The 141,445-nt window shown below is 48.1% G+C and overlaps 3 protein-coding genes and 1 long non-coding RNA gene across 11 annotated transcripts; 2 read left to right on the forward strand and 2 right to left on the reverse strand.

Moving 5' to 3' along the window:
- Positions 1 to 9,914: 9,914 nt before the first annotated feature.
- Positions 9,915 to 11,723, reverse strand: LOC130683260 (uncharacterized). Its single transcript, XM_057499518.1, has 3 exons — positions 11,704 to 11,723; positions 10,696 to 11,274; positions 9,915 to 10,320 (listed from the first exon to the last, which is right to left on the reverse strand). The coding sequence occupies exons 1-3, from the start codon at positions 11,721 to 11,723 to the stop codon at positions 10,209 to 10,211; spliced, it is 711 nt and encodes a 236-aa protein (XP_057355501.1). The 3' UTR covers positions 9,915 to 10,208.
- On the forward strand, positions 10,466 to 87,081 carry CUEDC1 (CUE domain containing 1). 4 transcript variants are annotated; one of them, XM_057501319.1, is made up of 12 exons: positions 10,466 to 10,622; positions 66,006 to 66,624; positions 70,793 to 70,920; positions 75,855 to 75,981; positions 76,682 to 76,874; positions 77,691 to 77,774; positions 79,602 to 79,673; positions 80,467 to 80,560; positions 81,288 to 81,346; positions 83,046 to 83,120; positions 83,709 to 83,806; positions 85,261 to 87,081. In XM_057501319.1, the coding sequence occupies exons 2-10, from the start codon at positions 66,292 to 66,294 to the stop codon at positions 83,117 to 83,119; spliced, it is 1,164 nt and encodes a 387-aa protein (XP_057357302.1). In that variant the 5' UTR covers positions 10,466 to 10,622; positions 66,006 to 66,291; the 3' UTR covers position 83,120; positions 83,709 to 83,806; positions 85,261 to 87,081. The 4 variants fall into 4 exon arrangements, with proteins under 4 accessions (XP_057357302.1, XP_036735822.2, XP_036735823.2 ...); XM_036879928.2 differs by lacking the exon at positions 83,709 to 83,806 and adding an exon at positions 57,244 to 57,330 and having other exon boundaries at positions 10,468 to 10,622; XM_036879927.2 differs by lacking the exon at positions 83,709 to 83,806 and having other exon boundaries at positions 10,467 to 10,622.
- A 3,913-nt stretch (positions 87,082 to 90,994) lies between these two features.
- On the reverse strand, positions 90,995 to 95,420 carry LOC130683555 (uncharacterized). 2 transcript variants are annotated; one of them, XR_008997334.1, is made up of 3 exons: positions 93,921 to 95,420; positions 93,282 to 93,379; positions 90,995 to 91,500 (listed from the first exon to the last, which is right to left on the reverse strand). It is a non-coding gene; the product is annotated as an uncharacterized LOC130683555 (long non-coding RNA). The 2 variants fall into 2 exon arrangements; XR_008997335.1 differs by having other exon boundaries at positions 90,995 to 93,379.
- A 123-nt stretch (positions 95,421 to 95,543) lies between these two features.
- On the forward strand, positions 95,544 to 101,417 carry MRPS23 (mitochondrial ribosomal protein S23). 4 transcript variants are annotated; one of them, XM_036879930.2, is made up of 5 exons: positions 95,544 to 95,700; positions 96,220 to 96,390; positions 98,474 to 98,551; positions 98,732 to 98,858; positions 99,163 to 101,417. In XM_036879930.2, the coding sequence occupies exons 1-5, from the start codon at positions 95,657 to 95,659 to the stop codon at positions 99,313 to 99,315; spliced, it is 573 nt and encodes a 190-aa protein (XP_036735825.2). In that variant the 5' UTR covers positions 95,544 to 95,656; the 3' UTR covers positions 99,316 to 101,417. The 4 variants fall into 4 exon arrangements, with proteins under 4 accessions (XP_036735825.2, XP_036735827.2, XP_036735829.1 ...); XM_036879932.2 differs by having other exon boundaries at positions 99,166 to 101,417; XM_036879934.2 differs by having other exon boundaries at positions 99,076 to 99,200.
- The last annotated feature ends 40,028 nt before the right edge of the window (positions 101,418 to 141,445 follow it).

The following is a 141,445-nucleotide window of genomic DNA, read 5'->3' on the forward strand; positions in this document are numbered from 1 at the left end:
TCATTCTTCCTTTGTAAAACAGGAGTAGTTGGGAGATTTCCAAATACAGTGGAGGTAGTCCAGCGCCCCTCAGAAGGAGGCTAGTTCATAAGTTCCATTGCAGGTTCCAAATATTTTGCCACATCCCCTAAATCTCTGGCTCCAAATTAGTGGGGCCATGGCAGCCTGTGGTTTTGTTGACTTTGCCTTGTATTCAGTGTCCAGGAAGCTTGAAACAGCAAAGAACCAAGCCCCAAGGCCAGAAACAGCCACAAGTGAGTGAGGTCCCCAGAGGATATAGAGTAGGGCAAGACTTGGCAAGGGGGAAAGGTGGAAGGTACTGTAATATAGGGTTGTGATCAAGAGCAGAGGCTTGGAATCTGACAGGCCTGGGTGTAAATCCAGGATATGCCACATGGAGACCAAGGGGAATGGAAGGGACATGCCCTTCCAGTGACTAGCCCAGCAACTCTGTCTAGTAGTCAGTGCCCAGATCCAATGTTGGGAACACATGGACCAATTCTAGAGGCTGCTCATGGAGAGGAGAGCCAGCCTCAGAGACTGAAGCTTTAGGCAAGGTATGTAACTTCTCTGGCCTCAGTTTCCTCAATTGTAAAATAAGGATGATAATAGTTTCAACCTAGTAAAGTTTTTGAAGATCTAAATCACGCAAAGTGCTTAGCACAGAGCCTGATCACAAAGGAGCCGCAAATTAAATGTACTCCCCCTCCACCTGGTTCTCCTATTTCCGATCTCAGTAATGGCAAACTGCTCAGGGACATCAACTGCCTTCTCAGTAAGACCTGGGGAGGAGCTGAATGCCTTTCTGAATGGCTTCCCAATCTAGGACCCTGAGATTTTGAGGATTGGCATCCAGACTGGGAACCAGAGTCTCATCACAGAAATGAGAAAGTTAGATGTAAGACCCATCTCCTGAAATGTAGCTAACTTGAAGGCTGGCCCGATATGTGGCAGGTAGGGTTCAGGTTAGACCCAGGGAAGAATCACTAGGCTGGAAGACCTGGAAAAAGTGCCATGATGTGTGCCCATCTAGGGGTGGTGCATCCTGTTTCAGACAGGTTGTTCCATCTCACTTCATTCCCCCACATACACTATATGGAGGAGAAGGCACCTGTACAGCTTCCCTCTGCAATCTCACTATTCGGACAGAGAGTTGGTTCTTATAGACTGCTACAAGCCTGGCACAGGCCTGACCTCCTTCCTTCCTCAGAGGAAAGAAGCGCCACCACCTACCCAGGCAGGATGACGGAGAGAAGCCCGACATCCTTCTCAGACGTGCTCGCTTCTGAGTCTGGCCTCTTGAGCTCCACCTACTCTTCTAACGGTGTCCTGGACTCACACTCCGAGAGAAGCCCCGCAGAGAGCGCTGCAAATGTGGGTTTTGCCAGGGCTGGATCAATGAACCTACCGTAGTGCCCAAACTGCCAGGCCTAGCACCAGATGCCCGTCACCACTTGGCCTAATTAACTGTGCCGGCCTCCTGTCCTTGATTTCCCCCAGGGTAGACCAGGGTGAGAGCCCGGCTGGTGCGGAGCCCAGGCAAACCAACAGCTCTGGGCGTGTCGGCCCCGCCCCGATAGGGCATTGCGCAGCCGGGATTGGCTGATCCCTCTTGTGTTCTGATTGGTCGAGTGAGGGTGCCCCTTCACAGCAGCTCTAACCTACCGCTGAAGTTTGCATCTCCAATGCTGCTTAGCTTTCTGCACTTTGCCCAACAGTTGTACGCATTCTACGTGAACAGATAAAATCCAATTCTATCAAGTAACGACTCGATAGCATCTTACTACGCTGATGGGCAGTGATTTCAGTGAGGTCGGGGGGACTTGATAATATGGGTGAATGATGAAACCACAATGTTGCTCATGTGAAACCCTCATAAGTGTGTATCAATGATACCTTAATTTGAAAAATAATAATAAGTAAACAATTAGGAGATAAATAAAATCCAGTTCTATGCTTTCTACAGATGATGTTCCCCCGAGTACAGCGCTGGCTCCTTAAAGGATGACCGAATCTGTCAGTTTATTGTCGCCTATATCCAAATCACACATGTGCGGTTGAACCCGGAGAAGGTTGTGGGAAGCTGTGGGGAGATTCACCTACTGTTAACATTTTTTCCCTTGCTTAATCATATATGTGCTCTCTCTATATATACCTTTGATTTTTTTTTCTCTGAACAATTCCAGGGTTTTATACATCATGGCCCTTCCCCCTAAATCCTTCTGCGTGCATTTTCTAAAAATAGAGATATGGTCTTACACCACCACCCAGTTAGCTTTATACATTTACATTTATGTAATACCTTTATTTAATCTACCTTCCACATTCCAATTTTGTTAGTTGATCTAATTATGTTATTGATAGCATTTTCTCCCCTCCAGTACAAGGTCTAGTCTAGGATCATTTGGTTGTTGTGTCTCTTTAGTCTCTATAATGGAATGTTTACATAGCTGGCTTTTTTTTTTAGTTACAGACCTCTTCTTTTTTTTTTTTAAAGAGCATTCCTCATTTTGTGTTTGATGTTTCCCTGTGATTAAATTGAGATTATGCATTCTCAGCTGGAATACTGCTGAGGCAATGCGTCCTCAGGATATCATATCTGGAGGCACATTATATCCCTCTGTCTTTCATAGATGACATTAATTTAGATCACCTAGTCACATGTTGCCCAGTTCCTCCATTGTATAATTACATTTACCTCCCCTTGCAACTACAAGCAGTCTGTGCAGAAACACTTTAAGACTATTCAAATATCCTGCTCCTCATCAAAATGTCTCCCCTAGATTTAGCATCCATTGATGGTCTGATTCAATGTTTACCATGATGGTGTAAATATCTCTTTGCACAAGAAGATAAGGATGGGAATATGTCAAATAACACAGAAATATATTGAAAGAACACAGGAGCCAGCAAATGGCCAAATCTGGAACATCAAAGTATCAAAATAATTAAAATAATAATGAATTATAAGATACCAAAGGAAAGTAATAATCCACAGGCCCATAATAAATGAATGCCTGTATCCTCTTGCTGCTTTAAAACTCCAGTCTTCCAGTGGACCAGCGCTGCAGTGTTGGCTGTGCCCTCTATGCTATTATATCAGCTGTGCCTCTCCTCTGACCAGCCATCGTCATGTGACACTTCCCTGACTAGGGAACAGAGCTGAACTGAGCCGGGGGCTCTACCTCTCCCTGCCCCAAAGACAGCAGGCCCTGCAGGCTTGAGTGTGAGACCTGGGGCTGAAAGTCTGGACCCTGGGAATGCAGTCCTGCCATAACCTGAGGGCTCAGTCTTGCTAGAGGTTTTCATTTTCCCTTTTAAAGAAGGACCTGGTCAGTAATATCTCCCTAAAAACATCACTCAGCCTTCTGAGTTCTTTCACCCACTTGGAACTGGCTGTGGTGCAGCACTGTTCAGGGGCTGATGAGGTAGTGCCAGCTTCCTCTCCTTCCTCCCTTGGCCATTTGCTGGGCCAGCAGAAGGTCCTTCTCTCCAAGCAGGCAAGAGCCCTTCCTAGCACACCTGTGCACAGGCTCCTCCACCTGTGGCCCTGTTCCCCAGGTCCCCCTTGGGAATAGTCATCCTGCCTCACTGCCAACCTCCAGGGATCTTCATCACTGGGAAGAACCAGATCTGTACATCTGGACCAAACTGCTTTCAGGCAGACCTCCTTGGAACTTTAAGAATAACAATAAATAAAACAGTCATCATTCCCTGAGTGTATTAGAGTGGCGAGGAGCAAAGCCTGCAGCCAGGCCACCTGAGTTCCTATCTTGGCTCTACAAAGAAACTTGGGCAAGTTACCTAATCTCTGTGCCTCAGTTTCCTCATCTGTAAACAGGACTTAATGGTAGTACCACTGCAGAGCCTCCTTTGAGGAGTAAATGAGTTAATAATGCACAGTTAGCTGGCACATAGTAAGCATTATGTGTTTGCTTTTATATTATTGCAATTGTTATCACCAGGGGTGTACTCACAGGCTAGGTTTGTATCATAGTTCTACCATTTATTGTCAGACTTTGGGCAACTTTTTTGGTCTCCCTGCGTCTCAGTTTCCACATCTATAAAAATGAAGTGACAATAATGCCTGTTTCTTAGGGTTTTTCTGAAGATCAAGTGAGATAAAATGTGCAAAGGTACTTACAACAGGGCCAGACACATTGTAAATGTTCAAAAACTTTATCATGTATTATCATTATTTTTAATCTAGTGAGGAGGAAAGTGATATTATTATTATCATTTCAGAGGTGAGGAAACTGAGACTCAGTGTAAGTTAATTCACCCAAGGTCACCCAGCTGGTAAGCAGTACAGCAGGGATTTATATTTGGCACAAAGATCTGGGCACTTAACCACCATACTATATTTAGGGGATTTAGAGGGAATTTAGGAGGAAGAAGGAACCTGCTTCTCCAAGTCAGGATTGAACCTCTAGCCTCTATGAATTGTTTACAGCAAACGCTTAGCGCCAGCCTGGCTTTCCCCAGGAGCTGGTCTGGCACAGGACTGGGGGACCTCATTGCCTCAAGTCGTGTTGTCAGGAAAGTCAAAGTAAAAGCTATTCCTTTTTGAAATTCAGGTCTAAGCCTGCAACACATTCCTTCTCTCAGATTCCTTAGTTTGATGTTCCAGGCCAGTCACTGTCACACCCTCACCTTTCCAGCTGAATCTTTCTGTGTTACCCACCACCTACCCTGCTGTTGCAAGCCACTTGCACTCTGGCCACAGCGAATATTCACCTGTGTCTCAGTGTGCCTCACACTCCCACCTATGTGCCTTTGCTTATACTGTGTCCCCAGATGGGAATGCCCTTATCCCTGGTTAAAATAATTTTCATCTCTCAAGACACAGCTCTTCAAAGGTGGCCTCTTTGACTTCTCCCTCATGAGAATTAACTACTTCCTCCTTACATAGCCCCAGAGCCCTCTGCTCACACCTTGATTTTAGTAAATGTCACACTCTGCCTTGCATTATTTACTAGCTTCTCCACACCTACCTGCCCCTTAGAATTGGGGAGTGAGGAGGAGCTACATATTGCTCTTGGGTCTCAGTGTGGATACACAGGAGGTGAACAAAAATGGTTATAGAACTGGATTGAAATAGTTAAACATGATTATGGAGGAAAATTATTTATGTTTAACTTTCCTCTTTCCAATCATAATGATCATGAAGGTGAAAAGCATTTATTATATATATATATATATATGTGTGTGTGTGTGTATGTGTGTGTGTGTGTGTGTATGTATATATATATATATATATGACTATAAAGTAATACATATTCAGTGTAGGAAATTTAGAAAATTCAGAAAAATGTAAATGATTATTATAAAAGTTACCCATAAAAATCCTCACTCAACAATTGTTAACATATTAGCATATTTTCTTCTATATTTATAACTAAATAAAAATAAACCAGTGGGCTCAAATTGCATAAACTGTTTTGTAGCCTCCCTTTCCCATATCATGAGTATTTTTATAGACATTAAATACTCTTTAAAAACAACTTTAACAGTTAAACGGAATTCCATTTTTCTACACCTAAAGCCTCTGTACAGGAGGGCATGACCCTGGGTGCCTCACAAACTGTTACCAGTGAAGGGAAGACCCATGGTTTTTCTAAGGGCAAACCAGGCCTGTCTCACCCACCTGTCAGAAGACAGTCTTTCGGCAAGTATTTACAGTCCCCAACGTACGATGATTTGACTTAGGGCTTTTCAACTTCATGATGGTGCAAAAGCAATAGGCATTCAGTAAAAACAGTACTTTGAATTCTGAATTTGGATCTTTTCCACGGTTAGTAGTAAGTGATCTGATCCTCACTTGTGAGGCTGGGCAGCAGCAGCTCCCAGTCAGCCACACGGTCACCAGGGTGAACGACTGATCCACTCACAACCGTTCAGTACCAGACAGCCATTCTGTTTTTCACTTTCAGTATAGTATTCAGTACATTCCAAGAGAGACTCAACATTTTATTATTAAATAGGCTTTGTGTTAGATGCTTTTGCCCAGTTGTAGGCTACTGTAAGTGTTCTGAGCACAGTTAAGGTGGGCCCAGCTGAGCTGTGATATCAGTAGGTTAGGTGTATTCAATGCACTTTCAACTTATGATATTTTCAATTTATGGTGGTTTTATAAAAATGTACCCCACTGTAAGTTGAGGGATATATGTACTCATGCATGGGGCCTGCCAGGCCTTGGGCAATGAGGTGAAAGACTTCCCTATCTCCTGGAGCTCATGCGGTGACCAACTACAGTACACATGCAATAGACAGGCTGGTGGGCAAAGGGACTGCAAGGGGCCAGTTTGTTATGCAAGGGAAGGAGAGTTCAAAGAAAGTGCTACAAGAATGACACTGGTGCTGATACTCTGGGAAAGGGGTGGGCGTCCATGGGAATCCTTCTCTAAGATGGGAGTCAAATTGGCAATCCCACAGGCATCCATCTGGTTATTAGCTCAGAAGGGGTTTTTTTGGTGGCGGGAGGGGTGGCCACTGTTGCCACATTTTACCCATGTGTTTTTTTCAAAAATCCCAAGTGATATTACCAATTCTTAAAAAGTTCCCTCCACGTTTCTTGGTCAAATCTGTCAAAATGGAGAAAGGGATAGGATTACCCAAGTATCTGGATGTTTGGACCACTTTCTTTTCTACCTTGGGCCTTGTTAGGCTGCTTTTGGTGATTCCAGGAAGAAGAGAAGTTCTGGTGACTGGGATGATGTAGCCACAGCTACATGCTCTTGTCCACCACTTGCACTCCAGCATTTGTTTGGGGCTGGGGAAATGTCCTGCTTTCCCTGTGGTCCAGCTAAAACCTGCTTTCCAAGCCCAAGCCCTATAGCCTCATCGTGGAAGTGGGCTACAGGAGGTGTACTCCTGTTCATCTGTGCTTAATATAGCCAGGAACTCGGCGAGAGGCTTTCCTCACCTTCCCACTTGCTCCATGGGAACACAAGTGGTCTTGACTGTTTTCGTATGGGAGTGGGGGTGAGGACAGGAAAGGGGATGGGCTGGAATGTAGGTTAAAAGCAGGCTGAACAGGGCCTCTCTAAATTTAAATTTCATTCACCAAACAATGGGGAGTTGTCTATGTCCTTTCAACAGGGCAGAGACATCACCAGTCTATGCTTTAGAGAATAACTGCTACCATTGAGGAGGAGGATGGATTGAAAGGCAGGGGACCTGGTGGTCTGACCTAGGGCAGAGCAGTGGAATGGAGAGACAGCAGATCCAGAGAAATTTGGGAAGTAGAAGCTGCAGAATTTGCTTAGAAATTTGAGTATGGAAGAGGAGTAAGGCAGCATATAACTTGGTAGCTCCAATGAATAGAAATGCCCATCTTCAGGATAGAGAATTCTGGCAAAGGGGGATGAAGAGATGATGGGTTTCAGGCTTGTCATGCTGAAGGTGAGGTGGCTTGTGGGACAGCCTGCCAAGTGGCAGCTACACATTTCAGTCCGGAGCTCAAGACAGGGAGTATGGGCAGGAATTGGTCATCAACACCCACTCCACCTGATAGCAGATGCAATGATAATAATATCAATAACAGTACTAGCAGTTATTGAACTGCTAGGTGATGTGCCAGGCATTGTTCTGGCACTTCACATGTGTGGATTTGTTTCATTCTCCCCAGTGTTTTGAGGTAGGCACTGTTGTGAGTGTCAAATACAGATGAGGAAGCAGGGTCAGAGAGAGTTAGAACTGACCTAAAGTCATGCAGCATGAAACTGGGACAGTCAGGGGTTGGCATGGCATCCCCTCCCATTATTCCTTTGTGAGAACATCTCGAGAACTGTGGGCTTTAAGGAAAAGTTAAGAGGATTGTGCCCTAGAGAAGCCCCTGGGACAGGCAGCGTTAAAATTATGAAGGAGTTGCAGGAAAACCAAGAGGGTAGGAAGCCATAGAGGAGGGAGTTATTTCAAGGAAGTGTTAATAGCATCTGCAAGAGGCCAGAGTGGGATAGGGAGGAGGCCTGCGGGCTAAAATGTCTGTGAGTTAGCTGGTGCCTCCCATTGAGAGCTGACCCTGGAATGATAGGTAAGAAAACAGGACTGCAGGAGACTGAGGATTGAACTGGTATTGAGAAGGCAGAGAGTATACATGCTTTCTAGTTAGAGGAACTCTACTGATGAATGGGCAAGTGAGAGCTAGAGCAATGGCCTGAGGGCAAGCGGGGTGTAGGTTAGGGTTTATTAGAAGGTGGCATTGTGTTGTGTTTGTAGGTATGAAGCAGAGAGGAGGAAAAAGAACTGATAGAGTGTCCTGAAGCAGACGGGAGGGGTGGGCTTGAAAGCAAAAGGGATAGCTCATTCTGTGAGGAGCAGAGACAACTGGGGCTGGAAGCAAGGCAAGAGCTAGGGGAATGGTGGGGGTTGCGGGTGGAGGTGGGAAGGTGGCAGGGAGGAGGAATGAACAGGACTTGGTAACCAATAGAGTGCAAGGGAACAGACACCTCGGACTGAGATATCCAGCTGCCCAGCCAGAGGATGAGGAGGTGGCTTGGAGAAGGAAGGGCTCTGAGTTCACTTTTAGCCTCTTTGCATGTGAGGTGCCGCAGGGGCCTGCAGATGGAAAGCCTCTGCAGGCAGCTGGATGGGAGGGGCTCTGCTTGGGAGGGAGGTCTGGCCTGGGAGCCTGGGGACCTTTCAGCTCAGAGGCAGTGGTGGATGTGGGGGAGGTTACCCAGTGTGGGTGTGAGAGGCAGAGTAGGGGTCTGAGCAAAAGCTTCCAGGAAGACAGCTCTGAAAGGAAGAGTATGCTAGCAATGCCCAAGAAGTGTCCTTCAGGGAAGAGTGTCCATTACAGTGACTGGTTTCCTTGGATGACTATATTAATAATATATTAAAAGATTTTATGAGCACTCAGAGGTGAGTGCAAACAGTGAGATCTCCAACTCTGCAGATACATTTTCGTGGCTCAGAAATGCCAAGGTAGCAGAGAGGAACTGCAGAGGGATCTTGCAAGTAAGCAGAAAAGTGGCTGATGAACTGCATTGTGGGCAAGCATAAAGTAACACACATGATACCATAATCTAGATGGCCGGCAAGGACAGTAACTCCTGAGATCTGTTACAACTCCAGGACAGGAGCCAGGAGTCAGCATGGCAACATGAATCAGTCCCTTACATTAAGGATGTTTATCCAGGGGTCAAGGACAGCTCTTCCCACAACTTGAATCTACCACCAAGCAAAGGGGTGTGGGAGAGGGGGACAGGAGAGAGGAGATCCTCGGAGAGGTCTGGGAACCCCGTCCTGGGGGCTCCAATCAACACTCTGACCTAATTTGGGCCTCCTTGGGGTGGGAAGGGTGTAGTTCTGAGGTTTCTCCTTCTCCCAGGTTCTGAACTTGCCGAAGAAACTTACCCTTGACATGCAAATGATGGAAACACACTGGGACACTTTGGTTTGTGGTTTTTACCATGAAGTGTCTGTGGCTAAGCACACTGATTTGTCTCAGCAGAGTTAGGGGACTGTAAACCCTCAGAGGAGGAAAGCAGGGAGGCTATTCCCTGGGGTCAGATCCCAGATGGGCCAGTGGGTCTCTAAGGCGGGCTTGTCAGGAAGAGGGTACAGACCCTGCTCACACGGTCTGGGAGCAGAGCTGGACTTGAGCTGGACCTGCCTTCTGGCCTTCACCCACCTCAGATCCCTACGGTAGCTCCTCTGAAAGCAGGGTGCTGGGAGTGGGGTGCCACCTGACCCACCCTACCCACCCCGAACTGGAGCTAGAAACCAAACTACGTGGAAAAGAATAGCCAGCGTTTATTTCCCATTTACCGAACAAGTTCTGTGGAAAATCTCAGGGCCCAGAAGCTCCTGAAGTGACCCGGAATGCTGGAAGGAGATGGGGAGATGCCGAGTGGTAACATGGTATGAATGGGTAACATCTTTGATTTCCTGACTCCCTGCCCCTCATCTCCTCTGAACTCAACGTTCGTTTCCTTTTCAGAGCCCTAACTCCCAGGGGGCTGCCCCTAGCCCACAACTCAGCTGCCCCACGCCCAGACGTGCGTCCACGTGTGGGACCCGCTCCGGGTAGCTCTGCTCCTCGGTTCCCCAACCCGGGTCTCGGGCCTCCCCGCTCCACCCTCTCCCGGGTGCCCCTTCCCCGCGTCGCTCCCGAGCAGGGAGGGGCAGGACACCCCGCACCCCGCTCTGCTCGGGAGACCGAGGCTCCTCGTCCGTGTCCTCCTGCCCCACCAGCCCGGGAGTCACTGCGGCTGGTGCGGGGGAGACCCGCGGGAATTTTCCCAATCTTCAACCGGCGTCCCCAGCCCCGGCAACTGCGTTGCTTTTGGACCGCATTTAGGGCTTCCCTCTCCTCTCGAAAGAGGTCGGGCATCAGAGAGAGTCTGGGGGCGCCGCAGCCTGGCCCCCGCCCCGCCCGCAGCCCCGCTCCTCCCCGCGCGGCCCCACTTGTGGCCCCGCCGGCAGCCGCGCAGGGACAGCTGCATTTCTCGCCGCCCGCCGCTAGGAAGCTGCCCTCGCCTCGCATTCTCCGCCTCCCGCGCCCCAGCCGCGCCGCCGCGCCGGGCCTGCCGCCGCCGCCGCGGGATCGCGGCCCCTCCCCCCAGCCCGCCGGACCCACCGGCCCGCGGGGAGCGGACGCGCGTGGCGGCTGCTCGGTAAGACCCTCCCTGCGCTCCCGCCGGCCGCCCCGCGCGCAACCCCGGCTCCGGCGCGGCCCGGCGGCCCCACCTTCTCGGGCACCGAGCGCTGAGGCGCCGCCGGGAGAGCCGGGCCAGCGCGAGTTTGATTCCCGGTGCTGCCGCCAAGGCTTCCCGGGAGCCCGCGCCGCCCCAACCGCGTGCGGCGTCCCGGCCCTCGCTTCCTTCCCGAGCCTCCACCCCACCCCAGGCCGCGGGCGCGCGGGACGTGCGGGCATCTAGGGGTTGGGAGCCGGGCGCGGGACAGCGGGGTGGTCGCAGGCGGGCTGGGCGGGGAAGGGAAGCGAGGCCTCCCTGAGCCGGCGCCGCCCTGAGACCCTTCTGCGACCGCTCCCCCTTTTGTGTGGGCGCCTCTCGCCACTGTGCCCCGGCCCGGGGGCGCTGGCGGGTTGGCGATGGCTGGCGGGGGACGCCTGCTAGGGGCAGAGATCCTTTTAGGCGGAGTGGAGGTTCGCTTCGTGCCCCCGCCGATGTCACAAGTCGGCCCAGCCTTTGCTGGTCCCACCCGGTCCCCTGGGAGCCGCATCTCCGGGCGCTCGGCTTGGGAAAGTTCAGAATGCACTGTCCCCGCCCCTGCTCCCCCGCCCCTTCTGCTCTATGGGCCCGGGCTCTGAGCCCCAGGGGGTTGATGATGTTTGCGTTAATTCATTCTTTCTTCTTCCATTTTCTCGGTGCATTGTTGCCTTACACCCAGCACTGGCTTGCCCATTTATTTCCCTTTAAAAGAAGTTTTAGCTCCTAGACTTTATACTGAAATTAAATTCCTGGAGAATAATTTGTTTTGGGGAGAGGGAGAATTTAGATTTTTCTTCTTCTTTCTTTCTTTCTTTCTTCTTCTTATTTTTTTGGTGAGAGTGGAAGGTGAGGGGGAATGACTGGGAGTTGAGAAATAAGATGTGATACAGGATAAAAGAAGACCATCTCACCTCTACACCTGACCCAGCATGGGGAATAAAAGCCTTCCTGTTGGTTATTCAGCAGCACCCTGAGCCACCTGGCCCTGTAGGAAGGACTCGGAGAGATGTTCTGGGCCTCTCACTCCTTGTCTTTACCAAGCATGCTATCTTCATAGCCTGGGTGGCAGTTAGCCAGGTGTGCCTCAGGGAGGTGAGGGGCACAGGAAATCCTCTCATGAAGGAAGTATCTCCCCATGAGATTTGGCCCCTGTGGAAGCAAGTGTGAAATTTGGCCAACTCTGTTGCTGGGCATGATGCCATTGGGACCTCAATTTGAATGGAGGGGTGCATCTCTGAGATGGAGAGAGAAACCTGGCTCAGGTCACCAGGAAGCTGGAGGGTGTGTGCAAGAGTGTTGGGTTAGAAACCCCTCTGTCCACTGTGTGCAGCTGGAAGGAGCAGGAGATAAGGGAAAAGGAGTGGTGCCTCAGGCCTGGACCCATCTGTGAATAGGAGAGAGACTTTGGACCACCAGGATGGCCTTGGGATGATAGTAGACAAGGGAGGAACTTCAGACCAAAGGTTGGTCCCTTTGAGAATCTGGTGAAAGCTCTAAGTCCTCCCTCCCCTGAAAACACGCACATGTGTACAGGGACACATTTACAGTATCAGAGGGTTATTACACCCCTTGGACCTGGGACCCCGAATAAGTCCCATGATCTAGAATCTGTGGTCTGGCCTTGGCCATTCAGAACAGTTCTTTCCTGTGTGGCTGATTAATGACATCCCAGGGTGTGAAGAGCAGACCTCTCAAGAGGTCTTTTCTGATGACCCTCTGGTGCGACTTTGGCTTGTGGCCATGGAGACCTGGGAACTCTGGACCAGATCCCAGCTCTCTACAGAGAGCCAGAGGATGGGGGCAGAGAGAGTGGCCCTTCTCCAGGGGCTGATTTTGCTGTCTATGTGGTGGTAAGGCTCTGGGCACTGGGATGGGGCCACAGAGCTATAAAATTAGAGGTAAATACAGGGATTAAGGTAAGGGATGGATATTCTGTTTCAACTGAGTTTAGGAGCTGGGTGCTTTAAGAGCCCGAGCTCATTCTTGGGGAAATGGGACTGAAGCGGGAGAAGGTGCTTCAGCGTGGAGTGTAAGTGTGAGACACTCCTCTTGAGGAGATCTTGGGGCAGCGTTGACCAAGGCCAAGAGCTCGGTGTTGTAGTTTCTGTAGATCACTCTGGACTTTAAAAGGCAAGTGGGGGCCAGAGGAAATGGCTGTCACTATACCCAGTGCATCCGTGGGGAGGCCTGGCCTGCCATTTCTTTCTTAGCCAAAGCCCACTGGTCCCTGGGCTGCTGTTCAGGTGTTTGTGGCATGTACACTTGCTGGGGATCTGGAAGGGTCTTCAGGGGCTTCTGCCACCTGTGACTTCTCTGTCTAGGTATTGCTAAGCCCTTCTCAAGCTCAAGAGCCCCCAGACAATGGTATCTCATGGGGATTTTTCTTTGTTTAACTAGCAAGCAGCGTCTGGCCTATAGTAGCACTCATACCTTTTCGTCCTTAAGAATTCCCTATACTTACTCTACCTTGATGGATGTCCCCCATCCTGGCAATAAGCAGCATAGGCAGAAGTATTCTATCCCCGTCACCACTGACTGTACAAAGTGGCTTGGAGGTGGGGGGTGCTTCTGTTTTGTTGGCTCTTACACTTAGGGGCGTAAGAGCCATAAAAGGCCTTGAAGATGCCATGGTCCAGCAGTCCCTGACTTGGGACTTGGAAATTGCCTTGGTGGGATGTAAGGGTCCTGTGGCAGTGATTATAGATTCACAGTCCTCAGTGGCCAGGATTGTCTGTCTGCTGCTGCCCTGGATGCCACCAGTTGGTGAGTTAAGGATGCTGGTTGTATTGGCTTCTCAGTGCTTCTCTGATCCCCTCTGCCTTCAGCCTCCCAGGAAGTACCTCTGATGTGTCCAAGCACTGTAATGTAGCCCTAATAATGCAGGTATTGCTCTTATCTTTAAAGCAGGTCATAATGATACATACAATAACAATTCTATAAATATAAAATCCCTTTTCATGAAATATGACCATTTCTTTTCATTTTGGTGACACTAGGTATTTTTGAGGACTGATGGTGGAATAGAAAGTTCCAGCTCCCTTTAACCCCCACCCCCAGGAGGCAACCTGCCACTTTGTGCTTATTTCCATCATAGCTTAGTTAGTGGTTTAGAGTGCAGGATCTGAAGTTACATATCCCCAGCTCTCCATCTTCCTCTATGAGTCTGTGAATGCCTCAGTTTCTCAGCTTTAGAAAGAGTTAAAGGAGATCTAACATGTATGCCAAACAGAGTTTTTTTTAGAGCAGAGCTATTATTATGATTTCTGTACATGCATACTAGTGTTCTGAGGCTCCTTGTTGTTTAGGAAAATCTTTGGTAGAAACTGAAAAGGCTGAGGCTGGCTTTTGGAGGGGTGGGTTGAGGTGGGGTGAAGCTCTTAAGAGCAGAGAGGACTGCACAGTGGGGGGACAGGGAGCCTAAAATGCCAAGGGTGCTGACAGAGAAGCATAGTTGGGGGACAGGATGATTCAGCATTTGTAGCCCTGCCATGGAACAAACTCTTCTCTTCAGAAAATTTACCCTATAAGATGGTGGGGGTGGAATGCAGGGTGGATCATAAGTGAGAAGGGTTGAATGGCTTTCTATATTAATGCTAACATTGGTCCCAGAGGAACAGGGCAAAGGGGAAGTCTAATGGGAGGAGGCAGCCCCAATATACAGTCAATCAAGAGTGGAAGCTGCAGGGGACAGAAAATATTTGAGAAATTCTAATTCCAACATTCACTGAGCACTTGCTATGGGTCAGAACCCTGTTCCAGGTGCTTCTCATGGATCAGCTCATTTAATCTTCATAAGACCCTATGACTTACTCTATCTATTTTTCAGTGAAGAAACAGAGACATAAAAAGGTTAAAAATTGCCCAAGATCACATGGCTAGAAAGTGGCAGAGCAAGGTTTTGAATCCAAGAGGCCTGGCTGCAGAGCTTACATCTATAGGGAAATTCTGAGAGAGACTCCTGCAGAGCTGGGGAGTGGAGTGAGAAGGGGTGATGGGGTAGAGGGATTGAAGGGGTTTTGTACTCTGCTTGAAGGTCTGCCAAGGTGCTATTCAGACATCATTGGAACACGCCTGGAGGGTTCAGTCTGCTGAGAACCACTGGTCAAGAAAGTGCCAGACACTCTATGGGTCCTGACCCTGAGTACAAAGATCGCTAAGACATGGCCCCTGCCTACAAAATGCCTGTAGTCTAGTAGGGGAAACACACGTTAGGCTAGAACTCCAGTTCCCATGGCAAGTGCTACAATGAGACCAAGCACCAGAGAAGAGGATACTTTGCCCATCCAGAAGAGGGCAGGGAAGGCTTCCTGCAAGAGGGGGCCCTTGAGCTGAATGAGGGTAAAGGTGGCTGCTGTCTCTGGGGGCTTTAGATCTGGCCACAGAGGACATCACTCTCCCACGCTGTGAACTCTGAGTAGAACCAAGGGTCAGATTATCTGGCTCCAGCAATGCCCTTGCCAGGGTGACACAGGAACTGGGAAATGTGGTTGTTTTCCTTGATGCTTTTGTGGTTTTTAATAGTCACCTTCTGTAATGTCTGCAGTGAACTTGCTGAAGGAGAAATAAAATATCTTGTAACACTGCTCAGAACACAGTGATTCACTCTGGTCTCTCTGTACTGAGAAGCAGAACCAGCAGCAAATGAATATAAACTATGGAGGAAGGACTCAAGAAAGGCATGAGGGAAATAGTTCAGATAGGATGTGAGCTGTAGAACCAGTAATTCATAGGAGTGCAGGGGATGGCCTCCCCAGAAGGTCTTTAGAAATGGAAACACGTTTCATTTCTCTTTGTGGTTTAAGAGGTTTCTTCGGGAGACAGGAAGATGAAGTAGAGGCCCCTAGAGGTCTGTGACAGCTCCGTGATAGGAGGGTAAAAGGAGCTGTAATTTGTGAGCTAAAAGGTTGCTCAAATCTGGCCTAACCCCTCATTTTACTGTTGAAAGGGCTGAAGAATGCCCCCAAACATTCACGGCTTATCTGTTAATTAGTGAGCCAAGACGCAAACCACATCTGCCCCACAGCTGGGGTCTTGCCCTGCACTGACCTGAGTCAGTGGGGATGTTTACCTGGCGTGCTTGCAGCCCAACAGAAGGGAGTCCAAGCCTTGTGAAGAGAGCTGCAGGAAACCCCCAAATAGGTGACTGTTGGACTGTTAGAACTAGAGAAAGCATCCGCTCCTTCTCAGAAGATGTTTCTGACACGGGCATGCCCAGCTGGAGATAGCGGATCATCTGAGTCACCCTCCTGGCCCAACACCTGCAAGAAGTTTGGGTGCACACGTGGGCCCCTCAGTAACTTTTGCTGAATGAAGGATAAATAAGAGACAATACGAAAGTTATTACTTTTTACCATACACTTGTTGGACAAGTGCATTTACCCTTCCACTTCTATTCTGCTCAAGCCAACAGTAGAATCTTAACAGAATACCCTCAGCAACAGAGAAAGGTACCCGGAAGTGTGCTGGGGACAAGAGTAATTAACCAAACACAGGTTAAGATCTTTCCCAAAATTTATAATTCTTTGTAAGATCGAAGGGTGACATTATATTCTTTTACAATGATTCGTTTTTTTGGTTTGTTTTCGTATTTTGCTTGTAAAAAGTACCAAAGTAAAGGCTGCATTTTTCAAATTTAGGAGAAACATGTGATGTTGCAATCTGAACTGCATTCAGCAAGATGGCTTCAGAGATCTCTGAAGAGAACAAGGCTTGCTCTCAGAAGAGAATCTGATTAAGAATGAGTCAGATATGAACTAATGCCGAACAATGAGTTTAAAATGCCAAGTGGTGAACTTTACTTCCTGGGATTAATTCAGATGGACTTGTGCAAATCATGGAGAGGCAGCAGAGAACACTAGGCAAGAACTTGCTTCCTGCCCAAACCCTGTCATGCCCTGCTATTTAAGGAAGCTTTAGGTGCTACGGGGGCACCTACATCGTTCTGTTTTTCTCAGGTTTAGAGCTCTAGTGAGGAGAAGATTCTCTGTGGTCATGTAGATCAGGCATAGGAAATGATTTCACTTAGTTCAGGTCTGAGATTAGTTTCAGTTTCAGGCTATACCAGTTGCTGAGAGAGCGAGCAAGCTAGGGAGAGTGAGAGGAGGGTTGAGCTGGTAGAGAGATTCACCATTGGCTGCATTGGCTAGCTAGTGGCCCGGTGGGTGGGCAGGGAACTCCTGTGCTGAGCAGAGGGAGGAAGAAGATGATTCAGAGATGGCATGGGGGAAGGCAGCCACTGAGTCCATGTGTCTGGAGCCTGGGATGGGTGATGAGGGAGAGTGTAGGAAGATATCAGCAGGTATGCACAGGACAAAACCCTGCGCAATTACAGGACTATGGAGCCTCGGGCCAGAAGGTCACTGGGAACCTGTAAAATGCAGATTACCTGTCTGAGGGGGGTTTTCATGAGCAGGTATACACCTAAGAGGAAAGCAAGGTGTAAGTATGCCACAAGGCCTGAGTACATCTTGTACTGGCATCCTCAAAAAGCCCCTCTGTGCAGCATTTTCTTGCCTTTGACTTTCCTTAAGAAATAAAAAAAAACTCAAATTAAGTATTGAGAGCTGGTCATTGAGAACTTGCAGACCTTTGTGAGGTGGTGCATCTTCTCCTCTTAGAACGTCAAGCTGTCATTTTTCCTGAGGCGGTCTGGGGCCAGTGTGGTGTTTCACAAGGCATCATTATCCTAGAAATCAGCAGTTTTCCTCTCCTGACTGGATCTGAGTGAAGCATACACAGATGTTTTACTCCATCTTGGCAGAGCTGGAGCACCACTGCATTTTATTTCTCCAACTCATATATTCACATTATTTCTAAATGAGAGAATCACTGAATTTTAAAGCAGGAAAGGATTTCAAAGATCATCCAGACTGCTCCCAGATGAATTGTGGTCCTGGATCGCTCAGCACCTTGAAAAGACCTGTGGTATGTGGTTAAGAACATCAAGTCAGACTCCCTGTGTTTGAACCCAGCCTCTGCCAGGGTTCAGTGTTCTTGGGGCAAGTTACTCAGTCTCTGAGTCTTAGGTTCCTAGTGCATACAGTGGGAGTAATAATATTCCCTAATAGTTGCTAAGGAGGACCAAATACTTATTAAGCTCATAGCACAATGTCTGGCATATTGTTAAGTTCTCAATAAATGTTAACTGCTCTTGCTGCTGCTGTTATTATTATTACCATTTCATGAAATCACATGGCTAGGTAGTGATAGAGCCAGAGCTACGATGTTAACCTCTTTGTATTACTAGTTCTCTCCAGCACAGGCATAAGGTGATTTCATCACAGTCTTGAAATACATGAATGGCATTTATGGAAGTGCTTGTGTAGAAATCTTTTTACTTGTAACTTTTTATTTTTTTATTTTTTAAATTAAGGTATCATTGATATACAATCTTATGAAGGTTTCACATGAGCAACATTGTGGTTACAACATTCACCCACATTATCAAGTCCCCCCCACACACCCCATTGCAGTCACTGTCCATCAGCATTTACTTGTAATTTTTTAAAGTGTAGTTCACATACAATATTATATTAATTTCAGGTGTACAACATAGTGATTCAACAATTATATACATTATGAAATATACAGCACAATTAGTGTAGTTACCTTCTGTCACGATACAAAGTTATTACAATATTATTGACTGTATCCCCTATGCTGTACTTTTCATTCCCCTGACTCACTTGTTTTGTAACTTTATACTGCTTTACCTCCTTCACCTGTTTTGCCCATTTGCCACCAGTTTGTTCTCCATATTTATGAGTCTATTTGTTTTTTGCTTGTTTTTTTTTTTTGTAGAAACTTTCTAATGAATGTTCATAACAGAGCTAGAAGAAATGGGCTTAATCCATTTTTTAGATATAATGAGACTTTGGGCATGAGGGCAGATGTTTACCAAATAATTTGTTTCCAGAAATACTGTGCACTAGTGCTTAAGAGGTTTCCTAACTGACAGATTGGTTACTCTGTTGGGAAGGTTGGGATGCTGTCAATGTTTTTGTTGAGAAGTCCTTCTCAAATTGGAAACATCCATTTCAATGCGTTGTGGTGGCAAGGAGGCTTTTGGGTGTAATGGAAATATTTCTGTAGCCTGGCTGCTATTTATCAAGGGTGAAGACAGTGCATGTTTAAAAAAACTATGGCCTTGGCAGAATTCCACATGTCTTAGGCCATGCCTGCATAAATGCATTCCCAAATGATTTGCACTGACCTTTACTGCAAATCGCTGACAGCCTAGGAGCCTCCCAAGGGAGCCCTTTTAGTCTGAAACATCATTGAGGTGGGTGTGATACTCAGCTCTGAGTGGTCTTTTGACACCTTTAATGGGGTGGCACCCTCTCCTGTAGGCTGCTTTGGTATGTTTTCTTGGAATAGGAAAATCAAATGCAAATTAATTTTGTTTGGCAAATCCTGTTATGTTCCCTTGAGATACTGCCACTCTCTGAGGGTTACAGAATTGAAATCTGTTTTTGATGCTGATTCAAGGAACTTCTCAAATTTCCATGTGTGAGGGAGGGAGCGTGTTAAAGTGTGAACTTTGTGAGTGTGCTATCTGGAATCGAAGACAGGAGATCCAGGCTCCACTCTGTCATGTATGGACTGCATCATTCTGAGCAGATGACTTAACTTCTTACTTTGTACTTTTCTTGAGGTTAATCTGTTCTTATACCCACAGTGACAAAAGGATATTGAACACATCTGTTCAGGAGAGCTGGTAATAATATTCCCTACAGCACAGGATTGTTGTGATGGTCTGATAATAATAGCTGACATTTATTCATGTTTAGTGCATGTCAGGCACCTTTCTAAACATTTTAAGAGTATTATTTACTCATTCCTATATGAATATAGTGTTACAACCACTTTACGTAAGAGGAGACTGAGGCACAGAGGGTTAAGTCAACTTGCCCAAGGTCACACAGCTAGTTATCTGAGGAGATGGCTTCTGAACTGGAATTTACAAGGGGGCTTTACAACATTGTAGTGTTGTACTTCTTATTCTCTGACTGTTCCACTTCTTATTTGATGAACCTAGGGAGGGATAAGCTGAGCCTGGAGGTAGATTAAGTGTACAGATCACAGTGTTGGAAAGAATGAGGAGAGGAGCATATGAGAGCTTTTTTTGGTTATAGGGAAACAGCTGTTTCTAAGTTTGGGACAGAGCTCAGGAGAGAGCCTGCAGGGACAGAGAAGGATGTTTTCTGGGTGGATTTTTACTATCTGCTATGAGGGATTGCTCTGCCTGTGCATTTAGGAGCCACGTGTCTCTCTCTTCTCCTATCACATTTTATTTGGAAGCCTCTTTAAATCCTATCTCAGCCCTCAGCTATGACGGCCTTAGACTTAGAAAACTGCCGGGAATAGTGAATTCTTGAGACATAAAAGGAGGTGAAGGATGAGCTTTTTAATGGGATTTCTTCTCTGTTTTCGCATTTCTACCAAATTCATATGGGGATGAGCCACAGAGTGGCTTGTGTGCAACCAAAAGAGGATTGGGAATTTGGTGACTTCCTTCTTTCTCATGAGTCGACTTAGTAAGAGAATGAATCATCCTATTAGCTTTCCTCCTGGAAAAGAAAAAAGAAAGGAGAGAGCGAGTGAGGTGGTATTTGATTGAAACCAGAAGCCTCCTGGAACGATCTCCCGGGGCAGAGGCCAGGCAGACACAGAGGGCACTGGGGCTTTGATCCGAGGGTGAGGTCCCTCTGGGGGCTTTGGGAAGGGCTCTCAGCTTCCTGTCACTGCCATCCTCAGCCCTCCCCATCCCTGTCACTGGGGAATGACTAGGCCTTAAGGGGTAATGAATAAGGGGTGTGTCGTTTTAAAATGACAATCCACAAGTGAAATTTCACACAGCAGTGATCATTTTGGAGACATTAACATAAAAATTCACTATGAAACTAGACGATTAAAAAATAGCTTTTGACCTTCAGGGATGTGAATGGCTACTCGTCCCCTGGCTGGGTCCCTCCCTGTGCTAATGCCTGATTCCCCTGGGACATCTCAGGGGACCTCATGTTCTCTTCTAGCTGCCAGACAGGAGCCTTGGAGGCATAAGCACCCCCTAACCACCCAGCCCCTTCCACAAGTTGCCTTGTTCTCTGAATTTGCTGGGAGGTTAGGGAGCACATCCTTTTCTAAACTACTCTTGTGACTTTTCTGTGGACCTTAATTTGGATTCTGAGCTGAGGCTGGGGTCCCAAGGCTGTTGTGGAAGGAGGGATTGCAAGAAAAGTCCCTCAGACCAGCCCCCTGGAAGCCCTATTTACGAATGTTAATAGGGGGGTTGTGTTTTCAGATTCTCTCTGGCTTCATTGCGCACATTCCCCAGAGCATTTGCTTTTTCAGCCCTGTCCCTCTGCCCCCATTTTGCCATTTTCCTTCGTACCCCCGCCCACCAGCAGCAGCTACTGTTTATACCTCCCATTCTTGTAAGAGGACTTACTCTGTGTCAAGCATTTCACTTAAGTAATTTAATTTAGTTTTATACTGACCCGATGAGCCAGAGCTGATTGTCTTTTTAGATGTGGGGACCGAGGCTGAGGTCTAAGGGGCAAAGTAACTTGTTTAAGCCACTTACTGGGTAGAATGGTCTTTGTTTTTTTGTTTTAAACTTCTGTTATGAAAAATTTCAAATACACGCAGAAGTAGAGACTAGTACCTTCCCTTGTACCCATCACCAAACTTTTCCACTCCTTATGGAGAAGGCCTGGGTTGAACGCTGCTGTGACTCTAGGACACAGCAGACACTTTTGTTAGAATTAGAAGAAGGGACCATTTCTCCAGGGTACACAGGTTGGTAAGCAGCATAGGCTGGATTTCAGCCCCACTTGCCCCTTTAGATGGGCATCTTGTGCAGTGAACAGCCCACGCAACTCTATATGGAGACCCTGCCTGCCTACCTTCTCTTCTCATCTAGCTTTTGGTGTAGAGAAAGGAGACTGTAGCCAGCCACCAGTTCCTGACAGATGATTTCTCTGGTTGGCCCTCAACTACATGGGGTGGGGCAGAAAAGCTCAGTGGTTCAGGACTTCTGGGGCTAAAATACATTAAGCAGGTGGGTGATTCCCAGAGGAGATACTTCTGTTGCAGAGGAGGGTGTGGGTAGGTGAGCTGTGTCTTTGCTGCTCCCATTTTCTACCAGCCACCTGCTCTCCTGATGACTGCTCCTCCATGCCTCCTCTCCCCTGCTCCATGCCCAGGGCAAGGGAAGCACTTGTGTGTGGCCATGAGGCTGGCAGGAGGGGAACTGGTAGAGCCCAGGGTGTGAAAACCTGGTGTGAACCCACTCTTGGCTGCCACCCTCCTGCAATTGCTGGGATAAGCTGTCTTTCCCTCCTGGTAACTTACCTTTTCTCTAGGCTCTTAGCCATTGGCTGGGTGGCAGGTCCTGCTTTTCACACTTGTAGGACAGTTCCCTTTAGTCCTAGAGTTGGGCCTGTGGGTCACCAGATAGGGAGATTCTTAAGGGGAGCAATTGGGTCTTTTTTTACTGCTGTGCAGCTGGCTGTGCCCAGTACAGCACCTGGCATTGGTGTACTAGAATTATTTGTTGAACAAATGCAGCATCCTGCAAACCACAGAAATGTGCTGAAGGGCCCAGGCTGAATAATTAATCTGTGTGCTTCAGGCAGGAGAAGCTAGACTGTGCTGCAGTAATAATCAAATCCTGACATCCCGGTGGCTTGGCACAATCTAGGTTAATTTGTGCTCATGGGAAGTCTGCTGTGGGTTAGGCAGTCCTCCACCATCTGTAGCCACACCTTTGGGATCATTGAGCCTTCAAGATTACCACCGGAGGGGAAGAGAGAGGTGGAGGCAGCCCCTGGCGTTTAACTGCCTTGCAAGGAACTGACACCTGTTCCTTCCATTCACATTTCACTGGCCAGAACTAGTCACATGGCCCCAATCTACCTGCAAGGTGGGAAACGTAGAGGGGCAAAGTGCAGCCTTCATGGTTTCAAAGGAAAGCACTTTGTATTTCTTGTCCCTGCATTAGTCCGTTGGGATGCCTCTGGCCTAATCACTTATTCTCAGTTACACTTTTTTCACACAGAAAGGGAACACCTTCCACTTTCTTGGAGGCCTGAGATGGCACTGGAGGAAAGTCTCATAGCAGAGATTTAAACTCCTCTTTTCTTAACATGTCGGTCATGTGACATTCATTTAGTCACTTCACCTCTGTGAGCCTCTTTCCTCATCTGTAAAAGGAGAATAATGAACCAGCTGTCTCTTAGCTCAGACTCTACTGATCGCAAGTAACAGAAACCAGCTTGAGCTATTTAAAGCCACAGGGGAATGGAAGAATAAAGGGCAGAAATTATGGCTGGCCTCCCAAGTGCCTAGAACTTCAGGATGCCACTGCTTCTGTGGATATGTGCCAGATGTCACAACCCCTCTGCTCCCAATTTCAGACCTCATTTCACTATCAGAGAATACAAGCCTAAACTTGTATTCAAATTCCTGGGGAAAGGAATTGATTGACTCACTTGTGTCAGCTGTCTCCCTCTGGTCCAATCAGCTGCAGCCAGGAGGACCAGCTGGTACATAGTACCACCATGGCTTGTGGGCCACCTCCTTTGACTGGGGGTGGAGGCAGGCCTCAGAAAGGTGCCCATGCTTCAGAGGTTGTTGGGTTGATTGGGTAATGTCTGTAAGAAAGTTTTGAGGACTGTAAAGTACTGCATTAAATGTGAGCTGGTAGGTGGTGTGGGATTTCTTGTTCAGAATCTTGAAGTTGCACTGCCCTGAAGGGGGTGGGAGAGGTTATAACCCTGAGAGACAATTTGAAAGTCTTGGTGGAGGAAGGGGAGGTGTTTGTTGGATGGTCAAGGAGCAGGGACCAGAAGGAATGGACAGCGTTGCCAGGATAGCACAGGGCATTGCCAGGGGTCAAGCTAGGTTTACAGGCCATTGGACCATGACATTGTGGAAGAGAGAGCACACTGATTGTGCTCTCACCTGTGTAAATATGCATGCTTCTGTAGTAGAAACTTTGTGAAGTGGAAAGGATGTTAGCTCAGATTAGGGCACTTTGGTCCTTGTCCAGCACTGTTCCAGTTGGCTATGTGACTATGAACAAGTCACTTCACTTCTCTGGGCTTAGTTCTTCTCTTTTAAGATCATGTGCCGCATATGCATGTCTGTGTAAGGTCAGGGGTTAAGTCATGGAGTCTGGAATTAGACAGCTGAGTCTGAATTCTTGTTCTTTACTTGCTGGCTTTATGACCTGGGGAAATTTCTTAACCCCCCTGAGTCTCGGTTTCCTCACTTGTGAAGTGAGGATATTCGTAGTAGTTCATAGAGTTATTGTGAGGATCACATGAAATGAACGCCCAATAAAATATTGAATAATATTATTAATAGAGTCAAAACCGGCCAGTTTCAGGTACCTATTGCTGTGTATTAACACTGCGCCCAGGCCGTTTAAGAGTTAGTATGAATATGAGGGCTGTATAGAGGTGTGTGGGGAGTGCAGGAAGAAGCCCCAAGAGAGGACAGGAAGCTGGAGGGGGTGTCAGGCAGGTCTAGTGGGCTGACGCTGGGTCTATTGACTCAGTTCTGCCAGCACTGTGCGGTGCCAGGTGAAGCAGACACAGCCCTGAGGTGCCTGCCGGCCTCTCTCCCCTGCCCCTCTGCTTCCCTGCCACTGTAGATGGGGCCTGGGCAGTTTACTGAATTCGGGATGATTCTGCAGAAGCCTGGAAGTTAGTGGCTCCTTCCCTTCGGTCCTGGGCTGCGCTTGGGAGGCTCTGGGTATAAAACCAGGGCCCGATTTGGGATTGCTGTGCTTCCCGTTGTGAAACTACAGATCCTGGAGAGTTAAAATATAAATGAAGAACCTCTTCCGACCACAGTGCAATTTGAGGCCTGAATTATTTAGAGGCTCTGTTCCCTCCGGCTGCTCCTGGGGGGAGAGACAAGTGAGGAACTTGGGGCCGCGTTCGCCCGCCGCGCGCTCTGCCTCGGGCCAGATCCTCGGGTTTGTGCTCGGCCTCGCGGCCCGGCGGCCGCGGGCCCCAGCCGAGGCCGAGAGGACGCTCCTCCCGCCCTCCCTCCGCGGCTGAGGACTGCCTTGCCCCGTGTGCGTGGCTCCGGGACTCGGCGATAACGAATTACATAAACAAGGTCAAGTCACCCCGTTAGCGGCGGGGCGTGCGGGGCGAAGAGGCAGGGTCCGCGCCTCCCCCTGGCGAGCGGCCTCCGCCTCGCGGGCGGGACGGGTCGCCGGGCCTTGCCCCTGGGCGCCCCTAGAGAGGCGGCCGCTTGGCCTGCTCCAGGGGGGCCTTCTCTCTCGTTCCTTTCAGGATTATGTGCTCAGCTGAAGATCTGAGGAAAATGAGTGCCTCCAGGAGCTGTGCGGCTCAGAGAGGGGTGCTGGGGGCAGTAGGGTCCCCTGGAACGGCGTCGGGACGGGTGGCCCGCGCGGAGGCTGCTGTGGGCTGCCAAGGTGGACCGTGGCCATGGCAACGCCTGCCCGCGGCTGGGGTAAACACAGGCTTTCAAAGGGGGCCTTGTTTCCCCGTGGGAGCCCTTCAGTTCCAGACTGCCGGGGCTTTTCAGGCCTGGGGAGGAAAGGGAGAGCGGCGGGGGCGAGGACAGGGCGGGTCTGTTTGTGAGGAAACGTCGCCCCGGGTTCCCCTCTTCTCCCCCGCCCCAGGCATGTTTCCTGGAGGCCCCAGTTTCCAAACTCTTGCTTCTGGAGAATGAAAAGAAGTGTAAGCATCAGGAATGTGTTTGGTTTCCAGGCAACAAGGGTGTGAGTGTGTGTGTGAAGAAAGCGTGTGTGTGTGTGTGTGTGTGTGTGTGTGTGTGTGTGTGAAGAAAGCTTGAAAAAAAAACCACTATCCATCTGGCCACCTCGGAATGGGAGGCCTCAGGGCCCTCCATGATTTCAACAAGTTAGCCAGGGCCACCTGAAGCAGATCTTTAAGATTTGCTCATTCCTTTGGCAATGAATATTAAATGGATATAATCTCAGAGAAAACAATAAATCTGTCATTAAATGTAATGTAACCACATTGGCAATTTGCATTGTTTTGTATTAGCCAGTGAGTTTTCATGAGAAAGCTGATTTGGGGAGTTTGAATAGTGTTTGCTGTCCCTGAATTCCCCTCCCATCATTTTGCCTCTAAGCTAACCCAAGTATAAAAATCAGGAAGGATGTTATCTGAAGAAACCAAGATCACTAATCTGGAAAGACATAATGCAGTTCAATGTTTATCACAGCATTATTTACAGTAGCCAAAATATGGAAACAATATAAATGCCCATTGATAGATGAATGGTTAAAAAAGAGGTGGTACATATACACCATGGAATAGTACTTAGCCCCAAAAAGAAATGAATCTTGCCATTTGAGACAACATGGATGGACCTAAGTGTATTATGCTAAGTGACATAAGCCAGGTGGAGAAAGACAAATACCATATGACTTCACTTATTTGTGGAGTCTGAAAAACAAACAGAAAAGAAATAGACCCAAAAATATAGACAACAGACTGTTGGTTACCATAGGGGAGGGGGTGGGGGGATATGTGAAATAGGCAAAGGATACAAAAACAGAATGTTTGGTATCTTGATTTAGGTGATGGTTACATGAGTGTATACACATGTCCAAAAAAAATCAGGAAGGATAGCATGTCTGCTCTCTAACTAGATCATTTATAAAGTATTCTCTCTATGTTTGTTTTTGAATAGGTAAGTGATGAGCGCATTTCCACTTAAGAAAGATAGGGGTTAACCAGATCTTCTCCCTTGACACTGCATTCCTCTTTGGCCTTGTCTGAGTTGGTGGCCAGCTGGGGGCAACCTCAGGTATGGGGAGGAGGGGAAACAGGATACAGACCTGACTACATCTGCTAACTGTTAACACTGGCCAGGCCTCTCTCTGTCTGCTCAGCAGATACTCCTGGGGATCCTTGAGGGAGTGTACCGGAAAAGATCCTCATCTTTCAAACTTAGAAAGGAGGTGATTCTGGGCCTGGGTACATTTATTTTCAAATTACTGTCCACCTGAGGGAAGTAGCATCCAATCTGGGGGACTGGAGTTTCTCATACTGCTACTGACCCCCACACCTCATGCCTTCCATTCTGGTCAAGAGGGGTGGTGATCAATTAACAGTATACATAGGTGGGCATTCTGGTCACTCAGCAAAGCTTCCTCACACCCAAGGGAGATCATGAAGGGGTCTCATTCAGAGGTGAGACACTGAGAGCAAATTCTGGTGGCTGGATTCTCACAGACCCCCATCTCTTCTGTTCCCTCCTCCTTTTGGAGTTTGGGAAGTTGTAAAATCTTCTTGGCAGATGCTGTTGAATTGGGGGGAGATGATGCTATATGAAGTGTCTTCTTCATCTGAACTAACGGTGGAAGGAACTTGATAATTTTCCAAACTTTTCTGATTAGTATAAAACAGGAGCTTTGTGGAGAGAGAAAAAAGGAAGATAAAGTGCCTGCTTCAGTCTAATGAAGACTGAGTGTAATGGATGAACCAAGAATCTTATAAGAACATTAAGGGTTTGTAAAGTGACAGACATTCTTGTTAAACTTGTAGAATCTTAGGCCAGAATCAGAACATGTGTCTGATGGGTGAGTTTTATAACCCCTCCAGGTGTTTTTCATGTGGGAGCCAGCGCTGCAGGCCATCCTCTAGTGCAGTGTTCACAAATGGAGATGATTTGTCCCCCCAGGAGACACTGACAGTGTCTGGAGACATTTTTGGTTGTCACAACTTGGGGTCGTGGTGGTACTGGCATTTGTGGGTAGAGGCCAAGGATGCTGTTAAACATCTTCCGATACATAAGATAGCTCCCTACAACAGAGAATTATCTGGCCTCAAATGTCATGCCCAAGGTTAAGAAACCCTGATCTGGTACCTGGACCAGCCCTTTTGGAGATTTTGTTAAGCACAATTCTGAGCAAGGGAAGGACAGGTGGCTGGGTGGAGAGGAGCGGGCAGGAACATTGTGTAGGGAAATAGCACATGACAGTGTTTGGAGGTAGGAGAATGTATTTGGTTTTTGGAAAGAGAAAGAAGCTTGTTGTTTTGGAAGGGTCATCTGAGAGCCAGATGAGGTTTTTTCAGCATGATGCTCCTTGGAGTTGGGCTTGCATCTTGTCCAGACATTTTGGTTGGGACATCAGTTCCCTCTGAGTGTTTGCTGTGTCTGTCGGTAACCCTCAGGCCTTCCTTCACTCTACTTTGAGTCAAGTGAAGAAGCTCTGTCAGGTACTATCAGCTTTAAATGCCCAGACCCACCCTGGGGCTGATTGTCCCCAAGTCCCTGCATGTGTGAAAGCTGCTCCAGGACCAAGCAGTGCCCTTGGCCTTAGTTAACCACTTCATGACCCTGTCTTTCCTGAATTCTTGCCTCTCAGAGAAGGGTGAGAAAAATGCCCTTGTCGGCCCAACTCATGCTGATGCCCACTTCCTGACAGTGCCTGCACATAGCTTTGCCCCTTAAATGTTTTTGAATGAATGAGTGAATCCCTAAATGGACGGGAGATCCAGGCTTTTTACTGTGAATTGCCCCTTTAATAAGTACATAATCCTTCAGGCTTCGTGCCATAAATTGAATTAGGAGGGACTGAGATTGGTAATAAGGAGGAAGGTCTCTACTGTCAAGAATTTCCGAGGAGTAGGACAGGTAACCTGAGAGAAGTGGGGACATTCTCCTTTGGAGGTGAGCTGCTGTGGTCCTTTGTGGCTGTGGGAGTGGCCACTAAGAGGACATTTCTGCCCTCCTGGGGTGACCCACATTACACTCTTCCACCCTCCCAGCTCTTAATTAGGTTTCTTAGCTCTCATAGTAGATGTGAATATCCTTTTTTAAGAGGTAAAAAGTGCTGTCTGAACCCATGTGTGAAGTAATTCTCCCAGGCATCACTGTCCAAGACCCAGCTGCAGGCTGGCATGAACAGAGCAAGGAGCTAAGTGGTTTTCTCAGAGCACTTCCTCTCCTCGGGTATGCTCATAGGTAGTACTCCTCTGAATGTTTGCATATGCTTCTGAGCTGCTTTTCTCTGCCTTCTGTCAAACCCTTGGGACAGAAAGGGCTTTCTGTTTCTGCAGCTCTGGGAAAAAGAGCCCCTAAGTTTCCCAGTGGGTGGGAAAAGGTGTGTTCCAAGGGCAGCCTGTGACCACGGCAGCGAGGCCTCTGCCCTTCTCACCGCCAGCCCTGAGGGCTGAGCCTGTTCTCAGGCTCTGCGTTTCAGCAAGATGCCCGGATGGTTCCTGTGCACATTCCAGTCTGAGAACTGCTGTTCTGGAAGACTCTTTGCCTGCTGAGGGGACAGCCGAGGAGATGGCTGGAGGCCTTGCTTGAGCATTGTCTATGCCTCTGTTTGCAGAGTGCTTTAGAACAGTGCTTCTCAAATGGGGGTGAGGACAGGTGGTTTTTTTCATTCATCTGGGGATGGACATGTGGTTCCAATGGGTCTGACCAGTTTGCACAAGTCTGACAGTGTCTGAACTGGTTCTATATGCATTTCCTGCTCAAAGAGGCAAATCTGCCACCACATGCTGGGAAGCTATGACAATGTCAAATTGCTAGAAACGCCTCTGAATCCTTCCTTCTGTTCTTTTCCTAAATGTATCTTGTCAAGGGCCCCTAACTAACAGTTTATGGATAGTCTGCAGACTCTCTGTTAGTTGCCCTGGTCTAGAGCCCCATCTCTAGGGCCCATTAGACCCAGGTTTGAACCCTGACTCTGTCACTTACTTGCTGTGGTTCTTGGGCAGCTGTTTAGTCTCTCTGAGCCTTAATTTTGTCATCTGTAAATCAGAGATAATGATGTCCCTGCCTGATAAGGTTGGGGTGAGGATTAAATGAGGTGATATCCGGTAAAGCACAGAGTCCAGTGCACAAAATGCACACTTGGTAATATTGTATGAAATGTGGGCAACAGCACCATTGTTATTGTTTAATGTCTTGCAGCATCTGAAAATGAGGACCATGGCTCCAGTTAAGGGATACTCTTGTTTTTAGACAGACAGTTAAAAGAGGTTAAGACTATATGAAATTAGTTTGGAATAGAAACTTTTTTCCCTGCTAATTTTTGATAGTTTGGGGTTGCTGGTAATGAATTTTCCCCTATGTGGATCCAAGTAAAACTCAGGATCAGAGTTGGAACAATGTTGGAACTTGTTTGTAAGTGATCGAAAGAAGTAATAAACACAATGTAGGAAACCCCTTTCATCCTGCAGCGCCTGGCTGTTAACCCTTTGTGCCCCCTTTCCCTAGTATATCTCCTGGATTACCCTCTCCCAAGCAGGCTGAGAGAATTTTCAGTGCAAAGCTGCCTAATTCTAAACTGCCAGTGCCTCCCTCCTTTCTGGAGAAATTCAGGTTGCCCTCTTGGCTGTTTGAGAAGGAGATGAAGTGACAAAGTAGAGGACTCAAGTCAGAAGATCTGTGTTTGAGAGTCAGGTTTGCAAGGCATCAATCATCTCATTGGCCTGTGCTTCTTAACCTCTTTTAGATCCCAGACCCCTTTGATTATCTAAAGAGAATTTTGACATCCCCCACTTGTACCCTGAGAAGTAAATGCACGCACAAGCACACACACAACATTGTTCAGTTTCAGGGGGTTCATGGACCTCAAATCCTTTGGCTAAGAACCTCATACGAGGTGTAAGCTCCAAAGGCTTGTTTTTAGTGTACCAGAATGTCTGAGTGGCCCTAAGCATGCTGTAGGGGTTAAGTGCACAGTTTTGGAGCCAGAGTGCTGGAATCTGAACCGTTCCTCTGCTACTTGCTATTTTGTTGGCTAGCTAGATTCCTAGCTTGGCTAAATTACTTATCTCCTCTGAGCCTCAGTTTCCCCCTCTATGAAGTGGGGACAAGAACAGTACCTCACTCATAGGGTAGGGGTGAGATCAGATGGGGTAATAATATTTGTCAAATGCTTACACACAGTGCATTATTACTGTTCAGCTGACTGAATGTCCCATTGCCCTCTGGGGGAATCCCTCTTTGGAGGCAAGAACTTGCACTGCTCTTGTTTCAGAACAACCATTATATGGACTGAGAATGTGAGACTTTCCTCTGGATGGGTGGGGAGTGGACTCCTTGCCTTACCTCTGGGATATTGGGAGCATTGGAGAGCTTACTGAATTCCTGTTCAGTAATTTCCTTTTGCTGTTGGTTTTGGCTCTAGGCATGGAGATCCCTGCATTGGGAGCTTTCCTGAAACTAGACGCCCAACCCAGAGGGGCAGGGAGGGGGGAAATGAAGAATGGAGAAGTAGACTTTTTTTTCTCTCTCCTTAATTAACTCTGGCTCTTTTGCTCCCTGGGCTTTCAGGCTCTCTGCAGCCCCAGCAATTAGTGGGAGTGTTAACTGGGGTCAGGGCAGTGGCAGGGCTTCAGGGAACTCCTGGGGACAGTGGGGAGGAGGAAGCTCCTCTCAGGCCCACTTGAGGCTTGCCTCCTGCTGTCTTGGCCCTCGGGCCTCTGCTGCCCCCTTTAAGCTGAGCTGCCCAGAAACGCAGTACCGCCCCCAGCTGCAGCCCCACGCTCAGGCCCAGCTGTTCTGTGAGTTTGGTGAGGAGTTAAAGGATTCCAAACATCGGCCCCCACTGGGCCCTTAATTACATTAACACACAAAGCAGCAGAGGCGGGTGCAGCACCCGGCCTGTCCCCATAACAATCGTGGCTCTGTTCTCACGGCCTGTTTTCCCCCAGCTGCGCCTCCCTTTCATCTCGGCCTCTTTCCCAGGGACGTGGGGCTCATTCCCAGGAGGGTGGAATCTCGCTTCTAACCTTCTTCTTCCCCAGTTTCACTGGTTTTGTTTACTCCTTTCTCTCTTTGCCTGCCGGAGCCATTCCTTTCCCCTCTGGCTCAGCAGGCCTGTGTGGCCCTAAACCTCTGAGCCCCATTCCGTGAGTCTGAGACAGCCCCATCCAATCCTGTTTTACAGTGTCTGAAAAAAAAGTAATGTGCTCATTTGTTTTTGCTTCTAGTTTTCATGGAAGCAAAATGCCCCCTCTTTATGATGACAGCTTCCATTTGTTTAGAATTTGATTGTTTTTAGAAGTACCACATTTCTTAGGGATCTGCAGACAGGTCTGTGTGGTAGCAAGGATGGATACCACTTACACCTAACTCAGGGGAGGGAAGGGGCTTGCAGCCAGCTGCACAGCTAAGAAGCTGCAGACCTGCCTTTGACTCCCAGGCCCTACCTGTTGCCTTGGCTTCATGAGTGTGGCCTTTTTAAGTCCTCCTCAGTATCTCAGCAGAAATGCCAGCAGCAAGAGGACATCCAGGAGCGGCATGGTCAGTGATGGTGAATTCGAGCTCCTTGCCCAGAGCTGTGAGTGAGGAACCCCTGAGAGAGGGACCCCTGAGAACCTGCATCTCTAATCTCTCCACCTGACTCTGCCTCTTCCCCAGCTTACAGGGACGAGAATGTCATTTTTTTCCATTTTAGTGTTTGAGCTATTCCTGATGCTTATATCTTTAAAATCTCCAGAGAAGGAAAGTCTCTAGTCCTCTGCACATTCCAGTGCCTCCCAACCTGCACTCAGTGCAGGCCTCTGGCCCTGTGATGCGGACTTCTCAGTAAGCAGGAGCTGTGGAAGCTGCTTTCTGGACCTGGGCTTCCCTGTGCTGTCGGCGAAGGCAGCAGGCCCGCTGCCCCAGCCAGATGTCCCTAGCTGCTTCTGGGTCTGCCTCAAGGCAGCCAGGCACCGGCAGCTGGGTGGCTGCTGGGCCCTTGGGAGGGTCTTGCTTGCAGAACTAGGCCTTGTTCAGGCAGCACAGGCCCTGTAATTAGTGTTCTTTGGGAGACAGCTGGTGCAGTTCCTTCGCTTTGAACCCCCTTCCTCTTCACATTTGCACATGGCTTAGGGACCTGCCATCCTCCCTCCCACAGCCATTTCCTGGAGGCTCCTGAGCCCCATATGGTGAAGCTTGTCTCTTTTATATCCTGGTGCTAGGGACAGGGGTGGGGGTGCAGGCAGGAATCCTTGTCTGCTTGGGGTCTCCGTGGGATGATGGACTGACAGTGACAGCTGTCTTCTGCCTCTCTGCCCGGGGCAGAGCCCCTGATTGGACTCTGGTTCACTTAAGGGTCTTTCACCAAAATCCTTTAGCCTTTGGCTATGTTTCCTGGAGAATTTCAGCTCCCTGGGAAGGGTACCCCACTGCTTGCCTGCCCGGGTGTGAGCACCACAGCCCTGCAGGCTCCTGGATGACCCCTCATTGCTGTGGGCCTCCAGGGCAGGGCTGGGGTTCCAGCCTCCCCAGCAGATCTTCCTGACATGCTGATTTTAGTCAGAATGTATTCCTCTTGTCTTGTGTAGTTTACATGCTTCTTAAGGAAAAACTTGAAAATGTTTAATTTCCAACACAAAATGATTATTCTGATCATTTAAATACTGTCATTTATAACGTTTGGTTGTTTTTCCCTCTGCTCTTTTTTTAATGTGCATAGAATTAAAGAAATACTAATTATATACTTTCATGCGTAACTTTTTCACATAACATTGCATAATGAGCCTTTTTAATGAAATGGCATGGTTTTAGAACATTACTTCAAATGACTATATAATATTTGACCCAATGGCCAATCCATTGCTTACTTGAATATTCCCCTTTTGTTGAGCATCCCTCTCTCCAACTTGTCTTTATTTTAAGCCTCAGAACTTTAGGTAACATAACAGACAGGAGCCATTTGCTTAGTTTGTATCGATGTACTATTAATCCAGAGTGGCACTGGTCTATGGTATAGGTCCAGGGCCCTGATGGGACAGAGGTGCCTAGCATGGTCTCTTCAGCCCTCAGCTCCATAGGCCTTGAAGTGTGGCTCTCGTTTGAGTGGCCTTCGGCTGCTTTAGGGGGGTTTTGTGGCTTAGCATGGGAGGTGATGGGATACAGTTTCAGGTTGGTGCTCAGGGCCCATTGGTGAATCAGTTTAGTTTCATTTCCAGCCTTTGGCCTGGCCCAGATGCCAGGAACATCCTGCTGTGACCCAGCTCGGTCTCTTTCCTTCAGCTCTTGGGTTTTTGGACTCTTGTTCTATCTCGCAGGCAGAGCCTTTCCCTAAAGGCTCCTGGGGACTCACCCTGGAGTCGTCAGGCACTGTTCACCCTTTCCCAGAGGGGACTGGCAACTGCAGTGGCCTGGGCTGCTGGAAACTGTGGAGGGCCAGTGCCCTGTTTAGCTATGCTAACTGTCAGGATAGACACCAACCTTTTCTCCCAGTGTTTCTTAGTTATGTTTTTGCTGATGATAATGATTAATAATAATTTTAATGAGAATAAGCATTATCCTTTGTTCTTGGAGACCCAAAGTCAACTTCTGTTGATTTATACCCTTTCCCCTTTCACCCCATCCCAGTGAAGGGGTAAATCGAAGCATCGAGAGACTTAAGAGTTTTGAGGAGCAATGTAAGGAAGGAAGATTGGCCAGGCTTGAAGTCTAATCCTGGCTCTGTCCTCTGTAAGTTCCATTGTCACTCACCCACTGAGCCTCAGTTTCCTCATTTGTACAATGAGAGCAATGATGTCTGGCTTGCAGAGTTGATATGATGATCCAATGAGAATATTTGTGTAAAATTCCCTGTGACATAGTGGGTGCATAGTAAGTGTGGTTTAGTTGGTGTTCAGGGTCACAAAAGGCACCAGCCTCAAAGCCAGAAGGGACTTGCCTGCCCAGTCCCCTCCCTGCTCATGTTTCTCTGGAGTCCTTTCAATGGTGCCCTTACCTAGCCAGCTCCAGGCAGGAAAATTTCCTGCTTGGCTGATCAGAGAAGTCTGGCTGGCCAGAGGTGATATTCTTTTCATCTCCTTCTGGCTGGGACATCCTGACAAGTCAGGCCATGTTCTCCTATACCTTGCTCATCCGAGTGACAGTAACTAGGGCCTCTTTCCTTCTGGCTTTGCCCTTGGATGGTCTGGAGATGGTGACTCCATGTGAACAAAGGGTATGGCTTCACAATTAATTTTTTGCTAGTGTGTTTGTGCCCACACTTACCTGCAGGATCTTGCTGGAACACAGAAAGCCAACAGGAAGCCAGAGAGAGTCATCTGGGGACAGGCTTTGGTTCTGGGTCCTTGTGCCCCAGTCTGAGGTCATATTTGACTGTCTGCTTCTAGGAGGCAGTGAACTCTAGCCTGGCTAGACAGAGCTGGCTTGTGAGACTGTCCAGAGAGGAATCTAAGAAATTTTCCAGCCATCTGCCCAAGATCTTGAGTTTTGGGTGCCATTCCTCCTGAGGCCATGGACCATCAGCATCACCTGGGGGCTAGTTGGAAATGCAGAACCTCAGGTCTCACACCAAACTTACTGAGTTATAACTTGCATTTTAGCAAGAGCTCAGGGGGATTTGTGTGCAGTGTTAAAGGTTGAGAGGCACTGGTGTAGATCAGGTGTCAGCCACAGCTGTCATTAGAGTTACCCAGAGGGCTATAACAAATGTACTGATTCCCTGGGTCCCACCCAAGACCACTGAATCAGAATCATTGAGGATAACATCTGGACATTGGTTACTAAAGAAAAAAAATGCCAAGGTGATTCTAATGTGCAGCTGGAGTGGAGAACTGATGTCTTGGGATTGATAGTCCTGAGCAATGATGACCATGGTGGTAATAGTTGCTGTTTATCGTATGCTGGCTCTGCATGAAGGGCTTTACCCTTATCTAGAATCTTCATTCAATCCTGAGAAGTGGTAGGCCTCTCACTCACATATGAGAAAACTGAGGCTCAGAGAGGTGAAGCAAGGCACTTGCAGCCATTTAAGTAGTGGAGCTGGAGCTGCCCTGAGGCTTGTTTTGCCATTACCATAACTGAAGCTCAGAGCGGGATAGATGGGTCTGGTTCTCTACGGAGAATCTGGCAGGGAATTCTTTTCTGGCTCAATTTCAATGGAACTTTCAGACTGTGTGGTTTTAGGATCATTCAGTTTGAGGAAAAGAGTAATGGTTCTTAGTCCTCAGATTCACATGTCTCCTAGGAGGAAGGGACAGACAGGCGAAGTCAGTGACAGACAAGTTGCAAACAAACAATAGAGAGATCTTAAGGAGAGGAGGCATTTCCAAAGGTCAGAGACCTACCCCAGCTCTATTTATTTTAAGCCAGCTTGTGGGTTTGAGCAAACTTTATCCTTCTCTCCCCAAATTCTACACTCCCCAGAGGAGCCAGGGGGTAACTCTACTGGCTCTTTCCAGTTTGGCAAATATGAGTTATAAAATAAAAGTGGAGAAACTGAGTCACTGGTCAGAAGCAAGCCAAACTGCAGACCCAAAGTCTTTTGCCGTAGGCGCATCTGGGAGGCAGCACTGGGGGGTCATAAAAAGCACAGCAGAGCGGAGTGCAGCCGCTGCCCAGATGGGAAGTACACAGAACCCTGAAACAGAATCTCCCCGGGGCCTTCTGAGCCTGCAGGGAAACCAGGCGAGAAGTACAAAAAAAAATGGACCAGACTTTGAGAAATAGCCCTTTCTTTCATGTTCTGAACCACATCCAAACCTAACTTCTAAGTTAGAATAAGGATTTGAAAATCAGCCTGAGGCTCCCATGGAATCTAAATCCAGGTTACTCTGTATATCTTCCTTATAAAGTCATGGAATAGCTGTGTTTAAGGAATGGAATGAGTGAGAGTGAATGCTTCACTGCTTTTTTCCATCACTTTTCTTTTCAGGAAAGCCCTCGGCCTTTGCATTACACAGCACCTTGCAGCTCAAGGGGGCTTTTACGCATTTCACTCCACTACTGATCCCTGCACCAGTGCTATGGGGCTGGAAGGGCGTATAGGGTGACCCCCATTTTGTAGCAAAGGAAACATGAGACCACAGGTGCTGAGAGCCTTGAGGTCCCCCAGCAAACTAGGGCAGAGGCCGGACTGGCATCTGGGTCTTCGGAGTCCAAGCACAGCACTACTTTTGTCCCGCCAACCCTTCTCTGTTGACTCTCTCCTCTCTTCCTCCAGGGTCTGGAACTGGGAAGCCGTCAAAAGCTTTAGGTTGATGTAGTTAAAAAAAAATACAATAAATTTCCAATGATCTGTACTTGTGTTTTAAAACATGCTTTCCTTTTTAATCATATAACCCAAACACAACTACACTGTATTTACTAAAATTTTCAAATAACAAATAGCCTGCCTTGATCACCACCTTATCCCATCCCATCCCATTCTTCAGAGGTAACCACTGATGATAGGTGTGAGTCCTACAAGCCTGTTTTTTTTTCTATCATTAATGTACAATTACATGAACAACATTATGGTTACCAGACTCCCCCTATTATCAAGTCCCCACCACATACCCCATTACAGTCACTGTCCATCAGCATAGTAAGATGCTATAGAATCACTACTTCTCTGTGTTATACTGCCTTCCCTGTGTCCTACAAGCCTTTTTTAAAAAATGCATTTTGCATGTATTCCTGACGAATTATTATAATCCCTAACCATCTTACCTGCTTTAATTGCCAGCTCTGGGGTGTGTGTGTGTATAGAGAAAGCAAACATTCTAGCATATTATCTTTAGCAAGATAAAACTGGGATGGTAAATCAGCTGGACTGGTGGTTTAGAGCAGTGATTCTCCAGTTTGAATGTACATATGAATCCCCAGTAGATTTTGCTAAAATGCAGACTCTGACTTGGTAGACTTGGAGTAGGTCCCAGGTTCCTGCATTTCTAATCAGTTCCAGTTGGTGCAGATGCCGCTGGCTGCAGGCCACACTTTGAGTAGGGGAGGTTTTAGAGCACAGACTCTGTGATCAAACAGACCTTCTGGGTCTTTAATGAATTGCTAGCTTACTGAGCTGGGCAAGTGTGTGAGCTTTCCATGCTTGTAAATTGAGGATAAGAATACTTCACCCATAGGATGGTCATGAAAACAAAATGATCTGGGGCCTGTGAAACACTGACTGCAGGGCCAGGCACATGGTGAGCACTCAGTAAATATCAGGCATTCGTGTTGTCTAGAGATGACACCATAAAGATGTCCAAGCCAGACAGAAAACACTTGCTTGTCAGCTACTCTGAGGTCATTTATGCTGACACACTTCTCATAATCCATTTGATGTTACCATCATCATCCTCGCCATCAGGATATTTAATATGCCTTATGTGGTATTATTACCATGTACTTATGAGGAAACTGAGGCTTAAGCAGTTTAGTGACTTAGCCAGACCCACGCAGCTAAGAGGTAGCAGAAATAAACTCACCCCCAGGTTCCTGCTCTAGTACTTGTACACATGCAGCTGCCTTCTCCTTAGAACCCAGCAGGGGAGCCTCTGAGTGGGGTTTCAGGGGAGTAAACCAACAGGCTTCAAACTTTTTTTGCTCCCACATCTGTTAAAAGAATTTGAAAAATTGTATCCCCATATCTGTGGATAAATTCATTTACAAAATTTTTAAGCATAACTTTATATGTCCAGGCTTATTAACCTCATATGCTAGCATCAAATACATTTTTGTCAAAGACTTAGAATGGCAAAGTCAGCCCATGCAGTCATGGAAAATGCCTGCCCTAACTCCTGACAGCAACAAGGCTGGACCTCATTGCTAGAGCCATGAGCCAAATCACACTTGGTATCAGAAAGTCAGACTTCATTTTTTTGTTTGACTAAATGTGTTAAACAGTTGTTCCTGTGTCAGCTTCCTGGCTTCCCACTTCTAATCCTAAAATAAACAGACGGGTAGATAAGACAGATAAGGCCAGCCCCCTCCTCAGTGGCCATGCTCCAGGGCCTCTGCCCAGGAGTGCTGCATTGTCCGGTTGCCCCTTTGTTTGGTGGCTTTTAATCCCCAGGCAGAGCACCAGGGCACAGTCGGGATGGCTGGGGAGGCACTGTTCTGGAGATGTGTTTAGGAGGACCATTGTGGGAAGGGAGCTGGTAGACCCAGACGGTTCCCAGCACATCAAGTTTATGGAAGGACTACAGGTGGAAGTGGAGATTTAGGAAATTGATTGCCTGAAAGCCAGTCCTGCCTGGATGTCCCAAGCAAGTCCTGGCCCAGGTTTCCTAAATGTCCCCTCGGGGAGGAACCATTCAACCAGATGCCTCCTGGGGATGCTACCTAGAGTTTTGCTCTGTGAACATTACATTGTTCACTCCAGAGCTTGTGGCTCTTTGGGAATGTTTTGCTGGATTTGGGACTGAGCCTGTCGTTGACACAGGTTCCCTGGTGACACCTTGGACGCATGGCCCATGTTTCTTCCCTGCTCCTCTTCTGAGATGGCAGGGTCTCACACTGTAATGATGCCTCCTTGTTACGGGAATATAGGAGAGTGACTTCATGGCCACAAAGCAGTCTGTCTCACTGAGAAAGCAAGCTGGTCTTCTCAGGAGAGGCATCGCAAGGCACGAAAGCCTTGGGTGGGTGGGGAGAGCTGGTCTTCAGAGTCCTTCCCCTGCCTCAGTGCAAGTTGCTTGCATTCTCTCATCCTCAGCCCCTCTATCTGTTAAATGGGCTGATGTGGCAGCCTTTTTGCCTAGTGTTCATGGGCTTTAAAGTTGGGCAGACCTGTGTTGGAATCCTGGCTTTGCTACTTACCAGCTGTGTGACCTTGGACAAGTGTCCTACTTCTCTGTGCCTTGTCTCCCCATCAGTAAATAGGGATGAGAACAGTATCTCCCTTGTAGGGTGGTTGAGAGGATAAATGAGACCCAGGTTAGTTAGTGTCTGGCCCTCCCAGCGTGCTCAATAATTACTATGCTGTGATTATACTTGTTTTTTGTTCTTTGCAGGAATTACAGTCAGGAAAAGACTGGGTGGAGTGAAGGCATGGTTGAGACTCTGCAGAGTGGGGCTGTGCTGGGCTCTCACTACTGCTCTAGAGCGCCTGCTATCTGCTGAGCCTACTGTTGGCACCCCCTGCCCACCTTTCAAGCCTTTGGCCTTCTTGTCACCCAGGGGGATGAGGGTGGCCCCCTTCCTGCTCCCCGCATTTCCTCTCAGCCTTGTGCTTTGAGACTGCCGTGCTTTGGGGTCCGCCTGCTGAGAAGCAGCTGGACAGCCATAGCTGTAGTGTACATCCAGCCCCTTAGTGGCAAACAGGCCGCAGGCATCCGCTCACTCACCTGTTCTAAAGCTGCCCTGTCTCAATTTGTCGTGGGCCTCACCCAGCAGATAGTCTATAAGCAGAGTCCCGTCCCCACCCCTCCACCCCTTCTCCTTAGGAATTGTGTCATCTTGCTTACAAACTTTCAACTGGAAGTTACCCCCTTGTCCTCCTCCTCAGCCTCACAGAAGTGAATAAGGAAACAAAACAAATGCTTCAATACACCGTGGGATTTTGTTCTTTCCAGGAATCCCTTTGTCAAGTAAAGAATCCTTTTGTAAAGTGAAAAATCGTTCACTTTGGACTTCTGTTCTGGACATTTTTGTTGAGGGTCTTTCTCAAGAGTGGGGGCCAGCCTAGTTTGTAGGCCTGGGGGCTGGGCAGGCCCCTTGCTTCCCTCTCCATCAGCTGAAAGAGCCCCCAGTATGGCTTCTAGATCTTCTGATTACCTTAATCCTTCTGCTGTCTGCCCCTCTGGCCTGCCAGCATCCATCACGCTGGCCGGGAAAGTGGTGACGGGTTTGTGTTTCTCCGTTTTGTTCCTTTGCTCCGCCAGTCGTGTCTCCATGGAAACAGGTGCAGCCTTTGTGTTGCCTTTGCTTTGGGCAAATCGATGCCGAATGTGGATTTTTCTTTGCTCTCTACCCCCTCTCCAATTTAGGATCAAAGAGGGAGGTGGCGGCAGAGCCCGATTGACAGGAGGGCTTGTGGTGGCCGGAGGCGCCTGGGGGAGGGGAGCTACCAGTCCTCCAGCCCCACCCGCCACGTGCCGCCTGGTCGGCCTGTGCGGTTGCGCCCTGGGCACCCTGCGGCCAGCGCATGGAGGGAGGTGTGGGGTGGTTCCTAGGTGCTCTCTGAGGCAGCGGCCGGCCCCCTGGGGCAGGAGACTGGGCGGGAGGCCTGGCACCAGCTCTGCTTCGTTGGCGGGACCTTGAGGGTGAGGCCTTTAACCTCTCCAGGCCTTGGTTTCTCCTGAGGGAGTGAGAGAGTTTGAATGCCTTTGATAATCTTACTCCTTTTACCTGAAGGAAACACCACATCTGGGGTAAACTCTGTAGCTATTGTCACATGATTGTTCTCTGGTGAATAGTAAATCCTGTGTTTGATTCAAGCCAGTGAGTTGCCTAGTTTAAAATGAAACTTCAGAATTGGAAACCTCTCTTTAGACTGAGCATCCTGCCTGTGATCCAGCTCCACAGGCGCCCTCTCCTCCTGCCCAGCATGTTTTGCGTTCCTGGGCTGATTACAGTCTATCAGGGGAGCCTCCTGTTCCAGGCCAAGGCACAAGTGTTGGCCTGAGCAGCCGGGGGCCACAGCAGATCTGCTCTGTGTCCCCTCAGCTGTACAGCAGGGGGTGGGTGAGCTTGGCCCACGCAGACCTGGGGGACAGGGCTCTGCCGGAGCCGTTTGCCTGCCACTTTCCATAGTCATCTTGCCATTGCTGGTTTGTTGAACTAAGTTATCCAATAGGTGAAACAGAAGGCTTTTATCAGTTCCATGCTTGTGCTGACTTTAGCGCAGTCATAGTGACCTCATGGATTAAATTAGCAGACTCCAAACTTCATTTTCATACTTGAACTCTCTACCCATCTGCTTGTTAAATTTAGAAAAGGATGTGTTTAACCTCAGATTTGCATTGTCCAAAAGCCTCCCTTGAAACGGGTGCTGGAGCCAAGGGGCCTGAGGAGACCTCTGAGCGTGGTAGGTGATGGTCTCATGGTGGTAAAGGTCAAGTTGTCTAGTCTTCTGCCTACAGACTGGGCACTTGATGGAGCTGCAACTTTCAGGGATCTATCCTAGGAAGTGAACTCTCTAATGCCTCTTTACAGGCAAGAAGTTCCTGTTGCAGTCTAACCTAAATCCCATTTTACTTTGTTCTGTCTTTAAGAAACATAGAGAACAAAGATCAAGTGTCCTTAATGCTTTATTCAAAGACCCTGAACTCTACACAGCCTTGGGCAAACAACCTGTTTTGAGGGTGGCCTCCTTGCTTTCTCTTATTCCAGGAGAACAATGCTTGAGTTTCCTGTTGGTAAGATGAGGAGAATAGTAGCTACCTCACTGGGTCAGTGTGAAAATTCAAGATTGTGGGGATGCACCTTGTCAAGGGCCTGGAAAATAGTTCATTTTTAGTGCTATCAGTTGACTCAGAATATATATTTTCTGCCTACTTTTATGCCACTCAACGTTCCTGCCTTCTTCACAATTGGCACTTCCTCCTCACTGGCCTGTTCCTGGGCCCAGAGAGGCCAAGGTGGGGCAGGTGTGGGCCACACCCCTGTGCTGCTCCTGAACCAGTGGGCAAGAGACGTGGGCATAGGGGAGAAAAGCTTTTTCATGCCAATGCCCAATGGCATTTATTCCTCTCCCTGTTTCTTTTTTTTTATTTTATTCATTTTATTATCATTAATCTACAATTACATGAAGAACATTATGGTTACTAGACTCCCCCTTCACCAAGTCCCCCCCCACAAACCCCATTACAGTCACTGTCCATCAGCATAGTAAGATGCTGTACCCCTCCCTGTTTCTAAACTGGCCTCCAGAAGCTCCCATCTGGGCCTTCCTGACTCCCAGGCTGGCCCAAATGGATGCAGCAGTGTCCCTGGTACCTCATCAAGAGAGGTCTTTGGCAGAGACAAATTGCTCCTGCTCCTGGGATTTGTCCAGAGAGTGAGGTGTGGACTGCTGTGACTCCTAAGCCCCAAGGAGCCAGGACTTCAGAGGTAACTATTTTTTTTTTTTGAGAGGGCATCTCTCATATTTATTGATTATATGGTTGTTAACAACAATAAAATTCTGTATAGGGGACTCAATGCACAATCATTAATCAAGCCCAAGCCTAATTCTCAATAGTCTCCAATCTTCTGAAGCATAACGAACAAGTTTTTACATGGTGAACAAGTTCTTACATAGTGAATAAGTTCTTACATGGTGAACAGTGCAAGGGCAGTCATATCACAGAGACTTTTGGTTTTGATCACGCATCATGAACTATAAATAATAAGGTCAATTATGATTATTCATTTGATTTTTATACTTGATTTATATGTGAATCCCACATTTCTCCCATATTATTATTATTATTTTTTTAAATAAAATGCTGAAGTGGTAGGTAGATGCAAGATAAAGGTAGAAAACATAGTTTAGTGCTGTAAGAGGGCAAATGTAGATGATCAGGTCTGTGCCTATAGACTAAGTATTAATCCAAGCTAGACAAGGGCAACAAAACATCCACGGATGCAGAAGATTTCTCTCAAAACAGGGGGGTGAGGTTGTAAGACTCACCTCTGTTGATCCCCAATTTCTCACCTGATGAGCCCCCCTGCGACTGTGCCTGTCTTAGGTTGTTCCTCCCTTGAGGAATCTTACCCGTCTCTGGCTAACCAGTCATCTTCCGGGGCCATACAGGGAAATGTAAAGTTGGTAAGTGAGAGAGAAGCAATATTGTTTGAAAAGGTTAGCTTTTTACTTTTTTGCAGATTTATGCCCTGTGGCTTCTATGCCCAGCATTTGTCTTGAGGTATCTTTACCACTTGGAAGAATTATGATACTCGGTAATTTCGATATGAGGTACGAATTCTACTTAGGGGTTGTAATTATGAAGGAAGAAGAGAAGCTATAGAAGTAGCAGACAGAAGAAAACATGGGAAGATTGATTATTTCTTTGACATATCTTCTTGTAGTGTAACATAAGTGTGTATAGGTTTTAAATTACTAATTAAATTGTGTGCACACATTAACATAATAGGAATACAGCTACATAACCAAAGCAGACCTACAATTACCAGCCATATCCAGTGAAACCAAGAAAACCAGTTAGGCACCCTAAGCATTTGTGAAAACATATCAATGATATAATGGATATTGTCTAACTGAATTTGAATATTTTGAGAAAAATCAGACAAATTAAAACAACACATTCCTGGGAACTGTTCACATCCCATATGTTCTTTTAACAGTAGATAGTCTATAGTCGGTAACTATTTTTTTTTTTACCTCGTTGTCATCTTTCTCCCTTTGAGCCATGGATAGCAGAGCAGAGTGGTTGAGAAGAAGGACTCTGGAGCCAAACCGCCTGGGTTCTTGCCCAGCTCTGCCACTGTGGGCATGCTTACCTCCCTGTGTTTCAGACTTCTCTATGGCACACAGGAAGTGCTAAAAAACAAAAATATTTACTGTCATTTCCCTGGAATTTTGAAAATTTTGCCTTGTGGGGTTGATGTAAAATTTCTTCTCCTCCCTTTCTCCCAGTCAGCATAAATAGATGTATTGCTTACCTGCTTTATGCTGGGCACTGAGCTAAGTGCTAGGACAGACAGCTGAATGAGACCAAAAAAAATCCCTGCCCTTCAAGTGGCCACTGTCTGTCGGGCCACACTGGTAATTGTGATATCATGTGAATAGTGCTGCCACATTGAGGGGTGCAGTGAGAATGTAACAGGCCATGTAGGGGTGAGCCAAGGATTACATGTGGGAAGTCTTCCTGGAGGAGTAGGAAGACTGCAATCAGAATCCTGAAATAAAGAGTAGCCGTGGGTCAGGGTGAGGCTGCTGGGGCCATGTCGCATTAAGAGTACAGGGCCAGGCAAATGTGCTGGGATGGGGCGGTGGCCCAAGGAAGGAGCACCGAGGACTTGGCCATGCAGTGGCTGAAGCAGCAGGGCCCTTGGGGTCCTGGCTGACCTTACTAGAAGGGTGATATCTCCTCTCCAGAACCTGATCTCCGGAGTGGGGGGCAAAAACAAAGTGTACCTCAATGTGACACTCCTTTTCCTCTCTAGATGGTCCTCTTGGCTCCCTTGATGTTTTCCTTGTGGCCACTGTCCCTCCCTCCTCCCCTCTAGATAATGATTTCCTACACACCTCTGGGGTAGTGTCTCTTAACTAGGAGAGGCCCTGATACCCTGAGCTTCATTGACTTGCTTGAGGTTTGGGGAATGGCGGTTATGTGCACCTCAAGAGATTCTGATTCAGGAGGTGTCCCTGGCCCTTTGTCCTTCTAAAGCTCCCCAGAGATTCTGCTTCACCCCTGCCCCTGAGAATCACTGCTCAGGGATGCCTGAGCACAGTTAGGACTTCCCTACTGAGGCATTGATGGATCTTCCTTGCCCTGTCTCCCTGCAATTTCTTTCTTTTACAGGGTGGCATTATTGTTTGTTTTTTAATATCTCCTTTTATTCTTTCAAAGGGGATCTCTATCATCTTGTTTTTGGGCTTTACAACTTTTTAAAAAGATACTATTGGACAGTGAAGCTGGGACACAAAGTGAAAGTTCAAGGTCACAGAGAAGCCAACATTTGCCTTACAGAATCCATGATGCCTTCCGTCTGCTCAAAATGTGTTGCTGGACAGATGGCCTCAGTGCCCAGAGCCCCAGATGTTCTGAAGAAGCAGGGCGGTGTCTGTTCCTCAGACATTTACTGCCTTTTCCTCAGGGGGTGCTGACTTCCTGCCTCCCTGCAGTGGTTCCAGGCCTGCACACTCACAGCTGTTGTTCCTGGTTGCTTTGCCCTCTTGCCTAAACATCTGTTCTCCTAACAATATCTGCCCATAAACCCTGTCCCCAAGGCCAGGGTGGCTTAGCGGGAAGAATGAAGCCTGCGACTGGCAGCTGAAGCCTCACCATGGCTACATGAGGGTGTGCCCACAACAATGCGCTTGCTGGCGGCAGCAGTGCCTGTACCCCGGGCCACGGTTGTGTGTGTGTAGCGGTCCCTGGGGCTGCAGGGGCGGGGGGGGGGGCATTTGGCCACAGTTCCAAGGAGCCTTTTCTGCAAGCTTCTGTTGTAACTCATGCTATTGTATTGGTCTCCGTGAAGATAAGAGATTTTTATCTGGTGCATCCTGACATACAGCAGGTTGCTCACCAAATAGCTGATTGACAGCGAATGAATGAGTGAATAATTAGAAGTCTGTGTGTGACTGTCACTGGGGTGCCTATGAAAGAAACAGAATCAGTTCACCTGGGACTAGCAGAGAACCTCTTGGGTAGTGTGGGGTCACTGAAGAAGTGTCCCTCCCAGTCTGCCCTTAAGAACTGCTATGATGGAAGGAGACAGCAAATGATAACATGCCTCACTGCCCATCATTATGGCCACCAAGGGCTCTCTCCCTTCTTCCAGATCACCAGACCTTTTTAAGTGCTAGGAGTGGTCTGGAAGAGCAGAGGAAGATCAGTATTGTCTGAAGTTTCCGGAGACTGCCTCATGGAAAGGGGAAATTGAGAAAAATCATGAAAGCTGGACAGGGCTTGTTCCAGAGGACAGAGGAGCCTTGCATATCAGCATTCCCCAGTGTGGTCCTGAGCCAGGGGAACGCGTTAGATATGCAAATTCTTGGGCCCCACCCCAGACCTAGGGAAACAGGCACTTTGGGGGTAGAGCCCAGCAATGTGTGTTTAACAAGCCCTGGGGGTGACTCAGATGCTCACTGGGCGCTGAGTGTAATGACCACTGATGCAGAGCAAGGAAGGGGTCTGATCTTTACACAATAGACAGAGGAGCTGGAAAGTGACCTGGAAAGTGACCTGGCATGCTGTAGATGAGTTCTGTTGGCATTAGAAGATAAGAGGGAGGCGGGAAGACCAGCTCGGAGGAGTCAAGGAAAGCAGGTGTGGGATGCTGAGGATCTCAGCTGGACAGGGGTGGCCATGGGAACACAGAGCAAAGCCAGGTGGTCCTGTGAAGGGAGAGTGGACAAGCCTGGTGACATTTGATCTTGGGCCATACTTTAAGAGTACTGTATTCTTTAAAATGTTTAAAAATGCCTTGTGCCTTATCAAATTGTTATAAGCTAGTTGTGGAAAACGTAAGAAAGAGATAAGGCAGACGTGGGGGTAGACACACAGAACTCCACCATCCAGGACAGCTACTGCTGTATGGCGTATTTCCATCTGGTCCTTTTTCCTCTGCATTTTTTCTTTATGTAGCTGAAAGCATGCCATATGTATCGGTTTGCATCCTGCATTCTTTGCTTAGCAAATACCATAAGGATTTCCTGATGTGCTTCCAGGCTGTGTCTATTGTCACAGGAGCCCTGTCGTTGGGCAGGGCGGTGCTGGTAGGAAAGAAGTAACTGAGGTTCAGAGAGAAAAGGAAACTTGCTCCATGAACTTCAGAGACTAGGGAAGTCCATAGTCAAATGGCCTTCATCCTTCAACTCATAAATTATAAGGGCAAAAAAGGATGAAGGGGGAAGCTGTAAATTAAAATAGACTTAAAAGACAAACAGCATGTGAGACTAAAGTACAATGTCCAGGGATGTACATTTGGGTGACAAAGAAATGCAAGTCATTACTACAGAAGTCAGTACATGGAGAGGGTTTTGGAGCGGCTGGCAAGGTTTTGTTTCTTAACATGAGTGGTTACAAAGTGTTTGCCTTATGATAATTCATTAAACTTACATTTGTTTTGTGCAGTTCTCTGTATCTGTTTTTTTTTTTTTAAGGTTCAAAGGAAAAAGGAACTTGCCCAAGGCTCCCTGCGGCAGAGGCAGGACCAGAACCCAGTTTCCCCTTGGGGGTCTCCATTCTTTGAGGGTTGTCTGTTTACTTACCTCCCAGCCCCCAGCCTGCAGCTTGCCAGAAAAACTGCTGACTTACTGCTCATGCTGGTTGACTTTCAGGGCCAAGCTGGGGCAAGTTGTGGGGAGAATGGCAACTCCCCTTTGACTCAAATGGGGAACTGCTTAAGGAGATGGGTAAAGTTAGGCATGACGGTGCCCCAGCCATCGTGTCATGGAGTCTGGTGTATGTTGCAAAGGTGGGAGATGCTCTGACCGGTTTTCTCTCTGGTTAGTTCAAAGACACACCCAGTCATCATTTGTGTTCTCAGAACCCCTTTCAGTTCATTTTCATAGCCTGGTCTATCGGATTCCTTGAAATGATGTTTTTTTTTTTTCTTTAATAAGCACCTACTCCCTGTCCTCCACTCACGCATGTACCCCTGCCTCAGCTGCCCTCTCCCTCTGACTTCTTCCCATTGCTGTGGAGACACCCAGGGAGGCAGTTCTGGGGCCACTGTGGGGCACACCCAGAATGGGTTCAGTGGATGAGCCCTGGTGGTGCTGAGCAACCCCTTCCTCCAGGCAAAGCAAACCGGAGGGCCTTTTCTGAATCTGGTCTTCTGAGACCAGGACCATGTGAGTGTTAAAACCAGAACATGGGCTTCTAGATGGACTTCTGCTTCTCTCTGCCTGGGGTGCAGGTTTCACAGGGCCTAGGCCAAAGCTTTGATCTTGGATGAGGCTGAGGACACCAGTGCGGAGAGGACCTGGTGCTCACCTGCCTAGGAGGAGGAGTCTTTGCAGTTAGCCACCCTTCCTGAAGGATGTGGAAGGGTTCCTCTGTTGGGAGTCAATTACCCACAGTCCTTGGTCTCCCCCAGATGCTTGTAGCAAAGCACTCCAATTACAGTACACCAGGGCTTCATACTATTGAAGAGGAGGGCTCCCCTTTAGGCTCTAGAATAGTACTGTCTGACAGAACTTCCTGCAATGTCAGACATGTCCTAAAACAGGTACCTTTCAATATGATACCATTAGCTTAGGTGGGTATCAAACACTTGAAATGTGGATGCACAACCCAGGATTGAATTTTAAATGTTATTACTTTTAATTAAGATTAAGATTCATATCGCCACACATGACTAGTGGCTACCTTATTGGACAGGAAAGTTCTAGAAGACTTGGGTTTCTGAGAAGGCCGAGAGTGGCCAAGGAGAGGTGTTTCAGAACTGCCTGCCTCCCCCTTTCTTATGCACACACAAACACACATGATACATCTCAGGAAGGCTGTGGATGTGGTGGCCTTTCAAAACAAAGCCCATTGTTGAAATATTCTTATCTCAGGTCAGGCAGAGATGCCACTGACCACAAACGTGTGTGGCTTCTCTGTCGTTGCTCACTTGGAGATAAGCAGGGTAAGACCTCAGGAAATTGTGTACCTAGGAAGTCTGAATTCAGCAGGCACAGGCTTCAAAACCTGGGATCCCACCCCGGCAAGCCCACACTCCTGGCTTTGCTTCTCCTCTTTGGGAAGAAAGGTATTGGTCTATGCCTGGTAACTTGCCAATGAGCATGCTTGTGTGCATCAGGGTAGTCGGTTCACACTGGCCGTTTCAATCTTATATCCTATTCTGGATTGAACAGCTTGGCCTCAAGTAAGAGGGATTTTTACCTTCTCACGAAAGGTAAAGGCTGGGGCAGCTTTTAGTTTCTTGCTTTAAAAATGTATATATATTTTTTAGCAAGACGGGTAGTGGGACTGAAGATGCACTATGGTATTTACCATATAAGTTGGCCTTCTTATCCCACCCCTACCACAGCCCCCAGTTTCTACTGCCTAGAGCCTGGGAGTGCTCTCTGATGTTTGTTGAATGAATGAATGAATGAGTGTTTCTGCATGCCAGAGCACCCTATGGGACAGACCTCTTCTTATCCTCTCCCTCTAGGCTCCTTCTGCCCTTCTCCTCTCTCCGTGCAGTATAGGCAAGCATCTCCCCGCCACCACCTTTCTGTCCAAGACTCCCAGAATCATACTTCATTTTCCAGCACACTAACCTTTTCTAATAGCTGTTTCCTAATGTATCATACATAACCCAGCTATTCCAAATGTCCCAGCACCATCTCCCCCAGATCCCATGGCACATGTGACTCTGTAGGCCATGTGAACAGCCCTCATCAACAGGGTGCCATTGTGCCCTGGCTCGCCCTGTGCAGCTGGGGACAGAGCCCCTCTGTGCAGGCAGGATTTCCTGTGTGCAGGTTGCCCTCTGTCTGAATAGCCCTAGTAGTGCCCCCTTCTACCTGGTGATGCTCAGTCTCTTTTACATCCCAGTGCCACATTCCTCCTGATTCATGTCTTTATTTATTTTTATTGTGGTAAAATATTCATAACATAAAATTACCATTTTGACCACTTTTAAGTGACAATTCAGTGGCATTAAGTATCACTGTTGTACAACCATCACCACTATTCATTGCCAGCATTTGCTCATCATCCTCAACAGAAACTCTGTGTTGATTCAACGGTAACTCTCTGCTACCCTGTACCCCCAGGCTCTGGTAACCTCTATTCTAATCTCTGTCTCTAGGAGTTCACCTATTCTAGATACCTCATACAAGTGGAATCATACAGTATTTGTCCTCTGTGTATGGCTTTTGGTGTGTTTTCAAGGTTCATGCATGTTGTTATCAGAATTTATATATATATACATTTTATATATTTTTACATATCGTATTTATCATATATCATATATATGATATATAATATATATCATATATCTGATATAGCATATATCAGAATTTCATTCTTTTTTATAGCTGAATAATGTGCCATTGTTCCATTTGTATAGACTATACAGCTATTTTGTTTATCCATTCATATGTGGATTGACAGTTGGGCTGTTTCTATCTTTGGGCTATTGTAAAGAATGTTCCTATGAACACGGGTGTCTAAGTATCTGTTGAATTTCTGCTTTCAGTTCTTTTGGGCATACATCTAGGAGTGAAATTGATAGTTCCTAGGTAATTTGTTGTTTTAACTTTTTTGAGGAACCACCAAACTGTTTTCCATAGCAGCCGCACCATTTTAAATTCCCACCAGCAATGCACTTTATTATTATTTTTTGACTCTTCATTTTAAACTATGGAGATAATGCATGTTTGTTGAAAAACTTCAAAGGATACAGAGGAGCCTAAAGTAAATAGCAAAAGATCCTTCCTCATGGAATCGTTTAGATAACTGGTACATAACCTTTGGTGGGTATCCACTCAGACATCTTCCTGTGCATATCCAAATGTACAAGTATACACTCGGGCACTTCACCTGAAATAGCAGAGCACACGGATGGCCCTGGGCTTGACTTTCTCATGTTGTTCCACATTGGCTCCTGAGATCTGGGCTGCATGCTTTTCCATTTTGTGGGTGTATCTTGTGTTGTTTATTGGTCACTGGATATTGAGAGACAAGTGGGAACTTTCCCCCTTTTCATCCTCCCAGACTGCTCTGCATTTACAGCATTGCACATGGGGGCTACCGTTTTATCAGACTGCAGGGAATGGGAGCTGAACTTGGTATTAGGAAGGCCATGTAGCCCCAAACCACCTTCCCCACCAGTCTCAGCTTTTCCCAAGTTGCTTTCCATTCCCAGGGCAGCTAAACTAAGCTGAGCCATGGCTTCTCTGTGAAAGAGGGCCACCCACCTGGCCTTAGCTAGCTGGCTGCCAAGGCCAGCATGTCCTCTTCTCTGGGAACTATGGCAGTCAGCCTCCTGGGAAGTAAGGAAGTAACTTAGAGCTGGGTGGAGAGGTGAGCAGCGGGCCTGAGTGTGTGTGTGTGTGTGTGTGTGTGTGTCCGGACTCTAGCTGTAGGGGGCAGGTGGGTGGGGTTCTCTTTGGAACTATGAGAGGTGCTTGGGGGGTCACCAAGGCATGCAGTCCCCTCACGCACTCGGAAAGGCCTGGCAAAAGGCCACCTTCCAAACCGAGGGCCAGTCAGGCTTTGGCCAGCACCTTTCTCTGCCTGGCCCCAGGCAGCAGGGGGAAGAGTACAAAGAGGCCTGGAAAACCCATAAACTGCATAATCAGCCCCTGCATCTTGGCCGCTTGACTCTGTTTATTGCTTCCTGTCCCCGAAAGCCCTTTGCAAACAGAGCAGCTTTGAGGGGGTGAGTTGGACCTGGTGGGTGGCCTGCCCCTGCCAGATGTCCCACAACACAGAGGGAACAGGCATCTTCCCTAAACAGGCTGATTCCTTTCCACTTCTCGCTGTTACCCCAAGCCAAGCTGAAGGAGGATAGGAACAAGGGGATTTTCTCAGAGTGTGAGAGCCCCCCTGCAAAGGAGGGCCATCCCACCAGGGAGCAGTTTACTTTGTAATTGACAAAGGACAAGGGTCCCATTTCTACCAATTTCCTTGAAGGCCTGATGGTTAAGCTCTAATGAGGTGCAGAAGGGGAGCTGGGTAAAGCCTTAGCCTCTGCCTGACCCCTGCAAGGGGCCCATTCCCTGGGATCTAGAGACAGTCCTGGTTTTAAGGCTATGGGGCTTGCTCAAAGACTCTTTTATTCTTGTAGTTAATCTTATGGTTTTAAAAATGGGTTTTTCCTTGTCGACTAACTTTTCTCCCTTTCCTCTTCATCACCTCCAGAGTGAACTAGTTCAGTCTTTTCCCACCACTGCTGGTGGTTGAGATGTGACTCTTTCAGGGATGAGCCATGGCCCCTAAAAATTGCCCTACACACTGGGGGAGGGTGCCCCTCAGGGCTGTGTGCTGGCTTCCTTGCACCTGGGAGACACTGGGGAACACGTGGCACCTGCATGGTTGGAGGAGGGAGGCTGTCTTTCAGGAAGGAGGGGGCAGGAAGGGACCCCAGAGCTGGGGCGCCCCTTCCGTGGTCGGAAGCCTGAATTCTCACCCTCCCTCAGCTGCCTTCTCCTTCCTTCCTAAGCTTGGCTTCCCTGACTTGGAAGCCGACTACCCACAAAGCTCCGATTTACCCCCTGTTGGAAGCCCTCTCTGCTGTAAAGAGCCATGGAGATGGGCTGGCCTGCGCTCTCTCTGCAGACCAGCCACGTGTGCAGGGCCTTGGGTTTGCCTGTGCTGTTTTGCAGGGGGCCTGTCTAAGCAGACTCCACGTGGGACCTGTGTGTGTCTCAGCCTGTGCTTTTTGGTTGTGCAATTCAGAGTCTGCCCCACCCTGCCAGCTCCTTCCTGAAAGTGAAATTCTACAGCCCTTGCTCAAGAACCAAGCTCATCCCTGCATGTTAATGATTCTCAAGTATGGCCACTTCCTGCTGCCCAGCCTGACTCACTCGCTGCTGTCTGGTGTTGATCAGAGCCCAGACTGGGATGGGGGATCCTGCTGGGGGTGGGGTGGGAGCGTAGCAAGGCCCCTTCTGGGCCTGGGACTGCTGTGGCAGAGGAGGCATGTGGCAGGACTGGCCTGTTCAGCTCTGAGCTGGAGTACACCCACTTCTTTTCCGTCTCCCTGCTCTCCAGCCTCCTCCATGCAGCCACTCTGTGCTTGTCCAGGATGCCTGAAGGTGGGACCCTTGCCAGGCTGACCTCATGTTCCTTGCCCCTCTGGAGATTCAGTTTCCCTTTTTGCCCCATGCCGAGGTCAGGGGTTCACCATTGTAAGTGGGGTGACAGTGTGGTGAGTGGATGGAAGTGTGGGCTTTGCGGTAGAATCCTGATGCAGCCACTTCCTGGCTATGAGACCTCAAGTAAGTTATTTAATTCCTCTGTGCCTCAGTTTCCTCATTGACAAGGGAATACTTCCTACCTCAGAGGACTGTTGTAAGGACTGCATGTGGATGAAGTACTTAGCACAGTGCCAGGGTGAGTGCTCTGCTGTCCGGCACATGCCCAGCCTAGAGCCTGGCTGAAGGGAAAGGGTTTGTGGTTTCTCCTCCAGCAGTGTACACTGTTAAGTGTTGTACACATGTAAAGCACAAGCATTTGGAGGTACTCAGCATTCTCAGAGTTAGTGAACCATCTATTCTGGGATTCTTAAATGACTAGTATCAGCAGACCCTGGCTACAGTGCCCAGATGTTTCCCACTGTTGGAAGTGCATTTTCATTCTTGCCTTTCCTGTTCATCCCGCTGGCTTTAGTTAGTTTGTGTGCACACACAGACTCACCACACGAAAAAGTGGACTGCATCTGAATTCACCTTGTGTCTGGGGGCTGTGTTGAGAGTCCCCACAACTCCAGTGTCAAGGATTTACAGACCTTGAAGGACAAATCGATCTTATGTTTTACTGCCAGCAAGCAATGAGTGAGCACAAGCTGAATACGTTAAATTTTAATAATGATCATCAAGGAATCAAGGGACTGAGGAATGTCTAGCTGCTTTTGGAAGGTCCCAGCAACTGTTGGGTGCCCTCTTAAGTCTGGATAACCTTGTAACCCACTCGTAGGCTGGAGCCATTCTGGCTACACCCTCTATCCTGCCCAACCCCTCATGCTCATTCTGTGATGGGACGGAAGGAGCTCCGGATCCACACGCCCCAGACTGGCCAGTTCCCTGTGACAGACAGAGCAGGTGCATGCTTGGGCTTGTGGGGTGATTTGGCAGAGCTTTTGTTTGAAGACTGTTGACTAAGCCCAGGTGTACAAACCCAATGTTTACAGAATCCTGGTTGGTTCAGGCTGGAATGAAGAAAATAGATACTCAGGGGAGTGGGGAGGTATATGGACAATCAGAAAGCCATTTGTTTAGGGCCTGGAGGCAGAGATAAGGTATTTTTTTGTAGATATCCCCAAATAAACTGGATAGGAATTCTTTTTAATGTGTACCTACAGTGTACATTGGCTGCTACAGGGACTGAACAGTCCATGAGACTCAGTTCATACATCTGTGGACCACCTTGGGACCCTGGGCAGACACAGAGGATGTCAAGGATGAAATGGGTCTTGGAGATCACTTAGTCCTCCCTGCCTATTTTTCAGATGGGAGCCTGGAGGCCCAGGAAGTAAAAATAACTTGCCTAAGGTCATAATTTGGCTGGTTAGTGATGGAGCTAAAACCAGAATCCAGGGCTCCAAACGGCATCAATTCTGTAAGGTAGTGTTTCTCACACTCTTCTGGGTATCAGAATGACCTGAGGAGCTTGTTACTATGCAGATTCCCAGGCTGCACCCCTGGGGATTTATAGTGGGGCACACATGTCAGGGGAGTCTCATGAAGTCTCACAGTCCTCTGAGATACATTGCTATAATGCAAACAGCATTTGCTTCTGAGACTGGCAGAAAAGCACATTTGCATTCCCCCAAGAGCAGGCTGGTAGCAGTAGGGGAAACAGGTAGGCGCAAACAGTTCAGGAAAGGAGAGCATGAGGGATTAAATCCAGGCTTTAAAACACTTGCAAGTAACTGGTGTGTCAGGAGACTGGACAGACACACTGGTCTCTGCCATGTAAGGCCATGCCGTTTGGATGTGGACAACCTCCACATGACTCAGTATCCCTATCTGTAAAATGTCTCCGATAATGGTAGAAGGTATCGGTCTACAGTTCTCGATTATGGTTGGGATTGACACCATGTGTGAGAAGCATTTGCCTAGCACTCAGTAAATGGCAGGTTCATTGATTATGCATAAGTGCTAGGGGAGTACGTTAAGGTTTCTGCTTAATGTCCTTGCAGAATGGACTTCTGCTGAGGATTTCCATTGAGGAAAGGATTGTGGTTCCATAGTTAAAGAAAGGTCTGGGTCCTTCCAGCCCTGGGGGACTAGGACTCAGCCACCTCCTTCTGCAGAGGCAGCATCATGGTGTATACCTAGTACAGTGATGCCTTTCTCTGGCCCTGATCTGCCCCCATCCCCACTCATGTCATTGCATCCCTAAAAAATTTCAGTGATGAGAAAGGTTAGACTGAATAGGGACTGTTTCTATTTTCTAGAGGTGGAGACTGAGGCTCTGGAGGCAAAGAAGTCTGGTTACGGGACCCTTAGGAGCTCCTAGCCCTTCCCCTGACTGTCATATTGGAGGGCCAGGGTCTGCACTCCCTTCTAGGAGCTGTTTCTGCAGGCAACCAGGAAGGCAGTATCTTAACCAGGTTGCTCCGCTTCCCAGTTTGGGCCAGTTTTACTGCAAGTTAGGTCAGCCCGACGTCATTGTCCTGAACTCCGGATGCTATAAAAATCATTCTGGACACAAATGGGGAAGAGGGAGAGAGGGATGGGGTCTCATCTTACCCTGCCATCAACTTGGTGAAGGGAGTGGCTTGCAGGGTGGGCTGCAGGAGGGGAGGGTGCTGTGCACATCAGTGTGTGTTTAGGAGAGAGTGTGGCTGTGATTTTAAAAACATAGTTCCAGAGTTGGCTGAAGAGTGGAGTGGGTTGAGTGCCTGGGCTAGACAGGAGGCTTCAGGAGAAGTCTAAAGAAGGCATCTGTGTCCTGTGGCTGGAGCGCCTGAGAAGAGCACGGAGCACTGTATGAGTGAGTGGGTTTGAGTGAGCTGGTGCATGTGGAACACACAGGTGTGAGAGCTGTACTGGAGCATGCCAGTGTATGTGCCTGCCCTGGAGATCACTGGCCAGGGAGTCTCATGATCTGGGTTCAAATCCCACTCTGCAGCCTGGAGCTCGGTGACCTTTGGCAATGCGCACCATCTGGAAGTGAGAACAGGGGCTTTCTCCCTGCCTTACTAACTGTGGAGTCCCCAGGGGCATGTGTGGGCACATGAGTCTGTGGAGGCGAGGCAGAGTGGATGAATGAAGGCCTAGGGTGGGGAGGGGATGTCTGGCGCAGGCTTCTGGGCTCCGGGGCTGTAGAGAAGGGGTGAAGGTGTGGAGGAGGGAGCAGCCTGTGGCTGAGAGTAGCTGGCCTGATAAGTGGCTCTAAACAATCCCATCTGCTCTCTGGGCTGGGCCCTTCTCACTGGGGTGGAATTTCTGATGGTGTCCCTGCTGCCCAAGGAGGGCAGCAGCCCTCCCAGCTGCAGCTGCCGCCTGTTCTTTCGAAGCTCAGGGCCAACCACCCCCTCCTCTAAGCCTCTGCTCTCCAACCCTGGGACTGCATTCCTCAGCTGCCAGAGGCGGCACTTCTGAGGCAGCCACTCTGCCAGTGTGCCTGTGCTCCTGTTGTCCAGGGCCCAGGGAGCACCCCCACCCCAGGGCAGGCCCCTGTCAAACCATGCCCCAGCCTCCAGGAGGAGTGGGATGCCTGGGGAGGCCAGTCCCTATATATATTCCAGAACCTTCTCCTGTGGGTAACTTAGCCAGGGCAGAGTATGGTCAGGAATGGGGCTGTTGGCCCAGCTCTCTGCTCCACTCAGGGGCCCTGGAGCCTTAAATCCTGGAGGACCCTGAGGGGAGGCCTTTGTGCTACACACTCTCCCCATATTCAGGGTTGGATTCAAGCCAGGCTCTAGACTTAGCCCCTGAGAACTATGTGACCTTAGGGCCTGAATGGCCCACAACAAAGTTTTATTACAGCTGCCCCCTACCAAGAGCTTCTGTGTGTGGAGCCTATGGGTCTGTATGACATGAATCCCACTCAGGAACCCATCTGAGGAGGTGCAGGTACCCGTTCTAGAGAAGAGGAAGCTCACTCAGAAGTTCCGCTCACCAGGCACTGGTGACCAGGATGTAAGCTGAGCTCAGCCCGCAGCTCAAGCCCACTTGTAACCACTGAGCTTCATGTCCGTTTACCCGGACTCAGCACCAGTGAAAACGAGCTGTGGCTCTGCCTCCATGGGCCGCCCATACTGTGGTCTAGCCTCTGGAAAGCCGTGGCATGGGCCATCACCTTGCCCACAGGGCCTTCACCCTCCCCTGCAAGCCTGCCAGGAGGTGGGCAGGTGGCTGACCAGGGGGTTTGGGGCAGCACCATGGGAGGATGGGTGCCTAGTTCCCACTGAGGTGGGACTGCAGCCAAAGCAGAAGCGGGGAGGATTGAGCTGGGATTCTAAGTATCACAAGGGTTCAAAGCCCTGGTGACTGTGTACTTTGCTCTTTTCTTTTGGTAAGATTTTTTTCTGTCATCATTCAGTTTTTGTTTATTTTTTGTTTTGTTTTGTTGTTTTAAATCAGAGAGACAATATAAGGTGGAAGTTAAGAAGAACATGGTCTCTGGGGCCAGACTGTTTGGATTCAAATCTTGACTCTGTGTGGCCCTATGTAAGTTATTTCACCTCTCTGAGCCTTAGTTTCCTTATCTGTAAATTGCTTTACTGTGGGGCTTTGATGAGACAATGCATGCCAAGTGATTAGAATGTGCATGACACATAGTAAGTATACAGAGATATACTTATAATTATTATTAAAAAATAATTCATGTCCATTATAGATAATACACATATGCAAAAAGAACATAAAAAATCACTGATAATCTCACTTTGATAGTCTTTATAAGATTATTGTTTCATTTTTAAATTAATAAGTGTACACAAATCAAAATGTACAAGATATATATATAAGGATTTACAGAGAAAAGTTCCTGGTTTGTCTTTTATGGCCTAATTCTGTAGAATTAGGAAGCATATTATAGAACATAGTTCTATAGAACCAATAGAATATATGGAATCCTATATTACCAGTTTCTTACGAATCCTTTCAGAGTGCCCTCTTCCCCCCCCACACAGACAGACATACCCATGCCGTAATGCAGTGCAATATAGTGACATATGCCCTGTTCTGCACCTTGCATTGTTCTACTGAGCAATAGGTCTTGGGCATAGAGACCTATAGAGATGCCTCATTTTTGTTTACTACTGTATACTATTCCACTGTGATATTCTGTGAATTCTATAGAAATGGAATTCGTGGATCAGTGGGTGGGTGCAAAGTGTGTGTGTTAGCATGCGGGAGAGGGAGCGGGAGCTGGGACTTCTGTTCCCAGGACCCTCCTTTGCCTCACCCTGAGCACCCTTCCTTAATCTTGGTTCCTTGGCCTGGATTCCTTGGGCATGCCAAGATACTGAACTGTTTGGCATCATTGACCACCTGTCCCAGGGGCCTAGAGACATCTGTTGCTGTCCAGACTCCAGGGCAAACCACACAGGCCCTGCCTATGGAGGGATCTGCAGCTTAACTGCCTGAGAGAAAGGCCCAGGAGGGGCACCTGGCCCCTCTTTCCTAGGGAGCTGGACCCGGGCCAGCATGAGATCATGCATGGCGCTGGCCCAGCTTCATTGCCTTGCACCTGAGTCGCCAGTGGACCCCCCCATCTCCCAGTTTGGGGCACTGCACTTGGTCCAGGTACACATACATTCTTGCCAGTCCAGAGGGCTCCCCAGGGCTGTGGCTCCTGGGTGGGGCAGTGGGGAGCAGCACCCCCTCCATCCACTGAGGTTTGATCTCCCAGGCTCCTGACTTGAGATTTGTGGCTGAGCTGGTGGCATTTGTTGATGGAGAGAGAGAGGGATTGTTGGGGAAATAGTCCCAACCAGCTCAGGTAGAGGCAGAAAACAGTTGGTTACCAGACAACTGATAACCTTGGTGGGACGGGGAAAGGTTTTTGCAAGACAGCTGCCACAGTTCTCTCTCTCTGGATGAAGATTTGTCTGCAAACTCCTCCTCCCTCCTTCCTTGCTCCCTGGACACAAGCACCAGGCACCCTTAGCCTCTCCAGCCTAACTCTGCCCTGTTAGGACTCAATTCAAGTCACAGTTGCTGAATTTTTGCTGTGTGCTCTGCTGTCTGCTCAGCTCCAGAGAATACAGAGGGGTGTTCAAGCCCGGTGGATTTAGAATGTCAAATCTGGAATCGGACCTGCTGGGCCTAAGTGTCAGTTTGGCCACTTAGCTATGGGACCTTGAACAAGTTACTCCACTCTTCTGTGCCTCATTTTTCTATTAGTGGAATGGAAATAGCTCTGGTCATATGTACCTCATAGGGCTACAGAGGGAACGAGGAGTTAACATGCATAAGGCACTTGGAATAGTCGTTGGCTTCTCCAGCAATAAATGTTTTGTTATTATTACTGTTAACAATATCCTACCAAGACAAGCCAAACAAATGACATGTTTCTCATGCCTGAGGAGCATCATCTGGGATATTCTCAACTGGAATGCAGAGTTGGCTTCTTAATGGCACCTTATATGGCAGCCAAGTCCAATATTTGGGTCTTGGGAGCAGAAATGAATAATGGGGTCCTTAGGACGGAGGCTTCCGGGCCAATCCTTCCATAGGGGAGGGACCTTATTGACTTCCTTTGAAATCTCTTGCTCTAGTCCCTACCTGTAGCCCCCATTGGCTACAGATCTGCCCACAGAAGTAAGGTAAGAGAAAATTGGGAAAGAAAATGTCTTTTTTCCCTTTTATTTTCTTCTACAGATTTTTCCAAGGCAGGGGATTTTTTCTCTGCCTCAGCCTTAGATTGGACTAAATGATGGGGGACAGCTCAGAGAGGTGAGGGGCCGACCCATGGTCACCCAGCAGGGTTGGGCAGAGCTGAGGCTCTCTCCCCTGCTATCACTTCTCCTCGTCTTAGGTTCAGCCAAGCCTCCTCTCCCCAGTGGCTGTGCCCAAGGGTCCTCTTGGCCCTTCCTGATTCCCCACTGCCCCCCCTGCCCAGGAGAAGGGCACAGGTGTGGCTGCCCAGCGCACCAGGCCTCCAGGCATCTGGGGAATGAGGTTGGCTTTGTTGCTGCCCCAGCAGCTGTGGCCGTTTGAGTTTCCATTAAGCCATTTCTGCCCTTGGGCAGGAGCAGGAGCCTCAGCATTTAAAGGTCACCAGCTTTTGAAGCTACAGCGACATTAATAGCTTGTGAAGAAAACAAGCCTGTGCAGGGACACGCGGACAAGGCATCTCTCTCAGGGTTGCCCCCTTCTTCTCCCTGCTAGACACTCATGTGCTCACACACACACTTACACACTACACACACACACACACACATTGACAGCCTCTTTTTGCCTCTTGTTCCCCTCTTCCTTTCACCCCCTTTCGAGGCCTCACCAGCTCAGAAGCCAAGAAGCTTGGTCAGACTTCCCTGCATCCTGTCCCCATCGCACCAGAGGTGACAATCGGGCAAGGATGCAGCCACCCTGGGCCTCTCCATTAACGGGTGGGGCCATTACGCACTTGAGGTTTCCCCAGGACTTAACCATGGTTAAACAAGTGTCCCAGGGGTCATATGACCTCATTCTGGCCCCTCTGGCCTTTGCAGCCTGGATTCCTGATGAGACAAAGTAAGCCTGAGCCTAGTCTTCGCATACGGGAAGTGAAACAGCTGGCAAGCAGGTTGTATCTTGCCTGCCAGTTCTAATCACTGGTAGTGTCTTGCCCAGAGCACTGTGTTGAAAAGGGTTCTGAGGCTGTGTGGGTTCCATAGAACAATAATACCTGGATGGATTAGTGATGTCTGCCAGGGACATGGGATAGAAATTGATGGTATGTGTGCCTCATATTTCCCACCTCGGAAATAAATTACTTTGAAACTCTTTGAGTCTTGGATTCCAAGAATCCTGGGTCAGTGGGGTGGTTCCTCTCCCTTTTAGTCAGTCTGCGGATGGGCATGGGGCAGATTCTTGGGCTCTGGGAGAGAAGCTGCTGTTTGCCCTTTTCCTGGGAGCAGACATGGCCTGAGTCCTGGGACACCACCTAGTGGCCTGGCTTGGTGCTGCCACTGGACTGGGTCCAGATCTTGGCAAGGACAGCGAATCCCTCTGCAGGTGGGGATCACAGCAAATATCGATGGACTCTGTCCCTTCTCCTTCTGGGATTTTCAGAGGAGAGAGCCAGGGTTGTGCAGGGACAAGTGCTGGCTTTGGGCAGTACCACCCCCTTCCAGAAGAGTTGAAAGACAGTGGAATGTCAAGTCAGATCTTGATTGGGGTCAGCCCCCTGCCCCCGAGAACTGATGCAGGCTTGAAGAGGGGACTTAGTCTGCCATTGGCCTTGTGCACCATGGAGGAGGCCTGCAGGCCAGGTGGTAGGAGGCTCGTGGGACCTTACCCATATCACTGACTGCCTTGGCCTCAGATGCTTTGTCTATGAAGTGGGATAATAATGCATGGCCCTAAATGAATGATGGGTTTCTTGAAAGGACTAAATGAGATCAGAGAGGAGAAAGGGCTTTGGTAATGAAAAGGCCCCCAACTCCATTACGGTGAGCCCAAGGAGGAAGGGAAGGGAAGATAGCCCACAGGCATTGTGCTCCTGCAGTTTTTCCTCTCTTCTTTGCTTATCCACCTAACAAATCTATAGAGCCAGCCTCTGTTTCAGGCACTGGGAGCACACCACAGTGAATAAAGCAAAGACCTCGCCTTCGGGGATCTAATATTTGAGTGAGAAGGTGGTCAATGACAAGTAAATATATAATCTCTCAGGTTGCCTGTTTCATGAGGAAAACAAAGCAGAGTAAAGGGTGAGGGCGTGGTGCCTCTCTGATGAGGCAATGCTTGAGTAGAGGTTGGAAGGAAGGGAGGGAGGGAGGGAGTGTGCAGATATTTGGGAGAGGAACATGGCCGGCAGTGCAGTAGAAAGAGTACGTTCAGAGGCCCCTGGATGGGAGCATGCATGGCTTGTGGGTGGACTAGCAAGGATCCAGGATGGCAGGAGAGAGTGAGGGTCTGCATGTGTGCATGTGTATGGTTTGATGGCAGAGTCAGAGAGGTGGCATAGGCTGGACCAGGTGGGGCCTGGTGGGCATGATATGGCTCTGGGTTGTGTTCTGAGGACATAAGGAGCTGTTGGGGGTTTGGAGCAGAGAAATGACATAATCATGATGAGTAGTCTGTAAGGAGGCAATCAGGGGGGCAAGGAGCCAGCAAAGAGGTGGTGGCTGTGGCAGTGGCGAGGCGTGGCCTGATTCTGGAGTCACTGAGAGGGAAGCCTGGATTTGCTGGGATGGATGTGGAGTGTAAGAGGATGCACGCACTCAACTCCCAGGCTTTTGACCTGGTCATGCGGAATTGCCATTGATTAAGCTGGAGAAGGCAAGAGGAGCAAGGTGGGCTGGATGGAAACCTGAGGTTGGAGGAGTTGTACTGGACATTCAAGTGGAGGCGGCAGGTTGGATGTGCAAGTGTGGAACTGAAGGGCCTGTTCCCAGGAAACCTCAGGCAGAGAAAACGGAGCCCGTGTTCAGTGTGCAGGTGGTATTTAAAGCCATGGGACTGGCTAGGATCACTTGGGCATGAGTGTAGCCCAGGAGAAGGGTCAGGGCCTGTGCCCAAGGCCCCACCAACCTGTCTCTTTGGATGTTGTGTTCCAGACACCCATATAAGTTCTGTCCCAACACCCCTTCCAGGTAGGTAGTACCCCTATTTTTACAAACAAGGAAGCTGAGGTTCAGAGAAGTGAAATAATTTCTTCAAGTCACACAACCTTAACAGGCCCAGTCAGAATGGAAATTCAGAACGGGCTCCTGGGCTTTCACAACCCCCATGTGGTTCCTACCTGGCCCTGCGGATCCTGGCTGGGATGACCTTGGGCAAGGTTGGGAGAACAACACTCGGGCAGCTTGCCCACCTCCCCGGGCTGGGCTGGGAGTGACTCAGGCCTTGGCTGTCTGCTAACATTTAGAGTGAAGGTTGGCCATTTGCCTGTCAGGCCTGGATTCCTTTATGGGGAAGTAGAAGGCCTGGTTCCCTGGGATCTCAGGGAGGACAGGTGTAGGATTTCTGCTTCCCAATCCCCAGGTTGCTCACAATCGTGTGCTCAGGAGAGCCTTTAAGTCGTCTTCCAAGACATCTACATGGGCTCAGTGAGTTTGGTTCACTTCCTTTTTCAGAAGCCAGTCAGGGGTTATCTCCCTCTGTGTCCCTGCCAGCTCCTAGCAGCTAGGGTTCAGAGAGGTGGGGTGGATTCTCCAAGGTCACAGAGCCAGCTCTGGGGCAGAGCCAACAGACACTCCTTCTTCCCTCCCTTCCCTGGTGCTGTCTGGGTCACATTCCTCCTGCTGGAAAGTCAGCCAGGCTGTGCCCAGTCTCCTAAGCCTGGGGCGCATATACCTGCATTTCTGAGGCTACTTGGCTCTGTGCCCTGCAAATCTGACTTGGCATTTTGGGCCCTTAGGAAGTGGGTTACTAATTTCAGCCTCTCTACTTATTGGCTGTGTGACTTTGTGCAAACTATCTAACTTCTCTGAACTTGTTTCCACAGCTATGACACAGAGATAATAACACATGTCTCTAGAGTTTTAATTAAGATTAAATGTGAAAGTGCCTGGCACAAGCCTGTAAACCTAAATTGCCTGCCTTAATTCTTTCACGTGTTTTAAATTCCTTTGCATTTGAGCCACGCTGGTTGCTGAAGGCAGCCTGGCACAGATGACTGACCCTGAGGACAGTCCTCCCAGCTCCTAGTCACACAAGCCACACCTCCGCCCTGGTCTCAGACTTGTACTTGAGCTTAGCAAAGGGGAAAGGGGGCGGCCCTTGAGAGGCCTTCCCAGTGGGCTGAAGGAATTCTAGGGGTTGCCAACCAAATTGTGGGGAAGGATTCCCTAGACTACCCCACCCATCCACTCCAGGTAGCAGCTAGGCTGGTGTACTGGCTGCTCCTGCCTTTTTCCAGCCTTCTGGACTGATGGCCACAGCAGTCATGCAGCCAACCCCACTCCGGGCATTGTGCTGAGGATTCTTTGTTACATTCTCATCAAAGCCCTGTATGTATAGGTGAGGGCATTGAGCACAAAGAGGAGAGGAGACTGCAGGAGGCCCACAGCTGGGAAATGGCAGAGCAGGAACTGCAGCCTGGGTCTGAGCCAGTGTACTTACTGTAAACGGTATGAGTGCGAGAACCCCTCCTGGGGGCTCCCCAGCACTCAGAAAGGCCCAGAGTCTTCCCGACCCATCCTAAAGGCTTTTACAGAGAAATGCAGGCCCCATCATCTTCTTCCTCTGCCAGGGGTGGATCAGGTCTTGGCTTCTTTCTCCATCTCATTTAAACAGCCACCATCTCTCTCACTAAATTATTCAAGGGATGGGGAGAAGTTGGCTTTACTCCAGAGGGCATTAGTACAAGGCACTGACCCTTATGTGTGAGAACACCAGGACAGCAGGTGACAGCCCAGGACTCCTGGCCCTGAGGTCCTTGTCAGGGGCTTCAGGAGGGTCTTGAGAGTCCAGGACAGAGAGAGCTGCTCCGGGTGGAGCCCTGCCTTGGAGAGTGTTCTGGCAGAGGCAGAGCAGCACCCTTGGACCTGCCTCTGTGTCAGAGTTGAGGGGCAGAGTGGGCGTGGGAGGCTGGAACATCTAACGCCAGCTCTGGGAGGCCATGTCATACTTGGCTACCTTCCTGTGTTCATTTCTGTAACAGAATTCTTAGACTGATCATTTGCATTCACCCCTCTGTGTCTTGTGAAATAACTTTGGCCTCTCTGGGCTTTGAGTTGCTCATCTGGGAAGAGATGGGGTGGAGGAGGATGAATAATAAATCATGCTTCACCCAGTCAACAGAAACTACTCAGGCCTTAAAAATAATGAAGTAGATCTATATGTTCTGATATGGGAGGATCGCTACAATAAATTATTAAGTGGAAAAATAAGTTGCATAGTAGAATTTATGATTTGATCATATTTCAGTAAAATAAATTCATACATATGGTAGTGTATGCATAGAAAAAGTATCTAGATGTAGATACCCCAGAGCGTTAACAGGTTTTCTCCGTGGGCAGGAGGGGATTATAATTCTTTAATATCAGTGTCCAGGGGCTGCATGGACCCCATGTGCTTCTAGTTTCCCATTCTTGCATGCAGCCTGCTTACCTGCGACTAGGCAGATACCTTCCCCACAAGCTCCAAAGCAGGAATTCCGGACAATTTCCACATCCCTCTGTGGAGGTGGAGGTTTGAATGAGATTAGAATCTCAGCATGATGGCACTGGCAGGCACTAGGGGACAGTATGAAGTCCTGTTTTACCTAGGAGGGACAGGCCTAAAGGGACAGAATGAACCAGGGTCAGGCAGGGTACATCTTCTGCATCCCTTCTGGTTTCTTCTTCCTTACATCATCATTTATTTGACTGTTGAGCTCATGGCCAGGCAGATGATCACGTTGCTTTGCTCACATGAGTGTTTCTTTATCAGCTGTTAAGGTTATGGCCCCAAGTCTTAGAAAAGGGAAAACAGGTATGCACCTGTTTCATCAAACTTAAGAAATATCCTTTGATGGAACAGTCCCTTCAAATAAAGCTGCTGTTTTCCTACAGTTAATAAAATTACCGTAAGTCTTGGGATAAGCATGAGAAAGTCAGAATTTGACATTTTTAGACACTCTCAGTTGACTATGCTAACAGAATGTGACCTTGGCCAGTGGTTTACATGCCTGGTTCTGGGTGGGCTGGATGGGTTTCTGTTGCAGATTTAATGGAGCTCTGCACAAACCAGAGGCCATGATGGTGGGCCCATGATGTTGGGACTGTGAAGTGGGAAGATTGGGGAAGCAAGGACTGGATGGTGCTGGAGACCAGAGGGGCAGGATGTGGTCTAACAGAGCCCTTCCTGCCTCACTCAGGTCCTCAGGGCACCCTGACAGTGCCTGTAGTGGTTGAGACCAGTGACTCAAGCGACATGCTCCTGGGTTCAAATTGCAGCTGCTCCAGGTCCTCAGCATCTATGCCTTAGTTTTCCCATCTGCAAAATGGGTATAGTAGTGCCTTCCTTGTGATGGTGTCATTAGTGCACAGAAAACACTTAGGATGGTGCCTGGTGCAGAGTAACCCCTGGCTGACTGGTGGCCCTCCCGTGTTATTAAAGAACTGTGGCCGTTTAATTATTGCAGCCTGGGGGAAAGCACAATGAAGCAGTCCTTCCAAGGGCGTGGCAGGGCTACCCTAATTCCATGGGCCACCACCATAGGCTTAGGTTTGATGCACTCCTACCCGGACTGTCTCCTTCCGTTTCAGGTGGGACCGTGCTTGGAGCTGGCCCAGGATGCCCTGGGGGTGTGGATGACCAGCTGCCCAGGCCCGGATGCCGCCACCCCACAAGGACCATTTGCCGACGTCCGCCCGTGGGCCTGCGCCCTAGACTCCTGACCCGGGGACCCCTCCGGTCCTGTCCCCGCCTGGCCGCCCAGAGGCCGGGGGAGGCCAGAGTGAGCCTCCCCAGCCGCTGCGTGGGAGGCCACCGCAGGGCCCAAGGAAGGCGCTCGCGCCGGCGGGAAACATTCTTCCCCAGCGGCTCGGCAAAATGACCAGCCTGTTCCGCAGGAGCAGCAGCGGGGGCGGCGGGGGCGGCTCCGGCGGGGCGCGCGGGGCCGGGGGCAGCGCGGCGGCCGCCTCGCAGGAGCTCAACAACAGCCGGCCCGCCCGCCAGGTGCGCCGCCTCGAGTTCAACCAGGCCATGGACGACTTCAAGACCATGTTCCCCAACATGGACCACGACATCATCGAGTGCGTGCTGCGCGCCAACAGCGGCGCGGTGGACGCCACCATCGACCAGCTGCTGCAGATGAACCTGGACGGGCGTGGCGGCAGCGTCTACGAGGAGAGCTCCGACTCCGAGGACAGCATCCCCCCGGAGGTAGGGCGCAGCCCTGTTAATTAACCAGCGAATCCAAAGCCTTTTGAACCTCTTAAATGTCTGAGTTCTCATAAGCAAATAGCCTATTTCTCCTAGGAAAACTGTACCCAAGTCAGTCAGTGGTCCTATTTTAAGGTCAGAATCATGCAGTCATTCAACAAGCCTCTACTCGGCTGGTGAGCCAGGCAGGCAGCAGTACTAGACCCTGGGTCAGGGTCATCAGAATTAAGGAACTTGTTAAAAGTGCAAACACCTGGGTCCCACCCCAACATACTGAATCCCAGTTGCAGGCTGGAGCTGTCCAGTCTGTATTTTTCAAGAAAGGCTCCTCTTGAACCTCTGGGTATCCACTTTGGCCAAGACAAAGTTTCTGCCCTCACAGAGCTCACAAGAGTCAGGCAGACAGGCTGTAGTGGTAAGTGCTATGATGGGCGAGATGGAAGCAGGAGAGGAGGGGATGGCTTCTTAGAGGCAGGGGTGGCTCAGCTGAGACCCAAAGGAAGAGTGGGGAGGGAGAGAGGGGGTGTGTCGCCAGAGGGAACAGCTTGTGCAAGGGCTTCAAGGTGAAATAGAGCACGAGTCTCTGGGGGACTGGCGGCAGAACCATTTTGCAGGATCCCAGAGTGAGGGGAGACGGGGAACTGGACAAGGCCTTACCACTGAGGAAGAGGAGGGCTATATGCCTAGAGCATAGGAACCACAGCAGAGGAGTGACAGCAGACTTAACTAAACGCCCCTGATTGAGCTATGATGGTCTCAAGCAATACTCAGGCAGTGCTCTTCTGTCTCTGGGGAGGTGGCTGGGGGAGAAGGGGATATCCCCCTGCATCAGGGCCCACCTGCTGGGCAAGGCCAGTCTCCCTGGCCCCATTCAAGAAGTCCGTACACGTTTAACCCTCCCCAGTCTCCACAGGACCTGCAGTGCTGGTCTCTGAAGGGGCACAGAGTCTTTTGGTGAGAGGGTCACCACCTTTAGGAGCATCTGGGACAAGCAGCCATGGACAAGACAGAAGGATCCAGTACATGGGATTTAACTGCTCTTCAATTGAGCCCCAACCTGTCCCAGGCAGCATCCTCTGTGCTTTAGATTTATCATCTCTTTAAATCCTCACAAACTGTGTGAGATGGCATTATTATTATCTTATTTGCAGAGAAATCCTAGATCTAGAAAGAGCCTCAAGTCTTTTCAACACAGCCCACAGGCAGCCATTGTTCATCAATTGGAGGAGTTCGTCCTGCAGGGTGAGGCCCACTTGCTCTTCTCCCTTAGTGGGTGCTGCTTGGGGTTTCTCTCTCCAGGTGGAGGAGAAACTCTCTGGGTAATGACATCTGGCTCATCCCTGTGTCACCTGCAGCACTCAGGACAGTCCTGGCATAGCAGGCACTCAGGTGATGTTTGTTGAATGAATAAATGTTGCTACTGTCTTTGTAGAGCTTTCTTCAGTCTCTTTCCCTGGGAAACCACTCCCTTGATCTGCCTGGATTAGCCAGTGGAAGGGGTTTTGAAAAACCTAGATCCTCTTTGTGGAAAGGAAGAGTGAGTGTGTGCGTGTGTGTGTGTGTGCAGATACATCCTTTAAGTGTGAGCTGGAAGGAAACCCTGTAAACTCTGGCCCCTTCTACATTCTCATTTGTTTTGCAGTCTGGATGTAGGATAAGATTTCCTTCTTTGTCCGCAGCACCCACAGCCCTGTGAATCTCTGCAAGGCTTACCGTCCCTAGATAGGTCTGTACTTCTGTTTTTCTAAGACTTTTGCTTTCCAGACTGAGCCTTCTCAGCACCCCTCCTTGGCTGATTCTCCAGCCCCCCACCTTTGGAGCTTTGCTTGGGCCCATGGCAGGCAGTTCCTGAGCCAGCAGAAAGTGCTTTGGAAAATTTATGAGCAGCAGTTGGGATGACAATAACTGCTAACTGGAAAAAAGCCCCGTCTCTGGGGGCTGATGGCTGGTGGGCTGGCCTGAGGGGTATCCTTGACACAGAGAAATATCTCCTGTCAGAGAAATGGCTCAGGCCCTGGCCCCTTGAGTACCTGGCAGGCATCTGTCACCCACCTTGAGTTAAGCCAGGAGGCCACAGAGCCGAAAGTTCAGCACCTTTAGAGCCAGAAGAACAACTCACTGTGGCTGGTGGGGCTGGGGAGAGAGAGGCAAAGGAAAGCCAGAAACATGGCTGGGGTGATTCTCCCTGGAGACCCGGGATCAGCCTTTCCGGAGCGTGCCTGGCCCGCAGCCCAAGTCCTTGGCGATTCCTCATTTTGGTGCAGGAGCCTCTGATGATTGTTTGGTTCTTGCAGCCCCAGGAGGCTGCAGTGAGGAGCAGGAGCGCCACGGAGGCCTGAGCTCCTTGAGTCTGGGGGTTCGCTGCTCAGGCCACAGTCACAGGAAGCCCAGCTGGCTTCCTTCAGGGAATAGTTCCTACTCAGCTCTCCCCTCCTAATTCATCTCCCTCATGCTGCCCCCATGGGGGCGGGACAGGCCAACCACTGAGGAAGGAGAGGATCAGCCTCCAGGAGCTGGCCCCAGACCCTGGCCTGGAACCCTGTCCCTCAGAGCAGCAGGGTCTGGGGGATGGGCCATGGGGGCTATAGGGTGGCACTAGCACTCTGTGGGGGCACCAGGTGGTCACGGAGCTGCCATCCTGTGCCAGGCACTGGAAGTTCGCCAGCGAACTGGAGTGGAGCTTACCCTGCACTCTTTCTCTCTTCGTGTGGAAATTAGCGGTAAGCAGAGCAGTGGCCCCAAAGCAGCTACATTCTTCTTTTTCAGCAAAAGCATCTGTTTAAATACTTTCTGCCTCAAAGGAAAGAATGTCAGTGCATTCCAGGTGGGAGGCCTCCTTGGGTCAGGCTGGCTGTGTGTACACAAATTGTGGCAGCGTGTCTGTGCTTGCATGCATGAGCGTGTGTGTACTCATGTGCTTGCTCACTCGCCCACCTGTCCACTCACCAGGGTGTCCCTGCGAGAGTCTGCATTCCTGGGCACGGCTGGGCTCAGGGCAGGGATGGGGCAGGGATGGGCCAGCGCAGCCCAGCCTGGCCCTGTCTTGCAGAGACAGTTTAGCAGTGACTTCTGCGAATTCACTTAGGGTGAAAACATGGGGCCTAGGGACTCAAGCCCACTGACGTCCTGTGAGCCCTTCCCATGTTCCTTGGTCTTGGGGGAGATAGATAGGAACGGGACCAGGGAGGAGGGGAGGAGAGAGGGAGGCTAAGGTGCAGGGTGGTTGCCTCCCAGTGACCTGAGACCTCTTGGTTGGTGGCTGCCTCCTGCCCAGACTCCTCTGTGGATCTGTGGGGCAGAGTCCAGGGCAGCCTGTGCAGCAGAAACCCAGGGCTCTGCCCAGCCCCTGGCCTCCCCCTGCCCCTCTTTCTGGCTGCTGGATGAAGAGAGGAGTCCAAGAGGGAGAGGCATCCTGGGTGGCCCCCTTGCCACTGTCTCCCTGAGAATCCAACATGGTGTGCCGGCACTGTGCCTGAAGGACAGACCCTTGTTGTGGAGACTATGTCCAGGCTGAAGACTTGGTTTTAAATACAGTGTGTGGCTTTTGCCATGTCACTTAGTCAGCCTGGGCCTCAGTTTCCTTGTCTGTAAAATGGGGATGTGATCCATATCATACCTTGCCAAGTTGTTTGAGGTTAAGGTGAGATAATCCATGTGGAGGTATTTTGAGGGAAGGTACGAATAATAGTTATTTATCAAAAGCGACACATAGAAGCATATGCAGACTACAGGTGTGCAGCTCAGTGAGATTCACCAGCACCCACATCAGTTAACATCAACAGAGCTTGAAATCCCCCCGGTGCCCCTTCCCTGAACTTGCCCACACCCACAGAGGTCACGCTGCTCTGACTTTTATCACTGTGATTTGTTTCACTTGTTTTTGATACTTCCTTGGATGGATAATGCTTCTCCGAGCATTCTTCTTGGGGACATGTGCTTTCATGTCTGTTGAGTATGTTGGAATTGTAGGGTCAGAAGTAGCCATGCGTTTAGTTTCACTGTATAAAGCCAAAACAGTTTTGTAAAGTGGCAGTTGTATCAATTTACACTCCCAACAGCAACATAATTTTCTTACCACACATCTTCGCCCACACTTGATTTTGTCTAAATGTTCTCTAAATTCAAGGTAGGATCGCTAATATTTCTTTCTGTATCGTCTCTGATATAGATCTTGGGAAGGACTTTGGAACCTGACAGCTCAGATGAAGAGCCCCCGCCTGTTTATTCCCCGCCGGCCTACCACATGCACGTGTTCGACAGGCCTTACCCTCTGGCTCCTCCCACTCCGCCGCCCCGGTGAGAATTCTTTTTCTGTCAAAGTGCAGGGCAGTGGGGAAGAGGATCAGGAGTTGGGGTTGAGTAAAAACACAGTGGGAAACTTGGCTCGATATATTATTCCACGAAGAACAAGTTCCTACTGTAGCAAGAGACATTTTAGCTAGATAATAAGGAGAACTTTCAAACCGTAAGGATCGCAAGAGTAAACATTCACTAGATTCCTACTCTCTCTAGGCTCAGTGCTATGCTGAACACTTCACAGGACAGAGTTAAATCAGGCTCAGCCTCTGCTTTCTGGGAACTTATAGTCAAGGGAGGTACAGAGCGGGAATGACAAACACACAGAATGTGTACTGACCCTTCCCTGGCAAGCCCCTGTGGCAAACGTTACGGATTGATCGCTATGCTCTTTTCTGCCCAGTTGAGACAGAACCTCAGAATCCTTCCCCACACAGCGCTCACTGATAGTTCATCAGTAATTGATGGAATGGATATCTCTTGCCATCTCTGGTCTAGGCATGTTGTGGGGACTTTTAAGCAATGGGAGCAAGTAAGCCTTTCTTTCTGGAATACTTTGGTAACTGGAAGCAGGAATAGACTGCTAGGTCCCTGGTGACTTCTTCCAGGTCAAACTCTGTACTTTGGATGTTCAGCATGAACTGAATGTCTATAGGACCCCAGCTGGGCCCTATGTGTGTCTCTGAAGTGCCTGTTTTTCTGGGCTCCATGTTTGTGGTGGGACTGCTGGAATCCAGGTGCCTCTGGTCCTAGACCCACAGTGCCTTAGAATGACTCTGGCTTGCAGTAGTGAGGGGCAGGGGAGTGGTGGGATGGGGGACGTGTCCCAGTGCATCATCCCTTCTGGAGATCTCTGGAGTCTCAGCCCGTGGCAATGGAGAGCTGTTATCACACAGTATGGACTGTAGTAACAGCAGACCAGCAGTCTCTAGAAACTGGTGAGGCACTTCATCCTCCAACGACTTGTGAGGTAGGCCCGTTGTCATCCCTGTTCCACAGACAGGGAAATGGAGCCTTGGAGAGGTTTTGTAACTTCCCCAAGGCCATAGAACCAGATCTGAACCCGGGTCATTCTGACTCCAAATCCAGTGCTCTTCGCTGCTGTGACCTATTGCCTCCCTGATGAGAAAGTTCTCTGTGACTGCAGCTCAGGGAGCTGATGGGGCTCAGAAGACTGAGGTGCAGGGAGCAGTGTTTTGAGTCAGGGACACGAGCAGAGCTGGGGTCCTTCCTTTATCACAAGGGGTACCAGGAGGTTATAATGGGGTGGGAGGTGGTGAGTAAGTAGGTGGGTCTGAGTGAGACCTTGGCAGGACTTGCAATCTGGGATGGATCACAAAGCCCAGGGCTAAATGATTTTCTTTTGACTTCTTTTTTTTTTTAATATCTCAAGATACTTTTGCAAAAGGTTCAGTTTCTGTTAGACAGTGTGACTCTGCCTATTTTTCAGAAGGGGAAACTGAGGCCATAAGAGAAAGAATCTTATTGTAAACTGGCATGGATATCCTGGCCATATACTCTCTCCTCTGTTCTGCCTGGGTGTTTAGCTGATGTGGGTGGCTGGGCTTGGGGTGGGGGCTCTGCAGCCCAGCGATGGGTGCCCCAGCTGGAGAAAGGTGACCTCAGTACTAGAACAAGATTCAGGAGGCCTTGTTCAGACCCTGTGACTTTGGACAAGTCTTTGCCTGAGATTCAGGGGCCTGACCCCCAAAATAAAGGCTTTGCTGGGCTGGGGGTGGATACAGGGAAGAGAACTTGAGTTGCAGAGTCCAACAGAAGTAGAGTGCTCGCCCCACTCCCTTCCTTCAGTGCCTTAACTTCTGGTTCTTCAGGTGCCTTTGCTGTGTGGCCTTTGGCTGGCTCCTTAACCTCTCTGAGCTTTGTTTGCCTCATCTGTGGAATGGGAATACTACTCCCCATCCCAACACTGTTGTGAGGATTGAGCACAATGTTGTGTGTGGAGCATTAGCACAGTGCCAGGCATGGGCTCAGGCCTATCAGTGGTTTACCCTTCCTTCCCAAGCCCCTGGCAGCAAGGCTGATCTCTGAGCTCTGACACTGAACATTGAGACCAGTGGTATGTCTTCCCCTGAAACTAGTGTTCAGAAGAAGCAGGACCAGACTCTGAGCACGGGCCCCTTTGTCCCAGGATGGTCCTGCTAGGCCCAGATCCACCCATAGGCTATTTCCAGAGCCTCATTCAGTCTCTTCATCCAGGACATTCATTTCTAGTATTTATTAAGTTGCTTGCAATATGCAGGTGCAGAACCATGTGTGTGGTGCAGGCACGAATACAGCACGGCTTGGACCACCCCCTACCCCAAGGAGATCAGAGTCTGGGGGAAGCATAGACTTGGGAACAGGGGTGCAGAAAGGCTGCCTAGGGGAACTGATGTCCAATCTGTAGCCTGGCGAAGCTGAGGACAGGAGGTCTCTCCAGGCAAGGGGAAACAGCATGTGCAAAGGCCTGGAGGCAGGAAAGAGGGAAGCATCTAGGAAACTCCAGTAAGTATGGAATGGTGGCTGAGGCTAGAGAGACAAGCTGATCATGGGAGGTCCTTGTGGGCCTTCTGAGGAGGTTCAACTTAATCCTGTAGCCAGTGGGTTTAGCTAGAGAGTGACAGGTCAGGTCGGTGTTTTAGAATCTTTAGATCAGATTTGAGTCAGGGACTGGGGAGCAATGGTGGGGCACCCCCTTCTACCTCTAGTCTCTAAGACTGCAGATGGAGTGGGGTTGGGAGTGTACCCTGCTGGGGCACAGGGGGCAGGTGATCCCAGGGACACATGCCTAGAAAGCCAGGATCCCTGAGCCTAGGTTTTGCCTGGATCATCTGTGTGCAATGGGGCCTGACTCCCTCTGATCCTCATTGTCCAGTCTTTACCAAAAATCTGGCCTGGAAGGTTTGTCTCTGAGATCCTTCTGGGATCTCATGGGGCATGAAGTTCTGTTTGGGGTCTAGGGGCAGAGGCTCTGGGTCAGGAGAGCCTCCCCAGCCTTCTCTCTCCTTCCCTCCCCTAGTCTATCCCCCTTGTCTCCTGAATGAAAGACCATCCCTAAAACCCAGAGGCACCTCTCTGCACAGGCCCCTTGCTGTTTTTCCTTTGAAATTACAGACTTGGAAGTTTTTTATTTGCCTCTCAGCTCATTTCTGACATTCCTTTCCTACCACAGTAGAGTTGCCTGGGCTGTGTGGGCTCAGGCCCCTCCTGGCTCTCACAGCTGCAAGCTGACCTCATCTCTGCCGGTGCCAGGCCAGGGGGTCTGGAGGGGCCGGGTCCATCCTTCCTCCAGGACCACGGGCCCAGCAGCAAGGGAAACTTGGCCGATGACTTGGCCTTATTCTCCTAGCACTGTTCCCCTCTTTGGTTCTCAGTAGCAAATGGCCAGAGGGGTCCCAATGTGCCCCGGGGGTCTCTGCAGCTCCCCTGGTGGCTCTGGATGTGGTGGGTATGGGGTGGGCACCTGTGTCCTAGGTGAAGACCCTGTAGCCCAGGGAAGCATAGTGACCCTGGAGAGGATTTCTCCATGCTGGGCCAGCCAAAGATGGTCTGCGAGTCCCTGAGGGATGGGGTATCTTCTCCCCTGCCTCTCACACCCTTGGGAAAACTGCAGCCTCCAGCAGTGACAGAAAGTGGCAGAGTGATGAAGAAAGAAATCTGCCTAGGAATTGGAGATCTGGGTTGTGATGCAAGCTCTTCACCAAGCCATTCCCTGCTCTGTACAGAGAGAGGGTGGAGGAGGCTGTCGGGGTACCCTGGGCTCCGGACTGGGTGCTGTGCTCCCACCATGCACTTAACAGCTTGTCATCCTGTCTGCTGCTGCCCCGCCCCGCCCCTCCCCCCTGCCAGGCCACCCGCCTAAAATAGAAAAGGAAAGGAAGTTATTTCCATAGTCAGCGACAGCCCGGAAAAGCTCCCCTTCAGTGAGGGGGCGGGCGGGATTCCTGGAGCTGGAAACCAAATCAAAGCCAGGCGAGAGTGGCCTCCACCGCCGGCCCTCAGCTGCCTTCTGTGTGTGTCATTCCCTGATTCAGCAGAACACGTGTCCCGTGGTTGCCACGCCGCAGGCTGCCCAGGAGCTGCCCTCAGGCCCACAGTGGCAGGGCAGGGCCTGGGGTCAGGGAGGGCATGTGCCACCTCCTGCCTTTCTCACCTGCGCCTTGCTGTCGGCCTCTGCGTGGCACAGACACCCTGCCAGGCAGCTTGCCCATGAAGAACAGCTCCTGAGTGCCCCTTGGTACAAGAAACCTTCCACCCCACACCTCAGTGTGACTTTTTAGAACACTGCTCAAGACACAGCCTCATGCGGGGACTCCCACACACCTTGGCTGGGAGGCAGCAGTCTCTAGATGAGGAAACTGAGCCCCAGAGGGGAGCAGGGTCTCGCCCAGGACCGCCCTGCTGGGTATGGCTGAGCCCAAACTGGAGTCTGGTTCTGCTCTACTGTCTGCAGGGATCCTGATGTTCCCCAGGCCCCCTGCCCCAGCAACTCCTGGACAGGTTGCACTGTTGGGGGCTTGTATGTCCATTCATTGGAGCACGCCTGTCACCCAGGAGCCATGAGCTCGCACTGTGCTCGGTGCTAGGGACATAAGCCTGAGAGAATGTGATCCCTGCTGTCTTCAGAGGACATGGAGAAACCCTCACCTACAGCCAGAGGCCCTTCGTGAGCACGGAGAATAGAGAGGCTCCAGGCCTGGAGACCTTGAGGGCAGGAGTGGGTGGAGACCTGAATGTCTGGAGCAGCAGGAGCCCAGGCTGGGGCTGAGGCTGGGGTAGCCTGAGTGTGATGAGCTTGGTCCTGGGGGCAGTGGAGGCCGTGGCAGGCTTTGGAGCAGGAGTGGCATTCTGAGCAGGATCCTGGTGTGAAGAGCTGGGGGTCACCTGTGTTTGGCCTGACTGTTCCCTCCTCACTGTCGCCTCCCACCCTCCAGCACTGATATGCTGGGCTCTGGGCCCCCTTTGAGCCAGAGGCGCTATCGGAACTGGAACCCGCCACTGCTGGGTAACCTCCCCGACGACTTTCTCCGCATCCTGCCCCAGCAGCTGGACAGCATACAGGTAACGGGGGATGCCCCCACCTGCCTGTGCAGCATCTCTGCTCACCCACACTGTTTGTGGCAGTTTCACTTCCTGGTGTTTAAGCCCAGGCTGAGCTATTTCTGTTGCCCTGGGTTTGTAGGGAAAATGCTGAACTGGAAGCTTCGTTTCCTGTCTGGGCCGGGAGGTTTCCTGTTCCACCTAGGGAAGGTGACTGGCTGCAGCCTTCACCCCAGGCTGGAGGGCTGTGGACACAGGGGCAGGCAATGGCAGGGGGCCAGGGCACTTCCTTCCACCCCCTGAAAAGGGCCAGGGGTGGCTTCCCCCAGAAGTACGTGTGACCTGAGGGGCCCATGCAGTGGGTCAGGGGGTCTCAGCCTGAGACAGCTGGTACCAGGAGAGGTTTGAGTGTGGGAATCTATGCATAGGCTATGAGCAGCTTGCAGATCAGTTTTTGGGACTGTTCAGGTTGTAGATGGAGGGATGGGAGGTGGTCCAAGAAGGAGGAAAGCCAGTTTTTAAGGCCTTGCTGCTTTTCTAGAAGAGAAGGCTCTGGCCTGTTATGGTGGATTTTGGCTGATGACCGGGTTCAGATAGGACGTGCAGGCCCCAGGGTGCAGGCAGAGGGTCCTGGGAAAGGAAACATGTACCCCCAGATGTGCATGGGTTTTATGCAATGTGTGCCCTTGTGAGCAGCCATTCCACATGTTCCCCTCCTCAGGGAAGCCCCAGGGTGTCGAAGCCCACAAGCGGAGAGGGAGGCCTGCCTCCTGTGGCTGGGCCTGGGGCCCGGGACCCGGAGAGCCGCTGGAAGCAGTACTTGGAGGATGAGAGGATCGCACTCTTCCTGCAGAACGAGGAGTTCATGAAGGAGCTGCAACGCAACCGTGACTTCCTCCTCGCCCTGGAGAGAGGTGGTACACCTGGTGGGGGCTCAGTGGCCACTCCTCTGTAGCTGAGGAAGGGGGTTGGTGCTGGCTTTAGCCTTTAGGCTCAGAAGCAGCCTTGAGCAGGAGCCAAGGGTGGCCTCTGTCCTGCTGAGACATGGTGTCCAGTTCCCCTTGTGGGGACCTGCCAACAGGGACCTGAGTCACGGGCCACCTCTTCTCCCTCCCCTGGGATTCAGAGGAAGAGGGGTGTGCCCTCTTAGGCCCTCTGCATCCCTGCCGCACATCTGCTCTGTGCCAGGTGCCAGCCTTGGCATGAAGTGTCGAGGGACTGGGTCCGCAGGTGCCTCCCTGAGGGAGGACATTAGAGCAGGGGCTCAGGTGCTGGGTTGTCTTTGAGCCAGGGACCCACCTCGTCAGCCTGTCTGCCTTTCCCCCTCAGGGTGGGAGTGTGTTTGGGGTGGGGTGCAGCGGGAGGGCTGTGGGAGGTCTGCCTTGTGAGGGTCACAGTGTGAGTGCATATGAACGTGACTGGCGTCATGCTGTGGGGGGAAGCAGGGCCTGCGGAGGGAAGGCTGGCTCTGCTCTGCAGCAAAAGTGCCAGGGGCTCAGGGCCTTTCCTTTTCAGTGAAGGGTTGGACTACAGATCTCCAAGGCCCTTCTCATTCTGATGTTCTAACATTCCAGATGCTTGTCTGGGCAGTAGTTCTTGTGATTCTTTGAGAGCTGGTAGATGGGTGTACACATATTTTGTGTGTGCTCATGTGCGATTCTGGGGGTTCAGCCTCCAACGGCCTCTTTCCAGGAGCTAACTTCCCTGACTGGAGTGTGGTCCTTTTTCAGATCGATTGAAATACGAGTCCCAGAAATCCAAATCCAGCAGCGTGGCTGCAGGAAATGACTTTGGCTTTCCGCCTCCTGCCCCAGGTAACCTTGCCTTCCTGGGAGGTAGGTCAGAGGACATAGGGGACTCACACCCCCGATGTGCCTCGCATATTTGGAGTTGAGTTTGGGGGTGGGGTGAGGAATTAGGCTGGAGGGAGGGTTCTGCCCCTGCCCAACCACACTCACCACAGAGTGAGATGGCTTCTCCACTTAGCAGCCCTGGGTTCGTATCAACCCAGCAGCCGCTGGAGCCCACGGCTGGGAGTGGTCAACAGGCTGGCTGAACTGAGAGGTGCCTGAAGTGTGAGCAGGGAGGGGACACACCACCCACATAATGCCATCATGGTGGGAAGGTGCACAGAGGACTTGGAGATTTACAGGGCATGGGCTCTGTCCTGAGGGAGCTTATAGTCTTGTGAGGAATGCAAGAGATGTAAGAAATGTGTAGAATAAGCCAGCAAAGCTGAGGACACACTTGTTGATTATGGCAAACGCACGAGGAGGAGAAAGGCAGGGTTCATTGGGAGGGGTTCATTCATTCACTCAGTAGCTGGGGGTATCTGCCATGGGGTAGGCCTTGCCGTGGAATTAGAGGAGGATGATTTTGAGCTTGCTGTAAAAGGTGGTGAGAAGCAAGAATTGCCTCAGAAGAGGGCCAGGCCGCACAGGAGCCCTAGCTGGCTGAAGGAGGGCCAAGGGTGGACAGCAGGCTGTCAGGATGCACAGAGAGGGTCCAACTGGAGCCGGAAACATGAGGCAGAGAGGCCCAGTAGGCCTGGGTCCCACATTTGACATCTGGACTCGGCCCACGTGTGCCTCATGCTCAAGTCAGTCAGTCCCTCTGCACACACAGGTGGCCCACATCCCAGGAAGGGTCAGCAGCTTTTGCCCAAAAGAGGCTTTACAATATCACTCGGTGGGGTGGGGTTGAGGAGCAGAAGGATGGGGAGCTCAGCTGATCCCAGCTTGAAGAGAGAAAATCCAGAGGAATTGATTCAGAAACAGCAGGCTGGGAGCTTAGTACCACCAGATGTGCATCTGCGAGTTTCAACAACAGCCTCTTGTCCTCGATCCTGAATTAAGTAGACACACAGGGCTGCTGAGATGGATCATGTCTCACAGGGGACTTAGCAGGCAAGGTGACTTGGGATTAGCTGAGTTGCAGAGTGGACAGCAGGGCTTCAGAAGGGCACCAAGTGGGTGCTGAGCGAGTGGGGGGCACTCTGGTGGCCCACTAGGTTCTGACTTTGGAACTAGCTCTATTCTCTTTCCTACTCACTGTCCAATGAGTCCAAGACTCCATGTCTCCATGTCTCTGGGGAGTAATAGAGGGGCTGGCCCAGGAAGGAGGGAGAAGGGAATTGCCATGGGGGAATGCCTGCTCTGTGCCCACACTGCCCTTCTGCCCCCTCATTAACTCTCGGCCATGGGGATGCAGGTGGCTTGCTGGTGAATGTTCAGGGTGCAGGGGAAGCCCCAGTGCTTAACATCTGGTGACTTCCATGTGAAAATACTCCCTCAGTGGCTGATTTCAAGCTACCAACGTGGCTTCGAGGAATGCAGAGTTGATCCAGAGAAGCAGTTGGGAGCCTCTGTGAGCGGACTTTCTGCACACAGAGACCATACCACTGTCCCCCTTTTTACAGAAGAAGGGAAAGTGGGGTCCAATGGGAAAAGGAGTACTCCTCGGGAACTCCAAGCATTGTCCTTGCTTTAAATTCACTCCTGGTTAGGGAAGAAGCCTTCCCTTTGCCTCCTTCCTCACATGGAAGCATCAGGCTGAACCTCTGTCCTCTGCGGACGGCCCTGACCCACCTTGGGCAGCCCTTCTCCCTCTAGCTGGTTCTCAGCGATGTCTTCTCCTTCCAGGAACCAGTGACACCAACCCTGCTGTGTCGGAAGATGCCTTATTCAGGGACAAGTTGAAACACATGGGAAAATGTGAGTCTAGCCTATGTCCCCTTCCCAACTCTAGAAGACAGGCCCTGTGGCCTCATGGGAGGGAGCCCAGAATGTTTAATGAAGCTGACTCTTGGTGAACCACAGTGACATTTTAATCGCAAGCCAGCTCCCTCAGCCTTCCTGTCTCACTTCCCCCTGCAGTGTAGTCTGGATACAAATTAAGTTTTAAATCCTCTTGAGCCAGCTGTCTGCAGAAAAATAATAATGTGTTGCCTCCCCTCCCCCTTAACTTTAGCGTTCACACTCTGGCTTGAGGGGGTCTGGCTAGGCCTGACTGAGTGGGGAGGCCCAAGCTAAGCCCACTCTGGGTGGGCAGGAGGCCTGCAGGGCTGGTGACCTCTTCCCACAAAGTTCTGCCAGCCAGGTCCGGCCTCCCTTTCTTCCCCTCCCCACCACACAGACACACAGCCATGTGTGAATGAGGCTGCCATCCTTTCTGGCCCCATTTCAGGGAAAATCTCGGATTAGTCATGGAAATCCCAGAACCAACTGGAGGTGGGGGAAGGCCTGGCTGTCTCTGGTAGCTGAAGAAGGAATACCCAGATCTTGGGCTGCCAGCAGGCTGGCGGTCCCTGGCCTGGCCTCTCCTGGCCTGTGCTGCCCCTGCAGGCCAACCAGGGATGGCAGCCTCATCCCGCCTGCATTTGTGATTCCTGTCACCTCCCTGCCTCCCCCACCAGCCTTCCACCAACCCCTCCCCTGAGGGGGGCTACCCTGGCCTCCCCCAGGTCTGGGTGCTCCACTGCCGGCTCAAAGCTGTCTCTGCCCCCAGCCACCCGGAGGAAGCTGTTTGAACTGGCCAGGGCCTTCTCGGAGAAGACCAGGATGGGGAAGTCAAAGAGGAAGCACCTGCTGAAGCATCAAGCGTATCCTTCCTGGGCTTGGTGCTAGGTGGGCTGGAGGGTGCTCAGGACGCTGAGACCCTGGCTGGACTCCCAGCCTGTGCCCTCTCCGGAGTGCAGCTGGCTCTGTGGCCTTGCCCTCTCCTGGCTGAGCCCCACTGCCAGCCTGCCGCCCTGCCTCTTGGGGCCAATCTTGACTACCACGACCTGGTGTGGGAAGCAGGCCAGCAGCTCCCACCTTCCTTCTGTAGGTTCAGAAGTTGTCCTACAACTTGTTAACTCTTTGTCTGGGGTAAGCTGCATCTTGGGAGAAAGCTTGATTCTTCCTACAAAATCAGCACACCTTTCTCTAATTTATTGAGTTGAATTGATCCATAGATCTTTTCGCATCATTCCAAGCATGTTGACCCAGTCTTCTCACTTTCAGTACCTTGAGTAAAAATAAGGTTTTTCATATTTTTACCCAGACTCCCATCCATGCTTCTCAAACAGGGCACAGGATATTAGAAACTCAGCAGCCAAAATTGCTTCTCCATGCTGAGATGGGAGCCAGTGAGAGTCAGGTCCTGGCTGCTCAGCTACCCCCAAGAAAAGGGGCCTGTGGGGAGATATGAGTGCTAGGCTGGCATGACGGTAGCCTCCTGAGCTGGGAGCAGACAGTTCAGGGTTAGGGACAGGGAGTGAGTAGAACTAGGGGGACGCAGGCAGTGCCCACACATCCCTGTGACAGTTTTCCTGAATGGCCTGGCAGGCTGGGGGCTGCAGCATCAACAGCCAATCTCCTGGACGACGTGGAGGGCCACCCGTGTGGTGAGGCGGGAAGGGCTGCAAAACTTGGGCTCTAAGCTGCCTGTGGTTGGTGGCCTGCGAAGAGGGGGACCCAGGTGTTTCATAGGTGGACCTAATCTGTCAGGGAAGGAGCACCCGACCTGGAGGAAACATCGAGGGTTGGTGGGCAGGTGATCCTAAGGAATGGGCCCTGCCATTTGGTCCATATTGTCTCTCCCTTCCTTCCACTCTTGAAATGGGGCCCCTGCTGCACCTCCCCAAGCACTGAGACCTCTACATGGAGAACAAAATGGGAGGTGCTGTTTCTGGGGAGTAGTCTCTGGGGGCAGAGGGGGCAGACAGGCCTGCCCACATGGAGGGGCCTCACCGTGAGCACCAAGCGCTGGGCAGTCTCAGTCTCTGGGTCCAGGGGCCTTTTAGTGTTCTAGTCTTTCCTAAAGGCCACGTGGGCTGGAAAACAGGGCCTTAGGCCCTACCAGGCCCACAGCCAAACCCTGATGCTCATGCCTCAGAGCAGAGGGGCTCTTTGGTGGTCAGCAGACATACAGAAACAAGGGCTGGAAGGGCTTTGGAGGTCATCTGGACAGTTCAACTGCCCCATCCCATTTTATGGATTTGGAAACTGAGGAAAAGCACTTGTCCAAGGTCTCTGCAAAGGTTTTTTTTCTTTCCTTTATAACAACAATAGTGTCATGCAGCAGTATAACAATATTATAATTCCTTTCGGGTTCCAGGACCTGGTTCCAAATGTGTGTGGGGGTGGGGGAGGGGTTTTTTCCCCCACATCCACAACACGAAGCAATTCTCCAACACCAGCAGGGTGTTGGTGAACTCAGCTAGGTCCTGATGCTATCTGCCTGGAGACAGCACCAGATTCCCCAGGCTAAGACCTCTGTCCTACAACACTGCCCTCCACCCCCAACTCCAGATGCTGGGTGTCACAAGCCGCAGTTCCCTGTGCTTCTGACCTACCAGTTACAGGTTGGAGGTTCCCCCGACCTCCTGCTTACATTCGATTAATTTGCTAGATTGGCTCACAGAACTCAGGAAAACACACACGTTTACCAGTTTAATAAAGGATACCATAAAGGACACAAGTTAACAGCCAGATGAAGAGATACAAAGAGCAAGGTCCCAAATAAAGGAGCTTCTATCCTCATGGAGTTTGGGGCCTGGCTCGGTGGCATGTGGAGGCGTTCTAGGTCCCCAAGCATAGAAGCTCTCGGCTGCCAAGAAGCAGGATTCAAGAGGATAGGATCTTCTCAGAACTTTTTCTGAAAGCTTCATTGCTAGGCATGATTGACTAAATTATTGATCATTGGCTGATCCAACCTCCAGCCCCGCCTTTGGGTGGGGTCTGACAGTCTCTCATTAACATGACAAAACACCTATTTCACCTTTAAGACACAACAGTGTCTTTAGGAACTGTGGAAGAAGACCAAATATACCTGGGAAACATATGAATGACCAAATATGTATTTCTTATGACTCGTTATACCACAGTCTCAGAGCTCAGTGACAGAGCCAGGCCAGCAGCCGCCTCCTAAGGCCACCCTGTGCCCAGCTGCGTCACCAGACCCACACATCATACCCTAGGGATCAGCAGGTGTCCCGGCAAATGGGGGCAGCAAGAGCTGGGCCAGCCCTCTGCCCAGCCTGGGGACTGCCTGACTGGGGCCCTGCAGGGAGCAGGAGGAGGCAGCTTCCCTCTGTTTTCCAGATGAAGACTTCCGGGGAAGGCGACAGGAGGCACCGGAGGTGGAGGAAGCCCCGCGGGAAGACAGTAAGCAGTAAGGTGAGGAGCCGCAGCTCCAGGGTCTGCCCGAGGCCGCACCCCAGGCGTCTTCTCAGGGGTGTCTGCCATGGGGTGTTCTCAAGCAGAGTAAGTCCAGAGGCATGGGGCTCAGCCAGCTGGACAGCCACATGGCCCGGGTTTCTTTTCCCATGTGTGGCAGGGCACATGTTCTGCAGGGGAATGAGTCTTTTGAGGTTTTTTTTTTTTCCGGTTATTTATTCATTTGACAAAAGACAGTCACACCTGCCTATGCCAGGTGTTAATGAACAGGAAAAAAAAAACCCCAGCTTTGACCGTGAATAGCCTACAGTCCAGTTGAGAAGGCAGTCCAGGGCTAACAGCACCCTAAGAAGACAAAACTGAGCCAGACTCACTACGGCCATGTGTACGCACAGCTCTCCCGTTGCCTGCTGCGGGGTGGTGGTGTAGATCTGCCACAACCAGATAAGGGAACGGCCTCTCTCAAGGCGGCTGTTTCCGACTGGGCCCCCAGGCTGCTTTTCCTCCTCTTTTCCTGTACATCACTGGGAGATAAACAGGGAATGTCACACTTCTTCCAGGACTCAGTGGAACCTGTCCCTCTTCCAGCCCCTCCCCCCCACCAGGAAGCTGCCTGCCTGCCCTTCCCCGCTGTCCTGGTCCCAGGGGTCCATCTACAAGGCTTTCTTGAGCTGACGGTGTGGCAGGTATGGCCGTATTTCAGACTATAGAGAAATACTTGCTATTCTCACAATCGTTGTAGTGGAGGTGAGATAAACCAGGGTACAGAGGTCATAGCCTTGTACAGTACCAGTGCCTTCTCCCCTCAGCCTGGACGGCTGGCCTCCATGTCACTTCTAGCCGGCCCTCCGCCACATCCCCCACCGGACACCTTCAGACCGATTCCCTTCTCATGGGTTCTCCTTACCCACAGCGCTGCACCACGCTTCCCACTCATCTGCAGTGCTCAACTACAGCCTGGCAAAGGGCCCCGGTTCCGCACAGTATTGCTGCCATTCCTTCCTCTGGTCCCCAGGGAAACCGTGTCTGGTCCAAAGCCACCCCCATATCAGGACCTTGTCACCATCTATTTCTCTCCTACGTCTTCCAGCTTTCCCTTTCCAGCTCCATCCTCAAGTCCTCCTCCTCCTCCTCATCTTAAAAACAGTTCTCCCTATTTTCCTTCATCACCCAGTTGGAGAAAAAGTGGCATTCTGGGTGAGAAAAAAAAAAACAGTCTGTTTAAAAAGAAAAAAAAAGGTGGCATCCACCTTCGCCCATGGCAGGCTGGCAGCCCCAGACTGACTCAAGAAGGTCCCCTGCCAGGTCCAGGACCTCCCGTGCTTTGTGTCTCCTGCAGTTCATTCTCCTGCACTTTCCCAGCTCCGCGGCCCCTCCCACTCTCTCACTCCCCGTGGCTCTGCCCTTGACCCTTTTGCGCCCACTCTCTTTAGTGGGGCCACTGCCCTCTTACAGCATCAGCAATACTTCTGTGCAATTGGCTCCAAAACTGGAATCTCCGTCTCGGCCAGTCCTTCTGAGCCACTCTCTTGTCTCCAGCTATGCCTCCAGCTCTCTGAAAGTCAGCAAGTCTCTGCTCCAGCCTTTCCATTTCATTTCTCTCCCTTATTCCCTCGTCACTGCTCTGGTACTCTCGCCGTCTGGTGCACAGCTGTACTTTCTCCACTCCATCACTACCTTATTTCATTTATACCTCTGAGTCTTCCAAGAAAAGACTTCTGAACTCCTCAGCCTGTGTGTGGAGGCCACCAAATCCTGACCCCAATGTACTTTTCTGCTCCTACAGGTCCCCTTGGTCCAGCTCATCTGAGCTACACTGAATTGCAGAGCGGCCAGCCTCTTCCCCACCTCTCAGCCCTTCCCATACAGCTGCTTCCATCCACAGTTCCAGCTCCCCACTCCATCTCTAGCTGCCAGAGTCCCTGCTCTTCTGCAAGTTAGAGCGTTATGAGGAGCTAGGATTTGGCGCTGGGGGGTGACCCCAGCACATTTCCAACACTGATGTTAGAGTCCCTGGAGGGAGGAGAGGGCTCCTGTCTTTGGAAGCTTCTGCCCAGAACCATCTCTCCAGAAACGAATGATGAGGAAAGATCACTGGGCTCCACTTAAAAAGACCTCTCCCCTCCCTTTTCCCTACCAGATACCTGCAGTTCCTCTTTGCTGAAGACCTGATGGAGACAGCCAGACAGCAAAACCGGCCCCCAGCTGAAGGGCCCAGCTGCAGCCGGACAGATGGTGCTTGAGTACCCGGGCCCAGTGATTCTCCGGCCACAGTCCAGCCCAACCACTGCCACTGTCACTGCCATTTTCATGGGACTTAGAACTTGGGAGTTGCGTGCTATGCTTGGAGGAAGGACCTGGGGCTCCTAGGGTGGCAGCCAATCACAGCCCCTTTTGTAACCAGGATGTTCTGTTCTGTGGGCAATGAGTGGAAATGCAGGACCTCCCCACATCACTCTCTCCTCCCCCAACTTCTTTTAAAAAATCTCAGAAAACAGACAAAGCCTGGAGTGCCCCAAAGGGCAGAATGACCCTGCCAGAAGCTCTTTGGCCTGAAGGTGGAGCCCCCCTCCCTCACTCCCCTCTGTCCTGCTGGGCCGCAGACACTGCCTAATCCCCCACCACTATCCCCGGCTCCCCTGGGCTTCCTGGGCCCTTTATTCCCATGCCTCCTGCATCTCAGCCTTTCTCCAGGGCTGCCAACCCTCGGCACAACCTCCGTACAGAATCCCTGGTGGGAGAGCCCTGGGCAATCACCTGGGCCCCCTCTGAGGAGTGATGGGCCACCAAAGAGAGGTATCTGCTGTGCCCTGCCTGGGCCGCTCAGGGTGGCTCTGCTGGGGGCTGACGTAAGCCTCCCAGCAGGGGTCAGGAGAGCGGCCCCTCAGGAGCTGGAGGACTCTGACGAGGAAGGGGTAGTTCTTACTTTGACAGAAGACATAAGCTAGTTCTGGATGGGACCCTGCAGTCACACAACAGTGACGGCTTATGGTTGGGTGGGGGTGGGGGGATAACTCTGCCTAGAAGTCCTGATGTCCTAAGGGTGGGGAGTGGTGGATTCTGAAATGACCTTTGAGAAGGCACAGGGCTGTGAACTGCCAGACTGCGTGGGAGCGCTGGGGTTAGGGAGGCTTGCTGGGTGCCCCTTGCCTAGAGCGACTGGTGAATGACCCGAGGAGGGAAACCACGGTTCTAAGACCCTTACCGGCACCAACCACTACCAACAGGAGGGGGTCTGCCCCACTTTTTCTGGCCCCACTGTGTAAATAGCAACGCAAGGACCTCTCCAGAGAACCAGGACGCCTAGGCAGGCACGAGGCTTCGGGGCCGGAATGTGGAACCAGCCCAGCCTAGCCCACCGTGCGGGATTGGGAGGTTGGGAGTGGGAGGCAACCCTTGGCGGGGCCCTGGTGGCCTCAAGTCACCCCGAGATAATGAGGGCGTGGCGGCCGCCCAGGGCCAGAGGCGGAGGTGGGAGCCACAATTGCACCTCGCTCCTCCCGCCCCTGTGCGGTGCCAGATGAGGGCCCCTGGGCTCATTCGGGCAGCCGAGCTTCCCCTGCTCTGGGAGGCCGCCGCGGGAGGGGCCTGGGCGCGTCGCCGAGGCCGCGGAGCGTGACCAAGTTTGGAAGCACCCCGGGCCAGGGGCGCTAGCGCGGGGCCCGCCTTGCCCAGCGGGACCCGCCGCTCTCCCCAGCCATGCCAGTGGCCCCCACGAGCCCCCCACCCCCCGGGCCGCCAGCCCGAGCTGCAGAAGGCTCCGACCCTGAGGGGCAGAGGAAGGGGGCTCCGGGCCGTGGTTCTGATCCCTCCTCGCGCCAGTACCCGGCGCATGGCGGGGAAGCCCCGGGCCCCACGTCTGTGTGTGTTGCTTGTTAGTCGTTTTTTCTTCTATGTGGGTTTTTTCTTGGAGTTGTTTCATAGGAACTCCTGTAATAAAGACTTGGTGTTCTCTTGGTGCTCTGATGTGGCCGGTGGCGTGGGCTGGACCCTCCTCTTCTCTGCTCCGTCCTGCGCAGGGTTTGGCCCCCGGAGCCCTTAGGGCCCCCTCGCCCGCCCGCGTTAACTCGCTGCTCAGCGTCTCTAAGCCCTAAGGGCTCAGCCGTCTCTGCTATGCACTCACGAGGTGGCACCTGCTGCCAGCACTGAATGCAACCTCGCCGACCTGCTGGCTTTGCTTAGCGCCGTTGGCCTTCCTGTTTGCCCTGGGACAGTAAAACAGCTTGCTGAGAGGTAAAGGAAAACGCCAACAACGGGAAAGCCAGTCTGTTGCGAAAGCTCCAGCCGGTCACCTCCCTAAATAAACAGAAAGCTTCTGGAGTAACGGCCGGCTGGATGGGAGGCTGCAGGGATGTGCCACCTCAGACTTCAAACGGCCGGCAGAGATCTTCCGCTTCAAATATCGCTGGCTTTTCCCTGCTCCCCAACTCTGCTGGACTACCTCCCACACCAGGGAACTCAGAGCCAAAAGAGGAAGGTGCCCTTTCCAGACAGGGCAGTTCCCAAGGTTATAAGGTTCTTCCCGTGTTGAGCCCTAAGGCCGTGTGGCTTCCACTCACGCATCTTGTTTCTGGGCTCTAGGTCACCCAGGCCAAGGCCATTGCGGTTGCCTTTGATGCCATGTTTTAGCTCAGCGGTCTGACTCTCATCCAGACAGGCAGTGCAAGTTCCTCCCTTCCTCCTAACAAGAGGTTCCCCCACCCCACCCCAGTTAGATGGAGGTGGGTGTAAATTGGCATACCAGTGATAGTGGGTGGTGCTCCCCAGGGGCTGTTTGGACCTGGGCAAACCAAGAGTACCCTCTAACCCCAGCTCTGTGCTTTCTTTACTGATAGCTGTTGTAATGCCTGGAGCAGAGCACAGTTCTCAGCCCTACCCCAGACCTACTGAGTCAGAGACTCTGGGAGTGCAGCCCAGCAATCTGTGACTCTGAGGTTTGGGAGCCATGGGCCAGGCCAGTACCTTGTACAGGCTGCACAGCACAATTACCTGAGCAGCTTACAAGAAGTCCTGATGCTCATAGCTCAGACTAATTAAATCAACAACTATGGGCTAGCTTCTTTTAAAGCTCCTCAGGTAATTTGAATTTGCAGTTGAGTTTGAGGACCAGTGCACAGAGCAGTCTGTTAGGTGTTTTGTATTTGCCCAATTAATCTTGCCCAGTAATAACCCCTTTATAGATGATGAAACGACAATCCAGAAAGGTTAAGTAACGTCCCAAGATCACAGAGCTAGCAAAGTGTGAAGCCAGAAAACAGGCCCCCAGGGCTTCCCGACTCCAAGCCTGTGTTTCTCTACAGTCCTGCCGTTCAGGGTGTGCCCTATGGACTAGCAGCAGCGCTGCAGCTTGTGAGACATGCATGTTACTGGGCCCTGTACTCCAGGTCTACGGAGTCTGCAATTGGGCTATATTTTAACAAGACCTCCAGATGATTCTGGTACATGCTCAAGTTTGAGAACCACAGTTCTACAAACTTGCTACTCAAAGTTTGGTTTGTGGACCAGCAGCATCTGTATCCTCCAGAGCTTGTTAGAAACATAGAATTTTGGGCTCTGCCATAGGCCTCCTGAACCAGAAAGTGCATTTTAACAAACTCCTCAAGTGACCTGGATGAGCATTAAGGTTTGAGAAATGCTACTGTAGAACACCAGTTCTCAAACTTGCTGTACATTGGAATTATTTCTGATGCTTGGATCCCATTCCCAGAGATTCTGACTAAGTCGCTTTAGGATTTAGCCTGGGAGTCAGACTGTAAAAGCTCCTCTGGGTCTAATATGCAGTAAAGTTTGAGAACCATTCACCATTTTGTTGGTGGTGTATATGAAGCTGATTTTAACTAGAGAAGGGGGCATGGGGAGAGAAAGCACAGAAAACTTGCTGGGTCCAGCAGGAGTGCAGAAGATAAAGCCCCTGCTCTGTGATGTGTCCCTCCTGGTTGAACAGTACATATAGGACCCAGGAGGGAGCCAGCTGCCTTCACACACCATGCTCATTTGCAAATGAGCTGGGCACCCATATACTCAAGGTGACACTCGCAGATTTATCTCCTGCAAAAGTGCTGAGCCAGGCTAACTGCAATCCGGTCCAGCCCATGCCTCTCCCTCCTTGTACGCTCTGGTGTCCCAGGGCTCAGCCCCAACTTGACAGGAGATCATGGGTCTGGAGAACAGTGCCCAGAAGAACTGGCCTGGTTATTACTATGCTGAGGTCTCAGTCCTCCCTCTGTTCCCTTGAAGAACTTGTTACAGCGTTGAGTTGGGAGGAAAGACAGGAGAAGAAGGTGATTTAAAGAAGGCAGAAAGCAGGCAAGGAGTGGAATGATGAAATCAGCTACTTATTGGGCACTTACTGTATGCCACCTTTCTGAGGCACTTTAATATATGTTATTTTACCTAATCCCCTCAAATATTATATGAAATCAGGATTATTACTCCCATTTCACAGAGTAGGAAACTGATGTTAAGGTCCTTACTCAACACGACCTTCAGTGAGTGATAATCCTTTTACTCAGGCAACGGAACTCCAGAACTGGTGTCTAAATACTAAGCAAGATACTGGGGTTGCAGGAAGAGGTGATAAGACTAGAACCTGCATAGATGCAATGTATGGAGCACAGCAATGGTTAAAAACATCTCCACAGTGATGGGTGATCCAACAGTGTGCCTAGAATTCACCTATTAACATTCTTTGTCTGGTTTTAAAAACAATCTCATAGCATTTCCATTAAATGGCAAATATGCTATTTAGAGAAGCACACGAACTCTTTTGCCCATTATCACAGCAGCACAGATTAATTTGTTGGATTAGCTAGGCCAGCCAGAGGAAGATTTAGAAATTTCTGGAGTTGGGAGGGGCATGGGGTGGCGTTTGCAAGGGGCCGTGTAAATCTACTGCCACCTGGTGGTCATCTCTCAGAAGTGGCAGTTGCTGGCCATTTAGAGGCCAAACACCATTTTCCCAGAAAGAAAAAGTGAGCCCCTCAGGCCAAACTGACAGAAGGGAATTTACTGTTTAAATGCGCATATGTTTTGTAAAATTTGCAAAACAAAGATATTTTTGTACTTCTTTTTTTAAAAGAGCCACTAAGATTACATAAGCTTCAGACTCCATAAAACCCCCATCTGCCTGGCCTGCCATTTCTAGAGTTACAATTCTTTATCACGTCACAAGGGTTACTCCATGCAAGGGAAGAGTTGTACAAACTCGGCTTGAGCCTGTCTTGCTACTTACTATTCAAAGTGTGGCCTGTGGATATGGTGCCCAACTGTCCTGGCTTTCCAGGCCTAAGTGTTCCTTGGATGTTGAACTTTGAGTGCTAAAACTGGGAAAGTCCAGGGCAAACTTGGGCCAGTTGGTCACCCTATCTGCAGACCACCAGCATTGGCATCAACCTGGGAGCTTGTTAGAAATTGAGTTTCAGGTCTCACCCTGGATCTACTGAGTTAGGATCTGCATTTTCCAAGATCACCAGGAGCTTCAGGTGCACAATACAGATTGAGTTGCTCTGCCTTCCACAGAAAAGGGTCCAGAGCAGTCCTGAAATATCTGCTTTCAAGGTCCTCATCCTTCTTCACAGAGTGATTCCAATCAGCCTTTAATTTCAATAATAAAAAGCCAGAGTGTTGCTTCAGGCCCACGTGGCTCCTATTTGCTTGGTTACAAAAGAAGCCATAGTGATGCTACAGCCCTCCCAGGGCAGGTGCAGGCAGGAAGTGCTTCCCTCTCCTCTGCCCGAATTAGATTCTCTTTGGGGGCAAGGCTGCTGTTTGCTGAAGAAATGAATGAGCAGCCATGTGAAAATGACCTGCAAATTGTTAGGTGTGATTTAATAAATGTGATCTATTGTTCTTAAACATGGAATGGTCAGAAATCATTAGACCATCACTCCTATTTATTGAGCAGTTACAATACACTAGGCATTGTTTTAAGCATTCTGCAGGTATTAACCCCACTGACCCCACAGAACAAGTCTCTGTGCTGGGTGCTATGCTTATGCCCATTTTACAGATGACAAAGCAGAGGCCCAGAGGTTTACAAAAGGGATCTGTCCATGAGGCACAGAGGATAGCCAGAACTAGAAATGACCAGGTACATGGTGGGGTAGAGGACTCTTCCATGTAACTCCAGCTTTCTCCACATGGATGTGTGTGGGGAAGGCCTCCATCAAGGAGGACTGGATGTGGGCAGCCAGCAAAGGAGGACTGAAGATCGCTGCATCCTTTTTGTCCTAATTTGGCTTTATTCATCACATTGTTCAGCAGAAAACTCTTTCTAAGACCAAGCTGTGGGCCAAGCACCAGCCCGGGTGTGCGGAAGCAGAGATAAGACTCCGGGTTCCTGTCCTGGGTTCCTGCCCTCCAAAAGGCCTGGTTAGACAGACTGAAGACAAGAAGGCAGAGTTACAACAGGCATTGCTCCAGAGAGAAGCTTAGGGAGGGACGGAGCAGGTCCTGGAGGCACGTTGACCCAGACCAGCTGAGTGTGTGCTGGGACTGAAGTGTCTTTCCAACTGACTCCTGAAAGGAGGAGGAGGTGTGGGCCTCAAAGGAGGGTACTGGGCCAGGAGAGGGAGCACTCCACAGCCTGGAGGGGAGAGGTGGCACTCCTGCCTCCTTGCCCTTCCCCTTCCTGGTCCTTGGATTGTGTAACGAGTATATACTAGTGCTTTCTTCCTCTTTTAAAGCAGTCAGCTAATTGCTCCCTGACCCTGGCTCTCTGCCAAAGGTGGGTAGCTGTTGGAATGATTTCATCAATATGCTGGGATTTTCACTTCCCACATCTGTTCTGCTCTTACTCTTTTTGTCATTCAAACTCCTGGGCACTATTTAAATAAGGGCACTGTTTACAAGGATGTGGGTGGAGTATAAGGAAGCCACAAAGGATGGCCTGGAGCCTATGGCTAGTAACAGAGGGGCATAATTTACTGAGTCAAGACCTGAAGGAGCAGGGGAGGGAACAGTGACGGGAAGCTGGTGAGAGAGTTCTGTGTAGAGGCGGCCCTGTGGCGCTGTGACTTTATGTTCCTGGACTGTCCATGGAGGGAGCCAGGGGAATAGAGACTGACTTTACTCTCCTTTCTTCTAGTCCCCTGCCAAAGCCTTCCACTCGTGGTACCAACTAGAATCCAACTGGAAGCAGAGGGCAAGGGGTGGGGGATGCAGTCCTGCTGTCATCCTCCTGGGGCACAGTGTGGATGTGGATCTGAATGGGCAAATGGAAGATACTCAGCACAAGGACTTACCTGTCAGTCAGTGTTATGGGCTTAATGGTGTCCCTCCAAAATTCATATGTTGAAGTTCTAAGTTCCAGGACCTCCAAAATGTGACTATGTTTGGAGATAGCGTTTTTAAAGAGGTATTTAAGTTAAAATGAGGTGATTAAGTTGGGCCCAAATACAATATGACTTCATAAGAAGAGGGCAGAGACACAGAGGGAAGAGCATGCAAAGACATGGGCAGTAGAAGGCCATCTACAAGCCAAAGAGAGGTTTCAGAAGCAACCCGACCTTGCCAACACCTTGATCTCAGACTTCAAGCTTCCAGAATTGTGAGAAAATAAATCCCTGTTGTTTAAGACATCCAGTTTATGGCATTTTGTTATTGGCAGTCTTAGCAAACTAATACAATCAATAAGCCATTCAGCCCATAACCTACTAATTAGGAATTTGCCTGTCTCTTCCACTGGACAGTCAGCTTCTACACGACTCAACGAAGGGTCAGGTAAGTGCTTAAATATTTGTGGGGAGAATGGATCAAGAAAATCAAACAATAAGGCAACCTATGGAATTTCATCGAAATGCTGCAGTCCCAGGTGGCAATCAGTGGTTTACAGGACACAACAGTAAGAGCAGTGCTATAATAGTCATCAGGATTGTTTTGAGCCCCTGCTGTGTGCCAGGTGCTGCAATTAGTGCTTTACATGAATGAATGATCACTCTTACTCTTGCAACAAGCCACTCAGATAACTGACCATCCACATTTTAACAGATGGGGAAACAGAGGCTTAAAAAGTTATGTAACTTGCCCACATGATTAGTGGGCACATCTACAGTGTGATGTGGTAGGATGAAAATGGGGCCAAGTGGTGTAGTGGAAAGAATATGTTATTTTGGAGAGTTTATAAGTTCTGTTTCCTTATCTGTAAGACTGCCAGGACATTACCTATGGCATCAGGTAGTCAAACAATTGAATGAGATAATCCAGGTTCTGGGTTCAGAGCACAGCATGAGTGTATGAGCCCCTTGCAGCCTTGAGAGGTCCTGGTGAGAAGACAGAAAACCTGTAATGTCAATTCTGCCTGCTCCCAGCTGCCTGTTCAGCTTCCTCCTATATTATGAATGAACCCTCCCTGGGGCACCCACTCCCTGCTGCAGGCTCAGAGGGTTCCCAATCCATCTTGCTCACATGTCTCCATGGTCCTCCTACTTGATCTACTAACATCTGCTCCCTCAGTCACTAAAACATTAAACATGATGCTGCAGGAGAAATTTGAAGGGCTCAGAAATGGAAGGGACTTCCCCCAGAAGATCTAGAGAGAAAATATTCCCCTTGCAATTCTTCCCCCATTGAGGGTTTGAGTATTTGGCTCCCCACTCTGAATTTGGAATAACTCTTTCCAAATCTTTAGCAGCAGTAACTGCAGTGGCCTATGGGGGCAGGCCCGAGAGGGAGAAAGGAAGTGTGTGGTCTAGGCTGGCAGCTAACTCTGACTTGGACAGAATTAGAAACTTTCTATGGGTCTAGGAAGACTATATTTAGCCAGGAGCCCGTTTGCTCTTCCCAGAGCAAAGTATGTCATACCTTTCTGGGACTGGAAGACTGGAATCTCCACACTTGGCCCAGCAGCCAGAGCTGTGCTTTTCCTTGTTCCAGAGGGCCCCAAGGCAGCAGTGAAGCCCATCTCTTGGTCAGCCGTGGGCATCAAATCACTCTGTTTCCTGTCCCTGGAGCCAGTTTTGCCTGACGTCCTCCATCCACCAGTCTCCAATTTGAAGGCATAGCTAAGGGGGCATTTCAGGGTCCTGGAAAGGGCCCAGGCTGGCCTGGAAGCCTGGCTCTGTGTTACCTATCAGACTAGTTACTTAATCCCCCGCGGCCTCACTTTCTCATCTATATTGAGGATAACAGCCACCTTGTGAGTAGGCGTGTGGATTCTCTGAGAAAACACAAGCAGTAGCTGCTCATCAAACATTTCTTTCCTCCTCCTCGCCAGCCTCTCACTGAGTGGGAGGATTCTGGTTTGACTTGATGCTCTTTCGGGCTGACAAAAGATCATGGGCTCCTGGGAGATATTTTGTATGTATGTGATCCAAAACATGTCACTGGGTTTAAACGTTCAAATGTGAATACAAACTTTTTACAGGTTAAAGTCTGAGGGAGATACAAAGAAAAAAGGCCCCCTTCTCCAGCAATTTCACTGGAGATAACCTATGTTCACAGCCTGTGCGTCCTTCCACATAGTTTCTATTCTCGTGCAAACACAAACACAAATAAAGGAGTTTTCTTCTTTCTCTTAGCAGGTTAGGATCCCACTAAAGGCATTTCTGGTCATGGGCATTCATCTAGGCAAACACACTTGATCTCCTTCATTTGAATAGCTGCATAGGATTCTGCAGACTATATGAACCACGCTTTTCCAGCCATTTTCCATATGACGGACTTCTCCCCCCTATAATAATGCTGCAATGCCGATCCTTGCATAAATATCCTCATGAAATTGTGTTTTCTATGGGGTACTTTACCCGAAGTATGATTATTGGACCTAAAGGTAACCCTGAGAGATTACTTTCCCCATATTTTTGAGTTTCCTTTTCGGAGTGCGTATTCCGGACGGACACTCACTTTTCAAGCTGAAAGAGCAGCTAGCCAGCACGCTTCCCGCAGAGTAACTCTAGTTGCCGGCAGCATCCCTGTTAGAGCGTATGCAGAAGGCGCTCCAGGGTCTGAGGCTTTAATGGGGAGCGCTGAACAGCAGGAGACGGAGGGCGGAGGCTAGGACTCTAGTGCCACCTTAGGCAAGTGACTGCTCCTCCCAGGGCCTCGGTTTCCTTCTGCATAGTCTGTGAGTCCAACTAAGATTAGGTGCAGTCCGGGCCTACATCTGCCGACCTCTCCCCTCGGCCTCTGTGGATTCCACGGCCTGGGTTACTTCCCCGGGACTTTGGAGGCACCTTCCCATCATCCTCCCTAGGCGTGGCCCCACCTTCTCGAGGAGTCGGCGCTGTAGGTCCCAAAGAGAGAAAACCACCACCACAGTTAATTCCTCCTCTACATCGGTCATTTATTGCTTCTGCCCGGCTTGGGCTCGCTCCCTCCCTTCGGCTCGGCTATCGAGTGTTCACGTCTGAGCCTGCCGGGTGGCCTAGGGACGCTGCAGTTCGGCCCATCCTTTGCTTCTGCCTGGCTCCGCTCTCCCGTTGGGGCCGCGGCGCCAGAGCGGCAATCCTGGGCTCGGCCAGCAATTTACGCCCATCTGCCTGCCATCGGCGCTTCCGGTTCCGGTAGCCCCCGGTCGCGTCTGATCCGAGGCGTCCGTCATGGCGGGGACGCGGCTGGAAGCTGTGGGCAGCATCTTCACGCGGTGTGTACTCGGACCCGGGCTGGGCTGAGGGCGCCTCCCCGGGCAGAGGTCCTCAGCGGGCCCCGCTCTTCCTTGGGTGGGTCTGAGCCGGCGAGACCTCCGGAGGGCCGGTGCTGGCGCCGAGGGAGGCTCTCTTGTGCTCTCGCCTGACTCTGAATAGTTGTGCTTGACGACACCACTCCTTGACTCTCTCACGTTTAAGATTGCACCTCTCCCCCTCTTCGGGTGGAGAGCTCTAGGAGGAGGAAGGAGGCCGATGGGCCCGGCTGGACCATCTCTGCGTTTTCCTCGACGGGACAACGGATGGGGAAGGCGGGTGGGACGCGTAGAAGAAGATAGCATTGTTAGGTTGGTTTGTAATTTGGAAATACCTTATCTCTAGGTGGGGAGCACCCCTGCTCTTTTCCGTCTTCCTGCTGGTCCATGAGCCCGCAGATGTCTCCGGTTGTGGTGGCTAAACTGATTCAGGGGCTTAGGCTGTTGTACATGACAGGCTTTCGTTATTTTCCCTTCCTTAAGGACTCGGGACCTGATGCGGGCTGGGGTGTTGAAGGAGAAGCCTCTCTGGTTTGACGTATATAACGCCTTTCCCCCTCTGAGAGAGCCGGTATTCAGAAGGCCCCGCCTGCGATATGGCAAAGCCAAGGCTCACATCCAGGACATCTTTTATCACGAGGATCGAATTAGAGCGTGAGTGCGAAGCTCATAGGGCGGGCAGGACGCAGCAGAACTTCGGAAGGAAAGGTTTAGCTAGCAGTCTGGTAACTTAAATAGGAATTGAGTCCGGGCTTGCCCTGTGGAGGTCTTATATATCTAGACAAACTAGGGAGTCAGCGCCCCTCCCTGACGTGAGAGATACAAGGTGAGAAGTAGAATCTGGCGTCCAGCAACAGGACTGATCATCTTGCAGTTATAGCTGCCTCTTTCTGCGCATCTGTTTTGTGGCTCTGCGCATCTGTTTTGTGGCAGGCACTGTGCTAAGCCCTTGACAAAACAAACATTATCTCATTTAGGCCTTACTCCAATCCTGTAAGGTAGGTATTCTTGTCTCCATTTTATTGATGAAGACTGTGAGCCTCGAGGAGGTCAAATCACTGGGAATTTACCAACAAACTATTTTCCTCAAAAAACTGTTGTCAGTTAGTTTTTAGTACCTAGAATTTGTGTAGTTACTTTTTTCTTAAATGTTAAGATAAGAGGTTGTGCCTAATTGAAAATAATACATATCCCTTATTTTCAACCCTGTTCTTGGATGTAAGAAAACAGAATTTACAGTCATTGTTCTCTGTTGAGGTTAAGGCGTCTTTCATTTTAGGTGAAATTTTTTTCCCCCAACAACACTCCTTCGAGATAGGGGAATAAATATGTTCTTGCTCTGCTTGGAAATTTTCAAGGTAGGACATGAGATTTTGGGGGCATTAAATACTTTTTAAGCACATTCAGGCCCATTGTATATACTTGGTTGAGATGCTTTTGAAGTTCATTTATACGTTAATTGTACTGTGTGGATCGTAGTGGAAGTGGGTTATAGGTCATTGGAGAATGTGGAATAGTTTACTGCTCTCTTTTATCATTACTGTTAATGCTAAAATAACTTGTATTTAAGTAGTTTTGTTAACCTTTATCTTTGTGGGGTTTTTTTTTGGTGTTTTAAAGAACATTTTATAAATAAAATGAGTTCTAGATATGTCAAAACCTGAATGAATGTAAAAAGTGAAATCATAAAAGTACTAGAAGAAAAAATGGGAGAATTAAAAAAATAATTTGAGTGATAAAGGCCTTTCTAAGCATCACATAAAACCCAGAAGCCATACATGAAAATACTAAAATTTTATGCATAAAAAAATGCCACAAGCAAAATCAAAGGTCAGTTGACATACTGGGATAAACTTTTGCAACATGTATGAGGAAGGGTTAATTTTCCATCTACATGCTATAAATATTCTTATTGGTGAATAATAAAAAGATCAAGTTAAAAAAATGGACAAAGACCATAGACAGGTCACAGAAAAGGAAATTCAGTTTGCTTTTCCATACAAAAAGATATCTAATGTGTTTTATAAGCAAAACAAAACTATAATGAGTTATAATTTTTCACCTATCAAATTGATAAAGATCAAAATGTTAAATAATTTGGTCTGGGTATGGGGAAATAGGCACTCATATGTTACTGGTTCAAGTGCAATTTGGCACAACTGCTTTTCAAAGCAGTTTGGAAGGCCAAATTACAAATGCACATACCTTGACTCGATACCATTTTTAAAAATTCATTCACAGACTTACTTGCACAATGCACTAAGAAATACAGATAAAGGTAATCATTGCAGTACTGTCTAGAGTAGCAAAGGGCTGAAAAAAAAAATCAGGCACTGGTTTGAAGTGATCTCTAAGAACTACTGAATAAAAAGGGCAAGATGTAAAATAGTGTTTACTATCCTCAGGGTTGGAGACAGGGAAGAATAGTGCATATATGCTGGTCTATTGGTAGAATATTCCTGGATGGATAGACAAGAAACTGGTTAGTGTTGCTTCGTGGGAGGGGAACTCAGGGGTTGGGGTGCAGAGGTGAGGAGTGTTGCTTGTCACTGGATGCCTTTTTGTAACGTGATGTATTCACCACATGCATGTATTACTATTTTTTAAAAAACTACAAAAACTGTTAGGCTCAGGCTTTAAGTCATGTTATCCTTCTTAGGACCTAGGAGTTATTTCTTACTTAATTCTTGGACATTATCTATAATTGGAAATTTATATTGTTTTTTGTATTTTCTAGGAAATTTTATGCAGCCTATGGATCTGGTCAAAAAGCTTTTGATCTGTTTAATCCAAACTTCAAGTCTACCTGTCAACAGTAAGCCATTTTATAAGTCCTGGGTCACATTTTTTTTTTTTTTTAAGGATTTAGTTATCAGTTTGAGGAGTATGGTTGAATTCCACCTGAGGAAAAAGATGTTCCTATAGCAAGATTTGTTAAGGGGATGCTTGATACTCTGTGACAGCAGACCTCAGATGTGACCGCTTGGAATTCCAGGTTTGTGGAGAAGTACCTTGAGCTACAGAATCTTGGAGAAACAGATGAAGAGAAGCTGTTTGTAGAAACAGGGAAAGCTTTATTGGCAGAAGGTGTCATTTTAAGACGAGTGAGGGAAGCAAGGATGGTGAGTATTTTATTACTAAAATTAGGATTTATCTGTTTATTAGAGGTGAAAGGAGAGCTTGTTTTTTTTTCCCTAACCTTGGCTCATGTTCCTAAACTCGAGGTCAAATCCAGTTAGACTGAATATACTGGAATTTTGTGCTAATGACTGCTGCTTGGAGCGAGTGAATTGTTATTAGGGCTTTTGAAATTGTGGTTGTGTAGAGATTTTTATTCAGTGACAGAATGTGCCTACACATATGCTCAGACCGTTAACTGAGTGAAAATGATGACATCTGTGTGATGTACATGTCTGGTCTTTTAAGCAGCAGGAAGGTGATCACGTTTCCTGGAAATCTGAACTCAGGGGTATGAAACCGCAAACTGTGTTGGGAAAAAACCAGCCTCTGAAAGAAGTTCCACAGAATCAGCATTTGGAGGCACCTGAAGAACAGTCGAAAGGTCTTCCTCCTACCTGAAGAACTTGTATACTGACATCTGACTGTATTCACTAGATGGACGTTGAGCTATTTTTAACAGTTGAACTGTGTAAATGTTTCTTGATCTCTAAGGCATTATATTTGCTGCCTTTTAGATCCTACTTCTAGGTTCTGATAATGCTCAGTATCGTGGTTTGAAAGAAGCAGTTATGTGAACTTTGTGTTAGAAAGGTATTAAGTAAAGAATTCCCTAGCTGCTTTGGAAGCAAATTTACTTTAAAATTGTAAATAGCATGAAGAAACCTTTGTAAGTGTTGTTTGAAGGGACTCATTCTGAGTAGCTTTGCTTAGATTTTTGTGTTAACATGTGGACTGGCTACATTTGATTCTCTGGCATGTTTCTCTTTTCTGGATTCATGAGATTTAACTTGCACATACAGTTGGTCCCTTAGCCAATATTTCTGCAGATAATCTTTGTATTTTTTGCTATTGAACTCTTGAGCTTTAACTTGAGAGGCCAAGCTGTCTTGGGCTTTGTGTAAGAGTGAGAACCTATCATTGATGGTAAGACAAAGGCCAAAACTACAACTTTAATTTGATGGGTTGAATGTGCTGGAGACAGTTAGCTTAGGCCTGAACATAATAGGCTGCTCAGTAAAGATTTATTGAATGAATGAATGAATGAATGAATGAATGATTACATCCAGTTAAAGACTGGATTTAGATGACATCTCTGTAGGTAACTGGATTGCCAAGAGAGGGGGCAGCTAATGTGGATGGCTCTCCACCAGCATCTACCTGCCTCCCTGGTTTCAAGGTGTGCATATAAGTCCTTGAACTGTCCTGCTTTCTTCATAGCTTGTGTTAAATAAATATCCCTTTGAAATTGTAGCCTTTGTGTATTTATGATCAAGCCAGTGATTTTCAGCTATGAGTAATAAGCTGCTTCAGAAATTCCTTATTTTAAACTCCATGTAGCTTTTCTGCCCTGTTGACCTTCTTGTGCAGTCTCCTCTGTCTCATGCAAAGGGCAGGGCCTACACCTCAGCCTGTACAACTCTGTGTATGTGGGTGCTCAGTTAATGGAAGGTGAATGAGTAGACGAGGCCAAAGCAGTTCTCGGCCATGCTGCTTCTGCCTGCCCACCTTTCTCACTGTTTTGCAATTCCTCTTGTTTGGGGAATGCTTTCCTTTTAGCTGGGGAAGTAAATTTCATTAATTAGGCAACATTATACAACCATTGGGTGCCAAATTCTGGGTCAGGCTTCTGCAGGAGGGCTTAAAGAGGTGGGGGAGATGATTCTGTTCTCAGAGGACCAATTTGGGTCATTTTTTTACTCCAACCCTTATGTTTCTGGGTTTATAAGGCAGTTTCTTTGCTCTAGTGATGAAGACATTTAAAAAAAGTTATTTGTTGCATAATTCTTTAAATTATACATGTACGTGGCTTAAAATTAAGGGTGAAGAGGCAGTCTCCCACCCCTAGCCCTCAGCCACCCATTTTCCCTTCCCCAAGGCCACCACTGTCATCATTTCCATTCCAGAAATGTTTTGGGTATATACATGGGGGGCACTGCATACTGTCCTTTACCTTTTTTTACACTTAACATGTCTCAGAGATCCTGTATGGATTTGTAGTGATTTAATCAGTGCCCGATTGACCAAAGTATGTTATTTCTACATTTTCTTGTGCTGCAGGTTGGCTAATAGCTGTGGGGGCGTTCCTAGCAGTGGTAACTTGTCTTCAGTTTGGTTATTATCTTCCATAGAAACTGCTAAGTTATATCCCACCAGTGATGTGTGAGAAGTCCTGTTCCCCACACCCTCACCAGTACACTGACTATTAAACCACACTGGGACTTGCATGCAGCAGGCCTAAGCCTGGAAGAAGGGAGGCCAGGCCTTAGCAAATCTTCTTTAGGTTGAATCTCAGTGATGAAAACATAGTGAAATGTGTGAGGTTTACTGGGGAATTCATAATTCTTCCCGGAGTTGGTGTGGGCAAAACGCATCATCAGTTCCCTAGTGTGGAGAGGATGGAAGGGTAACCTCATTCTTGCCTTTAAGTTGCTTAAGATCTAGTTGGGAAGATAAAAGTGATCTTCCAAATGATAAGATGAAGAGGAATCCTTTTAAATTATGTTATAAAAGTGTGCCAGGAGCCTTGAAGGGTGAGTAGGATTTGAAGTGTGTGTGCTGTTTTTCTGCTAGGCGTGCCTTCCCAGCCACCACTGTCCTTAGACACCTTCAGTTCCCTTTTCAATGGTGTTTCCACTCAGAAGCTTCACCTAATATCAACTCAAGCCTCAAGTCCCTTGCTGAGCCCTTGCAGACTGCTCTCGTGTGCACTTCACTGGTTGGCATACCTGGTCCACTGTCCTCCTGCCTGACTTAGCCTGGTCATCCATTCCAAAGGTAACTATTCTTCCCCTACTCAGTGTTGACAAGGGCAGAAGTTCTTGGATCCCCTGAAGCATTACTTATAGGAGTGGGCCCTCCACGTGGGTTTCCTCAGCTTCAGCTGAGGAAGGCATGTGTCCAGGTTACAGTGACATTTGCACAAGACAAGTCTGAAGCTCTGGGTTCTCGTTTGGGTTACTGCAGTTTTTACTGGTGTGACAGTCTCTCAGACTACAAAATAGGGATAACATTTCCCCTTTTGGCTTCCAGTTAGCATGGTGAGAATTAACAGATCATGAGAGCAAAGCTTATTTGTAATATGTGTCAGCTGCTCATTACTCTTTTGAGGAACATGAGAAGACAGGTTTGAACAGATAGGGTGGGATAGATCATGGTGGCCTCAGTAACTACACAGTTCAGTTGGGTATAAAAGTCTGAGCAGGGAAGTAATGTAGGGTCTTTCAAGCAGTGTTGGGTTGAAGGACAATTTGCCCAGGTGTGCTATAAAGAATGGGGTTCAGGGAGGGAGGGAAGAGGAGACATGCCAGACATTGGTCTCTTTGTGGCCTTTCCAATTGGAGGCAGACATTCCCAGGTTACAAACCTGGGTGACCGGGAGAATAGCAACATCACAGGCAGCAAGGTGGGGAAGAGAGCTGTGTTCTCACATACTGAGTTACAGGAGACGGTGTGGTGGCCACGTGGCAGGCAGAGAGGTGAGTAGGTGTCTGGGAGATGGGGAGAAAATATTTAGCACAGAGGTAAGGGTTGGCGCCAGAAGAACGAGTGGGCTCTCCAAGGGGGATGTAGAGAGACACAGGGTGGGGCTGAGCCAGGTGAATGCTGTCAGTGAAAGGACAGGAAGAAGTCAGCAAGGGGAACAGGTCCCACATCTTTCAGCATCTAAATAGTGAGGCTTATTTAAGTGGTTGTAGAGTTGCCAGGTTTCATAGAGTTCTTTGGTTTTCTTGATCGTTTGTCCTTAAAAAGGTAAGCCCAATTTTTTTTGTGTGTGTAATTTTGTATACCACTTAGTGCCATGTTCTCTGATAATCAAAGTGGTGTTACAGAAAAACTATGCCTCCAAAGGATTCCTGGTTTTGTTAAAGTGATACCCTTCTCTAAATAAACGATGGCTTACCACTTAAAAATGTTCAACAGATGCTTTTTTAAAACAAAGTCATTCAAGTAGGATAAGATTTTCTCCAGGGCTAGCACTGGTGCCTGCCTCTGCTCTTGGGAATCCAGACAAGGCACAGTTAAGCTGTGAGCCTCCTCATCCCTTTAGCCTTTCAGCTATGACTAAGCCTGACCCAGAACTGGGCTGGCAGTTTTCCTGGCTCCATGGGCACCAGGACATATGACATGATATGACTCTGATAGGGAAAGCATGGCAGCACTGCCTCAGCAGAAGGCTGAGAAGCTAGGAACAAGGAAAGGTGAGCCGTGTCAGGGGGAGCAAGGTTGTTACATGTTCCTGGTCTCTGTGTTCCTGAGCCGTATTCCACAACAGTCAAAAGGTGAAAGGACTGACAGACTAGGTTAGTCATGTGCTTTGGCCCTTTGATGGTGCTTGGTGAGGTGGATGCCTGAGTAGGTTCAGTGAGCAACTTGGCTGATGGAGGTGGGGAAAACACAGGGACTGGCTTCCATGTCACTCCTAGGGTAGAGCTCAGTGTGGCGAGCAGGTCTCTTAACTGGGTGAGCCCAGCACTGGAGCAGTGCCTGTGGAGATGCTGAGCCTGACAAGTGGGTACTGCCTCCATGACAATGACAACGTTGCTGAGGGAGGCGAGGGAGGCAAGGTGTTAAGTGTTACGTCCCCTACAAAATGTAGCCACCGCCCCCACCCGGACAGATGACAGAGGGGATTTTTGTTGAATGCTAGCTGACAATAAGATACATTTCAGGTATAGTTTTATTTTACCTGTGATTGATGCTTTTCTTTTACTGGAACTTAAATGTCAGTCACCTGACCTTCTAGTTCAGTTCTTTTAATTAAAAGATGGTTCTATTTATTATTTATCAAGCATTTTCCTTCCAGCAGTTAGTGAAAGGTCAGTGGCTTCAACTGATGCTTTGTTTTTGGTGAGCAGCTTAGATGAAAAAGATACACAGTCAATCTTTGCTGCCTCCTGTTTGCTCATGGGCAGGACACTGTTTAATAGTCACCGTGGCATTTAGGATCGCAGGCCTCTGGACCACGCAGAAAAGTGCATGTGCATCCCTTGCTGCTGAACATTCCTCCAAAAGTAAACATCAGGTTGTGATTATGGTTAATAATGAGATATTGATGGTCTGAAAATGTCACTGCCCAGGACCATGGGCCCCGGCACCGCGAGGTGGCGCTGCGCTCTCATGCTACTCATCAACAATAACTGTTTCCTTGCCTCAGGGTACCTTGCCTTTCAAGGTTGGCGCGTGTCCTTGTGAAATACTGTTGGTGGCTGAGATTTAGGAAGCTGAGGTCCTGGGGTGCTTGGGATAGGGTAGCCAGGGGAGCAGGTAGGCCAGAGGACGAATGACAAAGGCCTGCAGGGGAACCAGCACAGTTGGTGCCGTAATGGGGGTGGGAGAGGAAGGAGCTGTGTGAGCCCCTGGAGACTAGCCAGAGCAGTGTTTCCTAACCTTCTCCAGTCAGGGACACACCTGTGAGTTCGCTGTGGAGGACGGAGGCAGCGAACAGAGCAGGCGGGGAAGCAGTACGGAGCACAGGAAGGCACCCAGGCCTCGGAGGGACAGATCTGGGATTGAAACCCTGACCGACTGCTTTGTCTTGTGACATTAGGGGAGCCAGTGAATACCTTGAGTCTAAGTTTCCTTTTCTGTAAAGCAGGGGCCATAACATCTCCCTCACGTTGTTAGGTGGATTAAATGAGAGCACGCACCAAGTTGGCAACGCAGTCAGCCTCCGTTTGCTCTCCTCGGTGTTTGGAGGCCCTTGGCAACTGCTGCTTCCTCCTGGGTGGAGACAAATGTGCATTAGGTTAAAAGGGAGAAGAAACCACAAAATGGTATCTGTACCTTTTTACCAGCCACTTGTTTGACCACTTCTGTTTTCTCAACCCCTCCCACCTAGTAGTTACTATTTCTTTCATCATCTTCCAACCTTCTAGCGCAAAATCAATCTATTAAAAGAAAAAATAAAGACAAAGGAGGAAACCAAAGAACATTCCGGGAACTCGTCCACTGTTGGATACCCAGTGCCAGTGGTTTCATGGAAAAACTTGCTTTTGTTTAGTTACCTCTTAGGCAGACGGTGTGTGTCTGCACGTGCGTGTAGAAACCACTGTGTTAGTGGCATTCCCCCATCCCTTCTTTCCTTCCCCGTTGGTACTCTCCCTGCCCTCCTTGTGGTGAACTTCCCTCCTTTCTTTGTCCTCCCTGGAGACCCTCCCTCTAGGGTCACTACCTAGAGGTCCAGCAGGAGAATATGGGTCCAACCTCAGGGACATTGTTCCTGGGACCCAGGGCTGCTCTGCTGTTCCGGGGGCAGGGGTTTCTGGTCCCCCTCCCAGTGAAGGGGGCTAGGGGTAGAATGGGAGTGAGGTCTGGGGGTCAGAAGGATCTATTTGTGCCCTTCTCACTGTTCTGCACCCCCCTTGCTTCGCTTGGCCCTGGCTGGTTTGCAGGTGGGCTGCTGAGCCTCTCTGGGCACCTGGGATGCTAGGTCAGGGCAGCACAGGGGCTGAGAGTGCCACCCAGGTGCGTGATGAGGAAGAGCTCTGGTCTCTTCCCGCTGGGTCTCAGTGAAAAGAACTGGGTTCAGATCCTGTTGCTGTCACTCCTCGTGTGACAATGGTATTGGGCAACTCACTTAACCCTTCTGAGCCACGCCCAGTCCCAGCATGGGTCTGGAGTCTTAGAGCCCGGAAAGTGTATTTGTTGAATGAATAAATGAAAAATGCAATGGTTTCCCAACAATAACATGGGGATAATGATATCTGTACCAAGGACATTTTATTTTTAGGGTGCAGAGCCCAGGCTGGTTGTGGCACAACTTTAAAGTCAAGCTTTCTTCAGTTACACGAAATAAAGATGCTGAGAAGAAAATGGCTGTGGAACTGCTGGTGTTGGGGTCCCCCAGGAGGGGAGCAGAGCCAGGGCATGTGGACTGAGGAAAGGCATAGGGCAGGCGAGGATGACTGGGCTAGTTTCTGCCTGCTGAAGAATTCTGCTGCAAATGCCAGATTGTTCTTCAAACCCCCTCCTGGGGTGCTCAGTTTCAACCCTAAGCATGCTCAAGATTATCTCCTGAATATTAAACATGGAGAGAGAGGAATCCTGAGCTTTCTCTCCAGCCCCTGGCTCCTGCCAAGGGAGGTGAAATGGCCCTGTTCCATCTCAGCCCTCCTGGAGCTTATCACCTTCCTCCAGTCTGGCTTCCCAGGAGTCATGCCCCTGCCCTAGCATATACGTCACAGGTTCTTCAAGGCTTCCAGCCCCCTACGGGTGTAATTCAAGGGACACTGGGCTTGCTTAGCACCTGCCAGGAGCCTTGGGCTGACTCCCAGCACCTGCATGGTCTCCCTTTTCAGCCTGCAAAAGGGAGGGCTCAGTGCCCCCATGCCAGGCTCACCTCAGTGAGTGTGACTGAGCCCCATCCCCAGGCTCCCACGCAGCCACACGCATGGCCCCTGTGATTAGAACAAGAGGCAGCTGACTTAATCCCAGAAAATTCAATTTAAATCCTAAGGAGGCAAAGCTTGACTTTGGCAGCCCTGCCCCATCCCTACTTTAGCACTTTTGAATGTGTGAGAGAAAGGGGCAGGGGGGACAGGCCAGGTGAGTAGGAGGGGTCTGGGAACCTGAGCTGTAGGCAGGTAAAGGGAGCCAGATTGTTCCACAGGCCTGCAGCCTCCGGCCACGTCTCTTCTGGCCTCCAATACAGCACGCTCTCAGGATTGGACCTGTCCATGCCTCTCCTTTTGATTATTGAAGTGCCCAGACTGGCTTCTTAAAAGAGCTACTTGGAATACCTGTAGGTCAAATTTAGGAAAATCTCATCTACAGGTACTAGTTCTCCTGAGCTTTTGGCTTGAAATTAATAATTTTATTATTTCCAATGTAATTAATTTGATCAATATTAATATAATAATAATGTTAATGAAAGACCATAGATGCTTACTGTTCAACTGACATATGCATTGCCAAATCCCAAAGGGTTACTTTGAGATCTAAAGGGCCTGAATGTGCTTTACTGTTACATTGAAGAGAATAAAACTTTTGAGGTATAATCAAGGTTTCTTATCTGTGAGAACTCAATCACCCATAGGCAGTGTCTGCCTTAAAAAGAAAAAGACCTGAGTGTACTGCCACTGTGGACTGGCATTTGAAAGTAGCTCTTTTCTCCCCAAACCGAGGCAGGAAAGGACATGGGACAACTGCCACAGCACCGGCTAAGTCCCCCAGACACCCAGCCTGGCCCCAGCTCATCCACCAATTGACTGTGTGACTTCAGAGAGTCATTAAACCTTTTTAGCCATTTGTAAATAAGGGGATTTGAAGAACAAGACTTCAGAAATCCTATTATTTGGGTCTACAGGTCCAAGAAGAGCTGCAAAGATGGGGAGAACAAGCACATTCCCAAACTTATTAAATAGTTATTTGAATCTTTCTACTTTTAAAATTTGGATTATGAAACTCCCATTAAGGTGGAGAACAGTATGACAGTCCTCCATATGTTCATCCTGTAGACTCAACCATTATTAATATTTTGCCATATTTGCCCATCTTGCCCATTCTTGGTGTGGCTTTTGTGCACTACTTCTGCTTAAACTTTAAGTAACATCTCCATCTACTTATTTTTATCCTAATACATATTTCAATAAGCATTCTTTTGTCTATTCGCCCTCCTTTCTCTTTTGCATGAAGCAGTATACAAATATATAGAAATCAGACAAGGCCCCCCATACTGAAAAGCACAGTGCATGGGGCTGCCTGCTGCCCCAGTCCTAGACCTACAGGCTTCCTGGCTCTGGAATTGTTCAGGCTGCTATTATCAGTTGTGGCTAACATTTGCTGAGTGCTTACTATGCGATAGGTGCTCCTCACATATTATCTCACAGCAACTCCATGAATAGGACCATTATTCCCAGAACCATCATTCACATGAGGTGGTCTGATGCCAGAGTCTACACCCTCAGCCAGGGCCTCTTTCTGGGCTTACACTTGGGGTGACTTGGGCTGCACCCTGCACAATGCTAGAGGGCACCATTTGCACAGCAATGTGAGTGGTGCCCCCTGGAGTTGTGCAGTGCAGTGGCCCTCCCTGGTCTTCTACTAAGTAAGACCTTCAAGAAAATGCTTTCTACCTATTTGAGAGGCTTGGAAGGGTAGACCCCACTACCCACTGGGGGGCCCTTTTCTGTTCTGGATTTATAGGGCTTTCTTAAGGTCATGGTTCTTTATGTTTTCAAATCCTATCGACATGAAAGCCCTCCCACCTATATAAACATTTGTTTAGGAAGGGAGAGCCCAGCATGGGCCCTGCGTGCTGACACCAGCCATGTAAGGGCACGGACTCAGCCGCTGTTCGTGGCTTTCCCCCTTGGCCACCGCAGACTTATTGAGCAATATATTATGAGTGTGCCTCACTCTGATGATGTGTTATGGATAAATCATTAAGGAGGCAGCTCACCGCAGTGATGTATTGGTGTAATAGATCATCAGAGTGAAGTCTTCTGCCTACACACGGGCTGGCTCAAAGGGTGGTGTCATTCAGGGAAGAATTAGCCCAGCAGCAGCTCTGGCTTAATTACAGGATAAAAGGTTTGTGAATGATAGGCTGAAGTCTGCAGCACCAGCGTTTTGATTCTTGATGTAAAAATATAATTGGGCTTCCTGAGAGAATTTTTGATTATTTTCAAACAGCCTTCTGCTTTATCACAACAGCACAACTTGCCATGTGGCTGCAGGGGTACCTTTTACTGGGGGGATCTCCAGGCCCTTTCCACATCTGAATTATTGTTGTCCTTTGAATTTGTAGGTCACAGAATGAGTTAAGGGAGATAAAATCCAGAAGGTCTGCCTTTAGGTCTTCAGAATGGTGTCCTTAGCAACCAGACCTTTGGAATTGAGTGATTTATTCAAATCATCATTAACTAAGGCGTGGTTCTTGACGAGATCTGTGTGCATGTGGGGAAGAGGGAGCAGTCTTTGAGCACGTGTGTGCATGTGTCTGAGGACACCAGCATCGTAGGGATACTAATAATCACTATGTTTATCGGACACTTAATGTTGTGCTAAAGGCTTTGCATGTGTTATTTAATCTCATTTAATCCATAGGACAACATTGTGAGATGGGCATTATTATTGTTCTTCTCATTTTCCAGTTGAAAAAAGCAGCCATGAGCCGGCTTTGCTGGCCAGGTTGCACAACTGCTCAGTGACAAAGCAGTGAGCCTGATCCTGCAAGTGACTCACAACCCTCCCTTCCCACCTCCAGATCCCCCATGCCTTTGAGGACCCTCAACCAGTGCTTCTGTGAATTGCATACCTCAGCACAATTAAAGACATGTCTGTTGAAAAATTGATTATTTTGTTTTAAGAAACATAAACCAAACTTCAGGTCTCAGTAGGGGTCCCAAATTTGGTCTGAGTTGGTTATTTCTGGACAAACTTGTAGGATGACTCAAACAATGGAGGCTGAACTATTTGGACCAACTCTCCCACTTGGAGATGACCATAAAGCTGCACAAAATATTTACTGAAATCTTAAATAGTATTAAATTGCTGACAAGATAATTGGTAATTGTTGACAAGACTAGGTCAACAGAGGTGAAAGAATAGGGACCAGAGAGGTGAATAGGCACAGAGGCCACTTTTGCCCTGAAGCTACTGATCCTGGATGGCCTTGCAGCCCACTGGAAGAGGGCAGGACAGAAGCCAGGAGCCAGCCCAAGGAGAGGAAGCCCTCTCCACAGTGAGCCAGGACCAGGGCCACACCAGCAGGTGAGGCTGACCTGGAAGTGGAGCAGCCTTCACACAGAATTGCAACCCCAGTTCCAGTTACCCAAACTGTCCAGGTCCTGAAGATCTATGGCCTTGGACTTGGTTTTAGGTGGGCCCAGAATGGTATGGCTCCAGTGAATTAAGAAGCAGATCTCTGGGCATAGCTACTTTTACATTAGGTAGGCTTCATCTTATCCCTATAAATAATTTAAAAAATATTGGACTACAGTCAATAATGACCAAGCACACAAGGAAGCCTGACTCATGAGTGAGAACCAGCAAAAATAGGCGATAAGGGCAGATCTTTAAAGACTTTCGATACTGAAACCATCAGACTATAGACAATAATAAATGACTTTCTTCCTTATTATGTTTAGATAAAGAAAAGATAAGTTTCAAGTTATCTTTGGAAAACAGAAAGCATTAAAAAAAGAAGGTGTTATAAAACAAATATACAGCTATGTATCCACCATTTCTCCCTCCCATGCTACTGTATCTCACCATTCCCCTAAGAAGAAAGATATTCTGGGCAGCAGAATTCAATATGGAAATCTCACTTGATTTGGTATTAGGCAAACTAGAAAAGGCATTGTCCTGTCCTCAGTATGTTTATTTTCAACAAAGAATGTCAAACTTAGAACTTCCTTTTGGCTTTTATTTGTGACTTTAAAAAACTGTAATTTGAATTTTATTATTAATATGGGAGAAATACCTTGAGACAAATTGACTGAAAAACCTTGAGAATAAACAACAGACAATATACCACACTCCTATTCTGCATTAAAAGGCCCATATTTTTAAATTGCCATAGGGAAATATCATATTAAATTTGATAAGTAAATATTAAAATCTAAGTGGCTAGGATGCTCTGATGTATAGGTGACATTGCTAAAAATCCTTAGGCTATCAGACTATAACATCATAGTTAAAAACAGAAGCTCTACCTCAGACAGATTTGATTGGGGTTCCAGCTCTGACATAACATTTCATAATCTTGGGCAAATTACTTGACTTCTCAGAGCCTCAGTTTGCTCATCTGCAAAGTGGGGATAATCACAGCACTGCTCCTGCTTTCAGGGGGCAAGAGTCAAAAAAGAGCCTGGATGGAAAGAACTTTGCATTCGGCAGACACATGAAATTTGCCATTGTGATTTTAGCTTCTTGGAACAGAATTACTGCATCCAGGTGAAGTTGGCATTTGCATTTTGCTTGTATTTACATCCAGGAAGGCTTTATGTAACGAGATTGATCTCCTATGTGTAACTAGTCAGAAAAACTCTCTTACCATGAAAAATTGATGAGACTTGATCCCTAAGGACCAGCTCAGGGCTGCCAGGCTTGGCCATTTCTAGCAAATTTTTTGATAAAGAAGCCACTTATTCTGGCCTCTAAAATCAAGGACATCTCCTTGTGAAGGGTAGAAATCCAGGTGAGGTAAGATTGATAATCCTGCATTGCAGAATTTATTAAAGATGTCCAGATTAAAAATTGGGTTGCCTGTCAATCAATCAGCCTGTTTTCTTCATTTTTTTCTGTCATTTACTGAAAATATTCCTGTATGACACTGAACCCCCTGTAGACATCATAAATGCTAATCTCCCTTCCCTTCCCCTCAGAAGGACAACTGTGGTTGTGTTCCCTAACAGAGGTCCCTGGATTTGCCCTTGTCCTTTGTTTCCTCCCGTTATTATGGCATTGAAGACATTATCCATTCTTGTCCCTACTGGCCAGCTTCAGTGGGTGGGACCACTCACCTGCATGAGGAATCAGATTACAGAATGGTTGAAGGAGAGAACCAGGCCATGCCGGTTCTCTCCTTCAGCTATCAGACCATAACATCATATTTAAAAACAGAAGCTCAACCAGGAGAGAACAGGCTGATTGATTGACAGGCAACCCAATTTTTAATCTGGACATCTTTAATAAATTCTGCAATGCAGGATTATCAATCTTATCTCACCTGGATTTCTACCCTTCACAAGGAGATGACCTTGATTTTAGAGGCCAGAGTAAGTGGATTCTTTATCAAAAGATTTGCTAGAAATGGCCAGGCCTGGCAGCCCTGAGCTGGTCCTTAGGGGCCAAGTCTCATTAATTTTTCATGGTAAGAACAGGAGGTAGTTGGAAGGCCAGAGAAACACATAACTCATATGCATGTAGGAATCAGAGTTGGAGCCCAACAGGGAGGAAAAGTAGGAGTTGAATACAGAGCAGGCTGAGTGGAAGGGAACCTGGTTGTGGGGCAAGATCATTCCAAGAATGCTTCTAAGCCTGATGGAATCTAGCCATGGCATGCTGGATATGTGGGATGGCTAGTTTTTGTTTTTCCCTTTCACCTGAAAAGTCTTGGACCATCCTTCCCAACTTAATATATATAGTTAAGGCAATTCTAATTAGATCACCTTGCAGTTTTTATTTTTACATTAATAACTTGTTAATAAAATTCATCTAGAAGGTAACTGAATGAGATTGGGCCAATAAATTTTTAAAATATCAGAAGGTGATATTATCTTACTAGCTATCAAATATACTACAAAGCAACAATAATTAAAACAGCATGATGAAGATATGTGAATAGGCAATTAGACCAGGGGAGTAAAACAGAGAATAAAAAAAAAATCTGTGTATATATAGATATTAAGTATATGACAAAAGCATTTCATATCAGTGAGAAAAGGAGGGTCTATTAAATAGTGTTGGAAATAGGTTGTGAATTTCAAGTTGTCAAATAGGTTGGAAAAATTTAAATTTAGTTCTCTTAACAATACTGTACCAAATAGATCAAATCCCAATAGATGAAAGATATAAAAATTAAAATAAAAAATTGAAAGTACTGAAAGATAATATATGGCCTTTTGAGTATGACATGATGCCCACATGACAGAAGAGAAAGAGTGACAGTTCTGACTATATTAAAAAAAAAGTGACAAGTTCTGTATGGTAAAAAATACCACAAACAGAAGTTAAAGAATGGTAGAAAATGTTTTTAACATATATACTAAAGAAAAAAATTAAGATTGTAATATATAAAGAGCTGCTACAAATCAGTAAGAAAGAGAAATTCCATAGACAAAAGAGCTAGGGTGATGAACTGGCTATTCACTGAAGAAGGAATACATGCAGTATACAAAGCATGAAAAGACGCTCAACCTCAGCAACAATTAAAACAAACTACATCATTACAAAATGAGATGCATTTTCCCTGTCCAAACTGACATTAGCCAGATTGCTAGTACTGTGTTTGGAAGGATACAGATAAAAAAGGCATTAGTAGTTGAAATGAAAACTTGCTGTAACATTTTTGAAGAGTAATTTGGCAATATGTCAAATTTAAAATGTATTTGCCCTTTGACCCATAAATTATTCTTTGAGGAATTTATCATACAGAAACCCTCCTTCAAGAGAGAAGAGATGTATGTATAACTATGCCTTTGTGGCATTATTTGCTATAGAAACACACTGCATATAATCCATCAGAGTAAGAGAGGCTGGGTAAATTGTGGAATATCCATACAAGGGAAAACTATTAGAATAGGGCTGATCTATATCCATGTTGTATAGATTTGGACAAATGTCCACAACAAGGTGCCAGTTAAAGAAAAAAGTTAATTGAAGAATAAATACTACATAAAATGAGTTCATTTTTTAAACAGTTAAACAAAGTAAAATAGCACTTAAAAATTTGAGCTATTGTAGAAATTTTCAAGCACATTAAAAGTAAAGTGTATAGTGTAAAAAACTGCAATAGTTCCATCACCTTGTTCCAGCAATTTTCAGTTCCTGGCTACTCTTTTTCCTTCCCATTCACCTGTTTCCCCAGCCCATGAATTATTTGAAGCAAATCTGAAATATCCTGTCATCATATCCATAAATACATCAGATCCACATTCACAAAAGACGGTGCAGGCAGGGACCAAAGGCTCAAAGAACAAACTGAGTCGATGTCACTGGTAATGGCTGGGGAGTAGGATTGACAAGGGTGGATTTTTATTTTAAACATTTCAGTATTATGTGATTTGTTTTTGCATTAATACATCCAAAAAAAGCTCAATAAAATTGTTGAGAGAAACTGCAATCATTCTTTTTATTTCTATAGAACCCCTTCTATTCAACAAACAAAATCATGCTACTTGATTTTTTAAAAAGCCACCTCAAATATTTTATGGAATGCTTGGGGATTAATACATCAGTAATGATACTCAAACTTAAATACATAATTAATACTTATTATTATCAGAATATCCAGTTTAGGTCAAGTTTCTGATACTTGTAGCCTGTTTTTGCTTTATGTATTGTTGCATATCATAAAATAGAGAAGCTCTTTTAAAATAAATCTTGCTATGGATTGAAGGTTTGTGTCCCCCCCAAATTCATCTATTGAAATCCTAACCCCCAATGTGATGGTGTTAAGAGGTGGGGTCCTTGTGAGGTGATTAGGTCATCTGGGTGGAGCCCTCATGAATGGGATTAGTGCCCTTATAAAAAGGGACCCCACAGAGCTCCCTCACCCCCTACACCATGTGATGACACAGTGAACCAGGAAGTGGGCTTTTACTAGACATTGAATGTACAGGTACCTTAATCTTGGACTTGCCAACCTCCAAAATTGTGAGAAATAAATTTCTGTTGTTTGTAAGCCACTTAGTCTATGGTATTCTGTTACAGCAGTTCAAATGGACTGAGACAGAAGTGTACATTCATGACCATTTAATGGAATTGCAGTAGCTCAGTTGCAAAGTTACCAGAGGAGAACTTGACTGGCCCATGTTGGGTCAACTGTTCCCTCCTGGCCCAATTAGCTGTGACAGGGAGGTTAGGGTTGTATTAGGCAGGGTGGGTGTGGACTGGGCAGACGTTTCATGTCCAGTCCGTTTGCTATGTTTCTCCCCTGTGTTTCCTTCCCTCCTGTGTATTGAGCTAAATGCTTCGTGCAGCTAGCAAGAGCCTGGTGGAAACCTAGAGGGAGGGGGGCTTTGAAGGCAGACAGTCTAGGTTTGAATGGGCTGTGATTTTGAGTAGGTCCCTCATCTCCTTGGTGGCTTCCTCACTCCAGTTGAGGATTGTGAGGAGAAAATGCCTCACGGATGAAGCATGCTGAATACACGCTGGAGGAGAAGTAGATCTTTATTATGAAGTGTAAACTTGAGCTTCTCGTTCGAGGACATGCCCCTGGAACATTCTGGTGTGGGGGCCATGGAGCTGTTGTAGCACAGGCCCTGGTACCACAGAAGCCACTGGCAGACACCTCCTCCTCTCTCTCCCTGGCCCACTGACAGGACCAGGCACATCTGGAGCCCATGAAGCACTGTCTTCACAACCAAGGGCTCCTCAACTCTTCCCCATGACCTTGGAGTTTGGCCCCAGGGTATTTCCTTACACGCCTTGTTTTCCCACTCAGGCCCATCTCTTTTCAACACAGGCCTCTCACAAACCCACTTGGATATGCACTAATGCCATTATTTTCCAGAAATTAAAATCAAGCCTCAACCTATAATGTTTCACGGAGAGGGAATTGGGGTTATATATTCCTGCGTTGAGCGGTATTCTATTTCAGTCATAGCATTTAATTATGATTGGTATGTTAGTGCCCACCGGAGCATAACAAATTGTCATTATGTTATTCTGCTGAGTCTAATTTAATTGGCAAGTTGTCACAAAAGCAATTATCCATCATTTATTTTGTTGCCATAACCACATCTAGAAGAGCACCTGCTGTCTGCGAAGAGAAATGCGCCACAGTCTCTCAGTCCTGGATCCAGGCCACTTATCTGACACAAAGACATTGCTTCCCCTTCTGATTTAAAAATATGTTCCTCATTTCCTGCTGCGGTCTCATGAATCCTCCTGGGGAGCCTCAAAGTGCAGAAGGAAATTCATGGGCTGGGAAGTTGCCTGGGGCCCCACCGGGAGGCTGGAGGTTCGCCCTGCTCTCTCAGGGTGCGGGTGGGAGGCAGCAGGAAGAAGCAGGCCCCGCGGAGGTCCAGGACCTGACAGGGTGGGACTTCGCTCTGTCAGCTGTTTCAGCTGCCACTTCAGTGATGGATTTATAAATATTTGTTGCTCTTTTCTCCCGCGGCGCTCCAGGCACTTGCTGCCTGGGAAGCAGGATTGCTTGGCCATTTCACAGAGCGGGAATCTGAGGGACTGGGGGCTGACGCCCCAAAGTCATAAGGGAAGCCTGGGGAGGAGCCAAGACTACAGCAGTTACCTGCAGAGTCCAAAGGCTTTTTCCATTCTTTCGATCTAGCACATGCAGGTAAAACCAAGGTACCTTTGGGCCTGACAGAGTCCCAGGTTGGGTCTCTGGTGCAGTAGGACATTGCTCTGCTCTCCCAAGGGCTAGGCTTCATCAGCCCTATTTCACACGGACACATCACACATAGAGGCTGGGGAAGCAGAGGGGGAGGAGAAAAGGGAGGGAAGGGCTGTCAGACTGCTGGTCTACCCTGGAGGGCCTGAGACGGGAATGACCCCTTTCCCAGCAGCCTCTGATTCCAACCTCTTTGGCAGGTCCTGTTAGCACCACCCTGACCCGGTTGCCTCCCCATGCTTGACCAGTATCCCCCACACCCAAGCCAATCAAACTTTTATGAGTGAGGAAACAGGCAAGCAAAGTTAGTCACAAGATTTTTTCTTCCCTAAATGGGGAGATAGTCATTTCTAAGGGAAGATGAAACCTGCACGTCTGTCTCTGTCCTGTGGACTGGGGGCAGGTGGAAAAATGACTAATCTTGTTCTTGCTTCCATGATGCTCTTATTAGAAGAGTCAACAAAAAGACTCATTCAAAACAAAATCAAAACAAAAAACAATGCCTACTGTATTGCAAAGAGGAAAAAAAGAACCAGTTCCTTAAATCAACCAACTTTTCCTCTGGATCAGTCAGCTACCATTCCCAGACAACCTATTTGGGGACATTGGAAAATTACCAGCTTCCTGAACACAGGCATATCATTTCTTGCAATCTTAACAAAAAAAATTCTCATCATAATTGCCGACTAAAAATAAACTAGGGATGTGTCAGGTTTCTCCCTCCTGGACTAGCATTATCCCAAAGGAATGTTCCTCATGACTATGGAGAAGTGGCTCTTGCTTTTATGAAATCCACCAAAGCAAAATGTTTAGGATCTCTGCTCAGTGTGGGAGGTCCCACTGAGTCTCAGAGGCCAGAACTTATACAACTCATATCAGAGCAGGAAAAAGTTTAATGTGCCGGGAGAGGGCAGGGCAGGAAGGCCCTGCTAGGCCCAGTTGTGGCAGAGAGTGGTGCTTGATTACAAGTAGGTGTGTAAATTAGCTTGAACTGTCTGGAAAGTAAGTTGGCTAAATAGGTCAAGACCCATAACAAATGTTTATCATCTTTGACCCAGGAATTCCGCTTAGGAGAAGCAAATTGCTTCAAAAACAGAAGAAAGATGTTTGTTCTGGAGTTATTTATAGTAGCAAAAACAAAACCTGGGAGCAAACTGACTTAGGCACATGGCTCTAAGCCCATCGATGCTGATAGAGTTTGCTTTGTGTTTTCTGGAAGGGATGTTGAATCATGAAGAATTCTTTACGCAATTGCATTTACTGGGCACCACAATCAGTGGAGCCAGGTTTTGTGTGTATGTACATACAGATGAGACACAGTCCCTCCTGGGTTAGGTGGCCATTGCTGCTGCAGCAAATGACCTCCAACTTAGTGGCTTAAAGAGTACATATTTAACTTAGAGTTCTGTATGTCAGAAGTATGAAATGGGTCTCCCTGGGCTAAGATCAAGATGTCTGCAAGCCTGTGTGCCTTTTTGGAGGCTGTAGGGAAAATTTTGTTTTCTTACCTTCCCAGTGCCTACAGCCTGCCTGCACTCCTTGGTTTCTTGAATCGTTCCTCCATCTTTGAAGCCAGCAATGGTGAGCCAGGTGAGCCAGATCCTCTCTTTGCATCACTTTGACCTTGACCTTCCATAGTCACAGCTCCTTCTGATTCTCTTCTTCTCTGCTCCACTTTTAAGGACCCATGTGATTATATTGGGCCCACCTAGATAATCTCCCTGTTTTGAGGCCATCTGATTAGCAACCTTAATTCCATCTGCAACCTTAATTCCCCTTTGCCACATAATGCAACATATTCACAGGTTCTGGGGATCAGGACATGGACATCTTTTTTTGGAGGGGTGGGGGAGATATTATTCAGCAAATCATGCTCCAGACGAGGAGCTTGCAATTTAGTGAGAGAGATGCATGAAAATATCTTTAGAGTACACAACAAAGTGCCATAATCAGCCAGCAAAATCTGGGGAGGCAGCGTGCATATTCACAACAACCCAGAAAGCCATTGCTGGGAACTAGATGCTGTCCATCTCAGTTTTCCTCCTTCTCCCAGCACAGACTCTCTGCTCTGGCCACTTTAACCTCCTTGCTGCCTCATAATTACCATGGGCTCTTTCCCAGTCCCACACCCTTTGCCCACTGCTGCCCCTACTTGTCTGCCTCTGTTTCTTCTTACTCTTTACCCAAATACCATCAAAATCCAGATCAAGGCCCATGTCCTCCGTGACTCTCCTCTGTGCCCCCTCACCCAGGGCTTCTATTACTTATATTCTCAATTACATAATAATCTACTGAAGTGCAATTGCTCTCCTGTGCTATTATCTCAGTTTTAACGTATTATATATTAGCTAGATTTAACCACTCTGCTGCCAGGGGTCCTGCGTCACAGTTCTCCTGTCACCCCCACAGCACCTGGCACAGTGGTGCCAAACAAAAGTTTGCTAAATTTGTTCAAGCCATTCTGTGAACAATCAGAGTACTCATGAAAGTGCCAGATCCTGGGAACAGACGTGTGCTTCAAAAGGAGTCCTACTTCAAATGAACACTCAGTCTAGAGGGAGACTCTCAGGGGCCAACCAGTGGGTTATGATGAGGTGACAAGAGCTAGAATAGAATTATACAGAGAAGGGTCATCCAGATCATCTTGTGGGTGGATCAAGGAAGGCTTTTCAGGGGAGGGGATGTGTGAGCTGAGTTTGAAGGGTGAGTAGGAGTGAGCTAGATAAAGGGATACGGGAGAAGGAGGAGGAAGAACATTGAAAGCAGAACAAAGAGATTGATTGCATTCTGGAAAAGCTACTTACCTCTCACCAGCAGATACAAGAATATCACAGATGCTGAATGCTTTCCAGCTTAGTTATTTCCCAGCCTCCCAGCACAAAACTTGCTGCTCTGGTCTTTTGAATCTCCTTTCTGTTCTATAGTCACAGTGTGCTTTTTCCCAGCCCCACACTTTGCCCATTAACTTGGAAAAAATGGTGAAAGCTGGCATTTACAAGTGAAACTGACAGAGAATGGAAAAAATGATCAAGTCCCACTGAGTCAAAAGACTGATGGTAATACCTAATAATATTATATTAATTGTATATAATAATAATAATATAATATTATAACCTAATAAGGAAAAGAACAAAACTTAAAAAAAAAGATGGACAAAGGATATGAACAAGCATTTTACAAATGAGAGAATACAAATGGCTGATAAGCATATGAAAAGACACTCAATTCTATTTGTATTCAGGGAAATGCAAAAGAAAACAACAATTAATACTGTTTTCACTCATCAGATTGGCAAAAATTAAAGATTGATAACATCCAGTGTTGTCAAGTGGGTGGGTAAACAAGAGACTGTCATACATTGCTAATGGATATGTGAATTGTTAAACCCTTTTGGGAAAGTAATCTCAAGGTGACTGTGGGAAAGTGAAAATGAACACATCCTTTGATTCCAGTTTTGAGAATATGTCCTATAGAAATAAAAACATCAGTATACATATATGTAAGTATACAATATTGTATGTATATGATAAGATACACACACATACACATGAGAGTGACCCTATTCATGGTAGCAAAAGCTAGATAGGATGGGAATTGTCCATCAGTTATAAATTATAGTATTTAAAGGATATTATAGAATATTATGGAGTATTAAAGCATGAATCCATATATGCCGACTGGAGGAACCCCCATGATACTGTGATATAATGTTAAGGAGCCAGAGCAGTGTTGAAGCACGTGAGGTGGGGGGACTTATGGGGTTTGGATGTGTACTGATAAATGATTGCAAAGAAAGGGTGGGAAGCTATATACTCAGGAGGTTAACATTCATTACCATAACTGACTGGAACTGGATGGGAGGCAGTAACTTAAAAACTCGGTATTGTTTGACTTGTTACAATGAGCACCAAACTATCCTTGTAATTGCAAATATTGGTAACATATTTAAAAAGTCGTGAGGAAAGAGTTCAGCAGGGTCTTCGTGTTAAGAGGGTGAGGAATGATTCCTGTGGGCAAGTTCCTGAGTGCAGGCCTATTGGTCCCTCCCTGGCTTCTCTTTTCTTCAAGAAGAGCGAATTAAACAACTGTGAGAGAGCTTTCCTTTCCTTGGTTAAGTGCCTGATCCTGGGATAGAAACAGCATCATTTACATATGTGCTGACCCTCTCTTTATATCAGTGAACTCCCATAATAAATTAATTAGAGCCATTCAGTCCCAACCTGCCTCCCTGGGGTGGCCTTTCTGTGGGGGCATACCTCGGTCTGAGCCAGGCTCAGAGCAGGCACAGTGTCACAGCTTCTGCTCTTCAGTAGCAGGGTGAGCGCCGTGTTGGCTTCCCAGCATCTGATGTGGTTTGGGCTCTTGCCGCACGTCTCCAAGGCTGAACTAGTTAAATATCTGCCTGACTGATGCAGGAGCCTGCCATCGGCATCTCGGCTCCCTGCTTCTTAGCCACACTGGTGGAAACCCTTTCTTCTGAGCCGGAGGTACTCCAGAGGTCCCTGGCCCACGGTCACCATGGCAACCCCCTTCAGGGTGTGACCAAGAGGGCTGAGGGAAAGTCAGACACTTATCAGGGGGTCCCAGATGAAAGCCACTTTCACAGAGAGGGATCTCAGAGTCTCCATTACTAGGCTGCTATACAGGTCACTGCTTTATATAGGACAAATTAGTTCTGGAAAAGTTGCTGTAGGTCAGTTTGCGGGGGTACAATTTTGTAATTTCATTTTAAATGCACAAGTGGAGTTCTCTATATTTAGAACTCTGCTGTGAGTTCTTTTGTAAGGTGAAGAAAACCCCGATTATTCTTTTCGTGCAAGCACAGATGTTCAGATGTCAAATTGCTTTGAAGCTGGGCACCCCAGTCTTTGGGTGTGGAAGGTGGGGGCAGTGGTGTTGCAGGGGCCTGCTTTGAGTGAGGTTTTAGGTGGCATTTGGATGCTGTCTTATGGCTGGGTTCTGCCACAAGAAGAGCTTGGGCCTGGACTTGGGTGCAAGTGATTTATAAAGGAACTGCTCTCAGAAGAAATCTGTATGGGAATGGGAGACAAGGAAAGGGAGGAAGTCGCGAAGATCCGATTTCAGGGCCTAGACTCAGCCTGATCGCATGGGAGCTCTGGAGCATAAGTTACACTTCAGAGCTTACCACCTTGAATCAAAGTCGCTGGGCTTTCTTGCTCTCAAATCATCCATTTTTGCCTATAGGCTGGCCAGGGTAATGTTCCCAGGGGGAAGCAGCTTCTGCGCCCAAAGTGAATCCTCTGAAAGTCACCAGTGCAAGCTGTTAGCAGGAAAGTACCCAAAAGGGGCAGTGGGCACGCAGAGCTGGTGAAAGAGACCAGCAGATGCAGGAGGGGTGTCAGTGGAGCCCATTATGGTGCCAAGTACGGTGTGCAAACGGCTCTCTAAGGCTCAACCTTAATAAAAAAATCAGTGAAATGAATTAGCTTCCTACAACAAGGCATTTCAAGTGTTGCTGGAAGAGAAAGATGATAGCGTGCTCAGGTGGCGGCAGAGGTGGCTGAACAGACATTTCAGAAGAGCAGGGAGTGAATGGCTGCCAGCTGGAGGAATAGCTGTCGGAGCAGAGCACAGGACTTACCTGCAGCCTGTACTCCGAAAAGAAAGCTAACAGAATAAAGGGAAAACATTCTGAAAAGGGGATTCCAATGAATGAATATGTATAAGACTAAAATTAAAAAGCTGTATGTAAATGTAATGTGAAGCTAATATTATTATGGTTATCCATACAATGGAATATTACGTGACCACTAAAAATAATGTTGAATAAAAATGACATAGAAAAGTGCTCATGATTATTTGGCTATAGAAAAGTATTACAGTATTCATGAAAAACATTTTGAAAGATGTTCTAGCATGGTGATGCAGCTTATCTCTCTAGAGGTGAGATTATGCTTGATTTTTTTTCCTGCTCTGTTTTTGCTCATGTCTTTTACTATTTATTAAACACTGGAATTTATGAAAAAATGCAGTCACAAGTATTTTTGGTTACTGTGTTTTGTTTTTTCCTTTAGTTGTATGGGGAAAACATAGCTTAAAAACAAAAGATGTTAAATTCTAAAGCTGAATGCATCTAGTAACAAAAGTTTCAAAATACATGAACCAAAAACTTACAGAAATAATAATTGGCAATAATCAGTAGTCAATACAAAAACCAGAAAAATCATTAAAGCTCTAGGAACTTGAACAACACTGTCCATCAAAGCAACCTAACCGGCATTTATAGAACACTATTGTGAACAATGGCAGACTAGATCATCTTTTCAACTGCATGGGGATCTTCAACAAGCCTCTTGAACATAGATGCAAAAATTCTTAACAAAAGACTAAGAAATCAAATCCAAAATACATATAAAAAGAATAATACATAGTGGGATTTATCCCAGGAATGCATGGTTGGTTCAATATTTGAAAATCAATTGAGGTAATTAATCTTATTAACAGAGTAAAGGAGAAAAACTACATGGTCATCTCAACAGAGAAGTGTATTTGACAAAATTTCCCCATTTAGGACAGATACTCCCAGAAAACTGAATAGAAGGAAACTTTCTCAACTGATAAAAGGCACCTAAGAAAACCTATAGCTAACATCAAGCATAAAAATTTTGGATACTTCCCTAAGATTGGGAAAAAGGATGCATTTTCCCAAGGAGCAAAGAAGAATGCTCTCACCACATCTATTCAACATTATCCTGGAGGTTCTAGCAGGTATAATAAGGCAAAACAAACAAAAAGAAAAACATGCATTCAGATGGAATGGCAGAAAACAATCCATCTTTGTTCACAGATGACATGATTTTTATGTAGAAAATCCTAAGGAAAGCTGTGAGAACTAAGCAGTGAGTTTAGAAAACTTTTAGGATATGAGGTCTATTATATACAAAAATAAATTTTATTTCTACATATTAGCGAAAAACAATTAGAAACCAAAATCTTTAAAAGCATCATCTATAATAGCATCAAAAATATTAAATACCTAGGGACATAGTTGATGAAAGATGTGCAAAACACTGACAAATTTTAAAAGTTGTTGAGAGACATCAAAGAAGACTTACATAATGGAAGATACATGATGTTTGCTATGGACTAAATTGGGCTCCCCCTGTCCCAATCATATGTTGCAGCCCCAACCATGTGACTGTGTTTGTAGTTGGGATCTACAAGGGAGGACTTAAGACTAGATGAAGTCATAAGGGTGGATGTTGATCTGACAGGATTTGTGTCCACATGAGAAATGACACCAGAGAGCTCTCTCCCTCTCTCTGTGTTCACACACAAGTCATGTGAGCACACAGCGTGGTGGCAGCTGTCTGCAAGTTAAGAGAAAAGGTCTCAGAATGATACCTACTCTGCTGGCACTTTGATCTTGTGTTTCCCAGACTCCAGAACTGTGAAAAATAAACTTTTGTTGTTCAAGCCACCCAGTCTACTTTCGTAAGCCACACAGTTTATTTTCTTATAGCAGACTAATACAATGTTCATGGATCAGAAGACTCAATATTATTAAGATATCAGTTCGACCCAGATTGATCTTTAGATTCAACACAATTCCAATTAAAATCCCAGAAGACATTTTTAGAAATTGCCAAGCTGTTTCTAAAATTTACATGAAAACCCAAAGGACCTAGAATAGCCAAAACAACTTGGAGAAAGAGTGAAGTTGGAAAATGTATACCACCTGATTTCAAGACCTTATTACACAGCCATAGTAATCAAGACAGTGTGGTACTGGCGTGCAGACAGCTATATAGATCAATGGAACATAATGGAAAGCCCAGAACTAGACCGACACAGATTGGACCAATTGATTCTTGACAGAGCTGCCAAAGCACATTAAGATTAAGAGATTTTATTCACCCAATGCCACTATCAAGAGAGTCTAAGTCAGAATCCAGTTAGGAGACAGAAAATATACCACTAATATGAAGAAGGAAACTTAATACAAAGAAATATACAGAAGTGGGAAAGGACAAGTCACTATTTAAAAAAGTGAAAGAGAATTCTGAGATATGATTAAGAGTAGTAACTACAGGAAACAGCTATTACACCAGGGCTGAGGGAAAGATGAATAAGGAAGGAGCTTAAAAATTTAGAAGGGGAAACATCTTTCAGAAGAACGTAGTTTGATATTTATTTAGTATAAAAGGTTTGCGCACAGTGTAACAAATACAGTTTTTACAAGTCTGTTTTGGCAAAAAAAAAATTTAGAAGGGGAACCTCCAAGGCGGAGATTCACCTGTCTGAGGAGGGGGCAGGGCCATCCCAAGAACATCCTGTTCGCTATGCAGTGACAAAGGGGATGGCTGGAGGACTCCCCACCGATCTGCAGGAACAGCCCACCCCTGTGGCAAACACAGCCGGGCCCCCCCGTACACCGCTCCATTTGCCACTCTGTGCAAAGATAGAACAACAGAAGAAAAAAGCACCTCTTCCTCTTCCAGCCTTGCAGTGAGCCTCCAGTATCTTCCACTGACAAAGCATATCATCAGCCAGCTGGCAAAAGAGAAATATCATCTTCAGAGTCCAGTTCCAGAATCAACTAAGCAAAGCCAAGAGAGGTAGTAAATTTACAAGTAGAACAAAAATGAGAATGCAAACCACAGGGTGGAAGAAAATATTTGCCATATGTAAATCTATCAAAGATTCATATACAGGATGTAGAAGGAACTCCTGCAAGTCAATGAAGAAAATAGACAACCCAATAGAAAAATGGGCAAAGGACTTGTACAGAAGAAAATTTCTGAGTTGTCAATAAGTATGTTAAAATGTGATACCAGCATCCACCCGTGAAAATGGCTAAAATGGAAGAGGTTGTATATTGCCCCCATACACAGTGACTTTGTAAATTTCTTATTAATTCTAATAATTCTCTATATCTTTTTGGATTTTTCTATGCACACAATTATGTTGTTTGTGAATAATAACATTGTGCTTCATTCATTTTGGAGCTCTATTATTAGTTCTATAAATATTTATGAGTATTATGTCCTCCTGAGGAAGTTACTCCTTTATTATTATGAAATAATAAAATAATATTTATTATTTCTCTTTTATCCTTGTTAATATTCCTGTTCTGAAATCTACTTTGTCTGATATTTCATGGCAACTCCTGCTTTCTTTTGCTTACTGTTAGCATGATATATCTTTTCCCACCCTTTTAACCTATTTGTTCTTTATATTTAAAGTGGATTCCTCGCACAGAGCATAGAGCTGTGACTTGCTTTCTTATCCGGTCTGTCTTTGTCTTATACAGACAATTTCTATCTTTTAAGTGGGTGTGTCTGTTGATGTAGTTAAATTTAAATACACTATTCTGTATGTGTGCCTTTCTTTCTCTAGCTGCTTTTGAGATTTTTTTTCTTTATTACTGGTTTTAAGTATTGGAAGGATGACATGGCCTGATGTAGCTTTCTTTGTGTTTCTTGTTTTTGGGGTTCATTGAGCTTCTTGCATCTGTGGGCTTATAATTTTCATTAAATTCGGAAAATTTTGGGCCAGTATTTCTTTAAACTGTTCCCTCCCTCTCTCTCTTCTTGGATTCCAGCTACACATATGTCTGAACCTGTGTCACAGCCTGCTGATAGCCAGTTCAACTGCATTGGTGTTCGTTTGTTTTGGTCTTTTGTCCCTCTGTGATTCCCTTTGGGTTGTTTTTATTGCTGTATCCTCGAGTTCATCAGTCTTCTCTTCTGAAGTAATCTCACCCAGAGTATTTTCATTTCAGATGCATTTTTCATCTCTAGGAGTTGGGCTTGAGTCTTTTCTCAGTATTTTCTTTGTCTATTCTTGTCATGATCATGTTTTCCTCTGCCTTCTGGAACATAATGGAGTGTTAGCTATTTTAAGACCCTGCCTACTAATTTTATCATCTGTGTCATTTCTGGATCTGTTTCTGGTGCTTAGTTTTTCTCTTCATTACAGATCCTATGTTGTTCCCAGTTCTTTTCATGCTCGGACAATTTTTTGCATTCTTCCATCTACTGTGCCCAAATCTGATTCCCCAACACTTCAGTCTGTGGATCCTAAGTCTGTACTTTAGAGTTATGTAAACTCTGCTATTGATGTCTGTAGGACCTTTCTTCATAGCACTTCTCAACCTTTCAAATGCCACATTTACTTGTGTGATCATTTGACCAATGTCTGCCTTGCTCACCAGACCTCCTCTACAGTGAAGGCTCTAGGAAAGAGGATAGCCACCAGTATATTCCAGTGTGCAGGCCAGTGCACCAAGGTCCTTGATAAGTGTTTGTTGAATTAGTCAAAGAATGAATTCTTGGCTTTGATGACTGGCACCACCTGTTAAGACTATCACTTTGCTGCCTGTGGATTTTGGATTTTGTGGTTTCACAATTCAGGATTCAGCTCTTTGTCTTGAGACTTGACAGTCAACCACAATTATAAGAACCTTATTTGGATCCTGATTCAAATAAACAAAGAAATGTATGAGAGAACCAAGGAAAGTTAAATACTGCCTGGATATTTGATGATATTGAAGAACCATTAACTTTTTTTTTGGTTGAGCCAAAATCATATAAAATCATAGAGTGCCAATGATTTTAAAATGAGTTTACCTTTTAGGTAGGTACATATATATATATATATGTATGTATATGCTCAACTCTGTATGGATGAAATGATGTAATGTTTGGAATTTGCTTCAAAATAACTGCAGGGGAAGGAGGAAATGGTGGGAGTGCAGTTGAGGCAAGACTGGCCATGAATTGATAATAATTCAATCTGGGAGAAGGCTATGTAGGGTTTATTATATTCTGAAATGTTTCCTTATAAAAGCTTGGTTTTTTAAGAAAATTCTAGCTCTTTGACTGAACAAAAGATACATGGGCAGAAGTGGGATGGGTGTTCAGGATGGGAGGGGTGTGGATAGGGAGAAAGCCAGAGGGCACCCAGGACCCTCCAAGCCACCTGGAGGCTGCCAGACCAGGGGTGCCTCTGACAGAGTGAGGGGCTTCTGAGGGTAGCCCCCTTTTTATTTGTTTGTTTCCTTATGTATTTGTCAACCGAATCCCTCTCATATTCATAAACAGAACAGTCATATTTAAGAGGCAAGTCTTACAGGCCATCTCAAGCAGAATGCAAAAAAATGCCCTTAAAGCAACTATCACCCCTGCCAGGAGCTCATTTACCCCAGGCCCCTCGGTGACTTCTGACTCTTCTTTGACAGAGGGTGTCAGCCCTTTGAAATAGGAACTCAAAGCAGGGGCTCAGCAGGCACCCGGAAGCTTCCTGTCTCATACCTGCCTAGTTATTCCCTGATAGCACCTTGGTGTCTTTAGGGCCCAAGGTGGGGAGCACCAGTCCTTTCTGACTGCTGTTTCTCCTTTGTGCAGGGGAGCTGCTGGGAGGGTCCTTGTCTCTGCTGGTTTCCCCAGGCCTGAAGGGAATGATTTCTACCCTCAGACCCTCCTCCTCCTCCGTTTCTGCAGTCCTCCCAAATCTGCATTCTGCATGCTGCTGTCCTAGAGCACAGAAGGTGGGTACTTCCGTAAGATCTGTTCGGGAGACCGTGATGTTTTAGGCAAATCAGGCCATCCAGTGCAAGATTTTATCTTCACTTCCTCTGAGTCTTCCTGTGTAAACAGTCTATATTTAGCTGTGTATAACATAATTGTTTTTGCCCCACCGAATGTCTTCCCTGCTTCGTAGTGAAGGCTAAAGGAATGTGGGCATTTTGAGGGAGCAAAGCTATGTGGATATGCTTGGAGTGGCAGAATTTTACCACCACGAGACTATACAGTGGAATGAAACAAAGTCTGGAAAAATGATTTCCATGTAAAACTTTTCATTTAGGTGTTATAGCAAAAAACTCTTGATGGGGTTTCCAGTTTGAAGACCAATCATTATTTTCCACTTCAAAACTGAAAACACTCCTTTTAAAAGCTCTTGGAAAATATAAAAAGAAAACAAGGAAGGAAAACAAAACCTACCAGTGTCCCATCACACAAACACAAGTGTAAATGCATTTTTGTCTATTTTATTCCATTAGTTTCTTTGTATCCACATCCCCATCATCTCGCGCTGATGGCGGAAAGTCTAGTATACCTAAATTTATGTGTAACTGTCATTTCCAGCCTTATTATAAAATGCCTCCATGCTATCACATGCTCTTCCAAAGAGGCATGCTGCCACATGGTCCCCTCCGAACATGCACCTGATCACTCTCCCTTATAAATGGCAAAGTGGCATGTTTCCATTTCTGCTGCTATGTTTTCGCTGTTATAAATAATACCATAGCAAACATCTTTTTCTGTATTTGGAGCAATTTCCTTCAGATCCAGCCCCCGAAATGGGATTTCTGAGTCAAAGATGATGGATATTTTTATGACTCTTGACTCACTTAGCCAATTTGCTTCTCAAAGACTTTGCATGAATTTACATTCCCACAGAGTCCTGCTTTGAGTCTTTAAATCATGAGTGACATTGTTCCATGTACCACACCTTCTAGAGTAAATATTTCCCTGTCAGATATAAACTTTAAGGTTTCTGACACCTGTGACATCATCCCCTCCTGCCTCAAGCCTCCAGTTCTTTCTGAAAGATGCTGTGAAGCAGAGTCATGAGGCAATATGCACTTGCAGACTGTCCCTGCTCTTCTCCCAATCTAGTCTTAGGCCACCAGTAGTCATTCCTGTCCTTTCCTCCTGGGCCAATTCTCTTATCTAAAGGTCTGGCAGCAATTCAGAAACCCACTGCCCACTCCGGGCCCTGCCCGGTCCCCACTTCAGTCTGTGGCCACGCTGGCGACTCCTTAGTTGAATTCCTTTTAGTGCTTTTCTGAGTCTAGTGAAGCTAGTGGGATTAGTGCTGAGTAAGGGGTGAAGGGCTCACTTGAATTCTCTGGGCAGTTAATTCACTTGTTCCTACCCCCCAGGGATAGGAAATGAAGTTGTTCTCAGGTTTTGCCAACTTCAACTCTACCCAGAAGGAGAAAAGCATCTCCTTACCCACCCCCTGCTTCTTTTGATACCAAAAGAGAAAGAAGTGAGATTAAAGTATTTACAAGTATCCGACCTTCCCCCCTCTTTTGGAAGGCACATAATAGAGGCAAGCAGACTGTGAGCTTTTAGAGAGTGGAAAAAGAAACAAGCAGGTTTCAATCCAGCCAGCCAGGGGGTTGGAGTTTCTGTCCTGATTGTATTGTTTCCTTCTGCCCATGGGAGAGAGGCAGCTGCTGGGGTGGAGAAGGAGGGGAGTGCTGAGGGGCCAGGGGAGGGAGCCTCAGTTTTAATTTGACTCACTTTGAGAGTGAGTTAAAGTCTTGTGCTAAAAAGTTCTTCCATGGCAGATATTTGGGGGTCTTGAAGACACCAGAAAAATAAAGCAGGAAAAGATATTCTACTGTGCAAAGGAATAGAGGAGAAGGGCTGAGAACATAGATAGCTCGTGAAGATAGAAAGGAGCCCAGTGGTTCAGGGTAGGAGGCTGAAAAATAAGTGATAATGCTGGTGATGATGATGCCAATGGCAGTGGTCATGGTGCAGACCCCGGCCAACACATCAGGGTGCTTGCTGTGTCCCGGGTACTAATACACTTTACACGGACCAGCTGCTCATGCCTGGCTGCAAGCTTCTGGGAAATGACTCTTTTTGCCCCCCTGTATGGATGAGGAAACAGACCCGGAGAGGGTAGTGACGCAGCTGGCAGGTTTGGTCTGGGGACAGTTAGGTGAACTGGAGCCTGAAGGTATTGAAGAGGAAGGAAGAAGGGATGGGGGGTGGGGTGGGAATCTTTCTGAGTGTCCAGTAGTCTGGGCCCCAAATCTGGGAGTCTCCCTGGATTGTGCCTCTTCCTCCCCTCCCTTAAGCCCTCTGGTCTCTCTTCAGCCCAGGCTATCCCATAGCACCAGCCCACTGCCCACTGTGCCTTGCCTGGGCTATTGCATCAACTTCCCAACTGAAGGGCCACTTTAGCACCCTTTCTGCTCCAGCTTTTATATCACTCCCCACCCTCCAAGGAGTCTTCCTCTAGGCTTCCTCATGCCTTGTAAATACCTATATTTAATATTTTGCACACTAATGGTAATTGTGAGTTTATATAGTTGTCTGTCTGGCCAAATGTTTGTAGAATGAAAGACTAAGGTCACCGCTAAGGAGAGGAATTTACATGTGAAGCTGGAGAGTATAAAGCAGTATTACCTGAAAGGTTCATTTCTTTTAATGTATCACTGGAACAATGAATGATAGAGACTGATGACATGATATAGCAGAGAGAAAACCTGGAGTGAATTATTTCACAAGGTTGTCTCAGTTCTTATGATGGAAAAAGAAGAAAAAAAAAAAGAAATCGAATTGGCCAACCCAGAAGTGGAAGAGGCCATTATCTCAGAATCTCCCAGCCTTACATAATCAATATTTCTGAGATGGAGAAGACTCAGGCGTCTGCTCCTCTTCTAGATATAAGCCTGTCTAGTAGGTGATTGGCGACAGGCAAGCCCAGAGCCGTGAACTCAGCTCTGAATCAGTGTTGAGGTGAGCCTGGGGTCTTTTTGCCTCCCAGTTACGTGGAAGGAGAGCTGGGATGGACTAATTCATTTCTGCAATCAACACATAAATACTGAGCAGTTACTATGTGCCAGGTACTGTACTAGAAAGTGGGGATATAGCAGTGAACAAGACAAAGTCCTTGCTCCACTGGAGGAGAGAGAAAATAACTATTACATTTATATGTCAAGAGGGATAAATGCTATGAATACATCACAGTAAGGAGGAAGGGTTTCTATCTTTTACAGAGTGGTCAGCAGAGCTGAGATGAGCAGAGACTGAATAAAGTGAGAAAAGGAGTTCAGATGCCTGGAGTCAGAGCACTCCAGGAAGAGAGAAGAGTAAGTGCAAAGGACCTGAGGCAGAATCATGCTCAGCACACCCTAGCAATATCAAAGAGACCAGTGTGGCCAGACTGAAGTGAACATGAGGGTAGGAGATAAACTTGGAGGAGAAGCCAGGGACAGACCACTGTATTCTATTCATAGTGAGGAGGGAAATCTTTGGAGAACGTTCAGCAAAGGAGTGACATGATTTGGCTTTTTGTTATAAAACACTCTATCTGCTGCTACGTGGAAATTTCTGCAGGAGAACATGTAGAAACTGGGAGACCAGTCAGGAGATGATCATGGCTTGGGCTGCAGTCAACAGTGCAGATTTTAAGAATCAGTCAGATTGTGGATACGTTTTGAAAGTAAAACTGATTGGATTTGTTGATGGGCTGATTGAGGGTGTGAAAGAACAAGAGGCAATAAGGTTGGCACAGTGTTTACCTTGAGCAACTATAAGCATGAAGTTGCCATTTATTCAGATGAAAAAAAGGGAGAAGAGAGAATCAAGAACTCCACTGGGACCTGTCAAGTTAGATGACTATAGGACCTCCATGTGGAGAAGGTAAAGAGGCTGCTAGATGTGCAAGTCTGGAGTTCAGGGTGGGGGGCGGGGGCTAGAGACATAAATGTGGGCCTCATCAATGGGTAGTAGTTAAAGCATGGGGCTGGCAGAAGTCACCTAGAGAGTAAGCGTAAATAAAGTGGCTTGGACACTAAGCCTAGGATGTCCCAACATTTATAGGCTGAGATGGTGAGCATCCAGCCAAAGGTGACTGAGAACTGGCCAGAGGCAGGAGAACCAGGGGTGGGTGGAAGGGGGTGTTCCAAGCAGGAGGGAGTGGTCCATTAACTAGGTCAGTGGTGCGACTGGGTGCAGTGACAGAGGCCTGACGGTGGATCATTGGATGAGCTGGGGGTGGTCACTGGGGGCCATGACCAGGGCAGGTAAAGTGGAGTGAGTGGTGGGCACTAACATCTGATTGAGTTCAAGAGCTAACAGAAGGAGAGGAAGTGGAGTCACTGAGCATATTTCAAGACATTTTGCTGTTTAGGGAAGGAAAAAAATGATGGGTGGGGGGCTAGCTGAAGGGGGATGTCAAGTCTTTTTTTTTTTTGTAATAAGATATGTTTCAGTATGTTTGTAGTTAATGGATACAATCCAGCAAAATGGAAAAAACTGATAATGCAGGACAGTCTCCCCAAACATAACTTTTCTCCCTTTTCTTTATTGCACAGCTTGGGGCATTGATCAATGTGTTTAGTAATTGTTTGTAGTTGATGTTTCTGTGAATGTCTCTGGCATTTACTTCCCCTGTACGCAATGTTGTGTCCCTCAAATATGCCCATGGAACTAGATCAGATCCATTTAATGAAAATGATTTGAAAAAACAAATGCCCTGACTTTCATCCACCGAATCTTGTCAGTAATTCTTTTGTCACTCAGTTGTAGAGGTGGCAGCTGACTCATTAATAATAGTTACTATTATCAAGGGCTACTATGTGCTTTAGAGGAATTATCTCCTCAGAACATCTCTGTGATATACATATTATTGATTACCTCAGTTTAATGACGAAGAAACTGAAGGTGCAGAGGTTGAACCACAGGCCGAGCGTCCTGCAGGCAGTGCACTATGGGGCCAGGTTCTGAACCAGATCCCATGCTTTTCACCACGCCGCGCTGGAGAACCGTTCCCCAACAGGGGTTGGTCCAGGCCCTTGGCCGCTGCAGGCATATGTCGGGAAGGGAGGCTGCATCTCCTCCTGCCAGGCTGAGCGGCGAAGCGGTCCCGCCGGACCGGGGTGCAGCTTCCTGGATGACTCGCCCTGCTGGGACGCAGCCCCCGGTGCTGACGCTCTCCCAGCGGCCGGGCTGTGCGACACGGTGGGGCTTGGGCAGCAGGGGGCGCTCTCCCTTCGCGAGTGGCCGACCTGGCTGGCAATCGCTCCAGAGTAAGGAGCAGAGAGGAAAACAGGACTCCCTCGCCCCACCGCCCCGCCCGCGGGCGCTCCCCCTCCGCGGCTGATACCCCAGCAGAGCTTACGGCGGCTGCTGTTAGCAAAGCTACTTCCCGGGGTCAGGACGAACCTCTGCCCGGTGAACGGTCCTGGGGCAGCGGTGGGATAGAGGTGGGAGGTGCTGGCCCTTGGCTGGGGCTCGTTGATGCTAAAATAGTGGAAGCAGAGGGGAGGGGACCCGCAAGCTCAGCTCTGCGCTGGAGCCCAGCTCGTAGGGGTCTAGTCCAGCGCCTGGGATGGTGTGCGTCAGATATTGGCAGGCACTGAGCAAGTATCGGCTTTCCTCCCCAAGTTCCTTTCTGAGATCTCAACCCCCAGAACCGCTGAAATACGAATTCCCATTTGGGAAAAACAGATTCCGGTATCGGCGGGGATGCAGCAAAGGGAGGCATCCGTCCTGTGACTTTGAAGTGAATGTCACAGGAAGGAGGGTGAAGAGGGAGCAGGTGCTGTTAACCCTTGCCCACCCTCCTCCGCCCCTCTGCAAGGACCCCACTGGCCATTTGCTTCTCTGGTGGCAAGGGAGGAGCAAGCAACCTCGAGGGAGGGCCAGAATCAAAAAGGAAGCCATGTGGTGGGCGCCTGAGCCCTGGCGCCGCAGCAGCTGTCAGCTGCCTGTGACTGCTCCTGCAGGACCAGAGGCGCCCCGGGCCACAGAGGGAGGGCGGGGACGCAGCTGCTCCCGCTGGGTGCGTGCGCTCCTTGGCTCTCTCCGGGACCCACAAGCCCAGACCAGGGAGCAAAGATGAGAAGAAGGAGGAGAAACCGAATGCTACCCCTTTCTAAATGATTCCAGATTGCGTGGCCCCTGTCCCCAGTACCTACTGATTAGGTTTGGCTTCCCCAGGGTAGCTGCTCCCTGGGACCCGCAGAAGCCGCTGTGGGTGGCAGGAGGCAACCGGTGTCCTAGCATTGCCCCCCGACACGAATCTAGCCCTGGATTTGGCAGCGTGGCCTTTGCCTCCACCCCCATCCGCCCAGAATTGGGGGAGCCACACTTTGAGGGGCATAGGAAGCCCCTTCCTGCTGCACATGTTTTGCATGTGCCCTTTGGAAGCAGCCTGTCCGAGAGCTGTTCCATGTGTTTAGAGCTACAACTATTTTATCTGCACCAGCCAAGCACGGCAGTACTTTCTGTGGGCTAGGCCTAAGAGACACAAAAACTAATGTGGAACAAGTATCAATCGACGACTACTGGAGAGAGACATAGTGCAAGGAATAGAGGAAGTAGCCTCACCCTCTAGGGCTTTGTAATCTAGAAGAAGAGATGAGATGCAAACACATGCAAGTGCAGGGTGCAGAGTAACAAGTTTCAACTGCAGTAGAAGAGATGTCACAGGTCCCTATGAGATCAGTCACCAAGTGAATGGCTCCTGACAGTAACTGTTCTGGTCCAGGGGAGAGAGAGAGGGCTTCAGACCCATGTGGTCAGGAAGGGCTGCAGTGGGGCAGGATGGGAGATGTGAGGTGGGACGAGGCCCGGATTTGAGTTGCTCCTTGAAGACTGAGTACATCAGACACCATGAAAAGATTTCATGATTCTTTTTTGCTTTGGAAAAGATAGAGGGCTAACCATCTTTTCTAGATTAGTGCCTGATTCCAGGGCACTGCCCCTTACATCTTCAGGGTGCTCAGAGATGTAATTTGATAAATAAGAATGACCTTTTAACTGTTGAACCACTGTGTTGTACGTCTGAAACCAACATAAGATTGTGTGTCAATGATACTTTAATTAAAAAAAAAGAATGACCTTTTATGAGCACCTATTATCTGCCCATCATTACATGGGGCACATTAAAAAAATTTATTTCTGATGTTTACAACAATACTCATTGGAAGATCATTTCCTACCCTAATCTATAAATGAAGGAAAATAGAGCTCAGAGAGTGTAGATGTCTTGCCAAGGTCATGGAGCTAAGTCAGAGCAAAGCCAGGAATGGAGGCCTGTTCTGATTCGAAAGCCAGGGGCTTCGATTTGCAGAAGAGACCCAGTGGGTAGCTGTTTTCTGAAGAGTTCCCATATGAGTGCCTAATTTCCTGCCTTCAAGAAGACCTGGTGTCTTGGAACACTCCCGAAACACTGCGTAGATTGAGGACCCAGCTTGGATATAATTTCCTTGTCTTTTTTTTAGGGTAAGAGAAGAGAAACCAAACAGTGTTACTGCTAAAGGAAAACACAGCAATAGGGAGGAGCATGCCTGGAGGCTTCAGAACTGGGCAGCAGGCTGAGCCAGAGGAACACAGTCAGAAGGCAGGGATCTCTGTGACTCAGAGGCCCCTGAGGGAAAATGAATGGACTCCTGCCACCCTAGGCTTCCCACCCATCCTGATGCTCTTCCCTCCCTCGCTTCCAGCTCCTGGAAGAAACTGAAACCTGAACCCAGGATGTGGGGAGAGCTCTCGCCAGCCCTTCAAGTTCCCCTGCCCCCACCAGGGCCAGAAGGCGGCATCTGGTCCAGGAACCTGCTTCCCACCTGTCATTTGGTGGGGTGGAGTGTCTCTCCCCTCCCTCTGCTTCCCTTTCCTGACTTGACAGAAACGAGCCTCCTTTCTGCTTCTGTGGAATCTCTGATCCACTTGGTTCAAACCTTTCAAAGTTTAAGGTTTATAGTTTAAGATGATATACATGCTTCCCATTATGAAAATAAAACCAACATGTTCTGGAGAAAAAGATATATATGAGCATGAAGAAAAGAAATGTGAACCACTCATTCCTACAAAGATAACTACTGTGACATTTAGGTATATGCCCAAGTGGTAGAGTAAATTTTTTTTTTATGTACAGCTTTGCTGAAATGATACTCAACTTTGTAACTTATCCACTCAGATTTCCCCCAAATTGTTTATAAACTTTTTGTGAACATTATTTTAATTACTATGTAATACTCTATCATATGGCTGTATCATATATTCAACTCCAGTATGACCGACAATCTAAATGGTTCTAGCTTTTTGCTTCTATAAATCATATCGCGATGGACATATTTGTGCATTAAGATTTTTGACATTTTAGTTTATAGCTTTAGGATGGATTCCCAGGAGTGGAATTATGAGGCCAAGAGTATGAACACATTTGAGGCTCTTGATGTATTCTTTCAAATTGCTTTCCAAAGGGTTATATTAATTTATACTTTATTAGGAGTCCATAAAAGTGTTAAACATGTCATAGTCTTTCCAGCTATCAATATACACTGTTAAAAATTAGTTTTTAACTACTCAAGTCTATTCTCCTTGTAAAACAAAATGTCACAGATCAGGCTGACATGGCTTTTGACCGTATCTGCACTCTGCTCTTCTCCTCAGCTCTGCGGGTACCCAGAGCTTGCTGGTGGTGTTTAGTGCCTCCAGGCCCTTTTTTTATATCTTTGCATACACCGATTCAACATACTATCTGATTATGCACATCTGCTGGTGTTTTAGAAAACATGTTCTTTTTCTCCTCCTAGAGTAAAGGGAGGCAAACTTTTTTTCTGGGAAGGGCCAGATAGTATTTTGGGCTTGTAGGTCGTAGTGTGTTTGTTGCCGTTACTCAACTCAGCTGCCATAGAGCCAAAGCAGCCACAGTCAGTGTGTAAGCAGAGGGTGGCTGTGTGCTAACAAAACTTTACTCGCCAAAATTGCCACAAGGCTGGATTTGGCCTGCAGGCTGTAATTTGCTGTCCCTTGTTCTAGACAATAAATTCCTAGGAGCAAGGTTTAAGTGAGTGCCCCAAACCCCTGGAATGGGGTTATGCACAATCCAGGGCTTGAGGATGACTCTGTGGGAAGGCTGACATTTTCAGTACTGCACTTGGGGCTTGAGATGGGCAGAAAGGGTGGGGAGGCATTGTTCTGCATGACTTCGTCTGTACTCCCTGCATTCCTGGCCCATCTTGTGAGAGGAAAATGAAGGGACATTTCAAGTGACTTGAGCTCCTTTACCCTGTGAATGGGAATAAAAAGTTCATTTCAACCTTTCATTACCCTCCTCTCCCTCAGCTGACTCCAAGACAGGCAAGGTGCATTGGAGGCAGGGTAATAGTAGGGGCATCAATAATATACCTACAGGCAGAGGAAATAACCAGCATTTGGCAAGCACTCACCAGCTCCCAGAGCACTGTAGGTTCCCAATGATCCAACAGTGATAGTGTTGCCTATGATGTGGTCAGTGCACAGTACTCCCATTATACAGATGGGAACAGAGAAGGACAGAGAGATGAGGAAGCTTGTCGAGGATCTCACAGCTTGTGACTGAATTGTGGAGCAATGGATTTGAACCTACAGCATCTGTATACTATCAATGTCTCCTCTCTTGACCACTGCTATGACCACCTCTGTGGCAGACCCTCCCATTTGCCTACTCAATGTCCATTCTACTCTTCTTCATTAGTGTCAGGACCCTGGACAACGTGTTCAGTTGGCAAACTAGTTTCTAGTCTCCCTTGCAGCCTTATGTGGTCAATGAGATGTAAGTAGAAGCTCTCTGGCTATTTCATTTTCCTGCTGCTTGGAATACGGACACAATGACTGGACCTCCAGCAGCCACACTGAAGCCATATCACGGATGGAAGCCACATGCTGTGGATGGTGGAACAGAAGCATGGAAGGAGCCTGGAAACGACCAGATCAGCTTTGAACTATCTTATTTTGGATTCTTTTTTTTTTTTTTAACATGAGAGATACAAATTTCTATCTTGTTTAGGCCACATCGGTCAAATATCTCTAACAGGAAGCTAAATGGAATTCCCAAGTGTTAGAGCCTTGGAGAAGGTTTGAGGTTTGCTAAAAGTAGTCCATCTGGCAGGCTCCAAACACATATCTCTTACCCTGTCCTCCAATTCCAGAGTCCTCAGTTGCAGTGGAATGAAATGACTGAAATATGTGCTACGGATTGACCGGAAGTGGGACCAGGAAGAGGGGAGAAAATGGGCTAAGAGGAGAAGAGCCTTTAAGGAAAGGGACAGGTTTTCCTTACCAACTTTGAGAGGGGTGGCCACCCAAAGCCAAGAGCTGCAGATGAAAGCCTGTGTCCTTTGAGGAGCAGGACCCCAAATTATCTATGGATCCTGAGCAGATTAGGTGACAAAACATGAAAGTGAAACAAAGGACTGTTGTTTCTGTGTTCCGGATCCATGTGGGTTGACCGACTGCTGAACGATGACCGGCACCCTCTGTCCACTATCCAGCACACTATTGTGAAGCTACAGTTTGGTGGAAGTTAAGCCTGAGCTGCCCCAGCACAGGCCCCGTTAAGGAATACTGCCCCATGACATGAGCAACATGCAAAGTCCATCTGTCACCAAACCTGCGGGAGCTCAGGGCTGTTCAAGAAGGGCTGCCACTCAGAGGTTTGGTGCAGGGTCTAGCCCTCACCTTTAAAAGAGATTTAAGTTTGCCACCGTCTCCGTGCTCTGGTCTCCATGAGGGGCAACAGCATGGTCAAAAGTGAGAGATTCTCTAATTCCAGAGTCTTAGGATTCAGGCAGCAAAGATAGACCTTTTCTCTCAAATCGTGGTTTTAGGATTCCACTGGGACAGATCTGCTTATGTCCCATTAACCTAAAAATAGCACGTTCGTACCCTAAGTGGGAAGTCTGAGGCTCAGGTTCTTAGTGGTCAAGGCCATCTGAAGCCAGGCAAGGGGGCTGAGGTTATCAGCAGACCCAGTCCATAGGAGGACAAAGACTCAATGGAAGGTTTGATTCCAAACTGAACCAAAGAGGAGGAGAATCCTTACAAATGCCTTTGGAAGAGGCATGCGTGGTATGGTTAACCTTGAAAGAAAGTCACTGACTGAGGTCACAGACTTCACACTTGTCCTTTGACAAGCTCAGCCCTTCCCAGGTTTCCCTCAGACTTCTCCCTATCAGGCAATCTGTAGAGTTCCCTCCAAGCAGCATATTGGCTGCAAAAGATAATATAGGTATTTTCAGTCAGCCCAGGAGCAGGAAAGATAAGGGAGGAGAGCCGGGAAAACTTGACTGAGTGACCAAGATAAATGTACTGTACCACAGGAAATCGAAATGCAGAAATAAAGATTGAGAGCAACTGAAATATTTAAAAAGATAGAGGAGGACAGGCAGTCTGAAGGCGCGGCCTTACCCCTTCATTGCCTGAGCTCCTAAATATTGCAAAAGATAATAGGGTGGAGAAAGTCCCAGAATAGAAACTAGCCATTAAGGAGACAGAATGACAGGGTCTGGCTTACAAATGGGATTATAATTAAAAAGGGAGGAGGAATAAGAGGGGTTTGGGATTTGATTCTTCACCTCTGGTCTCACTTAGGCTGTGTCTCAGGGAGAATGTTCCCCTGTGTTGTGGTTTCTGCCTCCAAGAGGCCTTCCTCTTGCCCTTCCTCTGAGCATATGCGAGGGAGGGGAGCACTGCCACCTTGGGTGATGCGCGTGAGGGGTGTGTTGGATAGAAGCAAGGCCTGGCTGCTGTAACCAGAAGCCCAGGGGCACCTGAGGAGCTTTAATAATATAGCCATTTACTTCTCTGCTACATCAGAGTTTGAGGTGAGCCTTTCACAAAGTCAGAGGCACCCCAATTCCTGCCATCAGGCCTTGAGTTTGTCTATAGAGTTGAGGTTGGGCAGCCATGGTTCCAGCCACAGGGAAAGGGAAAGGCATGCAGAGAAGGCACAGCCAAGTGACCCAAGCCCAGGCTTGGACGTGGTGCCCTGCAGGAGTGGCTGAGGTGCTGGTGGGCAGCAAGCAGTCCTGGTGATGACGGCCTGGACTTCCTTCTTCTGCACAGATGCCTCCGTGGACAGCTTAGTCTATCCCTCATCGGTACAAGCAGGGTCTAGGGGCAGACGCGCTTCTTGGGGAGGTGTGGTGGTGTCTTTCCTCATCTCCTTAAGAGTGATCAGGCCCCGCTTGCCCCATCCTTGAACCAGCCTGGGCTGTAGGAGGCTGAAATGCTCATTTCCACTTAGTAGGAATGGGGGGCTTCATCTCTGTGGAAAGTCTCCCTCTTATCTTCTCAAACTGAGAGTAAAACCTAGAATGGAAAGAGGCCAGATAAAACCATCAACACCTATCTAGCCAGGGAGACTGGGCCCCTGGAACTGGGTTTCCAGGCTCAGGAAGGGGGTGAAGACCATGGAGCACAGACCCGCTCTCCCACCAGCCACAGAAGGATGTCCCTTTCGCGGACAGAGACAGGGTTGGGGTGGGCTCCATCCTCCAGGCCCGGCCAGCTGAGAGCCAGCTTGCCTTCCTCAGGGCCCTTGCTGTGGACCGTTGGGCTTTGGCAACCTCTGCAGGTTGGGGTCTTTGGGTCAGTCTTCTCGGTATCTTTCCCTGCTGCCTCCACAATCAGTACTCACACTTCGTTAAGAGCTGGCCGCTGGCAAGCCGGATCTGAAGGTGTCAGATTCCCAAAACATAGCCTAATGCCCCCCTCTGTTTTTAAGGTTAAAAATCTATGCATAAAATGCCCAAATGACTCAGAGGGCACAGTATAGCTTATCTGCTTTTTCCTTCATATTATCAGCTTGACATTTCTTGAAACAATGAAACTCTTTTCTATCTTTAGACATGAAACATGGCCTCAGAGACCTTGACTTGCAGTTAGAGGATCTGGCTCTCTTGGGGGCTTCATGAAGATGAGAACTCATCCTGGCTGCAAACAGCTCTCTCCTGGAGGTCTCTCTCCTTTGTGACCCCTGAGCAGGCTGAGCGTGCATTTCTCAGGAATTTGCAAGAAAGAATGTGTTTATGCTGGAAGAATACTTTAATATTCTAGAAATGCCAGCTACCCCGACCATGCACCCGGGTCCCGTGGCTCAAGGAGGCTAGCGTGTCCTCGGAGCTTGCCACTTCACTTGGTTTGGCTGAACTCTGTAGTCTTGTTTAGACACAAAACCTTGAAGAAACCTAATTCCCAGCCCCCAAGAGTATCCCTCATCTCCTTCCTTTCCTGGTTAGCCTAGACTCCTGGCAGGACACTTTCTCATCAATCTTAACTCTTTGAAATTTAGACACAAAGCTCTTTTCTTTCTTTGTAAAAAACAGTTTATTTTTCATTTTCCATGTAAGCTGCACAAGTTCAATACTGAAAAAGAATATTAAAAAAGTGGAAAATATGGGGTAACCAGGTGATGAGCTGGGCTTGGTAGGGTGCAAGCAGAAAGCAACCTTCTTTCCCTCCACCGCCCCTGCGCATGGGCCCTGCAGTCAGTTCCTCCCTCTCCTGTTCTTTGGCTGCTCCCAGGTATTTGTGAAGAGTCTCATTTCTGGGTACTAAAATGTTGAGTTTAGTTGCATATCAAACTCTCATGCAATTTATAACTTCTACCCTCCCTGAGCTTGGCCTGTGGGTACAAGAGGACAGGGCAGCCTCTTCTTCATTCTCTCCCTTGTTCTGCCCACCCCCCACTTGTTAATGTGGAAGAAGAATTGGGGAGAGGGTCCGGGCACAGTGGGGCTAGGTCTTGGTCGACTTGCATAGCTGTCACCTGGCATCTTCTAGGTGTGTTCCTCTTTTGCATTCTTTTGCAGACACCAACTCCCCAGAGAGCAGAGTCCCAGAGCAAATGTCAAATCATATCTAAGAAAGTACTCAGAGGTCAAAGCAGGCAGTGTGTGCAAGAATGGTCATCCAAGAAAGGGGTATTGGGTAGGGAGACAAGGTGATTGGCAAGCCGTAGAAG

Source organism: Manis pentadactyla, chromosome 4 (assembly GCF_030020395.1).
Source record: "Manis pentadactyla isolate mManPen7 chromosome 4, mManPen7.hap1, whole genome shotgun sequence".
NCBI lineage: Eukaryota > Metazoa > Chordata > Mammalia > Pholidota > Manidae > Manis > Manis pentadactyla.

Bases quoted from the DNA above. Each gene is read 5' to 3' on its own strand.
- LOC130683260 (XM_057499518.1), bottom strand. From the start codon at position 11,723: ATGCTTGGTAAAGACAAGGA. The intron at 11,275-11,703 runs GTGAGAGGCCCA...CCTGGGGCTCAG, and splicing joins ATGCTTGGTAAAGACAAGGA to AGCCCGGGCCCATAGAGCAG. The intron at 10,321-10,695 runs GTGGGGCCGCCG...ACCTCTTTCGAG, and splicing joins AGCGCTCGGTGCCCGAGAAG to AGGAGAGGGAAGCCCTAAAT.
- MRPS23 (XM_036879930.2), top strand. From the start codon at position 95,657: ATGGCGGGGACGCGGCTGGAAGCTGTGGGCAGCATCTTCACGCG. The intron at 95,701-96,219 runs GTGTGTACTCGG...CCCTTCCTTAAG, and splicing joins GTGGGCAGCATCTTCACGCG to GACTCGGGACCTGATGCGGG. The intron at 96,391-98,473 runs GTGAGTGCGAAG...TGTATTTTCTAG, and splicing joins CACGAGGATCGAATTAGAGC to GAAATTTTATGCAGCCTATG.
- CUEDC1 (XM_057501319.1), top strand. From the start codon at position 66,292: ATGACCAGCCTGTTCCGCAGGAGCAGCAGCGGGGGCGGCGGGGGCGGC. The intron at 79,674-80,466 runs GTGAGTCTAGCC...CTCTGCCCCCAG, and splicing joins GTTGAAACACATGGGAAAAT to CCACCCGGAGGAAGCTGTTT. The intron at 81,347-83,045 runs GTGAGGCGGGAA...TCTGTTTTCCAG, and splicing joins CGTGGAGGGCCACCCGTGTG to ATGAAGACTTCCGGGGAAGG.